Source organism: Peromyscus eremicus, chromosome 8a, assembly GCF_949786415.1.
Source record: "Peromyscus eremicus chromosome 8a, PerEre_H2_v1, whole genome shotgun sequence".
NCBI lineage: Eukaryota > Metazoa > Chordata > Mammalia > Rodentia > Cricetidae > Peromyscus > Peromyscus eremicus.
In genome coordinates this window covers 17,787,480-17,929,533 of record NC_081423.1, presented here as the reverse complement: position 1 = coordinate 17,929,533, position 142,054 = coordinate 17,787,480, and the positions used below count along the sequence as shown (strand labels likewise).

The window sequence follows — 142,054 nt, the reverse complement described above, 5'->3', positions numbered from 1 at the left end:
GCATGGCCAGTGAGGGCTGTGGTGCATGCCTGGGGCTCCCCATTTTCAGTTTCACACTTTCCATGAAAGAAGAAGGCCTGACAGCCTAGTAAAAACAGGCACTGCATTGGGGTCTCTACCTCCCCCCAGTCACCGTAATCACACTCGGGGTGAATGAGAGCGGCTGTGGAAATGGGGAGCAGCCCAATCCAAGATGATGCTGTCCAAGAAGTGGAAACAAAGAAAGCAGGCCAAGTGCAGCTCAGGGGACCATCGGATGCACTGGGCTTATTGGAACCTGGGGAAGGGGGACTCACCGGAACATGGTGTCCCAGCCGCAGCACTGAAAGTCCCCCTCCAGCATAGGTGACGACAACCTCCCCAAAGCCACATCAATGGAACCCTCCTCCCTTCAGTCAGCTTTCCCCCTCCTCATCCTCCAGCACCTCCAGAGGCCATGTGCAGCTGAGGCAGGATCGCATGGAATAGGGGATCACGAGAGGATCAGTGATGGAACACTGGGTCACGTGACCCTCCTCTCATCCCTTCCCTGATAGAGCATCAGCAAGCCTAACCTTCAGAGGGTCTCTGATTCCAAAACCATAAAGATCATGTTACCACCAGACAGCAACGGACAATATAAACCACCCGCACAGGTGGGATTTCCTAGTGGTTGTGTTTGAAAAAGCAAGACCAGGCTGGGCGGTGGTGGCACACGCCTTTAATCCCAGCACTTGGGAGGCAGAGGTAGGTGGTGGATCTCTGAGTTTGAAGCTAGCCTGGTCTATCGATCGAGTTCCAGGACAGCCAGGGACCCAGTCTCAAAAAAACAAAACAAGAGAAAAAAGCAAGATCAGAGATGGGAAATGCATCATAGTATTTAAACCAATTTACCCATTTGCAGAACATGACCCGTACAAAATAAATGACTGAGGACTTTCAAGATGGCACAGTGGGTAAAGGCACCCGCTGCCAAGCCTGATGACCCAAGTTTGATCCTCAGAACCCACAAAGCAGAAGGAGAGACCCAAGTCTGGTAAATTGTCCCCTGACCCACATGAGCACTGTGACACTTGCATGCTCACACACATACAAAATAGATAAGTAAATAAAAACAAAAAGGTCAGGGCTAGAGAGGTGGCTCTGTGGTTAAAAGCACTTGCTGCTCTTCCAGAGGATCTGAATTTAGTTCCTATCACCCATGTCAAGTGGTTCAGAATCTCCTGTAACTTCAGCTCCAGAGCATCTGCTACCCTCTTTCGGTTTCTGTGGGCACTCAAATACGTGTCACACACACACACACACACACACACACACACACACACACACACACACACACAGAGAGAGAGAGAGAGAGAGAGAGAGAGAGAGAGAGAGAGAGAGAGAGAGAGATCTTAAAAAAAAAAACAAGATTATTGGCTAGGTGTGATGGTGCACGACTTTAATCGCAATACTTGGGAGGCAGAAGCCGGTGGATGGATCACTGAGTTCCAGGCCAGCCAGGGCTCCATAGTGAGATACTATCCAAGAAGATGCTTTAAACCTGAGGTTTGGTTTGGTTTTGGTTTTGAGACACTGTCTCATGATATGGCAGTCCTCCGGCTCAGCCTGCTGAGTGCTGGGATTGCAAGTCTGAGCCACCACACCTGGCTCCAGCTCCATGGACACTTATTTGTCACACTCTGTCGTTCAGCCCTTCTATATATCTGTGGCTTGTCACACATTCACATAGCCACACAAACATCTCCACAGCCGACTGTACACGCTCTTGTCACTATAGAGAGAAATGCTGCACCCTCGGCAGTAAATAACTCCTTAGCCACTGTCCCCACTCAGCTGCTTGCTGCCTTCACAGTCACCTGTTCTAGATGTTTCCTGTCCCCGGGCCACATAATGTGGGCTTTGTGGCTGAGCATCATCTTGTCAAGACTTGTCCATCTTTTTTTTTTTCTTATGCTCCATTCCTTTTAAGGCTCCATAATGTTCCTCCCGTGGGTCCACCATGCCTCTTTTTTTTTTTTTTTTTCCTTTGAGATTTTTGACAAGCCACATTTCAAGGCGGCACAGGGCTTGGGGCAACTCACAGGGCACTCAATCTGAGGTCACACTCCGGGCTCCAGAGGCAACCCTCTTGACAGATTATATGGAAACAGAGAATGTGAAAGGCTCTGATGATTCAAACAGAAGTCAGATTTTCCCGATGAAATGGGTTCAAACGTTCATGGAAAGGTGGGAGAGAAGGTTTCTGGATCCTTCCAGGGCTATAAAGCTCTGACCCTGCTGGCTGCCTTTGCACAGATGAGCTGTATCAGTGACCCAGCCCACCATCTTACGCACAAATGCCGCCTAGCTGCCTGGCTCTGCCCTCCCCTCTGCCTCCCAGGGTGCTTTTTGACGAGCAGTGACCATCTCTACAGAGATGGCAGGTGACGGGGCACCGGGCATTCAGGCCTGTAAGTGGCTTTCAGCTGAGTGCCTGGGTGACAAGGTACTTTATACACAGGATGGCCTCACTCCTCTTTTGGGGACCTGCAAGGGCTGGAGGAAGAGAATACAGACAGCAGAACACATGTCCAGAACCACTACTTCACCCCAATTAAGCTGACTGTACACCACCTGGGGGCCAGGGCAGGACCCCAGAAAGTCTTGAGTCCTCTCGACTGTAAATGCTGCTTCCGTGCAGACAGGGAAACTAAGGGAAGAGGAGCAAGTCACGGCCCAGGGTGGCACCACCTGGAAAAGCAGGGCCGTAATTTCTCCATGTCTGAGCTAACTGGTGAAAACAGCAGTCGCCATTCCAGTGCCCTTGGTGAGTCCAAATCTCAGCCCAGTCCTTGGTTACCACTTGACCAAGAAGCTGAGGAAACCCAGCTTTCTATGTTCACTGGCGAGGAGGACTCGGGCCCGGAGGCTAAGACCAGGTCTGGGGCTGGCGGAGGTGCTGGCCCCAGCCCTTCTTGCCAGCCACGATTAAATCACAGATGTCATCCTTTAGGGTCATCCGGTAGAATAGACTCTGTCAGGAAGGAGAAGAGAAGGTGGCTACTGAATTGAATATACCTTTAGGCAAAAGGCAGGCAGGCTTGAGGGTGGAGCACAGCCCAATAAATACCAACCAGGATGCCTTGAGCCTGGCCATCACGGATGAGTCAGGAGAGGGACCACACAAACCCCAGAAGTGCCTAGCACCCCAAAACTGTTTCTCTAGAGGGATCTCCCAGACCCCCACAGCTTTTCTTGGTGGACACTACAGAATGTGGACACATAGGTGGACTACTGTGGCCTCTGTAGTGAAGCAAATGCCCTTTCATTCACCGATCTGCCGATTCTGCCTTTCAACAGACGGAAACTGTGGCAGAGGAGTCTGGCCAACGGTCCAGGTTCTCCCCCAGCTTGGCAGAAGGCGGCTGGGGCTCAGACGTAGGGTCTCCTGGGATGAGCTGATGTTTGTATGAGAACTCCATCTTGGCCTTGCCTGGCTACTTCCTGCTGGGAAGTATGGTCATTAGCCTATCCTTTTCAGGACAGCAGATACGGTTATATCCACTTCCCAGATGTGGGGACTGAGGCTGAGGGAGGAAAAAGCCAAAGATGGCAACTGGGAAGACAGAAGAGCAAAGTGAAGGTCAGGGAACAGAAGCATGAAGGTACAGCTTGTTCTCTGTGGATTCCCCACAGGCTGGAGTGCGGAGGTCCTCCACCCAAAACTCTAGCCACCCCATCCAGCAGCCCACTAGCCGTACCTGCTTGGTGGCAGCTTAGGACCTTAGAAGTACATCCATAGGTCCAGACTATCCCACATGGTTCCTACTTGTCCTTTAGGGCCTGGCTGAGAGGACAGAGGCTCTCTGAGTTTGGTTGGGACTCACAGGGTGTTCCCGTCTGCACTGTGACCCACCCTCAGGAGGCAGGAACCAATGAGCATAGGCCCCTGTCTCTCAAGAGATGCTACCTGGACCAGGAGAACTTAGCCTTGGGTTGTCACTCAGCAGCTCTGAATGTGTCCCCAGCCCTACCTGTCCCACAAAGAGAGGCCAGGGCTTTTGGAGAATGGCAGATGAATCATCGCAGGGAGTTCTGTCTTCATTGGGTGGGACAGCCAAATGTGCTTTTGCCTGAAGTGGGAAGGAGGAAGATTACCCCCGAGGAACCTTGGCCTTTGGCCAAGTAGATTCCAAGGGAATTTTCCAGGAAAATCAGGAAGTAGAGTCTGCTCCTGGCCCAGTCCCCAAGACCTACTTTACAGGCACCAGAGGGAGAGAATAGTGTACTGCCACCCCCTGACCTGCACCCCAGCCAGCTCCTAGGAGGAGAAAGGATACCCTTAGCCAACACTGAGCCATGAGGGCCCTGACAGGCCCAGAGCCAGCAGCAGTGGGAATCAAGGGTCCCAGTGTCTACCCTGTGATGCGGTCAGGTGCTGGCATGGCCTAGCTCCTAGGGGCAGGAGTCAGTTCTCATGGCGAGGCAGAGACTGGAACAGGGTGCAAGGAAAGTAGATGTGGTGTCAGACCCTTGGGGGAACTATAGACACTCCCATCCCAATGGAAGAGGCTGGGGGGTGGCGGCTACCGATGTCATCGAAGATCCCCCAACATGCATCTCAAACCTCTGAGGGTCACCTTCCAGGACTCATGCCAGGATGGGGAGGGTAAGAGGACTCCAGAGTTCCCTGGGGTCCCAGCTGCAAGCTGCAGGTGGAGCCATGTCCTTCTTTGAGACATGAGCACCCACTGTCCCTGCTGCTGGTCACTCAGGCCACTGCCTGCTGAACTCTGTATTCTGGCAGGAAAGCCCCCGCTCCTCCCTGGCTGGGGAATTCGCTCAGAAGCAGAAGTTTGCTCACATACCTTGAAACCCCCGGCCAGGGTCACATTGGGGTGAGGTCCTCAGGGGCCTCGGGCAGAGGCTGTAGGAGGAAATTTGGGAACCCCCTGCACACCTGCTGGTCTGGGAGACATTCCAGGTTTTCTCTTAGGGTGTGAGGGACACAGATCACACATGAGTAAAGCCAAAAGGGTAGGAGCCAGGCCCCGCTTCTGGTCACCTCATGTCCCTGGGCTGGTCACTCCCTGCACCTGACTGTAACCTGAGGCTAACTGGGATCTCTCTCCCACGTAGGGGACAGTATTTTCTGGGGGTGGCTTCCTCCTGTCATAATGGCTGTTATTTGCGTAGATTCCTGACCCCTAACCTATCAGCTCCCACATGGACCTGGTCTGTTGCCACTTGCCACCTTGCCTGGGGATGGAGGAAGCCTGTTTCTAAATAACAAGAGATGAATAAAGCCCCTTGGAGAACCACTGTAGATCAGGGAGCCAGGGTAGTAGACATCTGCTCAGCCAGGTCCCTGGAGGACCCATCACCAGGTCCTGTCCACATTGGCACTGTGTAGCTACCTAGATGGGCATAGGGAAGAGGGAAGCCCAGCTCATCACAGGCTCTTCAGGCTCTCAACAGCTCCCAGGTCCTAGATTGGGTGTGGAAGCAGAGAGGAAATGAGGAGCCATGGGTGCTCCGGGAGAGAACGGTCCCTCCATGGAGGACCCTTCTCTCCCTCTCCTGCACCCTTCCTTTTCAGAAAGTCTTGCCCTGAGAGCTGTGTCCTCAGCCCTATGGGGTGGGGGACCCCTTAGTGCATTCCCACATGTAATTCACACCTTTGCACAGACTACAATCACTCTTACACTCACACACTCACATTTATTCACAACCTGCTATCCTGATCATTGCAATTTGTCAATCTGGGACTCAAGGACACTCAGAAGTGGTGTGATAATCTGAGGGTACAGACGTCAGGTGCATTTTCCTGGGAGCTAGTTCTGGGTACTCCTTAGCTGCTTGGGGTCCATGAATTTGAAGAACAGTGAGCGTGAATGGGAAGATCCTAGGCTGGGGAACAGAAGCAAGGGGGTTAGGAGAAGCTTCTGGAAGCTGTCCCAAGACTTGCTACTACTGCCCCGAGGGTGGCCAGCAGATATGTTCTGAGGCCAGGAACTATGTGCTCCTTGCTGAGGTCTGCATTTTGGACTCTGAGGAAGCTATAAGGGGTGATGTGCAGAGGTGTGAGTCAGCTCACTACGGCCTGGTGGTCCTTGTGTACCTGAACTGTAGGGGACCCTGAGGATGCCTTACTGGGTGTGTCACCTCTGCCTCCTGAGGCTCACTGTTGGTCTTCAGCTGCATCTTGGCTATATCTGGTTCCTGCAAAAGCCACCAAAAAATGGCCACGTGCATCTCAGCAGCCTTGCAGAGGACAGGGGCTCACAAGTACCCCGAAAGTAGTCTTGGGATAAAGTGCATCTGTAAGTCAGGGCCCTGCAGTGTCACACGACTGTGAAGTGAGACCCTGCTGAGGCTCAGTCTGCAGTGCTCCAAACCCCCAGCTATCACCCCTTGAGAGTCAGATGGATTTGCCACCCCACTCTCTCTCTTTGGGGAGTGATATGGTATGTGGATGTTTGGGTATGTGTGTGTTGGCAGACCAGAGGACAACTCCGGGTGTCCTGATGTGGTTTATTAGATACCTTCCACTTTTTTTTTTTTCTTTGACAGGGTCTCTCACTGTTCTGGATGTTGCCTAGAAAGCTAGGCTGGCTGGCCAGCAAGCCTCAGGATCCTCTTGTCTTTATCTCCCCAGGGCTAAGATTGCAAGCGTGTACGACTAGTCCAAACTCTTTTACGTTGGGTCTGGGGATCAACCCAGGTCTCGTGCCATGTAAGGCACTGCACTAACTGAGCCTGCCTGTGCCATCTCCTGCAGTGTGGATGGGGAAGAGCTCCTGCGCGGGGGCAGCAGGACCAAGGAGGTTAGAAAAAGCCTCTTAGCTGCTCTCCCGTACCTGCTTCTATCTTCGCTCCAGGACCTCCCCCATCCTTCTGCGCTGTCCCTTGCTCTCCAGTTTATGGTCAACTCAATCCCTCGTGTTGAGATTTCCGTTGGTAAAGGCCCTTCATGGGTCACTGCTGGCCACCCGGCCTCTGCTTGTTTTGCACAGAATTTTAATTGTTTGCAAACTAACCCTCAGGATGGCGTGAGCCCTGCACAGATAAACCAGCCACAGGAGAGCAATGCACATCCTATCTTCCCACCCTGAGACAGCCACGGTCTGGCCAGGGTGGTGTGGGCAGCGGCCCAGGGATGTGACGCAATCGCCCAGCAATGTCCAATGTTCTTCCCACCCGGCCACCTCTGAGTGCCCGCTCAGCCAGGCAGACAGCTCTTAGGGAGTTTTCCTTCGTCTGTTCTTGGCTTGGCTTTCTACTTAATCCTATTTTCGCCCATTTCTATCCAATTTAAGACAGCTTCTGTAAGTCAAAATTAGTTATCCTGTGTGATTTCTGTCCAGTGGCCTCTCTGCTCACTGCTCAGGGTGGCCTCAGAAAGGAAGAGCTTGGAGACCAGGGCAGCAGGGAGGGGGAGACACCCCACAACATGATTGGGCTTTGAGGTCCTAGACTCATGCCAAGAAGCCCTCACAGGACAGAGGGAACAAGGCCCCCCCACCCAGCATCATTAAAAACAGTCACTCCCACCAGCAAGCTTTCCCTAATTGCCCATTTATCTGGGCCCAGGAGCAGGGCTCCCTCCCCACTGCTTATACATATACAAGCCCATGTTCATGCCAGCCCCGCTCATGAAGCACTCACCCCTCCCCCCAAAAAATAAAGACACAGACAAAACAGGCAACCGAAGAAAAAAATACATAAATTGAACATTGTCCAAGCTAACAACTTTTATATGATGAATCCAGGGGAATGAAAAGGAAAAAAAAAACTTCCAAATGGGAAAGTTTTTCAGACCATCTATCTGCTAAGGAGCTTGCGTCAGCCACCATGAAGAACCGTACAGCTCAGCAACAAGAGACAACCTCCTAAACTGGGAACGGTGGTTCATGCCTAAAATGCCAGCATGTGATAGAAGGCTGAGGCAGGAGGATCGCTGATGGTTGCAAGACAGCTTGAGTTACATAGCAAGACCCTGTCTATAGGAAAATAAAATGAAAGCCAGGTATGGTGGCGCACACCTTTAATCCCAGCACCTGGAAGACAGAGACAGGTGATCTCTGTGCTTTTGAGGCCACCCTGCTCTTTATAGTGAGCTCCAGGCCAGCCAGGGCTACAGAATGAAACCCTGTCTTAGACAAAGCGAAACAACAAAAATGAAACCCTAAAAACAAAGAACAACAAGATGTCATTCTATATTCACAAAAATATCTGTAACCAGAACACACACACACACACACACACACACACACACACACACACACACACACTTGACATTAGTCTAGAGCTGGGATGCAGACTCACCCAAGACCTGCAATCCTTTCTGGGGTATCTGCCCCAAATGCCCACACCAATCTGGCTGTGAATGTTTGCTTTGTTATTGGCACTCATCTACACAAGGTGGGAACCCCAACATTCACCAGCAAATGATTGTGCGGAGCAGCCGTGGACTGGCCGCATTGGAGTGACTCCTGGGCAGAGAAGGGCAGGCCCACATGAGAAGTCTGGAAAACATGATACTCAGAAGTGGCTTAGACACGGGAGGCCGTGTCTCATCATTCTGTTCACGTGAGATGACCGGAGTGGGTGACTCCTCAGGCACGACAAGGTATTCATGGTTGTCTGGGGTTGTGCATTAGGGAAGGACAGCTTCCTAGTGGAAGGGTTGGGGCTCTCTTTGGGACATTATAATATATATGTTCTAAAGTTGACTGTGACAACGGCTGCACAGTTCTAATAAAATCATGCCAAGGACCACTGAGCTATGTGCTTTAAAATGGCAGGGAATGGGAGCTGCATCCAACAAAAGAAATTGTGGGAAAGATTAAGGGAGGCTGGAGCTGTAACTCAGTTGGTAGAGTGCATGCTCAGCAGGCACAGAGCCTTGGGTTTTATCTCCAGCGGTTCATAAACTCAGGGTGGTAACTGTGCCCTTACTCCCAGTACTTCAGAGGCAGAAACAGAAGGACTCCAAGTTCAAAGCCATCCTCCGCTGCGTGGTGAGTTTGAGGCCAGCCTGGGCTTCAACAGGAAACACAAGCGTATGATTTTATGAGTGGGATGTTGTGGTCCATACCTCTGATTTCAACAATCCAAAGTCTGGGGCAGGAGGATTGCCCCAAATTCAAGGCCAAGTCTGGGCTACATAGTGAGTACCAGGCCAGCCAGTGTAACGGTGAGATTCGACAAAAACAAAAACAAAACAAAGAAGTGGTCCAAACCAAAACAACAGCAACAAACAAGGGAAGAAATAACGGCCAAGAACCCATGAAGGTCAGAGGGCTGGAAGAGCCCCTAAGAAGGGCCGGCAGGGGCTAAGGCCAGTCACGGCTCCCACTTGTGGGGCACGATAAAGACAGAAACACCTGCATTTTGATGGGGCTGTTGGCCCTTGTTTGACCAGCATACAGTCTGGCCGAGCTCACTGCAGACTTCTTCTTGTGTTGACCCAGTTAGTCCTCATGTGATCTGGACAGGAAGTGGCCTTGATAGATGGAGAAACTGAGGCAAGCCCAAGGTCACCAACTGGTAAGTGGAATACTAGCACTCTGGTTGTTGGGAGCAGAGCATTGCCCACTCCAGCGAGGCCTCCCACACACAGGGACGACCCCGTGGGAGATACATTCCAGGCATGGCAGTCCTTGCCAAAGAGACAGGATTGAGGTCAGTCCTTGGGGGATATTCAAGGCCATGACAGGCTGCTGGCCAGAGAAGCGGGCTCTGAAACCACTGTGACTGAAACTTAACCATCTCAAGCCATGGCATTCTGTTAATAAAAAGAGCTCAGGATGGCTGTGGGAGCTCACTGGTGCCTGGATGGGCCAGAGCCTTGAGATCACGGAGTGAAGACTTGACCTCCAGGGCCCTGAAGTAGAGTAGGACCTGAGAAACCAGGACTCCGAGTGCCCTGCACTGTGAGCATCCTTAACTGTAAGCATGCTGGACTGTGAGCATGCTGGACTGTGAGCACGCTGGACTGTGAGCATGCTGGACTGTGAATATCCTGAACTGTGAGCATCCTGAACTGTGAGCATGCTGGACTGTGAGCATGCTGGACTGTGAGCATGCTGAACTGTGAGCATCCTGGACTGTGAGCATGCTGAACTGTGAGCATGCTGGACTGTGAGCATTCTGGACTGTGAGCATGCTGGACTGAGAGCATGCTGGACTGTGAGCATGCTGGACTGTGAGCATGCTGGACTGTGAAAATGATGAACTGTGAGCATGCTGGACTGTGAGCATGCTGGACTGGGAGCATGCTGGACTGTGAAAATGATGAACTGTGATCATGCTGGACTGTGAAAATGATGAACTGTGATCATGCTGGACTGTGAAAATGATGAACTGTGATCATGCTGGACTGTGAGCATGCTGGACTGAGAGCATGCTGGACTGTGAGCATGCTGGACTGTGAGCATGCTGGACTGTGAGCATCCTGGACTGTGAGCATGCTGGACTGTGAGCATCCTGGACTGTGAGCATGCTGGACTGTGAGCATGCTGGACTGTGAAAATGATGAACTGTGATCATGCTGGACTGTGAGCATGCTGGACTGTGAGCATCCTGGACTGTGAGCATGCTGGACTGTGAGCATGCTGGACTGTGAAAATGATGAACTGTGATCATGCTGGACTGTGAGCATGCTGGACTGTGAGCATGCTGGACTGTGAGCATGCTGGACTGTGAGCATGCTGGACTGTGAGCATGCTGGACTGTGAAAATGATGAACTGTGAGCATGCTGGACTGTGAGCATGCTGGACTGGGAGCATGCTGGACTGTGAGCATGCTGGACTGGGAGCATGCTGGACTATGAGTATGCTGGACTGTGAGCATGCTGGACTGTGAAAATGCTGAACTGTGATCATGCTGGACTGGGAGCATGCTGGACTGGGAGCATGCTGGACTGTGAAAATGATGAACTGTGATCATGCTGGACTGTGAGCATGCTGGACTGGGAGCATGCTGGACTGTGAGCATGCTGGACTGTGAGCATGCTGGACTGTGAAAATGATGAATTGTGATCATGCTGGACTGTGAAAATGATGAACTGTGATCATGCTGGACTGTGAGCATGCTGGACTGTGAGTATGCTGGACTGTGAAAATGATGAACTGTGATCATGCTGGACTGTGAGCATGCTGGACTGGGAGCATGCTGGACTGTGAGCATGCTGGACTGTGAAAATGATGAACTGTGATCATGCTGGACTGTGAGCATGCTGGACTGGGAGCATGCTGGACTATGAGTATGCTGGACTGAGGTCTTGACTGTGTTTTTGTTGCCACTGTCCTGGGGGCGCGGGAGCTGGAGAGGTGGGGTAGAACATATGTAGCACAGTTCTCATTCAGCACCAGTCCCACCAGCCCTGCACAGCTAGAATAGGAAGGGCTGAGCCAATCCCAGCATTAACAAGGTCCCTATGTCTGTTCCTTCCTTGGGACCCTCCCATCTTCCTGCTGGCTAGTGCCTAATCTCACACCCAGCACCCTGAGTCCTGTGGGCTCTGGGCTCTTCCCAGCTCTGCGACATCTTGGGGTGGGGGTACTTCAGATGCCTCAACCTCAATCCCAAGGGAATACCATTGTCTATCCTTCTGCTGCTCAGGGCACATAATGTTCTTTTTTTTTTTTTGGTTTTTCGAGACAGGGTTTCTCTGTGTAGCTTTGCGCCTTTCCTGGAACTCACTTGGTAGCCCAGGCTGGCCTCGAACTCACAGAGATCTGCCTGGCTCTGCCTCCCGAGTGCTGGGATTAAAGGCGTGTGCCACCACCGCCCGGCTGCACATAATGTTCTAAGAAAGGTCCATGAGGAAGGAATACAGCATGCTTACCTGCAGGGATGGAACCTACCCAGGCCAGTATCATGCTGACCTCTGCAGCCACCAACTTGCAAAACCTAGTGCAACCAGGACCAAGGAACTCCGGGCCTGGCGTAGGGCTGATGCCCATCTCTGACCTCACAGCCTTTGGGATGTTGAGGGGGCCTTGGTGATGAGAACAGCTCAGCATGAACAAGCTATGAAGGCCTGATCTTGACCCATAGAACCCAAGTAAAGGGCCAGGTGTGGTGACATGTACTTGTAATCCCAGCACTGGAAAGGCTGAGACTGGCTGATCCCTGGGACTAACTGGCCAACCAGCCTAACCTAATTGATGAGCCCCAGGTCCCATGAAAGATGATGTCTCAAAAATCAAGCCGGAGAGCTCCTGGGGACACCTGACCCTGAGCCTCCACACACAAAGTTGATTTGGGAGAAAAATGTTGAGTCGGTGGTCATATGGTGGGCACAAGTGGAAAGACCCAGCCTGTGTGGGGGCCCCTTGTCATACACAGCCTTGGGGCTGCCTGCCTCGCCTTCCATGTTCTTCTCAGAGTGGAGGAGAGCTAATCCTGAAACTGCTTCAGCACATAAGGTACCTGCCTAGCCCACCCTATCAGTGTCGGGGGCCACAGGCCTGGTTTACCCACCCGCCACAAGGGCACACAGCTGCACACTGACTGGGAACAGCTATGGCTTAGGCTGGCTTCGTTGTAACACCAGCAGCCTGTGCAAGAGGGTATTCACTGTCCCTGCACATGTGTGAGCCACAGTCCCTTGCTGCCCTACCTCCTTAGTGGCTCTGGGTTTGGGATCTCATCTAGGCCCGTTTCCACCATTCTCCCTACATAGTACTGAATAGTGCCCTTTAAATATGGAGCCATCACTGCCTGGCCATTGGCACCTCCAGTCCTGCATGGTCCTTTCTGGCTGCTGCTTCCTCCAGCCTAGACAGTATACTGTTTCATGCTTGAGACTTAGGGATGATCCCCACCTCTACCAACAAGGCGGCGGGATGAGGTACACAGAACTAGAGCTTCCAGACAGGAGCCAGGGACTAACCTGGAAAAGCAGTACCCCATCCAGCCTTGCTCCCAACAGCTGTGCCAGAATCATTTGCTGACCCCGGACATGCAGCATGGATGTCTGAGCCTATAACAAGGACGATGTCAGTAAGAGTTCCCCACTTGTGCACCACCCCCAGTTTCCACCCACAGGGTAGCATCCCTGCTCGCCCCACAATCATGTGTCCTATAGGTTCACATGAGGCTGCTTTTCTGCTAGAGTCTAGAGGCCCTGGTGGGAGAGTCTGGGAGATTCTGGGTTATTGGACCTTCAGAGTAACTGCTCTCAAGCCTGCAGAAAGGAGGCTGCCGACTGGAGTTGTGTGGCAGGGATAAGGTGGGGTAGGGTGGGGTTTTATGAGGCATCAGTCCATATATTCTCAGCTGCTTGGACATCTCTCTGGACTGAGCTCTAGTTACCTTGCCTGGCCGGGTGGTGGCTGCTCCAAGCCAGTCCATCTTCATGGCTCTATCTTCTTTCCTATGCTCTTTTAAGCATCTGATGGAGACATGAGCCATCTGACTGGGCTGAGGACTGGCCACCACCCATAGCCCTCCCCACCCCCACCAGAGTTACATGCACCTTCTAAGAAGTCCCCTAATGCTTCTCTGGAGGCCTGGGAGGGTGAGTTTGGTGGGTTGACCACCTGGGCCTAGGCTTTCTGGTTGTCAGACAAGGCATTCTTCTCTGGGGAACTAAGACATACCTCCACTGTGAAGAAAGCAAGCAGATCCAGGCCAATACCCTGGCCATCTTTGTGTCCTCCCTGGGGTCTCTTCCATGTACTCTCCTATCTTGTCTTGGGCAAGGTATCAGGAACCCCCACCTTGCCTAACAGTTGAGCAGAGCAAAGGGTCCCTCCCAGCTGTTCTAAGGAGGCTACCATCCAGATCTGGGATGTGGGACAACCTAGAATGACCATTTCAGTGTGGACAGGGGTGGAAATGATAAGTCTATTCAGGATGTGGAAGTGCTGGGTGCTGAGGCTGGCCCAGGCTGACTACTATGCCACTGGAGACAAACCCTAAGACTCTTGGTTCCTAAGCCAGGAAGGGTTAGTATGGGGTGGGGGAGGTGACTGGACACAGGCAGGAGCTCTGCTCCTGTATCCCAGATGCCACCAAACTCAAGCTCTGTGTACCTTGTGTGATTATTCCTGGCCTTAGGCACCCCTGAAGGTGGGCTTTCTGATGCTGCTGCTGAGAAGGCTTGACACTTGGCTCCCTACAAGGAAGGGAGCCAGATCATCCCAGTCTAGGCCAGAGTTGAGCACTGGCCCAAGGCCGTCTGCTCCCTGTAGAGTCCTTTTCCACACAGGAAATCAAATCAACACAGAAGCAAGGAAAGAAAACCCTCACTGCTCACTTCAACCCCAAACTCCTTTTGTCCTCCATCTTGCTGGTTATTGGTTAACTGTCACCCGTAGTTCTGGCATGGGTTTTATTGGTGAATCCATATTGCTGCTTTTGCTGTTGTGAAAATCTAGACACCACCTGCCACAAACGTGGCCCTCACTCCCTTGCAAATACAGGATTCTGCATGAAACACGGCTCCCATGGGCAGTGCCCTGCTTTAGAAATGAAGACCATAAATCCACAGGAAGAATTTGTTTAATATACCACCTTGGGGCAGCAAGCATGGGCTGGGTGTCCTTGGGTCTCACATGTGTATTCACAACACTTGGGTAGGCATAGGGAGGTAGAGAAATGTGCCAATCAAATGAGCTGGAGGGGTGGGCACCTGCTGTGCCTCTTACAGAAAATATTCTGACTCCTCATGGGCCCATGTGGCAAATCCATTGACTCATTCATTCACTTACCCATTGTCCTAGTTTGCTTTTATTGCTGTAATAAACACCATCACAAGAGCAGCTTGGGCAGGGAAGTTTACTTGGCTTACATTTCCCCATCGCTGTCTATCATAGAGGGGAGTCAGGGCAGGAACAGAGTCAGGAAGCTGGAGGCAGGAACTGAAACAGAGACTTTGAAGGGGTGCTGCTCACTGGATTGTTCCCTTTCTCCTTGTGGTGATAGGTTATCTCTACATAGCCCTGGCTGTCCTGGAACTCGCTATGTAGACCAGGCTGGTTTTGAACTCACAGAGATCCTCCTAACTCTGCCTCTTAATTGCTAGGATTAAAGGTGTGCACCAACAAGCCTGGCACTAAGCTTACTTTTCCCAGGACCACCTGCCCAGAATTGACACTACCCACAATGGGCTGGGCCCTCCCACATCAATCATTAATCAAGAAAGTGCCCACAGTTGCCTACAGGCCAATGTTATGAGAACACTTTTTTCAGTTGAAGTTCTCTCTTCCCAGTGGCAAGTTGACCCCCAAATAAACGAACAACAGCACACTCACTCATTCACCCATTCACTGTGGGATTCTCTCTCTAGCCAGGCTGGGTACTACACAGAGGAAACCATGGTAGTAGAGACCTTTGTCCCACATTTACCTCTGTGGGCATGAGCTCTCTGTCATTAGAGGTAATTAGGAAGAAGCTGTTGTGTTCAGGATATTGCAGAGAGAGCTGGCTGGCCCAATGAGCTCTGTGAGAAGGTCTGCACCATCAATGGAGCCCGTGATTCTTTCATATTCCAAAGAAATAGAAGGAGATAGAGGATCGAGGCTCAGGATGACAGGCCCTCACTGGAGACTCAGGCAATCAGCCTTCCTCGGTAGGTTTGCAAAGTTCCAATGTAGCTTGGGCCTTGAGGACTGTCACTTGGAGACATGGTCCTTCCCAGCCACCATTAGCATCAGGACATGAGAGTAGCAGGATGCTTGGGGAGTGAGAAGGCAGGAAATAGTCCTTCCGGGTCCTGTCTGAGCAGGCCAACCCTGCAAAGTCCCTGAGCCTTGTGGTAGTGACCATGCTTATGACCACTGTTTCAATGAATGTTGAGTGTTCACAAAGAGTTATCCATAGGATGTAAGAGGCAAGCGGTACCCATATGGGACAAGCAGGCGCCTGTAGCCTTCACCTAAGGAGTACCTAGCAAGCAGGACAGTAGAAATCAGGGGGCAGGGCTGGGCTCTGAGGTTACTGTGGTGCCAGGCTCCCTGGATCCACCATCAGGGAGCCTCAGCTCTACCCAGGTGAAGGGTAGGCTGGCTGATGGGTGATGCTGACTCCGCTCTGCTCCCTGGCTGCACATGTCCTGTGGGACCCTTCCTGTCCCCAGTACAGCTCAGCTGTAAAATGGAGAATCAATAATGGCTCCTGTGAAGGTTAATCTTCATTGAATTTTTAATCACCTAGAAGACAGCCTTTGGGTGTGTCTTTGAGGTTATTTCCAGAGAGGTTTAACTGAGGAAGACACACCTTAAATGTGGGTGACGCCATCCCGTGGGCTGAGGTCCATGCCAAATGGAATAAAATGGAAAAAAGGGGAAGTTAGCTAAGCATTAGCATTCACCTCTCTCTGCTTTTTGACTGTGGACACAGTATTACCCCAAACTTCACATTCTCAGGGGCTGGAGAGATGGCTCAGTGGATAAGAGCACTGGCTACTCTTCCGGAGGACCTGGGTTCAATTCCCAGCACTTTACACTCCACACTGGGATGACTGGGAAAGCAATGGGAGGGGGGGATAAGACCCCACCCTCAAAGGCTCTACTGTGTGCAAGAACAAATTCATCTGAAAGAGACCGAACAGAGAGTGTCTGTCTCTGAAGGAATTCCTCCCCTGAAAACAACTACCTAGAGGAGTGTTTGTCCAGGTTCAGCCAACAAGCTGCACGGAGGCCTCTACAGCTGTGGTAGAAGAGAACCAGGTCACGTGTTGACCTGGCAACAGAACTTGGCCTTGGCGTTGTAGCGCACATAACACTGGTTTAAAGGCATGAACAATGCAGAGGTGATGGAGATTTGCACCAAGGTTCAAGAAAGCTGCAGAGGTTAGGCAATGTGTGGCAGGTTAGAGCCTCTGAAAGGAGGCCACTGCATAAAAAAAAAGGAAGCCATTGCATAAAGCCGTGAGGGTTAGGAATAAGTTGGAACAGAGACACCAGGATGGTGGAGATGATAGGACTATGGGACACCTCCTGAGGAAACGTGCAGCTCAAAGTTTGCCTCGAGATGACCTGTGCTACAGGTAGCAGAGCAGGAAGGACAGGGATGCCCAAGGCAGTCTTGGATAATGCCAGATGATGCCAGAGACATGGAGCTTCATGGTTTGGTGTTTGTCCTGCTGGCTTTCAGTCTTGCTTTGGTTCAATCTTTCCTGACTATGTTCCCATCCCTCCTTTTTGGAATGGGAATGTTGATTGTGCCATTGCAGATTAGAAATATGTAATGCTTTTTATTTTACAAGTGCTTATGGTTAAGAGTTTATCTTGGGCCTCAAAAGAGATTTTAGAATTTGGACTTTTGAATGGTGCTGAGATTGTTAAAGACTGAGGGGTTTTGAAGGCAAATTTAATGAATTTAGCGTCTTGAAATGGACATGACCCTTTAAAGGCCAGGAGTAGAATGTAACAATTTCTGAAGTGATTTGTTTGGGTGTGTGATGGCTATTCTTGGTTGTATACTTGACTACATGTAGAATTAACTAAAACCCATGAAGCTAGGTACACCTGTGAGGGAGTGAAGGATTTTTCTCAATTAAATCATTTGAAGTGGGAAGATCTGGGCAGCCTATATAATTCTAGTGTCTGCCTATACAAAGGAGATGGAAGAAGGAAGCTGTTGCTCTGGGCCTGCTTGCCTTATTAGCATTAGAGCCTACTTCTTTGGGATTCCAGCATATACTGAAGACCAGCTGAGACATCCAGTCTTATGGATGGAACAACTACTGGATTCTTGGACTTTCCATTTGTAAACAGCCATTGTTGGACTGGCTGGACCACTGCCTGTAAGCCATCCTAATAAATCCCATATATATGTGTGTGTGTATGTGTGTGTGTGTATATGTATATATATGAACACAACTGATAGAATGATATTTATTCTATCAATTCTGCTCCACTGGATCAGCAGCTCTCAACCTGTGGGTCACAACCCCTTTGGGGTCCAATGACCTTTTCACAGGGGTCATCAAAGACCATTGGAAAACAGAGATTTACATTACAATTTATAACAGTAGCAAAATTATAGTTATGAAGTAACCACAAAAATGATTTTATGGTTGAGAGTCACCACAGCATGAGGAACTGTATCAAAGGGTCACAGCATTAGGAAGGTTGACAAACCACTGCTCTAGAGAATCCTGAATGATATAGGGAATCAATCAAATTGACAAGTAGTAGACTTTTGATGGTTAATTCTTCATTGTCAATTTGACTGGATTTGAAGTCCTCAGAGATGTACCTCTGGACGTGTCTCTGAGCCCACATTGTGAGGGCTAAAGTTATGTTTTAAGTTTTAATTACTGTGCTTAAGAGATCTTTAAGTAAAAATGCCTCTAACCTGTGAGCCCCATCTGTAAAGGCCCACTTGCCCAAGGACAGATAACTTCCTAGAACGCTGGGGGCTGTTCATGTAAGAGAACAAACCATGTGTTTTTACTTCAGCAAACAAGGTTGGTTGCCCCAACTGCACAGGATGTATTTGTTCACACACATAGGTGGAAGGTACATAGGCAGGAAGTATATCAGGATGCATGCTTGCCCCCAATTGGATGAAGGCAGGAAGTATGTAACCTTGTAGGTTTTGCCTTCATAAGCACATGACTAATGTAATTTGTTGCCATCCCCTGGGAATCCCAGGTATGGACCTGATCAGTGTCCATTGTCCTGGAAAGTTCTGAATAAAGCTTGCTTCAGATTTGGCTCAAATATTATGGTAGTGGTCCTATTCTCAACTGATGTGATCAACAATATCTAGAGAGATTTAGCTGAGGGGGAAAGAAGCACCCTAAATGTGTGTGGCTCTCTGTCATGGATTGGTCCTGGACTGAATACAAAAGGAAAAGAGAGGACATGAACCAAGCACCATAATTCATGTCTTTCTGCTTCCTGACTGCAGATACAATGTGACTAGCTACTCACCAAGTATTCCCGCCATGGCCGTGTGCTTTCTTAAACTGTGAGCCCAGGGAAGTCCTTCCTTCCTTATGTGTCTCTTGTTAGGTATTTTGTTACAACAAAAAGTAACCAGTATAGCTCTTAATGATGCCACCTTCAGTTTGTGTGAGCTCAAACATGGGGGACCAGAGCTGGGTAGGCTGGGCCATAGTCTCAACACTGAAATACCTGATTATCAGGGGCAGCTCACGTATTAGTTTGACTTTTATTGCTGATATAATTATCATGGCCAAAAGCAACTTGGGGGGGTGGTGGTGTGTGAGGGGGGCCAGTTATTTCATTTTACAGCTTACAGTCTATCATCAAAGTAAGTCAGGACAGGAACCTAGAGTCAGGAACCCAGAGGCAGGAACTGAAGGTCGTAAAGGAATACTACTTACTTACTGGCTTACTCAGTTTACTTTCTTATACACACAGGTACCTGCCCCAGGATGGCACCATTCACAATGTCCTTGGCCCTTAAAGAAAATACCCCACAGGCTTGCCTACAGACCATCTGGTGGAGACACGCCACCCCCCAATTAGGATTCTCTCTTCCCAGATAACTTTCACTGGTATCAAGTTGACAAAAAGCTAGTCAGCATACTTCAAAACATCACAGGACACATTAGAAAAAAGGACTTAGTCAAACTGAAGGCAAATTAGTATAATTTCAGAAATTTATACATATTCCAAAGTGGGAAAAGAAAACAACTGACTACTGGGTACCATGAGTAGACAGGAGTCTCTCTGTCAGTAGCAACATCTTGATCCAAGGCCTCCTCACTATCCAAGCGTCCTCTCTACCTTCAACCTCATCCCCACATAGAGCTCCATCTTCACCTGCAGCCCCATCTTTCTACCCAGAACCCTATCTCTACCGATACACAAATGTCTGCCTTGAACGCCATCTCTACCCACAACCCCATCTCCACATTCAGCTCCATCTTGATACATAGTCCTATCTCCTCCCCTCAGCCATCTCTACCATAAACTTCATCCCATCTCCACATCATCCCTCAGCTGTTTGTGGCATCTCTTGGTCCCGAAAACCTAACTGAGGCAACTCAGGAATTAATAAATGACAGACAGAGATGAAGCACCAGACACACATACAGGAACATCTGGGATCGGGTGGGTTGTGCTCACTCTGATGGAGAGCATCTGCTGTGCAACCTGGAAACTCAGCCCATTTACCAAGCACAGCACAAGGAGGAGGAGTTAGCCAGTCTTGGTGGGAGGTCTCATGTTGCAGTCATCCAAGAGGAGAAAGATTCCTCTGCTAGTTTTAGTGTACACGGTCAACACCCACACAATGGACTACAGAAAGTTTTTGTCATTTCTCTGAACCTGCACCAAGAAAGGCTTTGCTATTCCTGTGCTGGGGTCCCTGAGATGGCTGTGCCCATGTCAACAACACACATTCACTCAAGACTTCATCCACTCACCACAGCTATATCTCTATCTTCTGCTCCATCTCTGCACTCAGCTCCATCTCCAACATCAACTCCATCTCCAACCTCAGCTCCATCTACAGCCTCAGCTCCATCTACAGCCTCAGCTCCATCTTTACACTCAGCTCCATCTCTGCACTGAGCTCCATCTCCAACCTCAGCTCCATCTCCAGCCTCAGCTCCATCTCCAGCCTCAGCTCCATCTCTGCACTCAGCTCCATCTCCAACCTCAGCTCCATCTCCAGCCTCAGCTCCATCTCTACACTCAGCTCCATCTCTGCACTCAGCTCCATCTCTGCACTCAGCTCCATCTCTATACTCAGCTCCATCTCTAGCCTCAGCTCCATCTCCAACCTCAGCTCCATCTCTACACTCAGCTCCATCTCTATATTCAGCTCCATCTCCAGCCTCAGCTCCATCTCTACACACAGCTCCATGTCTACACACAGCTCCATCTCTACACACAGCTCCATCTCCAGCCTCAGCTTCATCTCTACACTCAGCTCCATCTCTATATTCAGCTCCATCTCCAGCCTCAGCTCCATCTCTACACACAGCTCCATCTCTACACACAGCTCCATCTCCAACCTCAGCTCCATCTCCAACCTCAGTTCCATCTCTACACTCAACTCCATCTCTGCACTCAGCTCCATCTTCCTCCCTATCTCCATCTTCACCTTCAACCCCATCTCCACCCACATTCTCTTCTCCATCTTCTTTCCCTTCTCCACCCAGAGAGGTAGCTGCAGCTGGTGCCAACTCCTCTGAATCAATATTTGTCAGGCTGGGAACAGGTCCCCAGGGGCTGGTGGTTCTGGTGGCACAGTGCACAGACCTTACTCTGTGCTGTGCAGAACTGGGAATTCTCTGAGTTCTCTCATTTACTTTTGGAAAAATAACAACTATTTTTTTATTTTTTGCCATGAAATGATCATTAATGCCTGGAGGGAAGGGAAATCTCAGAATCAAACCCTACTGGGAAAATGAAACTCACCCAGTGGCTAGGCAGATGAAATTTTCCTCAGAGTTCCAGTGGCATTGGAACTGAATTGAGGACTGTGTGTGTCCACCCTCTCTTTTAGACACAGGCAGAGTCTATGTACTGAACCAAATTCCTATTACCTGAGTCTCCATAGGTGCTAACAGTGAGCAAATCCAGTGGGCAGAGAAGTCCCAGAAACCTGAGGGACACAGGGTCTCCTTCAAGTCAACAGACCCTCTGCCGGCAAGCACACAGGTGGGTTCTGTGTGATTTTCTGTGACTGTTTCAAGTTGATCATGACTTTCACAGGCTGTCATTCCCTCCTGGGACTGAGGTCTGGGATTAAATTGTAGACTGGTCGGTTCTTCCTCAGGCCTTCCTCCTTTCTCTGTGTCCCCAAGGGTCATCCCTGAGTATGCCTGTTTCCCTTCCCTATGAGGACCCTGGTCCTGTTGGAGGAGGGTCACCCCGGTGGCTTCATGATGAACTTCATCTTTTTCAAGGCCCTATCTCCAAGTACACTCACATTCCGAGTCCTGGGTGGTCAGGGATTTACCATGAAGGTCTAAAGAGCACCCAGTAATGATGACCATAGCAACCGCCCCTCAGAGCTCAGAGCTTTGGAATCTGCTTACACTGCCAAGTGACAACAACACTTTTTTTCCTTTTTTTTTAATTAATGTTTTTCATTTATTTTACATACCAACCACAGTTTACCCTCCCCACTCTCTCTCCATTCCCTCCCCCCACCTTCCATCTATCCTTCCCCCCATCCACTCTTCCTCCATTCAGAAAGAGGCAGACCTCCCATGGAAGTCAACAAAGCATGGTATCAAGTTGAGGTAGGACCAAGCTCCTCCCCCTGCATCAAATCTGGGCGAGACATCCCAGCATGGGGACTAGGTTTCAAAAAGTCAGCTTATGCACCAGGAACATGTCGTGATCCCATTGCTAGGGACCCCGCCAACAGACCAAGCTGCACAACTGTCACCCACATGCGGAAAACCTAGGTTGTCTCATGCAGGCTCCACAGCTGTGGTCCAGAGTTCATGAGCTCCCATGAGCTCGGGTCAGCTGGATGACAATACTTTCAATGACTAGAAGAGACAAGGAGGAAATGTACACACTGTTCAGCAGTTCCTGGACCTTCTGCCCAAGAAAAGACAGCAGGGTGGCAGAAGGAGCGATAGATGATTCTAAAGTGGATTTTTAAAAATTAATCAATTAGTTATTAATTAATCAATTAGCCTTCAATTAGCAACTACCCTCCTACTAAAGCTTTCTGATTACCCCAACATGGCCAATTCCAAATACGCTTTTACACAGTCCCCTGCATTCTCGGGTTCTAGTGGCAGGTCCATAGCCTCTCTGAGCCTCAATTTCCCTGTCTGTAAAATGGATCTAGTGGAGTCCAAATTGCAAAGTCAGGTGAGTTGGGATTTGAGTGAATCCAGAGTGGAGTGTGTTTCTAACATGGTAGCTTTCTTATTACCAGAAATGGCATGATCAGGAAGCCATGTCTGAGGAGCAAAGGCCACTGCCTGCGATGTAAGGTCTCTGGCCAGTGACATTGTTCAAGTCAGGCCTAAGAGATAGTCCCCCCTAAATCTACCCAGCTCTGTTCCTGCTCTGAGAAGGAGCCCTGCCTCAGGGAAGCAGGTCACTGTACCTCCATGCAGCAATCCCTGCCATGGAGCCTGCCAGAGAAGTTGTACCCTCCCTGGAAACCACGGGTCCATGCCCACCGGGCCTATCTGGGTTCTTGCTGGAGGGCCTTAGCCCTTGGCTCTCAATTGGAGTCCGCCTGCTTTTGGACAAGCTACAGAGGCACGGTCCCTAGCAGGCTAGCTGCCCATTGATGAAGTCTGATAGCCACCAGCTGTGTGCTGAAAGAGACCATTATTAGTTGGACTTTCTGAGGGGTGTTTGCTTTGTACCGCATCCAGGTACTGATGGGAGAGGGTATTCGGATGAGGCACTCTGGGATTGTCCTAGGAAGGTGACCAGCAGTCTCCTGAGCTCCTCAGAGTAGGATCTTGGCTCCTGACCCAGAAGGCCAAAGGAGGCCCCTCCTGGACTCTGGATCCAGGCAGCACTTTCCCCAAAGTCTGGAAAATATATCTGGTATATGGCTGTGGTGGTGGGGAGGTGGCAGAGCCACGCTAACGGAGTGAATAAGGGTATTCAGAACTCAAGGCGGGGACTATGGTACATGAGCCAGATGTAAAGGGCTGGGACCTAGGCCCACACCACCTTCATATTCTCAGCCATGGTTCTCGGTGCCTGTGCAGACTCACTCCACTGGGGTCCACAGGGTATTCTCCGGCAGTTGGTCACCCTAGACCTAGCCCCTCTGGTCCACCCCCCACCTGGCCCTGACTCAGCTCTGATGAGGGATTTGCTGCTTCTGCCTTGGAAGACTGAGCCCTGTCCACTGCTTGGACAAGCATCTCATATCTCCGATGAGAACCAACCCTGGATGAGGTGCTCATCCACTTGCCAACGGGATGCTGGCTAATCACTTTGTCCCTGAACTCTTGGGAAAGATCAGTTGGCTCTGTGACCACCAGTGGTCAGATGAGTCACTGGCTGAGCCATCTTGGCCCTGTGGGCCTTGCACTTTATTGAGGTGAAAAGCAACACACACACACAAACACACACAAACACACACACACACACACACACACACACACACACACAGCATCTTTTTCCCCCTTTTTATTCTGGGATTGAACTCAGGGCCTTGTGCATGCTAGATGAGTACTCTACAATTGAGCTACATCCCTAGCCCCTCTTTTTACATTTGTTTTATTTTATTCTACTCATTTTGAGTGTATGTGTGCATTTGTATGTGTGTTGGTACATGTGCACAAGTGTGCATTTATATACAAAGGCCACAGGTTGATGTTGGATGTTTTCTTCAATCACTCTCAATCTTATTTTTTTAATTAAATTATTTCTTAGGTTTATTGAGAGAAAGATAGACAGGCAGACAGACAGACAAAGAGTCCACATTCCTTGTTGAGAGTATGAAGGTCAGAAGACACTATGGAAATGGGTTCTTTCCTTCCACCATGTGGATTCTGGAGATTGAACTCACATCAATCATCAAGCTTGGTGGCAGGTACATTTACCCACTATTCATCTTGTCAAATCTACCTCATTTTTTGAGACAGGGTGTTTCACTGAACTTGGAGCTCACTGATTGACCAAACTGGCAAGTGAGGAACCCCAGGGGGTCTGCCCGTCTCCCCCTCCCCAATACTGGGATTCCAGGCGTGAACCACCACGCCCAGGGTCTTATGTCAGTGCTCAGGCTCCAAACTCAGGTCCTCACACTTGTGCAGCAAGGACTTTACCAACTGAGCCATCTTGGTAGCCCCTTACCTTTATTTTGAGCTGGGTCTCACTAAGTTGCCAAGGCTGCCCTTGAACCTCTGATCCTCCAACCTCAGCTCCCAAGTGTTAGAATTAGAAGCCTGCACCTTATCTTAAACCTTTCCACCATTTTAAACTGAACGATTCAGCAGCATTTCAGGCATTCCTAATGTCATATGATCACCACTACCACAAGCTACTTACAGGACTTGCTTGTAACCTCAGAGAAAGCCCATGTCCCCTAGCTGTCTCTCCCCAACCCCTGGTGACCTCTGACCTGCATCTGCTTGGTCGTTTGTTTGTCTTTGTAACTCCTAGGGACTGAACCCAGGGCTGCACAGACACTAAGCAAGCGCTCCAGCACAGAATCGTAACCCCACCCAGATCCTGCCTCTTTGGATCAACCTGTTCTGGGCACTTAAGTGTTGGGCATTAGTCCTGTAATCTGCTCCTGCACTGGCACGTTCTTGAAGCTGATCTATGCCGTGGTGCATGTTGGCACTGCATTCCTTCTTATGTCTCAGTAAGATCTCATGCTTGTCCATTCAGCTGTTGACTGCTGTGGTTGCCTCCACGGTGAGGCTCTCAGGTAAAGGGCTTGTCTGCAGGGCTTCTCAGCTGTTCATGTCTGCTCCCCAGCTGGCTGGTCCCTCACACAGTGTTCTGTGTGAGTTGCCTCCATGATTTGGAATCTAGCTTCTTTTTCTAAGGACACAGCCACCCATACATAGGACCCCTAGGAAGGGGAATGCCAATGGGACCCCTTTATCAACAGATTTCCAGTAGTATGGCTCTGCCACCCAGTGTGGTGACAGAACCCTAGGAACAGCAGAAGATCCAGCCATACTGTTCACTATGATATTGCTTCCTCAGGTGTCTGTTGGGCTAAAGAGGTGACAGGGACCCAGTCTAGGGGTGCCAGCTGGACTGAGCCCACTTAGACAGAGCCCTGGTGGCAAGCAGATGGCCACCCAATCCCAGCTCCGGAAAGACACATGGAGACCGGAAGGGACACATTTTGAGAAAATATCTAAGTGGGTTCAGAACTTCAGAAGTAGGAACTTGTTAGGGTCCCCATGACTAACCGGGGTCAGTTGTCAACCCTCAGATGCCACCTGGGGTCAGAGGTCACCTGGAGTCAGCCTGTTCTGCTTGACCCTGAGACGTGGCTTTGCCTTCCTGTTTCCTCCTGAAGTCAGGCTGTGTATGCATAAGAGAGCTAAAGAGTGGTCCCAGAAGGCATGTCCATGTGTGGCCCTGCCCCAGAGTCCTTGTGCCCTGCTTGGGAGGAGGGTTTTAGCTTTTTTGTTACTGTGATTAGACATCTGAGGGAAATAAATGGAGCAAAGGTTCATTTTTGGTTCACAGTTTCAGAGGTTAGTCCTTGGTCATGTAAATTCATTGCTTCTGGGCTCGGGATGAGAGGCATGACATCATAGTGAGGAGTGTAGAGAAAAGCTACTCTTCTCACGGTCGCCAAGCAGGGAAAAACAGAAGGAGGGGTCACGGACAAGATATAGTCCTCAAGGCCACACCCCCAGAGACCATTCTGCCAATTAAGTTCTACTGCCTGCTTTCCCAGTAAAGTCATGAGATTACAAGTCAGTCAATGGATTAATGGACACACATGGTCAGAGCCCTAGCGATCCAGCCATGTCCCTAAGGCCATCACCTGGCTGCTAACATTCAGCAGGAGCTTGTTGTGGGTAGAGTCAGGATAGAATCTTCAGATGGGGCGTTCCAGTGTTATCTGGGTTAGCCCTAAGTCCAAAGATGGTAACCTCATGTCAGAAGATAAGGTAGGACTGGGGGAACAGAGAGGCCCTGTGAAGATGGAGGCAGAGACCAAACAGATACCACCACAAACCATGAGGCCCTGGAGCTCCCGAGGAGCTGGAGAACATGGAGGGACCTCCTGGTGCCTCTGGACTTGCCTTGGTTTTGGACTTCTGGGCCTCAGACAGGGGGACAGAAGTCAGCTGTTTTAAACTACCAGTCTGCAGCCTCAGCTCTTCAAGTGCAGACGGGAACAGGCAGGGAGGACGGGCCTCTGCGCCAGAAGCCAGCAGCACTGAATGCTGACCCGCTCTACTACACGTGAGTCCAGAGCCTTTCCCCAGGCCAGGCTAGCTGGGCCCCGGGTCAGGTCCAGGCAGAAGCAAGTGCTTTTCAACACTCCATGTCCTACCTGCCCTGGGAGCAGACTGCAGTGGCACCTCCCAAGCAGCAAGGCCAAGGTGAGGTGTCACGGTCTGGGCCTGGAGAGGGTGGCAAGCCACTCTCTTTGCCTTGGACTCTCTGGTCTTGGCTCAGAAGGCCCCCGTTCTTGGGAGCACTGACCCTAACTCTTACAGGCTGGTTCTCCTTTCCTAGGAGGAGGTGTTGCTTCTCAGGCACACCCTTGCCACTCCCCCGACAATCTCCTGGAGATACCAGGGTTTAAGACTTTATGGGGCTGGAGAGATGGCTCAGAGGTTAAGAATCACACACGCCTTTAATTCCAGGAAGTAATATGGCAAAGGAAGCAGGGCGATGGTGGCGCACGCCTTTAATCCCAGCACTAGGGAGGCAGAGCCAGGCGGATCTCTGTGAGTTCGAGGTCAGCCTGGGCTACAAAGTGAGTTCCAGGAAAGGTGCAAAACTACACAGAGAGGGGCTGGAGAGATGGCTCAGAGGTTAAGAGCACTGGCTGTTCTTCCAGAGGTCTTGAGTTCAATTCCCAGCACCCATATGGTGGCTCACAACCATCTGTAATAAGATCTGGCTCCCTCTTCTGGCCTGCAGGAATACATACAAACAGAACACTGTACACATAATAAATAAATAAATTAAAAAAAAAAAAAGACTTTATGGCCCGAAATAGTTTGGGTTCACTGGTCTTAAATAGCACAATCCAGTGTGTTGGGGTCCTGGGGCTTTCCCTACCACACCTCTGCATGGAGTCACTGACTTCCTGTTCACAAGCAGTGATCACCATTCCAAAAGCTAAAACAGAAGGCTGAATCCAGAGGATACTATAAGTTTGAGGCCAGCTGGGCTTCAGAGTGAATTGAAGGCCAACTTGGATTATAAAGCCCAACTCTATCTCAGAAATTTTTTTTTAAGGAGGAGGAGGCTAGGGACATGGCTGAATTGGTAGAGTCCTTGTCTAGCATACACAAAGTCCTGGTTCAATTCCCAGCACCAGGCATGGATGTGTATGCCTGTAATTCCAGCACTTGGAGATGCAGTGAGGAGGGTCAAAGTTCAAGATTAAAATTCTTAAAGGATGGGGTTCTGGAAGGAAGGCTTAGTGGTTAAGAGCACTTATTGCTCTTCCAGAGGACCTGAGTTCAGTTCCCAGCACCCCTGTCAGGCAGCTCACGTCCATGGGGGCACAAAGAACATGCACACACACACATGCACACAAACATGTACACATGCACACACACATGCACATATTCATGTATACATGCACACATGTGCACATATACAATTTTCTTTTAATTAAAAAAAAATAAGATTAAGATTATCCTTGGTACCAGTCAGTGGTGGTGCATGCCTTTAATCCCATCACTTGGAGGCAGAGTCAGGCGGATCTCTGTGAGTTCCAGGCCAGCCTGGACTACAGAGTGAGATCCAGAATAACCTCCAAAGCTACACAGAGAAACCCTGTCTTGAAAAGCAAAAGAAAGAAAGAAAGAAAGAAAGAAAGAAAGAAAGAAAGAAAGAAAGAAAGAGAGAAAGAAAGAAAGAGAGAAAGAAAGAGAGAGAGAAAGAAAGAGAGAGAGAGAGAGAGAGAGAAAGAAAGAAAGAAAGAAAGAAAGAAAGAAAGAAAGAAAGAAAGAAAGAAGGAAAGAAGGAAAAGATTATCCTTGGCTACATAATGAATTCAAGGCCAGCCTGGGCTACCTGTGAGCCATCTTAAACAGACAAAAATGAAGCAAAACAGAAACAAACAGGCTCCAATGGATGTCAGGTATGAAGGGGCTGTACCTGTACTGTCACCTGCTCTGAGGCACCCCATCTACGGGGACTGAGGCCATGCAGCCCACTGACTGAGTGGTAGAGATGGAGCCTTAATCCCACCCACACGCCTGCTCCAGCCTCTGGGTCCCTCCAGCTGTCCATAACTCCGTTTCCAGCTGATTTTATCACTGGCTTTTGGAGAAAGTGAAGTCCTCCCTGGAGAAACAGCATTTGTCCAAAGCAGCTTTTGGAGTCTGGGTTAAAACCCTCTGGGAAGCTCCAGGAGAGAAAATGTGGTTTTGATTTTCCAGGGCAGGCTGAAGCAGAGCTCAGTCCTGCCCAGACTCAGCAGGTCTGCCCTTCGCTTCCCTCAGGGCTGGGGAGCGCCAATCCGGAGGTCAGGAACTGGAGCAGCAGCCTGGTCCACCAAAGGTACTTCCCCAGCTGGCCCCAGCCTTAGACAGAACCAGAACCAGCTGCCAGCGCTCAGTTGGGCCGTGATTCAGATCACAAAGGAACCTGGATAGGGAATGGATTTGCCCCATAGTTGGAAAGCTCAGTACTGAGCCACCCCTCCATGGAAGCTGGGGACACACTCCGTCCTGGGGCCTTTCTAACACTTGGATAAAGAGGATGCTGAACTGAAATCCTGGGTCCGGCACATACATGTCTGGTTCACCCTGTATCTACCCTCTCCTCAGCACTCATTTCTGACTTGTTACTAAGTGCTCTCTGGGAAGGGCACCCGCATTCTGCCCAGGCCTTATCCTGGACCCTGGGGCCAGGAAGACACCAGTGCTTCCCCCTGTGCTCCTGGCCGGGGACCCACGGGCTGACAGTGCCGCAGCTGGGAGGCAGGAGGGACCGCCAAAGTCATGATCTGGGTCCCAGAGCCCCGGCCTGCCCTGCTCTGTAGCTCAGGACTTACACTCCGCTCTGTTTCCGAGTGGTGCCCAGTCTCCACGACTGGGGCCTCAGCCAGTTGCACTGAACCCCATGTTTGCAGCTGCAGACAGTCTCCCTCTGGTTGCCTCAAGCAGGGTCACGTGACGGCCACTTCCCACACTGAGTCTGAGCTGTTCCATGGTTGCGCAGCCCTAGTTCACAGACAAGAGCTCCATCCATCCACCCCTGAACCTAGGCTCTGTCTCCCACAGATCTCCAGGGATACAGCCTGGGGGATACAGCTTGAAGACGCAAGCTGTACAGACTCAGAACGAAGGAGGATTCATAGCCCGCTCGGGCTTCATGCAAATGAGGCCGCTCAGCCTGTTTTGTAACCAGAAGGCACAAAGACACTGAGGCACGGAGCGGCAGCGCCCACACACAGATCTGCGCGCCCGCTGCCTCCCACGGGCCCTGCGGAATTAGCTCGAGAATGGGAGGAACAGGTGACAGGGCGGGCGCCCTCTCTGAGGGGAGTCAGCTCCTCCAAAATCTCCAGGGTGTGCCGAATGGGAGGCGGGGGCGAGGGCTGCGAGACCCCATCAAATAATTGAAGCGTAATTTGTCTCCTTCTCAAAGGAGACAGAGCTGGCTTGGTCCCCGCTTCACAAGAATATGACTTTTCTGCCAGATGGGCGCAGGACGCCCACCTCTGCCGCCGTTACAGTTTCTGTCTTCCTCTGGCGACAGCGCCGCTAACTCCCCCGACACCCCATGCATTCCTGAGGAGATGAAAAATGCCTCACTCAGCCCGGGCCTGCAGAGGGCTGCCTGTGACATCCATTCTCGCCTGCGGCTGAGGGAGCAGGGAATGGTGTTTAATGAAAGGAAATGCTCTAGCCGGCAGCTTCCTGCTCTGGCTGCCTAGCGTCCCGTCCCATCTCTGCAGCGCACCCCATCCCTGCAGCCGCCGGTCCTAGCAGCCTCCTGCACCTGGACACAGAGAAGGACAAGTACCAGACGCATGTCCAGAGGCCCTCACAGGCATCCAGTGCCATATGAGGGAGCCTCATTCACAGGAGTTTTTCATAAGATCTGATCCTAGTACCCCAAACTGCTACAAGCCCCAGGGCAGCCCAGGGCCTTGGGATTGTCCTTAGGAAGCCCTGTCTGACAGGGTCAAAGAGGAGACACTGCCCAGGCATGATTGAGCGTGAAGGAGTCCAAGGGCACCTGCAAAGAACCTGCTAGTCTTGTGAACATGAGCGCACGTTTTACCTGGAGCTACCTGATGCTCTAACAATAGCACCAAGTAGCTGAGAAGTGATTTCATCCCATTAAGTCCTGCCAGGAGGAGGAAGCTCTGCTTGCCCTCACCCTTGCCAGCATGGAACAACCTCCAATGTTGATCCTCATCTTCCACCCTGTTTGAAGCAAGGTCTCTTGTTGAGACCTGGGCTTATGAGAGGCACGCTACCGTACCAGGCTTTGCGTAGGTCCTAGAGGTCTGACCGACAATCTTCACGCTTGCATGGCAAACACTTCGTTCATGGAACCATCTCCCTAGCCAGCCCTGATTTCATCTCCTACATTTGGCTGTCCGGCAGATGGCAGGTCTTTATAAAGGAAGAGGGTTTAGCAGAACCTCCCATCATTTCTTGGTAGCTCATGGCCATTGGCACTGTCCTAAATTAAACATCTTGGCAATGTGCCTGCTGAGCAGATCATCCCGTCACAGGATGGACATCACATCAGATGACAGACGACAGCCACCCAGGCCTTCTTTGTTCTTCTCCTGTCCTGATTTGCTCTCCATTGCTATGATAAACATGACCAAAAGCAACTTGGGGAGAAAAGGGTTTATTTCATCATACAGTCCACCATGATGGGAAGTCAGGGCAGGAACCTGGAAGCCGGACCTGAGGCAGGGACCACAAAGGAATGCTACTTACCTGTGCTACTCCTCACGCTCGCTCAGCTTGCTTTTAAAATACAACTCAAGACCACCTGCCAGGATGAGCCGGGCCCTTCCATATCAATCATTAATCAACCCCGCAGACCTGATTACAAGCCAATCTGATAGAGGTATTTCCTCAGTTGAAGTTCCCTCTTTCCAGTCGGCTGTAGCTTGTGTTGAGTTGACAAAACACTAACCAGCACACTGCTTGTCAGTTGCTCTTGGCATAGGCTGCCAGCAAGTTTCTGTGGGTCTGTTTTGGGCGATGAGAAGGAGTGATGTTGCTGCTGAACTTCATACTGCTACTGCTTTATCACAGAGCCTCCGGTGACTCTCTTCTGCTAGAGAGAACGTGTTCATACACCATTTATTACCAAGCGTCTGGCCTGTGCTCCCAGGAGATTCACAGATGCAGGGACAGAGAGCCATGACTTGACCTCCCTGAGCTCATTAGGACACCCAAGGACATGTGATGCTCCCCATGTGATGACCTGCTCTCCATCCATTCCATCTATACCATAGAGCATGGGTTCCTCCAGAAAGGGTCATAGCCAGAGTGGAACCTCCTGTACATCCTCATTAGGGAGACTGCTGAGCTGTCTTACCTGGGACCAAGGGATCCTGTGGGACATGGGACTCTCAATGCTAAAAATCAGAAATATGCAAGTCAGGGCGAGCTGTGCACCCCCACTTTTCACCGGGACCAGTGATGTGAGAAGGTGGTTCTGCCTGCCTCACATAGTCCGATCCATCGAGAAGGAGCAGCAGGCTGGATCAGTCTGCTTGGAGTTGAACGATGAGCCCACAGATCTTGATGAGGGACAGCACTCAGTGGAAACCTCAGGGAGCCATGGCTTCCTCAAGAAGCTGCCCAACCACAGGGCATGTTAAGGCCTTGTTCCTGTGGTGCCCTGCACTTGTCCCATCCGACTGTTTCCTGCTGGACTGAGGGAGTGCAGAGCAGAATCTATCTCCCTCCCCTTTAAAGTTCAGTGCCCAGAACTGGACGGATGGCTGATGAGTAAATGGGTGAATAGATGCCATATGGTGGGAAGTGGGTGGCTGGGTGAATGGAAAGATGTATGGATAGTGGGATGGGTGGGCGGGTGACAAATTAATTAAAAGGGGTGAATGGTGGGAAGGTGGATGGCTAGATGGATAGAGAGACAGGTAAATAGATGGATGGGCAATGGATGAATGGCTAGATGGATGGATGATGGGAAATGCATAGACGGATGAGGGGGTAAGTGGATGATGGCAGGAGACATATAGAGTGTAGCTCAGCCCTGTACAGCATGCTAAATCTTTGCTGATCACACGCTGGTGTGATTTCTGCTTCTATAGCTGAATGAAAATTCTGGGCAGTGTATAAAGAGTAGCTGTTCCTTAATGAAACCTGTACTAAGCATCTGGGCCACACACATCTCCTGGGCATCATTCTTGGGGGGCAGGTGTTGTCTTTCCCATTTTACAGATGAAGCTCAAGAGGCCGGTAACTTCTCCAGGGCTGTACCTGTTTAGAGGTCAACAGGAAATCCAGGCATCTCGTACCTCTCACCTCAGACCCTGGCACATGTCTCAGAGAAGCTCTAAGCCTCGATCATTAGGAAGCAGCTAAAGCCAGGGTCTCCAAGCCTTAGCCAGCCTCCACCCTTCCCTCTGCTGTAAGAAAGCACACTCCTTGGATGAACGGTGTGGCCCCAGGGACTGGGAGAGAAGGTGGGCTGTGAGTCTAACCGAATTCCCTCACAAAAGCAACTTAAGGGAGAAAGAGTTTATTTAGTTTGGCGCACAGTTCCAGGGGAAGCGGATGGCGGCAGGGGAGGCAGAGGGGCAGGAGCTGAGGCAGCAGGACAAAGGGCAGCAGTGGCTAGGGACCATGACTGCTTGATTCTCTGCTTTCCACACAGGTCAGGGCCCAGGCACCAGGCCACCGACTGTCAGGGTGGGTCTGCCCCCTCAATTAACCTAATCCCGATAATCCCTCCCAGGCATGCCCAGAGGCTAACATAATCTCAATAATCCCTCATAGGTATGCCTGGAGGCCTGCCTCCTAGAGGATTCCAGATCTTGTCAAGTTGACAATAACACTAACTACCTCAGCCACTTTGTGGGGGGGATGTGGAGGGTGCCAGGACTACTTCAGTCTCGTACACATGAGAGAAAGGAATGTGGGCTCTCTCATCAGACATAGCATGGCAAGTAATGACAACCCTTTCAAGCAGTGCCCACTGCCCTGATATGAGGCCAGATGGGAAGCTGGGTGGGTGGATGGACGTTTCCTTACCTGGAAACAGGTGTGGCTACTGCTCTGATTGGAACACAGTGAGACCATCCCAGCCTGTCCCCCAGACTCCCCCAGTGCCTGCTTCTACCTACACTTAGTAAACGGTCCTCTAGGCAGGACAGTTCCTCCCACACAGCCTTGCTGCTCCTGGCGTTCAAGATCTTGCTCCAGGGGCAGATCTTGGCAGCTGCACTTTCCTAGATAAAAGTCCATAATGGCTGCTGGCCTCTTCCCTGCCCCGGGCTCCTTGGCTGAGGAGAGAAGGCAGCACAGCCCTGGAGAAGACTTGCTTCAAAATAGAGATGAGGCGGGCGCAGCAAAGCCTGAGGGTGATATCATGCTCCCCTTAACATCCAACCCAGGAAGGATTGCTGACTGGCTGGCTGACACACCCTGTTTGCGTCTGACATCAAGGGGGCAAGTAGGGAAGACCTTTCTTTTAACCAGTCTGAGGTTTTACACCTCTCTCCCAGCCCTGCAGGTCAGGGACGCAAACAAGAATGCATCCAATAATTGGGAACTCCAGCAAGTTTGAAGGGGTAGAGACTAGGCCAGCTGAGCCTCCAGACCTAGCTGTGAGCTTCTGACTGGACTGTACCTCTGCTCCTATCCTGGGTTGGATGCTTCCATTCTGGACACTTGGTGGTCACTGGGAAGGACATCGACCTGCAGGGAACTCAATTTTTCTAAGTGTGAAAGCTAGTCTGTGTTTCCTGTTTGAATAACAAAGCCAGCAGTAGCCAAGGCTGGGCACAGCCGGCTCCTCCCTCCTGTGCTGTCCCCTCCAACCCCCTCTACCTCTTGTAATATAGGGAGCCCCATCCCTATACCCGCACTACTTCTGACCCCCAGCCAAAGAATGTAAGTTCAAAGACCAGTACAATCTCCCCAAGATCCCTTCTGGTTCCAAACACAGAAATTAGTACATGATTTCATCCACCCAACTCTCTGTCCCTGCTGTCCAGCTCATCAGAGCCCTGTGTCTGCCCAGGCCATAATGGCAGCCACAGTGCTGGCCACCCGGGCCCACTGGTCCTGCATACAAAGCACCCGGCTGGCCATTATCATTCCGGGGCGGAACTCCGCTTGGCCTGTGTCTCATCGGTCACTCAGCAGCCCTTAATGACCTGTCAGTTCCTTGGCCTGCCATTTTCTGTCTAATTAATTCTTTTATTGTGCACCGGATAAAGAAAGACAAAGGCCTTGCCGGCAATAATGATTCATTAAAATGCAGTGCCTTCCCAGCTCTTGGCCCAGCACCAGCCGCTCCACCCGCTGTGGGCATGGTTGCCTGCGCCCCTTAACCCTTTACAGGGTCCTCTGTGCTAGACATCCCAGAAAATCGAGATGTGAGCTAGTCCAGGAACCTAGTGTGGGAGGGTCTCCTGAAAGATGAACACTTCTTCAGGACTGGTGTAGGGGGCCCAGATGTACATTTGGGACTCCAGCCCCTTTCGGGGAATAGAAAGGCTTTGAGAGGGACACTTGATACTGGACAAGGATCCAGGGACATGTGCCCTTGAGATTTGGCCAAGACAGGAAGGAAGGTGCTACTCACAGAGGTCAGCCAGTGAGCCATACACTTCAGGCTTGACTAGTTTATCCTCAGGGAATTTCTATCATGGGCATGGGGGAAACTGAGGCATGGGAAGTAAACTGGTAAGTGGCAGCTTTTCTAACCGTTGTTCCATCCTGCCTCCCCACAGAAAGCTGTTCATGTGTCTGGATGCTGTGGGAGGGAGACAGGCCCTTGGGTGGACAGGCTTCCGTCCTGGGAATAGGCAAGAGGAAGAAGCTAGGCTATGGCTACCTTCTGAGGCCATGCACTCTGACTATTCCTCTCTATATTTTCTTATCTCAAATCATCCACCTTATTTTGCACATGAGCAAAAAGATTCTCAAGAGGTCTGAGGGAGGGACAGAAAAAAAATCACCATCCTCAGTGATGGGTGAGGAAAAGCAAGACTCTTGGAGACTGCAGCAGAAGATGAGGTGGCTCTGAGGGACCTGGGGTGGGGTAGGTGAGGCGAGCACTCAATCTCACACTGCTCGGTTCCAAACCCCCTCGTAGACAGGCAAAACAATAGCCTCTGGATACCCATCGTGTAGAGAGGCCCAGGTTTCGGCCCAAATGACTTGGGCTTACAGGATGCCCTAAGAATCAAAAATGATGGTGGTAATGGTGGTGGTGGGGTAATATCCCTATTGACCGCAGCTCCTGGAAATGTCAGGGTACTCCGTGGGGGAGAATCCTGGCTGGGGGACTGCAGGTGTCTGGGAGCAGTCCCTCCGGTGGCAGTACTCAGGCTGGCAAAGCCAGAGTCAGGCAGCCTTACTAGGTTAAGGAGGTCATCTTCTGTGCTACTAGGATAAAGTAGGACAGAAAACATGCTGTCCTATCCAGTCCTCCTCCCTCGGAACAATTTTCTGCATGGGTGCCAGACAGGGGCAGTTTATCTCCTTGTCTTAGGGTCACACTGACCAGGATGTAGTATAGTGAGACGGGAGATAATTCCGGCCCACAGCCTAAAGATGAGAGTCCCTATCTGTCCAGTGCCTGGCAACTGGGACATCACCACCCAGAGCACATCTCCAGGGCCCAATGCCATTAACAGCGGTCCCAGCAAACTCTGGGTAGGCAGAGGTAGGGTGGACAGAGAGGCTTAGTCCTTGGCAGGGCTGGAGTCCCTTGGCATGAGGTCAGACACTGGGAAGAAAAGATGGGAGGTAGATCCCATGTGACTACCTGGGAGAGTCTGGAAAGATAGGGACTGCCTGGAGGGTACAAGTCCTCCATTATCAGGAACCGATAGCCGGGATGGATTCGAACTTGGCCAAACAGACACCAGCTCCCAAGAGCTGACACTACCCTAAGATCAGCAGGAGGAGGGGAGGGTTTTTTCCTCCAGTCTCTCAGATGCTGAGGCAGACAGGAGTATCGCTCCTTTCTTCTGAACATAGCATTCTGCTTGACTGAGGTCAGAGCCAACCTTGTTTTGGGCGAGAAATGAAAAGGAGGAACTTTCTGCCAGTCTGCCCCTGGGATAGGTTAAAGGGATGGGTACTCTCTGAGAGAAAGGGACTCCAGCGCTTGGACTCAGGGTGAAGCTGACCAGGGAAGTATTTTTAGACTGAAGCTATGCTGGATGCCAGACAATTTCTTCCTATGGACCAACACAACAATACTCCTCCCTCCCCAACCTGCCTACCCCAGCCACAGCCTCAGTGCAGCCCTGGGAACCTTCAGGCCCCAGCCTTGGGTTCTGCCTGAGGGCCTAGTGTACCGATGGGGAGCCACCAGCTGGGCTAGCCCCAGGAGTTGAGATGGAAGCAGGCAGGCAGGTACAAAGTACAGGGCATCTCCAAGGAAAAAGGTGGGGTGGATGGGCCAGGACACTGGTGTCCCACTTCGTGACGCGCGGATACAAGGAGGCTCTCAGGAAGCTACACTCAGAATCAGGACTGGCTGGCAAGACAGACGGGCCCGGGCCCCAGGAGTTAATGCTCAGGAGGCTCGCCAAGTCCTAACAGAACTGGCAGGGCCACCCGGCCCTTGGGAACCTGGCAAGCCCCAAAGCTAATCCCAGCCCAGCAGCAGGGCCTCACGGCTTTGTCAGCGAGCCGGGCGCCTGGGGTTCTCCTTGGTCTGGGGTGTCAATGAGAGAACTCTGAGGGCCATATGGGTGCAGACAACCCTTGGCTGGATGTGGGTCTGGCAGGACTGGGTCCACATGGGCGGCAGGCTGTGAAGGCATCAGCCATCCGTTAAGCTGGTTCTCACAGCACCGTTCCCCACACCTGGAAGCTTGACGCACTCAGACCTTACGAGCTCTTACAAATCCAGTGACTTTCCCCAAATGCTGGTCTTGGCAGGCCCTAGAGTCAGTCTTCTCAAAGCGGGGCAAGGAAAGTAGTAAACCCCCTCCACATTTGGGGTTCTCGAGAGGCATGGCTCCCTTCCACCCCCAGACCGAGGCTGAAGTCTACATAGCTGGGGTGCAGCCGGCCCTGGCAGCCCTTGCTAGCCACATGCACCCAAGAGGCTTGGCAAGGGCCCCTTGCTGTCTCTCCTCACAACCATTTTCTCCCTAGAAACTTCCCTCTGAGCAGACAGCTCTGCCAGGCTCTCTTGGGATGGTTTTTCTCTGCTCCCAGACTGGCTCTGAGCCAAGACACCCCTACCCCCCCCCCAAAAAAAATGCCCATCAGCTTGAGACATGCCACACAGCTACCCAGATACCAGCCTTGATTAGCCTGGGAAGAAAACATGGTTTGGAAGGGCCCATCTGGACCTGTGTTTGACTGCTTGGGAGTAGCCCCTAAAATGAGGAAAGCCAGACAAGGCTAAAGGCATGGTGTTTAAATTCAGATCAAGTGTTTGGGAGGGGGTGTCTGGCCATCTCCCTAAGATGAGGTGAAGCCCCTGCCTTGGGGAGTCCGAGTGGGCTCTGTACCCCCTCACAGTGGCCGGATCAGGGCAGCTGGAACCAGACCCTGAGCAATGTGTCACCTCCCTCCTAAGAATCTTCATGAAAGAACGCCCAGGCTTGAGAGAAGTAATACACAAAACATGCTCCAAGTAGATAAAAAGCATTTTTTTTAAATTTTATCAAATTGATCTGTACAAAAGTTAGCATTGCTTGGTCAGAAAGTAGCGAAACAGAGCAGGCGAAGGACAGCAAATGTCTTTCTGGATTCAATGCCAAAAAAAAAAAAAAAAAAAAAAAAAGATTGCATAAAAAATGAGTTTGCTGTGGTTCCCACTCCCACTCCCAGAAGGAGATACACTAAAAGAAAAAAAAAAAAAGGACAGGTTTTTTCCCTCTAAAAAAAGGTAGGAAAAGTAGAAAAAATTAAAAAGAAGCAAACTTCTCAAATGTGATTAAATGTACAAAGTCTCAAAGGCACAAGTTTCTGTAAAGTAGCCGGTTACACACGCAGCACACAGCAAAGCGAGGCAGGGAAGCAGGTGTTATTTTCTAACTAGGAACCTAGGCAGGTTAGTGGAGGAGGCTCTCTCTTTTCACAGCTTGGTAAGTAGCGCCTGGTGCCAAAGAGCCAAGATTATCGTGGTTCTGCAGCTGCCAACTTGCAGGAATTCTGTCTTCTACCGCTTGGCACCACTGAGGGCAGAGATGACATTCCTGTCTTCCAATGCCCGACCTGATGCTGGTGCTGGGCGTTTCATTGCAACCAGACCCCAAGAGGTAAATCATTTCCTCCTGTGCCTGGTGGAGGCCTCCCGGGCCATCTGAAGGCCAAGTAAAGAGATGCCATGGGGTGCTGGACCACTTCCCTCCTGCCCTTTACAAGACAAGCTTCCCCGCTTTCATTCTGTCTTAAATTCTACTCTCTGCACAAATTACTTCATTAATTAAAGATAAAATAATACAGAACATAAATACATCTTCAACAGCTTTCAAAACAGACATGTTTAAGCCTTAAAAATAAAAATTACAAAAAAATAAAAATAAACACGAGAAGTGTTTGTCTCAGCCAAACCTTGCTGGGAAGAACTGTGGTAATGAGAAACCCTCGATCTCACATCGGTCCCAAGAGATGCCCGAGTGGATGTATCCCGAGCGTCCACAGATGTGCTTTCACCACGGGAACAACATCCCTTGAACCCAGGGAGTTCTTGGCTGGGCTGGTAAGGACCCGAGGCCCCTTCTCTCCTTTGTCCTTAGCCGTAGCTGTCTTCTCTTCTACGGAGATGGAAGACCCAGGAGCTGGTACCCACTCACCCAAACCGGAGAGTGATAGAATGGCTGTTTTCGAAATCACCAGTTACCTCAGAGAGAGAGAAGTGGAGGAAAAGAGAACTCTGTCCCCTGGCAGAAGTTTGGATATCCAGAGGCAAAGGGACACAGGGAGACAAAGCCTGGCTTCCTGCAGATTCAGCAGGCACTTGACGGAGCGAGTCTGTCCTGGCTGCTTCCACCCTCTACCGAGTCCGCTTCCGGAAGACCTCAAAGACCTGGCTATGCTTCGTGGGCACTGAGTCCCCCGGGATGCAGCAGCCTCAGGGCCGGGTCAGGGTGGTGTACACAGGCTGGTCCCAGTTGCTGCTGGGGCTGTGTGCAGGTGGCATGGAGAGCCCATTGAGCAGTGGTGAGGCGTAGGGTCGGCGGGATGAGTGGAAGTAAGGGTACTGGTAGAGGCTGGGCGGGTAGCCAGGGTAGGGGCTGTAGTAGTTGGAAGCCTGGAGGTCAGTGTAGTCACACTGTGCACTGACGAAGGAGCTGGCCGCCGTGGCAGAGGCAGCTGTGGTGACGCTGGCCTGGGCACTGTAGGAGCCATAGTCAGCACGGCCAGGTGAGCCATGTGACTGGTCGTTGTAGTGGGTGGGGCTCAGCTGCTCTGTCTTGATGTGTGGCCGAAGGGGTCCTGCCTCCGTGGGCGAGGCTGAGGCCGAGGGAGCTCCCTTGTGGGCCCACACAGGGGATGCGCCTATGCCAGTTGCCCCGGAGTGGGAGTAGGAGGTGCCCCCATAGGAGCCAGAGGCAGTGGCCTGGCTGGGCTCTGTGGGCAGGGCTGAGTGGCCATTGAGGGGCAAGTACTGGTCAAACTCGTGGACATCAAAGGTATCCATGTTACTGATAACCTCGCTGCTGAGCTCGGAGATGTCCACGTTGCTGAAGTCGATGTTCTGGCGCCCGCTGTCCACCAGGCGGCGCCCTTCCAGCCTTAGCTCCTGCTTGCCTCCGCTGCTGGCCTGATGCAGGTCTGTCTTGGGGGTGGTGGGTGGGGTGGGCGGCCCGTGGGTCTGGCCTGAGGAGGAGAGTATATTTCAAGGATGAATGCCCCTTCTGTGGGACCAGGGTGGAGCTGGTGGGTGACACCAGGAACCTTGGTAACTGCCACAGGTACGAATCAACAGCTTTTTGTTTCCTTACCTTCCCAGAAATTCCTGCAAACTCAGACCTAGCCCTCACTCACTGGCTGAGAAAATTCCGTTAAGCACTGTGCTGTGAGAAGACCCGAGGCCCCTCCCTGAAGACCTGGGTGGGGGGTGGAAGGTGGCCAGGCGGCCCCACCAGAACTAGCATTAATGGGGCACTCTTGGAATGCCTGGTCCTGGGCAGAGGACCAAGCTGAACCCACACAACCCCGTTCTTCCCCCATCACAGCCGAGTAAAGGGAAGCTCACGGCCTACCTCCAGCTTCACCGAGGCTGCTGAGCTGCTGGGACCCCACCCACCAGCCTGACTCTGAAGCTGGGGCTGTTGACCCATGCTACTGTCATTGAAGAGTGGAGGCAGATTGTGTGTGAGTCCCACTGAATACACATCTCCAGAATGCTAGATGGGGCTACGCAGCCCCCTCTTCTTGAGCATCAGAAATAGCTATATCTAGAGAAGCTTTTTCAGGGGTTCTCTGCAGATTGCCAACCCTGGCGGAAAGACCTTCCCACACTCCAGGTCAGTTCCACTACTGCCCACCCCATGCTAAGGGTCCTGGAGCCTACCTGTGTGGTCGCTGTGGTGGTGGGCGTCGCTGAGGACTGCGTCAGTTTTGTACATGGGACCACCAGGGTGGTGGCCCAGTTCCGTGCCGGAGTCCGAGTCACTCCGGCCGGCCTTCACACTCTTTCTTCGTCGTGGCTGGTATTTGTAATCTGGGTGGTCTTTCTTGTGTTGGACACGGAGCCTCTCAGCCTCCTCCACGAAGGGACGCTTCTCACTTTCACTCAGCAAGCTGCAGAGAACACAGCAGGGCAAGGATGTCCACAGAGCTCCAGGGCTGCCAAGGGCCCAGGCAGTACCAGCCCATGCACTGCTGTGGGAGTTGGCCTGGAGTCAGACAGCAGGAGCACCGGGTTGGGTGCTGGAGAGGCCAGGACACCCTCCAGTCGGTAGCCTGCTCTCATGCTGAGAATCCTAGCACCAGTGGGACAGAGTGATGAGGCCTGTGTGGTGAGGACTGTATGTCTTTATAGTCCAAGGAGCAAGCAAGACCCCGATTCCCCGTCTTTCCTGAGTTCCCCCTTTCCAACTCTATTTGCTCCTCTCTCCCACCCCGCTTGCTCAGTCAGTCTCTAGGAGGAAGGCAGGACCCAGTGAAAACCACACTTTGACAAAGGCAAGGCTTCCTGGGAGCCTGCTGGGACTCAAGGCAGCTGGGTGTGCTGTCCTTTGGGTCTCAAGCTTCCAGCGGTGAAGGCAAAATCCAGGAGACTGTCCTCTGAGCACACACACACCCTAAGAATCTCTCGGCCTTGCACCTCTACCTGCGGGCAAAGCTGGGATGGGCAAGACCACCTCCCTGTCCTGCTCAGCCTGGTATTACTAACATGGACTGTTTCAAACTCAAGCAGAGGCAGCTTGGGAGGTTTGGGATGTACTGTGCTGAGGAACTTCTGTCTTCTTTAACAATGCCTGCCTTTCTCATGCCAAAGTGCCCACTGAGCCTCTCCCACTTTTCACCCACTCCTCCCTTCCTCCATTCCAGGTTGGTGTGGCCTGGGAGAAGTACCTGGGGACAGTACCAGCCAGCAGACTCGGACTCCTCACGGCTATCCCGAGTCCCAGCTTTTGCCCAGGACAAAGCAGCTTGATGCCTGCCCCTATGCCTGCAGGCCATGGTGGGATCCCCAGTTCTGCACTTCTCAGCAGGATACCCCAGGAGGGGAGAAAGAGCTGGAGGGTCACACTCCAGGCACTGGCCTGGGTCCATCTCCAAGGTCCCACATCTGGTGCCTGGTCTCTGTTGACCAAGGTGTTTTTCCATCAGACCCACCCTGGAACCAGCCCAGGAGCACAACCCAAGCTTGGGCACGACGCCACCTCCTTCAGCCCCTTACGTTCCCCTCCTCAGCCAGAGTGTCATGAGTCCCCACACTCACCGCCACAGCTTGCCCAGGGTCTTGCTGAGCTCTGCGTTATGGAGATGCGGGTACTGGTCGGCCAGCTTGCGGCGCGCCGCCTGCGCCCACACCATGAAGGCGTTCATGGGCCGCTTCACGTGTGGCTTGGCCTTGAGCGTGCCGCCACCGCCGCCGCGCACGGGCATAGGCACCAGACTCCAGTCATAGCCCTTAAGCACCTGTGACACGGCATCACGGATGCAGGCTGGAAAGCGTTCGTCTGCCGTCTCACCAGAGTCCCCTCGGCCGCCGCCCCCCGCGCGGCCCAGGCCCTCCGATCCCGCGGGCGACGGCGGCGCGTCGGAATCTGAATCCTCCACGTGTGACATGGAGCTAGCGGTGCCGGACGGGCTGCAGGGCGGCTGGGCGCGGGCCTCACTCATGTCCAGCATCGGGACCACGCACGGAGGGGTGCTCAGTGGGGATGGACGCAGTGGTCGCGCCAGGTCACGCTGTGGACGGACACTCTGGAATCCAAGGCTGCCACGCAGGACCCAATCTTTGTCCCCGCCGCAGGCGCCCAGCTGCCGCTCATCCGCCGCTGCAGCTCTGTCTCAGTTCTGGGACCCGCAACAAGTTTCTTTAAACCTTGGCCGAAGCCCCGCCCCTCCCGGCCCGGGTTGGCAGGCGCGCCCTCCTCGAGGCGGAGCTTGGGTGCCCCGCCCCTGATCTTAGGAAGCGGACCCCACCCCGCCCTCCGCACCACGTGGGCCAGGCGCCCCGAAGCCTGATCCCTCGATTGAGGCAGGGTCAGAGGCTAAGGGTGACTGACTGCCCAGCGCCGGGTTCTCTGCAGCGTGGCTCGACTTTCGGGCGGCTGGCGAGGATGCTAATCCACAGGGTTCCTGAGCCCAACGTCCCTCCCTCCACTGTGAGGCTCGAATCCGCTATTTCAAACAAATCTGGGTTCTGCCCTGAGGGTGGCGCAATGACAGGAGCCACCAGGTGACCCTGGTAACTCATGCACCTAGGTGAGCTGGAGGACCCCGGGGCCGGACAAAGGTGGGAGGACGGGGGCGCTGGGCGGGGCTGCGCAGGCCGGGGCTGCTGAGTCCCTAGGGCGGTCGGCGGATGGCCCGGCCGGACGCGGGGGCCCAGGTCCTTCCGGGTATGACCTGTGGCGGGGGCGCAGAGGCCCTGGCGGGCGGGCCTGGGTGGTCTGGCGGAGGCGGAGGCCACGCCGGGCCACTTCGCCTCGGCGCCTGGAGAGAAGGAGGAGAGCGCTCAGGGTTGGAGAGGGGACGTGTCTCCTGAGGCCAGCGCCAAGCCGCCACTCCGAGCCGCGCCCGAGGTCGCCCCCGCGAGTTGGCTCCCGGCCGGGAGGTCTCCAAGGGCCACTAGGATTCTCTCGCCAAACTCAGTGGAGGCGTCGTACCTGCCACCCTAAGCTGTGGCTCTCGAGAGCCAGGTGACCGTAAACGAGGCCGCCTGTTTTCCAAACCAGTGGATGCAGCAGCAGGGAAAAACCGTGGATCCTGCTGTGCCGCCTCAGGGGCTCCTTTTCCCAGAAAAAAAACCAATTGGGAAGTCTTAACCCATTGCGCTTAGCGCAGGACTGGCCTCCCATCCCCAGCTCCAGCCAAGGCGTGAGTGGTGCCCTAATCTCCTGGTCTGGGAACCCAACCTCAGGCTTTCCCTGCAGCCCTGGAAAGGGCCAGTGCTGTGCAATTGTGGCCTTGGGGCATCTATGGCTCCTGCCTGGAAGAAGGAGGTCCACGTCCCTGCCACCTGCTGAGGGGACCGCTAAGGAAGAGAGGCTGTGTGTGTGTGTGTGTGTGTGTGTGTGTGTGTGTGTGTACGTGTGTGTGTGTCTGTGTGTGTGTGTGTGTGTGTGTGTGTGTTGGGTAGGTGGAGAGCTGGCTGCCATTGTCTGCTGAACTCTACCCTTACTTTAACTGTCACCTGCCAAGAAAGTCCCTTCCCTATACATCTGCAGGGGCTGTCCTTTCCCTTGAGGATCCCTCCACTCAGGGTCCCACCTCCTGGGAAAGAAGTGTCTTGGAGGCATAAAGTCCTCCCGCTTCCCCCGCTGTCTAGTGCACTGTCATAGCACCATCCATACCAGCAAAAGAAGTCTAAGAGGCGTAGCTTAGGATGGAGACAGGCCTGACCCCTAAGGTCTCAGGTCCCAACCCGTGCCTCCATGGACCCATGCCCTCAGGCCCTCCACCTTGCTAAGAAAACACAAAACTGAGTTTTCATTGGGTACCCCAGAAGTGCAGCTTCTTCCTGGCCCCCACTGGTGGGGCTGTAATATACTCACTTCTCAGATCCCCAGACTGCTTGGACCCTTGGAAAAAAGGAGGTGGAGCTTATCCTGGCTCTACCTGCAGTTTGAACCTTCCCGTCACTGGAGGCTCTAGTGACTCCCTGACCCCCAGAGGACTGGTGGCCAGCCCCTGTTAGTTATGCAGGTATAGGCCACTATGGGCTGCCAGGAGCTGACCCAGTCCTGCCCAGGACATTGGCACACACATGGTGCCCTGAGCTCTTCCAGGCTGTGTTCAGAATTGAGCCCAGTACAAGCCGTGGTCCCACAGGTGTTGCTCCAGGCCCATGCCAGGCTATTGTTGGGTCACCTTGAAAGGCCAGCACATCCTCCAGGTCTTCAGATTCCTTTGAGGCTGACTGGTTCACATCCTCAGCCACTAGGCAGACCCTGAACAGACATGAAGCCGTGGCTTCTGGGAAGAAAGCTATTCAGGGTGGGTTTTATGAATTCCCTAGGACTGATTAAACACAGCTTCGTGCCATGGCCTCCTTGGGACCAAACAGTCAGGATCCTGCTTCATAGCCCTGATCTGGAGTTCCTAGTGTTGAGGGCAAGGGGGCAACTAGCCCTCTCTTGAGATGCACCCTGTCGGGAAGGAGACTTTCAGAAGGGTGGTCCCAGAAATCTCAAGGATGTGGTGGTTCAGCTGAGATCTGAAGTTTGAGGCTTCTATGAAAGGAGAAAAGAGTAGCCCCCGTGGGCGGCATCCCGTGCGAAGGCCCGGTAGCCCCAAATAGCACAGGCCTTAACAATAATGCAGGAATCTACAGTTCTTTAACACTTGCGTGGAAACTGTAGGGACCGCCTCTCCACTAACCTTGTGGGCCACTGGACCTTGTCCAGGTGTGGACCAGTTCCTCCTCCTCTTCACTCTTCTTCCACCCCCACCGGCTGGTGCTAGTTTTGCCCCAGTCTGCATGACCTTGCCCTGGCCTGGAACTTCCCTGTTATCATGTGGGTTTTGCAGTTCTAGAGTGAGGATCTCATTGGCTAAACTTAGTCCAGGTGCCCATTCCTGGACCATTGGCTCTGGAGCCTGGGGGTTGTGGGGAGGCTGGGCGGTGATTGAGTAGGTCTGTTGGCTGTGTGTCCTCAGCCCTGGCCTGGTTTTCCCTTTGCCCCTGCATCCAGAGCTGTACTTCGGGCAGCTGGCAGGGCATCCCAGCACAGCCATGGAGATTTTTAATTGCTGACGTTGGCCTGGAAGAAACAAAATGCGCAGGCAGCGAAGGGTGAACTCAAGCAGGGCTCCTGTAGACTGTTGCCCTGCCCACTGTGTTCCCAGAGGCAGGAGAGGGCCTCAGTGGATCTACTTGTCACTTCCAGAAGGCTGGCCTCCCAGTAACATGCTCAGGGCACTAGGCCAGGCCCTCAGTCTCCCACCCCCTCTTCACTCAGTGGTCTCAGGGACACTGTCAGAGCTGGCTGCAGTGGAAGTTGCAGTTGGGGTCAGAGCTAGTCCCTCAAAGGAATGGCCATCTGTAGGGGAGCTGCTGATGTCAGTACCTACCCCTCTCTGCTGCCCCATGGTCCATCTCTCAGACCTACAGGAGCAATTTTCCTGCCATACCACATTTGTCCACTCCTGTGTCATGCCCTGCTACACTGTGTGTCCCCAGCCTGCCTCTGGCTCCGGGGAGGAGTGAACATGCTCCCTCCAGCCTAGCAGCATCTTTGGTGTTTGATGGCTCTTGGGACACCCTGCTGGGACAGTCTCAGTTTGAAAGGATTCTGGAAAGGGGCTGTATTTTAACCCATGCGGTGGAGTCCAACACTTATCTTCTGCAACGTGACAGGTGTGTGCAGAGGCCAGAGACGTGTTGGGAATAGCTGTTGTTTCTACTGCTTTGTCCAGTTGCCTCTGGTGCTCCTGGGTCCCTGAATTTCAAGCTGGACCCCCTCCTTCACCCTATCAGGGCCCTGGGTGGAGCTGACTCCCAACAGTATCCAGAGGGTCTTGGTACTTCCTCCTTGGGACAGAGCATTTGGAAGTCAAAGCCATCCTCAGTAGGGTCCTCAGGGTGCTCAAGCAGCTTTTCCTGGGTGGAAGTGAACTCCATCCCGCCCTCAGCAAAGGTGTCAGCATCTGTTACTGGGATGGTGAAGTCTGGTGACAGAGTGTCAGTATACTTCAGGTGACACTAGACACCTGGATCCCCAGCCCCATGCCTGGTGCTCATCCTGGGGACCCCACATCACCCTGAACCTAGCCTTTCCCCATCACCTACTCCATGCCAGAATCCTGTGAGTACTGAGCTCCCCAGAAATGAGGGTCTAGAGCAGACGTTGGCGGGGACTCACTTGGTTCCTGTGTTCATTCCCTCAAGCTCCACTTTTCCGATCCAGCAAGGCTTCCTGCCCATCCATGGGGTCCAGAGTTGCAACTTTACTAAGCAGAAACCTGTTTCCGGAATAAACAGTACAGCAAATGATGACTTAGAATAAAAATGTAACAAAGTAGTCCCTACAGCCCAAACCTTTTCTGCCATGATTGAAAGGTCCAAATACCTATCAGTGGCAAATTAAACACACCACTAAATGGCTTTCGACTGTCTGGTTTGCATTTGTTCCCCTGAATGTGGTGAGGGAGGTTTCAGTTAGGTCGCAGTAGGGCATACACTGTGGTTTGGGCTGTTTGTTGGGCAGCATTCGTGGCTGATACAGTGAGTGACAGCACATACAGCTCTGTGGGCAGAGTCCAGCCCATAGGCCTCCGGGTTCTGACCTCTGGGCTGGGGCTTTCCAAGAATTCTTCCAGTTCAGAACACAGCTCAGGGCCGTGTTCTGCTGTAGGGCCCTACCCCATACATTATACTTCCATTCTACCTTGAAATCACAGCTGCTGCTGGCACTCAAGGCCTCATCTCCCTGGGGTTCAGGGGGAGCTGAGGGTGCAGTGGAAGAGGTACAGCAGCCAAGAGAACAGCCACTTGTGAGTCACAGCTTCAGTCCAGCCAGCAAATGGCATGACACCTGCTCACTGTCGCACCTGCTGGTCTCTGACGGGTTTTGGCCAGTGGACAGTCGCGGGTGTGTGTGTGTGTGTGTCGGGGGGACCAGCCCAACTGACCACTCTTCTAGGAGAAGGCAACAGATGTGGAACCTGCCCGCTTCCACAAGCAGACTTCAAGACATGAAAAATTGGGGTAAATGAAGGGTGCACAATTATATTCAGCCCAAGCTGGGTTCTTGGGGAGCCAGAGACAGCTGCGCCTGCATGTCAGGGACAATAGCCCTGAGACAGTGGGGACTGCTGGGCTGGGGTGCCTGGGGACAGCTGGACGAGGTGCTGACAGGGGGCTCATTCCTCTGTGAAGCCGTTCCGCAGCTGCTGGGAGAGCTGCCAGCTAGCGGCGGGCAGTGTGCCCTGTCCCCATACCCATCTCAGCCACTGTGCTGGAGGCTTCAGGGAGCTAGGACACAGGATCCAACTAGGAGCGGGTGAGCCCCGAACCTCCAGAGGCACCAGCCGGGGCCTGAGCTGGCAGTCCCTCTTGGGACCCCTCCCCACTTTCCCTCCCTTTTCTTGGAACTCTTTCCCAGAATCCCCAGGGTAGCCATTCCTCATCTTTGCTCCCTCTGGCCTGCCAGCTTGACTGTTTCTGTAGTTTTTGGCTAAAAGTGATGTTTAGAAGCCTGCGTCATGCTGGTGGCCTCTAAAGGGACAGGAGCAAATCTCAGGGCCCCCTGTGGCCCTCTCCTGTACATGAGCCTCCAGCTGCCTAGTTCTGTCTAGGTTTTGCTTTCTATGTGGAGCACAGCTGAGTGTAGATCTAGGAGCTCAGCTGCCAGATGTTCAACACACAGACAAGTGTGGTATAAGCCACAACTTACTCTGACAAGTAGAAGCGATGCCTTCTAGGTGTTCGTGAAACATCCCACTCAAGGGGCTCATTCATAGTTTTTGTTTACTTTTTAAAAAAATTTCGTTGAAGCTAGGTATATATCTGTGAAGCGATGTACATCTGTGATTCTGATTCTGGGAAGACAAAGGCAGGAGGATGGCTTTAAGTTCAAGGCCAGCCTGAGCTACATAATGAGACTTGTATCCAAAAAAAAAAAAAAAAAGAAAAGAAAAGAAAAGAAAAGAAAAGAAAAAGAAAAAGAAAGAAAGAGAGAGAGGAAATTGAAATTCACATAAACCAAAGGATTCAGTGGCACGTAGGATATTAGCATGTCATGTATCCATCTAATTTCAAAGCATCCCAAAAGGTGTCCCCATGTCCCCTTCTCTCCCCCCACCTCTTGAAACCACGATTTCATCTTTCATAATGCAAGTGCCTCTTCTACAGGTTCCCTACAACATGTCTGACGTGTCTCCACTCGAGGATTTAGAGTTCACCCATACGGTAGCATGTTCAACTTCATTCCTCTTTATGGGTGAATAATACACCAGTGCTGTTTCAGTTTTTAAAACAGAGTCTCACTGTTTAGCCCAGGCTAGGTCAAACTTGCTGCAATCCTCCTGCCTCAGCACCATCAGTACTGGGATCACAGGTATGCACCATCACACCGAGCTTCCCAGTGTACTGTTTATTAAATTCGGGTCTGAAATAGGCAAGACACTAACCTCTGCTTGGCTCAACCCTGCCCTGTGTGACCTGCTTGAAAGCCAGTTCCAGACAGCATCCCAAGAAGGCAGGCCAGGGGCAAGAAACTTGAGCCACCAAGGACATGAGTTCCCTGCAGACCCTTCAGCTGGCCTCGCCCACTGTGGGCAAACCCAGAGAGGAAGCCTAGAGCTGAGTCCCAGCCCCAGCTGGAGCGCTGGATGCTGGAACAAGAGGCCCATTTTATGCTCTGCACAATGCCCCATTGTGCCCTTCTGCAGGGAGACAATGTTACCACTGCAAGGGGAAGCTGAGGACAAAGAGCCCTTTGTGAGGATGGTCCCCACCTGAGCAGCAGCACCCAGGGTCAGGTGTGACCTGTCCTTCCTTTCCTTCCATCCCCTGCACAGCCCTGGCTTCCAGAAATGACCTGGGGAAGTTGTGCAGGCCTGAGCTGCCTTCCCCAAACGCCTCGGCTGGCCCATCCCAAGCCTGGCCCATGCTAGTGAGAAGGAGGGGCAGGGGCAAGGGTTCCTAAGGAAGGACCTGTATACAGGATACATAGGTTTCTGCCTTCAGTCTCTAAAGTTTTGAGACCTTGGGCAGATGCTGGCCTGTGGGAGGCCTGGCAGGTGGGAAGTATTTGTATTATCTATTGCAACATCTGTACGGGGCATACTTCACAGCTGGGCTCCCAAGGGAGTGTTTCTGAAGAAAAAGAAAAGGAAACTAAAAAAACCCCAAACACTTTATAGGATGTATTTATATGCTAGTACTCCAGAATCAGGGAGACTGGAGGCTGGGAAGAGTCCCAGCAGCTGCATACCAGTCCTGACCCAGGAGAGGCTCACTGTGGGCATGGAGGGAATCAACACTCACGAGTTGTTGGACCATGCAAACACTGGTAATTTATATGTCAAAACAGCAAGAGCAAAAAGGAGATACTAAAGACAAAGTGTTAAAAACAGTAGAGATAATTCACAGAGGCGCACGATCTGTAATACGTAAAGAGCTCTGAAAGATAAATGAAGGAAATCCTGCAATGACACCAGCTGTTCCCGGGAGCCCTGTAGTTTGCCTGAGGACCCCTAGGGCTGGTGGTGCCATGGCCCTGCACACAGTCTTTTCTCCTCTGCCGCAGAGCACCTCTCCAGTATCATTTGCGTGCAGGGCCTGAGTGACCCCTCACATGAAAAAGGAGAGTTGCTACCAGGCATGTGGCCTGTAATACCAGTACCGAGGAAAACAGAGTCATGAGGAATGACAGTTCAAGACCACTATGCGCTCCTAAAAAATAAGTAAGTAAATAAATAAAATATAAAAACAGAGTCGCAGGTGTGTCTCCTGGGGTTTCTGCTCAGGCCATTGGTCGGTAAAGTCTTCCCCTCTGACTCCTTGATGGCCCTCTGGCCACATACATCGCTTGAGATCCATTCTCAGATCCTCAAAGGAGCGCCACTTGTTTCCTGGGGTCTTTGAGGACCACAGAAAAGGAGATTTAGGTAGGACAGGAAGCTGGAGGCTCCAGGCTGATTTTCAGGCTTGTTCCCGCCAACTGTCTGTATGCTTTGCGGGCAGCCTGGGAGCGCAGGGTGAAGGACCTGCTCTGCCGCTGCCACAGGCCTGGCCTTCCCTGCTACAGAGTGGGGATCCACCGGCTCCTTCCAGTCGCTCCTTCCCCTGGTGCCTGACCCTCTGCACGTGCTGAAGCCACCACGGAGACGCCCACCGCTAGGCGAGACCGCCCAGAGAGGGCGTGGCGCGTGGGCGTTGGCTGCAAGTGGTAGGCGTGTCGTCCAGGGGAGCTTGTGTGACTTTCCAGACGTGTGGGCGGGACCTCCGTGCGCATGCGCCCAGATAGCCTGGTAATGGCTGCGCCCGAGGGGTCGCTGAGGAAACGGAAGGTCGGAGATGTGGATCAGAGTCCGGCGTCGCCACCCACTCCTGCTCGCGATCCCGTGGGCTCTCCAGCCCGGCTGCGCACTGGCACCTTCTGGCTGACCAGAGTCGTGCTCCTGCAGGCCCTCGCTTTCATATACTGTGAGTGTCCTGTGGGCGCGGGCTGTCGCCGGCATCCTGTGACCTGTCCCAACCCCTGCTCGCTTCCGGAATCCCGCTAGCCCCTCTGTACGCTTCTGGGACTCTGCACCACCGCAACAATCCTGCCCTTCTGTGAGCTCCTGGACCCCGCCTTCTTACTTCCCATTCCATGGATGCCCAAACTTATGTCAGGCCCCTCGGCACGTCCTTGAGACCCCCAACCCCACCTGGCTCGACACAGCCCCACTTAGCACAGGTTAAAAGGCAAAGGCATCCCCATGCATTCCTTCTGCGTTCTCCCTGGGAGTGGTGAGAGACAGTGCTGTGTAATTCTGTTCCGAAGGCCTAGGGGAGATGAGGATCTTTAGCCTTGTGCCAGCCGCCCCCGGCACTGGACCCAAAGGTGGTGTGGTGCAGCAGCCCCAACTTGGACATCTTGGAAGGGCACCTGGCGAAGGGCCAAGGGTCTAGCCAGATTCATTGGCAGGGTAGAAGTGTGTACCTGCTCCCGAGGCTCAGCCAGGTCAACTCTGGAAGGACTCCCGGGTTCTGCCTAGGTTCTGGCTCTGCGGCCTGCACAGCCGATTGCAACGTCCCACACATGCCTGAGCCTAAGGAGTCCTCAGGAGCCGCCTTCATTTCAGGAAAAGCAGAACCGAGAGGACTGGCGGTCATGCTAATGTTTTTCTTTTCCGTATTGTTTTGTTTTGAGACAAGGTTTCTCTGTAGTCCTGACTGCCCTGGAGCTCACTCTGTAGACCAGGCTGGCTTCGAGCTCAGAGAGATCTGCCTGCCTCTGCCTCCAGAGTGCTGAGTTTAAAGGTGTGCGCCACTACACTGGACACTGATGTTTCTTTACTATCAGCTCATCTGTTATTCCTACCCACAGAGAAGTGGGCCAGGAGATGTCATACAGGGCCAGCTCTGAAGGACTCACTATAGGTGAAGCAGGATTCCCCAGCTGTGACTGAGAGCCTGTCCTCACACTGGGCCTGGCCTTCCTGTGGCTATCACACAGAGTTCATGCTTAAAACCTATGGACACCTGGCTGGTGGAAGCAGCTGTGGATTTCAAATCCTCACCCTGATTCCTAATACCTAGGGGGTGGCCCTGGGACCATGTGAACACTGGTGGATGTAGCCTAGCCTTTTAGTAAGGAGGGCAAAGGTAAGAAGTGCTAAATAAGTCCCCAGGGCCAGAGCAAGGCTGGAATGGCAGTGCTTGGCAGGCCAGTCCCCCTGCCTGGCTTGTGCATGGTGCACATTGGGCATTTCTAGGAAGAGTCACCTCTGAGGCTTTGGGCTGTGTCCATGTGGCCCTCCTATGGAGGAGTCGGGTTCGTGTGCATTTTTGTGTGGCAGCCTGGCCACTTCCTAGGGCAGACAACTAGAGTTCTTAACCAGATGGTCCCTGTGGGGTTGTCCGCCTGGGTTCCACTCATTAAAGTTAGTGGAAAAAATACCCAGACTTATGTTGTTCTATCCCATGCAATACTAAGGAATCATGGGTAGGTTAGTACCGGCACCCTCAGAGCAAAATGAAGGGAGTCTTCAAGATGGATATTGGAAAGCACAGTGGTAGTAGCTGCTGGCTTTGGGCTGAGGACACTCTGCTGCAGAGAGACTCAGAGGCTCCTGGGTGAGCAGGTGCTGCCTTTGGTCAATACAAGAGCTAGAGCTTCAGCTTGAGGCAAAAGGCAGAGATCTCCAGCTGCTGCTCAGCATGTTTGTGTGATGTCCTTTTCTTTCTTATCCCATGTGTACCTGAGGTGGATGTACTCCTTAGGTTTCCCATCTTCCTGTGTCATGGTTTTCCTAGTTGTGATGGCCCTGGGCAAGCAGCAGTCCCAAATGTAGTTGCTTCTAAAAAGTTCTAGATCTCACTGGACTGTGAGCTATACTCTGAGGTCCCTTCAAAGTGATAGGCAATCCAGCTATTTCACCTGAATGTTGATTTGACAATACTTCTCCTATGGATAGATTTGTAATTAAATACAGCCAAGTGCATTCTGAGATTTCCCCCTCTTAGGAGAGTGGGATCTACAGGTCTTTCCTTATGCATATTATGTCAAATGCATCTGCTGCCTATAATTCCTGCACTGGAAAGGCAGAGGAAGAGAGTCTGGAGTCTGAGCCCAGCCTGAGCTACATAGTAGCAAGACTATGTCAGAGATAAATAATAAAGACTTTCATGAAGACGTTGGTCAGAAAACTGGATGAGTAACAGCACTGTGTGGCCTGCCAGTGATTCCTCAAAACCAGACCCAGAGGCAGCCTGGTAGCAGCAGGCTCGTGCACTCCACCTGGTGTGGCTTGAGTCCTTCCACGGCAGTCCCGGTGTGTGCGATGTGTGCGAGCAGATGGCAAGGGTGAGCTCCACACAGGGCAGGTGTGCATAACTCCATCTCCCAGAGCGGCTGCAGCAGCGAAGCCATGGAAGCTGAGGCGTGTCGGTACTTGAGAGTAGTTTTCCTGCAGGGACCGCCCAAGCCACTTGAAGATTTGCTTGTCACCCTGAAAAGTGGCCTCCAGTCCCCGAGGACACTCACCCTGTTGAGCAGGCACTAACGTGTCAACTGCCATGCACCTCATTCATGCATCACAGTGTGTGTGTGTCCAGTGACATCACTGTGACCCACATGGGAGAGAATGTATTCAATGTTTGGTTCAGTGAGCTGTATCAGTCTTTCTTTTTTTGGACCACCAACCAGCTCCCAAATCATGACATGGAAACTTATTAGTTATGCATGCTCAGCCATATCTTACATTTGTCCTGCTAGCTCTTATAACTTAACCTGTTTCTCTTCATCTACGTTTTGCTTCAGGACTTTTTACCTTTCTTTTCTTCTGTATATCTTACTTTCACTGCTTCTTGTGTCTAGCTGCCTGGCTTCTGGCCCAGGGTGTGTCCTTCTTTCTCCTCCTCCTCCTCCTCCTCCTCCTCCTCTTCTTCCTCCTCCTCTTCTTTTTTCTTCTTTTCTTCTTCTTTCCTTCTGCCTAGATTTCTCTGCCTAGTTGTTCTCTCTGCCCGCCAGCCCCGGGCAATCAGGTGCCTTAGGCAGGCAAGGTGAAACAAATGTAACACATCCTTACATTGTTAACAAATGCAGCAGAAGCAAATGTAACACACCTTTACACAGTTAAAGTAGTAGTCCTCAGCATAAACAAATGAACACATCTTGACACAGTTAAATATTCCACAACAGTGAACGGCTGTGCTGTGAGTGGCAGGCCCTTCGCTTCAGCTCCTGCCCTCTCTTTACTGTCCCCAGGGACCAGGTCTTGTGCACCAGGCTTGCTCCTGAACAGGGTCTTTCTTGAACCCTAAGGACCACCCAGGAGGCCCAGGCTGCAGAAGGGACACTGGGAAACTGATGAGATCCATCTCCTACTGCTCTCAGGAAGGGCGGGTTCTGGACATGAAGACTCATGGGACAGGACTTCCCAGCCTCAGCTGTGAGATTGCAGTGTCTGGAGTGTGGGGCAGTGCTTATTCCGGTCAACCTATTGCTCTCCCTGAGTGTGACGAGGACACCGAGGGCACACTCGTGTGTGAACTGTTGAAGTGACTCAAACTCTGACCTGGTATAGGCATAGGTCTCAAGTATTGTCATGTGTGCTCCCTGCAGCTGCTTGCCCACTTTTCCCCGTTTCCACATGGTCCCAGCTGAAGAGAGGAAAACAGAAAGCGGCCTTCATAGCCGGTCGGTCCTCTTGGTTCTTGGCATTCGTGGGCTGTACCTCTTTCCACTTCCGGGTAGCACAGGCCTGGAGTCAGGCTCCTCTTGTCCTACTATGTGCTTGGAAGGTAGACACCACCCTCTGTTCCTGACTGAGGGAAAGGCGTTTGGGCCTGTAGTGCTAAGGCCTGGGGTTTAGCCACAGTCAGCAAGAGCAGCAACGGACTGTGTTATAGCAGGTTGTCTGAAAAGGAGAGAAGAGAGATGCCCAGATGCCTCATTTTAGCGCTCTCTCTCTCTCTCTCTCTCTCTCTCTCTCTCTCTCTCTCTCTCTCTCTCTCTCTCTCATAGACAGAGACACACAGACACATACAGAGAGAGAGAGAGATTGAAAGAGCGAGCGTCTGCTGCAGTTGAACCCAGGATCTCACTAGGGCATGTTTCTACCTAGGAGGTCTTTGCAGGCCTTCCTTAAAAGTGATTTGGGATTTCCTCCTTGGGAGCTGGGCATGCCTGAGAGTAGGTGCTTGGTTCTGCTTTGAGGTCTTGGGCGTTTGAAGTGTTCTTTCTCTTCCCTCTCAGCTGTTCAAGGAGTTGACACTCACATAGGGCTTCCTATTTGCAAGCCCATTTATTGCCCTTGTTTCCTGGTAAGTAAGTGGTTTCCTGTGCGGCATGTCTTAGGGCCACTTTCTGAAAGCGATCAACTGGGGGTACCAGATCTCCTTTCTCTTCTATGCACTGCACTTTGAATTTCAGTACCCTGAAAAGGACACTCGGTACTGTAGCCTCCCGGCTGAGGGCTGTGCATGGAAAGCGGTGTGTATGCCCAGTGGGGTGAGGATGGTGCTTGGGTGAGTTGGCTGAGCAGGCATCTTCTCCACCCCCTCTGCCTGCAGATGCACCTGTGTGGCGATCTGCTGGAGGGTCTTAGACCTATGTGTGCACCCATGCTGTTGTAGAAGAAGCTGGTGTTGCCCATGTAGCTATGGGCTGTATCTTCTGAGCTGCCTGGAGAGGCAGTGGCAGGTGGACATGGACCCTTCTGCTCTATGGTGAAGGCAAGGGCATGGGAAGCCTTGTGCTGGGGCTCTGGTACCTCCAGGAGCCTCCTGGACTGCAGGATACGGAGCCCAGCTCTCATATTTCCCTATACTGGGTGACTGGTAGCTGGCTTTGAAGGAACATTGACTTAGCCAATCAACACGCTGTGGATTCGCCAAAGCCAGGACCAACCTGGGGACCCTACAGCATCAGTTCTGTGTCTCTTTGGTCCCTTGTTGGTATCTTCCAAATGTCCTCTTGGTTGACCATGTGGAGCAGTTCTGGCCACATGCTCTGTAGAACTGTCTCAAGTTGGGTCTGTCCAATGCTTCCTGCTGGTTAGACTTGAGGTGATAGGTTTGGGGAAGATTCCTCCACTGTAGAGTTTTCTTGTCACACTCACCTGACACCCACACTGTTCTGTGTCATCTGGTCAAGGTGTGTCTGCCAGGCATGTATCTCTGCTGGTCTCTTAGTTTATACCCAAGGGTAGAGGGACCCCATCCCTGATTAAGGAGGGATACCTGCAGTTCCTCCTTGGGGTTCCTCTGGGAGGCAGAGGTGGATCTTCAGTGTCTTCACAGAGTGAGTGCACTGCTGAGCACTCCTTCGTGTCTGGCTTATACCTGTCTATGCTCCCGAGCAGTTGGTGCCCTCTGACTGTCTCCGCTGTGGTCACTGGTGACTGTTCCCTTACGTGTGCCTCCTGCCTCTTGTGTACCTTTCAGTTGCTGGGGTGGCTCCTCATTTTCCAGTCTCTTCTGGTCTCCTGCCCAGCTCTAGGCCCAGTTGCTTTTCTAAGAAGCCCCATTTCTTTGGGTAGAGAGTGACATGGGAAACCCCAGGCTAGCTGTTAGGTCCCCGCTGCCACCGTCATGGTGGGCAGAGCTGGTTTGGTATCACCAGGGCATCATGTGTATATATGATTGCCTCTGTCTCACGGTGAGTGCAGTAAAGAGAGTGCTAGCCTCACCTGACTACCCCAGGCTGTGTTCTCCCCCTTTGGACTCCGCTCCCATACCCTGCGGCATGTGCTCACTTAGACTCCTGGCGACAGAGCTAGCCAGAGCACCATCCTGGCACGACTCCTTTGTCCTTGTCCCTGAAGACATCGAGCCATTCTCTATCAGGAAGGTCATATCGAACATGTGTTAGGGAGTTGGCTCTCCTAGTCTAAGTCTACGTCCCCCACTTGTTTGCCTCAGCACCCTGAATGTTGATTTGTTTTTCTGAGTCTGTGTGCTAATACTGTCTTGTGGGTTTTGACAGACACATGCTGCTGTCTGTCACCACAGTGAAATCCCCCTAGTGTAGGTGGGCAGCCACTTCACGCCCATCCCCCAAGCCCACTGTAATCCTGTTTCTGCCTCTGTCGATGGCTCTGCCTTTCCCAGGATGCCTTGTGTGTAGAGCCTTACAGTCTGCAGTCCGTATAGACTGAACAAGCTGCATTTACTGTCCATCCATGCATTGCTAAGTCAGTAGCTCCTGCATCTTTACCCAGGAGTGCCATCCCACTCTCTGAACGGGGCAGTTTATTGCCACCTTGAGAGGCATCTTCACTGTGTCCAGTTTTTAGTAATTACTAACAAACTACTCTGAACATATTGTGGAGCATCATGATGGGTCGTACAGGCTCCATTGGTCTGCGTTTAACTGTACAGGACCCTGCTTATCTTCCAGAATAGTGACTCTGTTATTTTGCACTCTCTCTGCCCAGGTGATAAGCAATCCTGTGGTCCAGAGCACGTGTATGGCCAGGTTTTTCCAGATTTTGGCCTTTTGGTTGGTCAAATTAGAGACTGTTTCATGTATCCTGGCCTTGAACTTACTCTGGCTGAGGCAGACCTGCCTCTGTCTCCCAAGTGCTGAGGTTACAAGCATATACCACCATTACCACCATGCCTAGAACCTCACTGGTTTTATTGGTGTTCCCCAGTGGTGGTGGCACTGCACACATTTTCCTGCTCGCTTGTCATATGTATTTGTGCGCAGCAGACAGTCTCGAGACCTCTTCACATCTTTTACTCCGTTTGGATTTTCTTACTTCTGTGTTTCAGGAGCTCTTTAATGTGAATCCTTTATCAGATATGTGGTCGCAGCATCTCCCTCCAGTCTGTGCCTCAACTCCTCATTTCCTCTGAAGTTTCTTTTGCACATTTGAAGTTTTTTTTTTATTATTATTATTTTCATGAAGTCCACGGACTAAGTATTTTATCTAAAAATTTTGCTGCTGAACTTGAGTCACATAGACTGCCCCTTCCTCTCTTTCCCTTTTTGTTTTCTGAACTCACAGTTAGTTACAGGAGTGCTGGGATGACAGGCATGAGCCACCAGGCCCAGCCTCGATGTTCTTTTATATTTGCTTCTAATAGTTTGGCTTTTTTCTATACCGCATTTGGTCTGTGGACTTTTGGATGATTTTTTTTGTTTTTTGTTTTTTTGAGACAGGGTTTCTCTGTGTAGCTTTGGAGCCTGTCCTGGATCTCGCTCTGTAGACCAGGCTGGCCTCGAACTCACAGAGATCTGCCTGACTCTGCCTCCCGAGTGCTGGGATTAAAGGTGTGCGCCGCCGCTGCCCGGCATTGGATGGATATTTATGTAAAGTGTGAAGTCTGAGGCCATCTTTTTGCACATGGATTTGGTATTAGCTTGCTTTTTGTACTGTCACACGGGCCTGGGTGTGGACGAAGGTTGCATTTTGCTCAGTTTGGGGGCTGAAAGTAAGCACACTGTGGTAGTAGCTCTGGTGAGCACACACACACACACCCGCACCCCCACACCCCCCCCCCAAGTCATCTTTGAATGGATAGCACCATGATGGCATCAGAGAGCTGACTCTTGTGGGACAAGAAGCTAGGGTGATGGCGTGGGGATAGTCTAGTGAGCTCCTGCTAGGTTCCGTGTCTTAAAGGCCCTCCAATACTGCCACACTGAGGATAAGCCTGCATCCGAGGGAATCTTGGGGTCAAGCCACATTGATACTGTAGCAGTTGGTCCAGCTGCAGCTGTTGTGATCTTGATGTCTCTACTGCTGGGCCCTCTGCTCCCCTCCACTGATTCTGTGGCATCATCCTCACCCTCCTCACCATCATATTATCATCCTCACCATCATCATCACCATCATCACCACCATCATCATCATCGTCATCATTGTCGTCATCATCATCATCATTTTACCAATTCTCCTTATCTTGATAAGTGTAGATTTGTACAGTGAGTCCTGGGGGTGGTTAACCTGGATGCCACAGCTCTATCCCTCTTGTAATTACTTTGGCTCTTCTGCTTCCTTTGCCTTTTCATATATGCTGTTACAGTCAGCTTGTCAAAATCTACAGGAGAGCTCACTACTTGATTGAGATTGTTGACTTGGTGGGTTCAATGGAGAGTGTAGCTCTCTGCTCCATGGACATGGTTTAGCTCCCCATGCATTCTGACACTTCTTTCTTTAGCCTGTGTCTTGAAGTTTTCCACAGATGGAACCATCATATGCATATATATATTTGGTTTTTCAAGACAGGGTTTCTCTGTGTAGCCCTGGCTATCCTGGAACTTGCTTTGTAGACCAGGCTGGCCTCCAGAGATCCACCTGCCTCTGTCTCCCAAGTGCTGGGATTAAAGGCGTGCACCACCACCGCCAGGCTCCTTTTTTCCTTTTCAGACTTAGACAACGTTGCTCATTGCTTGTGTGTAAGAACACAGCTGACTCTTATGTGCTGACCTTACGTCCTATCCCATGATCTTGATAACTCACTTATTATTTCTAACAGTTGCCGGGCTTGTCTTACTTTTGTAGGTCCTTTGGGTTTTTCTACATAGACCATCTTTTGCTAATAAAGACATTTCTTCCTCCCCTGTCTGTCTATCTTTTATTCCCCTCCTCTCTCCTTTCCTCTCTCTTTATTCTGCCCCCCCCCCATACACGTTTGGCACAAACAATTTGGGCGCCTCAAAGAAATGAAAGTGCCCTGTGGAGGGTGGATCCTAGAAGTGGACTCAGAAGTCTGAGCTTGAGTTGCACTTACAACCTCATGAGTGGCCCAGGCCGCTGGCCCTGGGGAGCAGTGCTGTTGATGGAGCCAAGTCACTAGGCCATTCCATGACGACTAACGCCAAGTGCTCACACATAACCAGGCGCAGGCTCACAGGAGCAATGTCAGTTTGCTTGCTTACACATCGTGTGAGAGCAGACTGGTCAAACATGCATGTGTGCACACAGCATGCTGGCTTCCAGAGCCTCCAAGGTCCTGAGAGGGTGTGTGCTGCTCGTGTGTAGCGTGGGCGCTTTGTTACTTTTCTGTTGTTGTGATGAAACACTATGACCAAGGCAACTTATAGAAGGAAGAGTTTTATTTGGGTTATGGTTCCAGAGAGCTAAGAGTCCATCGTGGTGGGGAGGCATGGTGGCACAGGGTAGGCGTGGCCGCAGGAGCAAGAAGCTGAGCGCTCACCTTCTCCGGGACAAGCCAGAAGCAGAGAGTGTGAACTGGAAATGGTGTGAGGCTTTTAATCTCAGAGCCTGTCCCGAGTACATCCTTTCTCCAACAAGGCTGTATCCCCTAAACCTCCCTAAATAGCACCAACAACTGAGAGCTTCGTGTTCAAATACCTGAGATTATAGAGGACATCTCTCATTCAAACCACACAGATGCCAAACCATGTGTGCAGCCTCCTGTGAGAAACATGCACTGCCCATGAGGGCCTTTCCTGCTTCTATCTTCTTATGTCTGTGGGGCTGTTTCCTGTTTCTGTCCCGTCCTGGTTGGTTTTTATTGTCAACCTGACGTAACCTCGGGTCACCTGGGAGGAAGGAATCTCAGTGGAAGAGTTGCTCCGTGAGACTGACCTGTGGGCACGGCTGTGGGGCATTGTCATGATTGCTGACTGATGTGGAGGGCCCAGCCCGCTGTGGGTGGTGCCATCCCAAGTGGCCCTGGGCTGTGTAGGGAAGGGTAGCTGAGTGGGAGCCAGAGAGCAAGGCTGTAAGTAGAGCTCCTTCATTGTTCCTGCTTGAGTTTCTGTTCTAACTTTCCTCAAGGACGGACTGTGACCTGGAAGTCTAAGCTGAAATAAGCCATTTCTTTCCTTAGGTTACTTTGGGTTGTGGTGTTTATCACAGCAACAGAAAGCAAACTGGAACCTTATGTCTACAGAGCCATTTCCTCCTCATACACCATTATGTCCATAGGACTGTTACCTCTTCATATCCCGTTACCCAAAAGGGCCTTTTCTCCTGTGCCTATAGGGGCCTGTTCTTGCCTGTGTCCCCTTGTGCCCATGAAAATCGATCGCATTCATGTCCACTTGTGCCCATGGGGGCCTATTCCTACTAATGTCACTTGTCCTCATGAGGGCCTATGAAGCATCTCCTCTTCCCACTTGCATCCCCTGAGCCCGTGGAGGGGTAGTCTGCTCCTGCTCACAACTCCTGCATTTGTGTCTTCCAGTTGTGGCCTTCTTGGTGGCCTTCAATCAGAACAAGGCCCTCATTGGTGACCAGGGCCTGCTGCCCTGCAGACTGTACCTGAAGAATGTCCAGCAGTACTTCCAGGGCAGAATCAACTGGGGTGCCTGGAGCTATGCTCCGACCATCATGTGGCTGTTGGACTGGTCAAACATGAACTTCAACCTGGACCTTCTTGCTCTTCTCGGGCTGGGCCTCTCATCCTTTGTCCTGGTGACTGGCTGTGCCAACATGATACTCATGACTTCCCTCTGGGCCCTCTACATGTCCCTGGTCAACGTAGGGCAGATCTGGTAAGTAGAGCCTGCCACTTAACCCTATGGATGTACACCTACCTCCTGGCTACTGAAGTGCCAGGGTGAACTTGTTCAGGGGCGTATTATTGAGCACTTAGGCCTTTGTAGAGGCTGCTGTTACCAGGTGGCTTTTGTCTTTAGGGAGCCCCTCTGTCTTTGTGGAATAAAATATGTGATTGTGCTTGGAGGTATATATCTTCTTGAGAATATGCTCCAGTCTACTTGAGCCATGAGGTTTGAGGAGACAGAGACAGAAATCACTGGGTAGCCAGTGGGAACATGGAGGGACTTGACTTTTAAAACATCACCCTTCTACTCTCACCAAAAGAGTCTTCCCAGCCTATGCCAGACGCCACCCTAGGGCCATGGCTCAAACCTTGCCCTGATGGTGGCCTGTAGGACTAGAGGTCTTGATGGAGCTTATAGGCCCCCAAGGCCAGAGAGATGATGGACCAAACAAGGGCATGCTGGAGAAGTCCGTGCTCGTGGCGATCAGTGTCTGTGTGGACACATGGGAAATGGATTGAGGGAGTTAGCACCTGTATTGGTTAGTTTTCTCCTTGCTGTGACAAAATTCCTCATAAAACCAACTTAAGAAAGAGCAGGGGAGGGGCAGGCCCGATGGAACTTTCAACCCACCGTCTCAGCTAGGCTGGCTGGCCAGCAAGCCCTGGGTCCACCTGTCTCACAGTGCCGGGGTCCTAGACACATACAGCTCTCCCCAGCTTTTCCTCGGGTCCTCATGCTTACAGAGGCAGTGCCCTTACCCACTGAACCACCTCTCCAGCCCCACCCACGGGCCCTTTCCCAGTCTCTGTTCAGAGGCATTCCTCATTAGAGAACCTCTCGCATCGGGTGTTCCTGGGGTTAGCAGTGAGTATGAGCTGGCAGGTGTGCTGTCCACTTCAGTATGTCCTCCATGGACATGCAGTAGTGTGCTCAAGGGATGTACCCACTGCTTCCAGCATCTGTGGTCAGACGGCCACCACCAAGCTGTTATTATTTCATCTGAGAACAGCATGGATGTCTGCCAGGCTGGGAATCCCTTGATACAGTTTCAGAACCACCAGGCTCCGAGCCCACTCAGCGAGCCCAGACCCCATGGCAAACCTCGGGCTCTTCCTTCCATTTGCACACATTCCATTCAGCTTTGTTGAGATGTGGTTCATACACTGTGAGGTTTAACTAGTTACTGTGTACAAGTCAAGCTGAGCATGGCAGTATGTCCCTGTAATCCCAGCGCTAGGGAGGCTCCGGTCAGACAGGAGAACCGCAAGTTCAGAGCAAACCTGAGCTACACAGTGAGTTCCAGGACAGCCTGGGCTAGAGAGCGAGACTCTGTCTCAAAATGGAATAAAACAAATAAAATATAAATTTTATAAGTCAGTGGTTTTATGTATGCAGGGTTCTAAAAATCTTGCTACGGAGTTTAATCCATTCTCATTACCACACGAGAAGCCTGTATCTTAGCCTATCCATTCATTCCTTCAACAGCCCTTGGTGACCAGTAACTGTTTTCTGCCTGTGGCTTTACATTTACACCCATGGTGCTTAAATGCCCCAGGCATTTCCTGTGTGTGTGGCTTTATGTCTGGCGTTCCCCCCAGCATGGTGTTGGAGGGCTCATCATGTATGACTTGTATCAATATGTCTTTCTTTCACGATATAGTAGGTGTCCATGCTTGATATAGATGGCAGCGGGGTGAGGTGGGGGTGGGGACACTGGGAGTGCAGCTCAGTGGCAGGGGCTTGCCTAGTGTCTTGGTCACTGTCCTATTGCTGTGAAGGGACACCACAGCCATGGCAACTCTTAGAAAACATGTGATTGGGAACTCGCTTACAGACTCAGTGGTCTAGCCCAGTGTCATTCTCATGGGAAGCCTGGCAGCATGCAGGCAAGTGCTGGTGCAGCAGCTGAGCTACATCCTGATCCGTAGTCAGAGGATGAGAGACTGACCTGGCATGGGCCTTCGAAACCTTATGCCTACCCCCAGTAACCCCAGTGACACACTTCCTCCACCAAGTCCACACCTCCTAATCCTTATAATCCTTTCCAATATTGCCACTCCCTAGTGACTAAACATTCAAATGTCTAAGCCTATGGGGGCCATTCTTATTCAAAGCACCACACCTAACATGTGTGATGCTCTGGATTCCAGCAGCAGAACACCAAACATCTGTCAGTGTGACTTCCAGGTAAAGGACACAGTGGCCACAGAGCCTACCGCATTCCTTGGACAGAGCCCCCCTGCCAGTGATTTATGGCAGGGCACCCTTGAGCTTCAGATCCTGGGGTATCACACTTGCAGGGGCCGTTAATGAGGATCAGTCTTCATGCAGGAAGAACAGATCTTGCCTCTGCTCGTTCTGCAGTGTCTTTTGCTGGTCTGCGGGCCTCGGCTCACTCACCCAGCTTTGCCTGCTCAGGGCCTGGCGGCTGGTCCTCCTGGAGGCAGGTCCTCCCAGCAGTGCCCCATGGCCCACACTGCCCTGAGCTCACAAGGGGGTTCCGTTCATACTAGCTTAACGTAGAAAACCAAGTCAACGTCTTAATGCTTTTCTTTTTGTGTGTGTTTCAGGTATTCTTTTGGTAAGTGACAATCATGCAGAAAAACCTCTGCGAGGGCTTGCCTTGTGTGTTGGGGTATGTATCTCTGTGCGTTTCGGGGGGCCGTATCTCACTGTTAAATACTTGCTGCTATCCCATTGCTGCTGGCTCTGTGGGGGTGGGGGTGGTTCCACAGAGTTTGTTAGCAGGCTGGCAAGCCCTGAAGGTCGGCTCTGGTAGGAGTGGATGGCTAGGGTGGGTTGGGACTGGGGACTTCCAGGTGAGGTACTGGGATGCCTGTAGCAACCGCACTGCATGATAGTGGAGATGCTGGGGACTGGAGAGCTGGCTCAGAGGTTGAGTGCACTTACTGCTTTTGTAGAAGAACCAGGTTTGGTTCCCAGCACCCACATGGAGGCTAACAACCACCTTTAACTCCAGTTCCAGGGCCTCCAATGTCTTCTAGCCTCCGTAGGCACTGCATGTATGTGGAACATAGATAATGCATACAAGCAAAACATTTATACATGTAAAATAAAAATAAATAAATGTTGGGGAAAAAATGGCTGGGTATGGTAGTACATGCCTATAATCCCAGCACAAGGGAGACAGAGGCAGGTAGGGCTCTGTGAGTTCGAGGCCACCCTGGTGTCCATAGCAAATTCCAGCCCTCCCCACCCCCACCCCAAGGCTGCATAGTAAGACCCTGTCTCAAAAGAATAAAATAAAATAAAATAATGGACATACTGAGGGTGACTACCAGAGAAGGTACTTGGAAGAAGTGCAGCAGGTTCCTACCACGTGTGTCTTACGAGTGTCCTATGGCCCACTGAGGCACACAGAGGTGTGTCCATAGAAAAGGGCACTGGTAGCTAACTAGAGTTGCATTTCAGGTCCTCCAGCCCATGCCAGCTGACAATCACTGGAGTGTGGCTGAGAGTGGCCCCCAAGTGTCAGGGAGCCTGAGAATCTGGGGACTTACGTCTGTAAATTGACCTAACTCTAAAGTTCAGCAACAGAAGAGGAGACAACTGGACTTAACCTTGCACACTGAGTGCGTGGCTTCAGCCATGAGCCTGAGAACCGAGTCGGTGTCCGACCTATGTTCTTAGCCTCGCGTACTGAGTGCTCCGTATGGAGCTGAAAAGGGAGATCCACTGGCAGACATGAGGGCATCAGTCTGCTGCCTCTGTTTCCCCTCATCGTCAGTTCTGAGTGGGCAGATAGCTGTGCAAAGCAAAGCTGTTCCAACTGTGCTGATAGGGCTTTTCCCACATAGCCAAGGGCAGTGTCAGCCGGGCTGCTCAGCACACAATGGGTCCAGGATGTTCATATCTGCTCCTTGTTTCTTTTATCAAAGTCCCCCAGAGAACCCTGTGTTCTCCCGTGCCTCAGGGAACAAACCCTCTTTTCTTAGTGAACCTTGCTTGTCTGAAATTGCAACAAAGTTACTCTCCCTGGTTATGAAGGTTACTCTCCAGGGTTATGAAGCCCTGACTCCTCTGTCTGGATGGGATCCCTGCTCCTTGGTGCAGAAGATTCTGACTCCTCTGTCTGGATGGGATCCCTGCTCCTTGGTGCAGAAGATTCTGACTCCTCTGTCTGGATGGGATCCCTGCTCCTTGGTGCAGAAGATTCTGGCAGTTACTGGTAAAATCAAGTCTGAGGCGCTCTGGGTGCTCACTGCTAGCACTCCTTGGAGCTGAGGCTGTGTCGCAGGGCAGACATGATGAGCAGTGGCAGGTGCTCCACACATCTTCAGGCCTGTGCTTGGCAGTGGCTGCCCCATCTTGGGGTCTGGGAAGTGGGGTATCCCCAAGGTTCTAGGCACATATTGTGGGGGAGGTGAGATACAGAGGGATTGGGGACCCGGGAGCCTGTGGTGTCACTGAAGCCCTGCCTTCCATCATCTTCTCCTTTGCTACCCCAGAAAACAAAGGCCCCTTAGGGGAGGTAGTACAGGGCAGGCGTCTGATGCACTGGATTCAGACTTTTCTGGAGGAGCTGGAGTGATTGCTCAGTGGTTAAGAATACTGGCTGCTCTTCCAGAGGACCTGGGTTCAATTCCCAGCACCTGCTTGGGAGCTCACAACCATCAGTAACTCCAGTTCCAGAGGATCCGATGCCCTCTTCTGGCCTCCATGGGCACTGCACACATATACACAGACATATTCTGGGCAGAATACCCATATGTATAAAATTAAAAAGACTCTTCTGGAGGCGTTTCTTCTCTAGCCCCGTGTTGCTGCCCACTGGAGCTGGAGTCTCCCAGTGAGCACTGCTCGTCCTCCTAGCTGTATGTTCTTAATTGTATCAGTCCTCTCTGTTTCACAAGGAGGCTTTAGTGGACCGAGAGCCGCAATGTGGAGCTGCCTACTGCTAGTGGATCTCTGTGGGGCTTTATTACCTGAATGGGGGCTTGAAATGCCCTGAGCTTCCAGAGCCTCATCTCTCCATGGGCATGAAGTCTGTATTCGTATCTATTTGTTTATTCATTTCTAGATAGACTCTGTACCCCATCCTGTTTTCAGACTCCTTATCCTCCTGCTTCAGCCTCCCAAATGCCAATGACAGGCAGGCGCCACTATGCCTGGATTAGCAGGAATTTGTTATGTTGAAACGCAATCAGTACAAATGTCCATCCCTCAGTCTCACCAGCCACCCTTGGAGTGCTTGGCAGCTCTGTGGTGCTGAAAGGTGTGAACTCTAGAAGAGTCTTTGGATGGGGCTTCATGGAGGGCACCCTCCATTCAGCTAGCAAAGGGGCTTCGGGCACCCCTATTCTTGGGCAAGGGTGAGCATTGCCTCTCTGGCCAGAGATGTGGAGGACTGGCCTCTTCCGCACACATTGCCACCCTCAGTGACAGGATTCTGGAGCCTAGACAGTGAGGTCCCACTTCTAGTGCCTGCCTTCATCTCAGACAATCAGTTCCTGAAAACACTCAGTTCTTATCAGCAACTTTTGGCTGTCTCTTTAAGAGGCCCCCTTTGATTGTGGAAATTTTGGGTTCTGCTCCATCAGCTCCCACCATCCAGTACTCCCATTCCTGCGCAGATGCAGTGGCTGAGTGAGCTAAGGGTGTATGTTGGTGCTGGGTCACAGGGAGCGCAGGCCATTGGTCATCTGCTTTGTATTCTTTACTGCTTTCGGTTCGCCTTGGCAACATGCAGATCAAAGACTGAGTTGGAAAAGGATTCATCCCGTGCCCTGCAGATGTAGGATACTTCTGTCCCAGTGGGACTGTGCTTCCTGATGTCCCTCCACCTGGCCTTCTGGAACTCACACTGTCCGGTGCTTTGGAAACTGCTGTAGTCTGCCAGGCGGAGCAGCAGGGCTTCAGGTCTCCTGCAGGACAGGGCTGCTCTTGGCCGGTGCTATCCCAGCACACACAGTACCCAGTGTGACTGCCGTCCCCAGCCTGATGACTGTCTCTCAGCATGACTGCTATCCCCAGCTCATCCACTGTCCCTGGCATGGCTACTGTCTCTAGCATAGCCACTGTGTCTGGCATGGACACTGTCTACCCTGGGTTCCAGGCCATGCCAAGCTCTGTGTGCAGTGTGAAAGGGTTTACATATAGAGGGCTGTAACCTTGTCTCCAGGGCTTGAGTCCTATGTCCCATCCTCTGGGTTTCCTCAGTTTGATTCCCAGACCGACTCCTCCTAGGCCTGGGCTGTGGGGGGCCAGGAGCGATGGTATGGCTACTCTGATTCCAAGGCTATGATGGTAAAAGAGTGTCCTGCTGTAGGAGCCAGCCGCTGACAGGACTGGAGAGATCCTGTGAGAAGACTGCATGAGAGACGCCAGCCAAGTAGCATAGCCTCCTCCAGCTTGGCTCTTGGGCTATACTGTGTGGTCTTCCAGGCCCAGATAGGCAGTCAGGAAGTCTAGCATATTCCAGAGGCCTTTGGAGTGTTTTAGACCACAAAAACATTTTGTAAGTTCTTTGGTTGTGTTTTCTGTGGTGGTGAATGGGGTGCAGGCCTTGACTTCCAAGTAATGCCCAGACAGTGTATCCTACACTTCCTGTTCTCTCTGCCTCGACCCCTTGGGACACTGGGTTTGGTCTCACTGTCTCTAGGCCACACTGTCTCTGGTGACCATAAAGAAGGGGGGACCAAGCTGCTGTTGGGTGTAGTACTGTGAGAGCCCTGTGCCTCAGGAGCTCCCATCAGGCTTGGGGGGACTAGAAACCTTCGTTGTCCCTTGGTCCCCCACCACCGTGCAGGGCAGCACATGTCTAGTAGTCTAAGGATCTCCGGGGTGTGAAAGCCCCTGGGACTCAGAAAAGGGTTCTAGAAGACCCTGTGCCTTCTGTGTTCCAGTGCGACACAGTCAGGATAAGAATTGGACACTTTAGTGTTTGAATGAGTCTGAGTTCCTTCAGTTCAGCAAGAAGTTGCACTGATAAGTGATTAGTTTGTCCTCAGCTGATGAGGACAAGGACAGAAGTTCTGCTGTGTCAGCTGCCTGGGCACAGTGTCCAGGCACAGGGACCCACAGAGGCATCTGCCTCGGATCACACGCAACCCATTAGCTGTAAACACAGCAGGAGTGTGGGGACAACTTTAAAGCATGCAACCCAAGGAAGCAGCAAGCCAGTGGGCAGGCCACAGGGGAGAGAGGCCAGGGGTCTGTAGGAAGCTGATTGGCATGTCAACAACCATGGCTCCCATGCAGCCCAGGAGGGCCCAGGCTGCATTGCAAGAACGGTACTCAGAGATTATCTCGTGAATTCTGTTCTTGGCCACCATATCTGTAGTCTTTCCAAGTGGATGCAGCTCTTAATGACTTGGGGAGCTTTGTTCTTGCCAAGTGGAGGGTTCTCTCTCCTGTCAGCCTGTCCTTGGCAGGCCCTGGGCTGCATGGGATGTTTATATGGCTGGGACACTCGAACCTGGGTGTTTCCCTTCATGGCAGCACCTCCCACCAGCCGTTGTGAATTAAATGCCCCATGTGACCCTTCACCCTTGCTGCTCTTAAATTCATGCTTTAAAAACAGCTTAATGAGGGGTTTACTGGCCCAATTGGAAGTTTTTATTAAGACCCATTAGTGAGTGAGCAGAGGCCGCCTGCAGGAAGTGATTAGCACAGTGGCCCAGCCCAGCAGGTTCCATGAAACTGTTTCCAGACCTGTGGCTGACACTGCAGTGGCTGGCAGAACCCTCTGCTGCAGTTTCTAGTCCTTGTTCTCCGTCCAGTCCCAGTGCTCAAGAAAGCAGTTTCCCTAATTCAGTTACCCTCACAGTCAGAGGCAGCCTCCATGGCCTGGCCAGCCTAGGCTCACAGGCCGCCATCAGCAAGCCAACCCTATGTCTCCTTCCTGGGCCCTGTCTCTGTTAACCTCTCGGTGTGTCTCTAGGGGAAGAATAGCCTTGCAGAGCTCATTTCCGGAAAATGTCAACTCAGGATGGCAGCAGGCCCTCTGTCCCAATACCATGTCCAGTCACATCCTTCACAAGAGCCCAAAAAAAACCTGGTTCCACCTTGTGAGGGCCACTGTGTGGCATGTTGGCCATGGACTGTCTCAATCAGCCATTCGGTAATGGCCTAGGGTCAGTGTCTACCCAAGTGGAGACTTAAGATTCTATTCTCCTCTGCCTCTCTGTGTGTCTCTTCCTTCCCTCCCTCACTCCCCCTCCCTGTTCCTGTCAAACCCCCCCCCATTTAAATCTAGTGAAAAATCACTAACTGAATCTAATAGAAAATGTTTCTCTGCATGATGGCTCATGCCTTTAATCTGAGCAGTCTGGATATTGGGGCATGAGGAATGCTGAGTTGCAGAGTGAGCCCCTGTCTCAAAATAAACAAACAAACAAACAAACCAGGGCTAGGACTATAACTCCGTGGGTAGAGTGCTTGCTTAGCATTTGGAAACCCTGGGTCTGAAGCCTGTCTACAATCCCCACACTCTGGAGGTGGAGGGAAGTTCAAAGCCGGAGTCATTTTGAGGCCAGCATGGGCTACTAAGTCTGTGTTCCTTACTCTCTTTTGCTCACTCTGGGTCTTGCCTGGCATCTGTAGCTTCCACTTCCAAAACATAGTTCCCTTTAATGAGCAGAGTTCCGAGACACTGAAGAGCGTGCTGTTTCACTTGAGTCCTGAGGCCGCTGGGTGGGTTTTATCTGCATTCTTCTGGCTTGCTCCTTAGTTTGGTTTTTGTCAGATTGTTTGGAAATGGGGGTGTCTGTCTGGTCCTGATTTTCCCACCAGGGTAGAAAGTCTCCATCCCGTCAGTCTCAAGGACAGCAGAGCCCGGTGGACTTGGTCTAAGTCTCCTACAATAAGGATCTGTCTGATCTCAAGCTTGTTCATTTTAGAGCTAGCTACCTGCGGTTGCTGAGTGGCCTCACTCCCCAAGCTGTCTGTCCATCTCGCTCTCCGGCACACCACTTGTCCGTGTCACTCTCCACATAATATCCATCTTTGCTTGTTTCTCTTCTGCTCCCCATGGACAGAACACTCGGAAACTCTCTCTTGTGGTCTTGAAAGAACTGGTTTTATTCATCAGATTTTTAAGAAGTTGAGTAAAAGTTTGTTTGACGATGCTGGGAAGCTGAGGGATCTGTGCAGTGTTCCGCCAGTGCTCTACCCTTCGTCACGCCCTAGCCCCTGGTGTTGTGTTCAGTGATGATGCATTCTAGCACATCGGATTTCTATAGGTTGTCTTCTCCTGGAGGAAAAGGGCTCACTCTCCAGTGTCTTCAGCTGACAGCTTAATTCGTTCACTTTCCGTCTCCTCTCTGATAACAGCAGTACACACGCAGATGACCACTGCCCTCTAGCTGTGTCCCTGTCCACCCCGATGACAGCCATTGTGATTCTGTAACCTTCAGCACTGATGCCTCTTCGGACAAGTGCCGTCTAAATAGACAACAATGCTACATGTGTGGGGTGTTATCTCTTTCTGCCTATCAGCTTCTGGATTCTTTCTACTCTGGCTAGACCATGACCTAAAGATTATTCTTTTAATTGTTAAAAAAAGCATGCGCTTGGATTGCATGATTTATTCTAAACAGAACTACAATATTGTTTTACTTCTGCTCACCCCAGATCCTGCTCTCCAGATAAATCCCTTTATCTCTGATAATACTTATTCTGGTATTTGCATCTGTATTTCTCATTTAAAAATGATTATTTATGCAGGGCAGTGGTGGTGCACACCTTTAATCTCAGCACTCTGGAGGCAGGCAGGCAAGGTGGATCTCTTGTGAGTTCTAGGGTGCCTGCTCTACAGAGCTTCCCAGACAGCCAAGGCTATACAGAGAAACAGTATCTTGGAAAACAAAAAAAGAAAAAAAAAATTGTCTGTGTGTGTGTGTTTGAGATGTGTGTGTGAACACACATATACTATAGCACACATGAAAGGTCAGAGGACAACTTTATGGAATCAGCTCATTCTTTCCTTCCTTCCTTCCTTCCTTTCTTCCTTCCTTCCTTCCTTCCCACCTATCTACCTCCCTCCCTCCCTTTATATGATATTGTGGTTTCATTTCTGTTAGTGTGATAAGCTATCCTGATCAAAGCATCCCAGTAGAGGAAATGGTTTATTCAGCTTATAGCTCCAGGTTACAATCCATTATTTCAGGGAAATCAAGGCAGGAGCACAAGCAGTTGTCACATCATATTCACAATCAAGAACAGAGAGCGAATAAAAGCTTCCATGCTGTCTATGGCTTTCATCTCTCCTTCCCCTCCCCCTAGAAATCAGATTTACTTGCTTCTTCACTCTTTGAGGAGAAGGGTCAAGGCCCCCTGCCTAGGGAATGGTGCCACCAACAGTGGGCTGGTTTTTCCTACATCAGTTGACCATCAGCACAATCCCCACAGACATGCCCACAGGGTGACCTGCTCTAGGCAATTCCTCAATTGAGGCTCTTTCCTCAGGTAAGTCTAGGCTGTGGCAAGTTGATATTTAAAACCATCTGTCACATGTGTGTGCTGGGGGCCAAATTCAGGTCACTAGGCTTGCACAGCAAACACCGTTAGCTACTGGGCCATCTTGCCAGCCCTTGAATCCATGTTTCTAATGAGGTGTACACATGGATTGTACTTGGTGGGTCACTTTTAGATATTGGTTGTGTACTGTCTGTCTCGAGTGACAGAGATCCCTCACATATGCTCCTAATACTGTTCTCAACATCTTAGCATAACTACGTCACGGGTATAATTTTTACACTTGATTTTAGCCCAAAGACTAAAAAGTGATGCATATATAATTGTTATGGATTTGTCAATCTGTGCATTATTGTGTCTATGCAAATATTGACTACTGTGCCAAATAGTGAGCTGTAACTTTTAGTCTGTTCACGTTTAGTTTTTCCCAGAGTTGATAGTTGGCCCTTCTTTTGTGGTTTAGTTTTTCATCTCTGGTCTTGTCTCACCAACTTATTCTACTGCAACTGCTTAATTCCTCTTAATATTTTTATTTTATAGAAAACATTGCATAGTCTATCATTCTCTCTCCCACCCTGTGGAGGTTTCTCTTTACAGGCTGTCTGGCATCACTTGCAGCAGATGCATTTTAGACATCTGGTTTGGGAGATCGTGCAGCAGGTCAGCTGTCTTCGCCAGGTTCCCTCCCGCTAATTGATTTGCCCCTCACTGTGTGCTAGAGATCCTTGCGATCCACAGGGATTGTCATGCTGAAAACAAGTCTCCACATCAACATCTGCCTTTCCCACTGCACCCTCCTTCCCTTCCTGACACAGGATTCCTACAAGAACTGTCTGTCAGCCCTTTGCATGACCACATTCACAGGGAGACACCTGAAAGCAGCTGGTCAGTGTGATCCTCACCCAGCTTGCAACTATTTGTCTGAGGCAAGGCAGGCCATCCCGGACGCATGTTGCCTGTTAAGCTTTCCCCATGCGAGCGTTGTATCCCAGTTGCACTAGGCAGCTGAGAGGCTAGAGAAGTGCTTTGGTCTCTTCAGACACCATCAAGACTGCCAGCTGGCCTGGCACCTCCAGCACCTGGTGCATGTCCCCTGTGCTTCCTGGCTCCCAGGCCCCTCGCTAGCTGTGGAAGAGCAGTGCCAGCAAGCCTGACCTTTGCCAGTGTGAGGAACAGGAAGAGACTCTGCTGGCTGCCCCGGCTACCGTCTGCATGCCAGTGTCTGGTGCGAAAGCTTTGATGTTCTGAAACAGAAACTCTTAAAGAGGAAGCCGTACTCTGTGCTGTCACAATGGCATCTCTTGTGTGTGCATTTGTGGGAGGAGATGGGCACTGATGCTGTTTGGCTACTGCTAATGGCCCTTCTTGACAGTTCCTGTCCTCTGGTCCAGCACACTATGCTTCTTTCGAGGTATGATCCCTATATGTGTTACAGGCGTCGGCCGCCTCTTAGGTGTGTATCTCCATGGCAGGCAGACTGTGGCTGGTTTTCTGTTTGGTCCTCGCCATGATGAGCATCTCTAGGGCATTCATAAGCTGACTGTGAGGAGGAGTCAGAGGTGTGCTTTATTATCATTGCTACCATATGTGCATGTTGAGTGTGTGATGAGTGTGTGTAGTGCGGGTGTAGCCACGGTGCACATGTGAAAGTAAGAGGACAATTTTCTGGGGATTGTTTTCAGACTGTCAGGCTTGCACACAAGTGCTTTTACCCCTGAGCCATCTCGCCGTCCCCCAGTGGTGAAGTTCATGTGCTATCTGTGAACACTTCATGCTTTCTGTATTGGCTGTCCGCTCCTCCCCTCCGTGCTGAGGACTGCCAAGGAAGTGTTCCCCAACCCACTAGCTGGCTTCATGTCTTCCAGCTTGGGAAGTGGACCTGTCTGTGAGTCTGTGTGTTTCTCTGTACCTGCCTCTCTTCCGACCACTCTCAGCCCCTTGAGGCTGGGCACTGCCCAGTTCCCACCATCCCTACGGCAAGAGCCCTGTGCCAAAGAAGGGGGCACCCGCTTGTATTTTCAACTAGAAAGAAGTTTCTGCCTTCTCCAGGGCACTACAGCCCAGGCGTTCCCTTGGCAGGGTCAGTGTGGCTTATGAAGACACTGGATCAGCTGTTTTCTCCAGTTTTTCAACAAAATGTTCCCAAGCCAGAAGTACTGACTAGTGGAAGAGGGGACCTGGAGCTCCCGAGAAGTGTGCAAAGAAGTGTGTACCACTATCAGGGCCACTGGCCTCAGGGACAGGCCACAGCCTGGAGGTCTGGCTACCTCTCAGCTCTGTCAGCTGATTGAGTGGATGCCCACAGTAAGTGGTTCAACCCACTAATGGCCAAATCCAAGATGACGAGCAGAAACTACCGTGAGGAGCAACTGCTCTCTGGTAGGTGTGAATCTGCTCCCTGGCTGTGACATGTGACCATGGGTGACTGTGGGCTGAAGTGGACAGCGTGCCGTAGGCAACCATAGGGCCACAGGGGCCCTGCATGTCTCTTGGGATCACTTCCCTGTGACACACCACAGAGGTCACCATGCCCACATCTTTACACTAAGTCAGAACGCTGATATTGAGCCTGTTGCATGCTGGGATCTCATCAATGCCTTTGCCACAGAGACACAAGGGCCAGCCTGAGGACAGTGACCTGGGGCCTGCCACACTTGCCTGGTCATGTGGTAACTGCAGGGCCAAATAGGCAGATCCAGAACTCCCTTCTGTGGCTAAAGGCGCGTGGGCCAGGGGTACATTGTGTGTGTGTAGGCATGGTTCCGTCTCCTGTGTGACCCTTGTAGGGGCTGCCATACCGATTTCTCTGGTCACTTCAGCTGTAAGGTTAACTTTAAACAATGCACACTCACTACTGGAGATTCCTGTCCTCTTCCAGGCTGTAGCGGCAATGCAGCACACCCCCTTATCTATCGAGTAGCACCCACTATGGGAGCTGTGGCCTCTGCTGGTTACATGGCAGACCTGTCCGGCAGCCAGGGGCCAGAAGGCTTCCATGCTGAGGCCCACCTTCTTCCCAAGTTGCTCTCAAGTCTGCGGGCACCTGTCTTCCTAGGCTAGAGCTGCGGTCCGCTGTGTCCCAGCTAAGCAGCCAGCAGAGCCAACACCAGTACTGTGACACCAGCTTTGCCCTTGGAGAGACAGTGCCGGCAGCACCTTAGAAGGTGAACTTGCAGTTGCGCCACGCTTCAAGGAACTGCGGAAAGAGGAGAGAGCCCCACCCTCCCCTTGGTGCCACTGAGTGACTCACAGGGAGCAACTCAGGTCCAGAGGGCAGGCTACAAACCACTAAAGGACTTCTCAAGCTCCCACCAACACCCAGGGCCCATCCAGAGATCCCACAACAACAGCCTCCGTCTCCTTTACCCTTTAGGCTTTTCCCCCAGACTTTTGTTGACTTCCCACATCGGTGACTGTGCAGAGCATTCCTGGTGGCACGCTCTGCAGAGTGTGCCTAAGATTTGCTCTGTCCCATTGCTTCTTAGTGGAGAAACTGAACAATGGTTTCAGGGAGGATTGCCCCCATAGGGAGGGCTTCCCTGTCACTTTCCTGGTGTTACCTTGTTAAGACATGTCTGCCAAGTGCCCCTCTGTCCAGTTACAGATCCCCAAAGGAAGCAGATAGATACCCGAGTCAGTCCCTTAGTGCTGGGGGGTCTGCACCCCACTTGTCACATAGTTTATATGAGTCGAAGCCACACAGCATTGTGGAGGATTTAGGGTGGCTCCTGCAGGTCACCATCTTACCTGCCGAGGTGAGTCCTGCTCCCCTCTCCTCCACAGATAGTCGTTCTGTGGAACCCCTCTGAGGAAGAACTGTCCCCCTTTCCCCCAATGTTTATGCATCACAGTGGAGGTTTATTTTCTTCTCTCACATGATCACCCCACATCCCTGTGCCTCACATCCATGGTCTTCCGGCTGGTCCCAGTGCCATCAATGGCCCGTCCATGAGGCTTCTCCCGTACTACGGTACAATCAGGTGCTGCAGGCATGCCTTTGTATCAAGCTTTGCTCAGGGCCTTGGTCCCCCTCTGGAAACGCCTCTAGGATATGGTGCTGGGTGTGCTTGCTGCTCTAGCCTCTTGGTTGGGCAGAGCTAGGAAATGGAGGTTAGCAAACCCACACAAGGAAGAGGAGTGAACTATGGGTGTGGCACTGAGGACTCTTGGGGTGACAGCTGAGGGAATGCTTCCTGCCCTGGGCCCCTCTCTGTGTCCTCAAGACAGCTATAGTGAGAGAGGACAGGTTGTGTCATCAGTCAGGGGCTGGAAGGAAACTGGCCTGTGCCAGTGGTGGGGACGATCTGTATGCTGTCAGCCCTCGAGTCTGGGGTGAGGCTGAGGGGCACTGGATGCTTCATTGTCAGTACTGTGAACTTGAACCTACCCTGCCACATCGGGGCTGCCACAGAGTTAGTTTTAGCTTCTCATTGTATGTGGTGATATTTTGTCTGTGTACGCCAATAAAGTTTATCTGAGGGTCAGAGGAGAAAGCCAGCCACTATAGTAAACATAGAGGTCAGTCAATAGTAGCACACACCTTTAATCCTATCGCTTGGAAGGCAGAGATCCGTCTGGATCTCTGTGAGTTCAAGGCCACACTGGGAACAGAGCCAGGCATGGTGGTACATACCTTTAATCCAAGCACTAACCATAAAGGTCTGGAGGTCTGTACAGACAGACGGGAAGTGACAGACCTGGACAGGAAGAGGAAGTGATGTAGCTGGGTGGAGAGAGGAAGTGAGATGGCAGAACAGAAAGGCTTATAGGTGTGGTTATACAGGAAGCAGGTCTCTTTGGAGACTGAGGTGTCGGTGAGGTGAGGTTGGCTGTGGCTTATCCTATTCCTCTGATCTCTCAGCTTTAACCCCAATATCTGGCTCCATGATTTTTATTAATAAGACCATTTAGCAATTCGTGTTACATTTGTACATTTGTGCAGAAGCTGAGTGTGAAATGTAGCAGAGAAACGGGTTTCAAGCCAACAGTATCTGATAAACACAGGTAGAATGCAGGTAATGTGTCTAGACTGACCTGACTCACAGGTGAAAGGGCCTGACATCAGTGATGGGTCTCCTCTGCCAGAGCGTTTTACAGCCCAAACTACAGAAGCTTCTGTAAACACCCAGCGATTGGGGGTTAGGGTGGCAGCCCGGTTGGTAGAATGTTTACCTTGCAAGCATGAAGACAGAATCTGGTCTCTAGAGCCCATAAAAAGCCAGGCATGGTAGCACTCATTTGTAATCCAGCCAGACTAATCTACTTGTCAAGCCCCAGCACTCAGTGAGAGACTCTCCCACCAAATCAAAGGTGGATGTTGACTGAGGAATGATACCCAAGGTTGATCTCTGGCTCTCACAGCCCTGTGTGCACACGGGCATGCACAGATGCACAAATGCACAGAAAAACGAAACCAAACAAACAGCAGTTTGCTGGAGAGGTTTAGGCCAACAAACTCAAGGGACTAAGTCTCTCACATTGGCTTCAGGGATTGTTGACTGGTAGCCTGGGGTGGCAGGCATGGCCAAAGCAATTGAGGCTGTGACCCTCCCTGAAAGATGGCATGGCCAGTGGTTTGGGAATTATGATTGCATGAGCCCTGCAGCTTGTCTCCCTGAAATGGGGTCCAAGATTTGAGGAACCATCCCTGAGTTTATAGGCAAGGAGACTTCAGAGGCACAGGCCTGGGACCTTGACTGCACATCAGCCCCCCTGGCCATCACCCAACACTGACTGGATAGCTAGAGTTCCTACTGGCAGGGAAGCCCACTGCCTTAGGGCAGTGTGCAGAGCCACCCACTCCAGGACTTGCCCATCTGACAGCCGCGTAGCTGGGCTATTTTCTGTGTTTCTATTGGCGGTATTGGGGATGGGGGTGAGGGTGGGTCTTCAGGAAGTGGGTGCAGAGGATGTCAGGAAAATGCTTAGCACCCCCCCCCTCGCCCCCGCCATGGCTCTGTCAGCTTGTTCGGAGATTTTCCTGGCTGGTGTGGACCCCATGGACAGGTGTGAGGATGATGGGATGAATGGAAATGTAAGCAGGTCCTCATCTGTGATGTGGGATCTGGGTTAAGCAGGGGCTTAACTGATAGCCCTGGAGAAATGGAGTCTTCGTTTGAGCTTCCAATGCAGGTAGTGGCCTGGTGAGCTCAGGGGCAGTGGCCATGCTCATGATGCAAGAGGTGCCATGTTGTCTAAAGAGTGAAGTCTGTTTTATACCAAGTGCCTTTGGGGTCCATCTGTGACAGGGAAGGACACTTCCCTGCCTAACTTAGGTAGGTGGCTGCTCTGCAGATGATGTTCCTCTGCCTTGTCCCCCCTGAAAATCTCCCCACCTCAGAGGGCTCAGTCCATGGTCACTGGGCTCTGATGATCCTGTGCCTGTGCGTGATAACGCTGAGCACTGTAGCAGGGAGCATGTGATACAGCAAGGTGGCTCATCTCAGGGCAGAGAGGAGGAGAGACAGAGAAGGGGAGTGAGCCTACGCTTTTTACTGTCGGGGCCCTAGCCTCTAATGGATGGAGCTCCTCACACTCGGGGGTCTTCCTCAGTGCTGCCCTGCCTGCCTGCTGCTCCTCTCCATCAATACCAGGGTGTACTTTACTAATCTCCTAATCCAATCACGGTGCTCAGTTGAAACAAGGAGGGATCAGCCTACCAGGAAAGTGAACAAAGAGCATGCACACTACTACCACTGCATACCCGTGTGAGAGGCCAGGACAGCCCCGTGGGCTCTTGGACACAGGATGGACCCTGCTCTTATTTCTCTGCCTGACCTCTGAAGTGCCTCCCGCCCTCCTGTGATGGCTGAGAAGGTGGCTGGAGGGGGTGGTGTTGGAGCAGACGTGTGAGGTAGGATTAGGCTCCAGAGAAGAAAGGAGACCCTGGAGCAGGTATAGGAAGGATGATCATGGGCGCTGGTCACTTCCTGCCTGGGCCATTTTTCTGTGAGAATTATATGTCACCTGATTTAGCTTAAATATGATCCTTAGTTGGGAATGGTGGCACATGCCTTTAATCCCAGTGCTTTGGGAGGCAGAGGCAGGTGGATCTCTGAGTTCAGAGCCAACCTGGTCTACAGAGTAAGTTCCAGGACAGTCAGAGCTACACAGAGAAACCCTGTCTCAAACCGCTCACCTTTCCCCCCAAAAAGGGATCCTTGACTAGTCCTCCATAAGAAAGCATTTCTGGATCTTTCTCCTGACGGCATTAAGAATGAGATGCCTCAGGCTGTCAAACTCTGAGTGAGGCAGTGCCATGGAGCCCTAATGTATGGCTGCAGTTCGCCCCCACCCCGTCCAGGTGTGACTCCTCAGAGTGCGCTAGACTGGTCACGTGTTCCATGTGCACACTGGATCTGTGGGTCGGGTTGTCCTCTTCAGACTCCCGGCCCTAACACCAGTGCCAGCGTCACTGTAGGCTTGAGGGAGGGCTGGAGGCACCACATGCAGATGTCTGGGTGAGGGGGAGGAGCAGTGCCCATCCTGGGTTCCCTGAGGACCCCCAGGACTGCTCTGTCCTCTGACATGGGAATATGGCAGTGGTATGTGTCTTCTGGCCCACTCCTTAAAAAGTGTGAGGAGACATCCCACTTCTTCAGCATTGGGCTGGTGATCCATATGGGGGCATTAATGTCACTGAGCTGCAGCAATCTTGGAAGCCCCTGAGAGGTGTAGGGCTAGGGTTCGGGCAGTTGGTGGGCTTTGTATGCAGCCAGGCCACCCAGGGTAGAGGTGGGCAAGTTTGTGCAGCCTTGCTTCTGCACTGAGAGCCATACCACACATACCTAAGCGGGTACTGCCCCTGAGACAGGCTGGGAGTTGGGGTCCAAGCCGGTGAACCATGGGGACCCCCACCCCACATAGCCACTTAAACTTAAATTCAGTTGAGCTGAAGTTTAAAAACTTTTAACTTTCTCCTTCAGTCACATGAGCCACATTTTTAGATCCCAGAGACCCATCTGGCCAGTGGCTCCTTTGGCCATGCCTCACCAAACCCAAGCACTGCAAACAGAGCCATGGGGCCATGGTGTCTGACACTTCCTCAGGATCCTGGTCTGTGGCTTTGAGGTCGGGCAGTCTGTAGTTCATTTCCACACACAGGAAACGAGAGAAAGCCCGGGAAAATGTGTGCCCTTCAGCATGCTATCTATACGTTAAATATTTGGAATATATTAATCCGAAAAAAATCTGGCTAAGTCTAATTTCCGTTGAGGGGAAGCATATTTGTATTTATCCAGAGGCAATAAAGCTGCAGAGGTCACTTCTGTGGATCCCGTTTCCAGGCTAGCTGGCGACACCTGCAGAGATCTAAGCAGTGGGGGACACCCGGTGGCTGGGGAAGTCTGGTTGTCCTAGCAACCGAACATTAACAAGCACCTGGGACCTGGGTTGCTGCTAGGGTCACCATGAGGGCATGTGGGTTATGGAGGTCACTTCCTGTTTCTCCGAGTGCCCAAGGACATCCTTAAAATGTGTATTAGCAATCTTCCAAACTTCGCAGCTGGGGCATGTCGTTGCCAGTAAGTCCATTTCTTTTGTATAATTTGCTTTTTAAGACAGGTCCCAGTCTGTGGCCCTTTGACGTTGAACTTACTAGGGTAGTTCTCCTGCCTCAACCTCCTAAGTGCTAGCATGAATGGCATGAGGCACCACACCTGGGCTTTCATGATTGCTTACAACCTGGAGCCGGCAGCCAGCGCTTTGAGAAATATCTGCTCACTAGAAAATGCCCTCCCTCTTCGGATCTGGTCTCTACCTCCAGGTCTGTCCTCCAGGGCTTGGTCTCTACACTCCGCTCATGGCTTGCTCCGCCTTTGGTGAGTTAGATTGTACCTTGCTGCTTGTGAGATGCTCAACACAGGAAGCAGTGTGGCTAGCAGCACCGACAGCCCTGTGTTTGTGTCTGTGTGTGGATTCCTGTGTAGAGCTGCAGATGCCCAGCTGGTTCCAGAGGGGGAGGAGGAGGAGGAGGGGGCGGGGAGTGAAGCGAGAGACCACACACAACAGTGTGCCTTTCCTATGGGATCAGCTCTGCATTAAGTTCCTCTCAGCACCCCCAAGGGCAGCTTGGAGTGTACTAAGATGAGTGGGGAATGTTCTGAGAAGGGACATCTCAATGGGACACCTGCTCTAAAGATGGCCTCGAGGCTGTGTGTCAGCCGTTATTTGGGGGTCTCTGTAAGATGGTGATGACACACATATGTGCAGGGCAGCAGCTGATGGGGGCTCTGGCTGCCCGGGACAGAAACCGCTGCACACGTACCCCAAGCCTGCTGGCTGCAGGACTGCTCGGGCGGCCTCAGCTCTGCTTTACAGTGTTTTCCAGCACCCCCCACTCGGGCTGCCCTGGACCTGCATGTCTGCGGTCCCAACCCTCAGCTGAGCCAGTGGGCTCACTGTGAATTGGAGGTCAGTCTGGAATACATAGTAAGTTCCAGGTCAGCCTGAGCTGCACAACAAGAAAGACCCCGCCGAAAAACAAACCTCAAACAAACTCTAAACCTTGTGTGGAGTCTCTACCACAGATGGGAAAGACAAACCTAAGTCCTCAGAAGTGACTTTGCAGAGCAGTGTGTGTAATAAAACCACAGATCCGAATTTAGGAGAACTCGGAAAGTGTGGCAGCATGAGTCCCGAGATCTCTGGTAGTCTAACAGAACACTGCTGCCTCTCTGTGACCTGTGGCTGCCTGGTGGCATAGGGAGGCAGGGGTGTTGCAGTCCGGGGACCCAGCAGATTTCCCCATCACGGTTGGAGACGGCGGAGGACTCAGACTCTGAGGTCAGAGACAGAGTGGGGCTTGCAGCTCTTTGGGAACTAGGGGTAACCTCCCCCATGATGTCACTGCTTGGGCTGATGCAGGCCCCAGGCTGTGTTATGCACTGGTGGGCACCATGTGGCCCATGGAGTTTCTGTTACCCGCACCCCTTCCTTCCATGCTAGCAGGAGAGCAAAGCAAAATTTTGCTATGCTAGCTCATAACTTCTCCTAAAATATAACCTATGAAAATTAAGGAAACTTTTAAAAGCTACGGGCTCCCTCCAGGGCCATCATTAGAAGCCCCTGGGGTGGCAGAGGGCGGGCGGCTCACTGCTGGAGTGACAGCCAGTCAGGAGGGAGCGCTTTGCCCCCTTCTCCCTGTTTTTAACGAAGGAGCTAATGGATTTCCTATTCCTCACGTGGATGCTGCTGTCACTTTTGAAGGATCCATCTGCGCTATATTTAATTACTCTTTCTGACTATCTGAAGTCGTTCTAACTAGCTCATGCAGCCTGACTGCTGTCTTCTTCCTAGAGTGGCCATCTCAGGGAGGCGTCCCTCTGAGATGCTTCAGGTCTCGCTTCTTATCTAGGGAGCGAGCTTGGCCTTTGACACGAGTAGCTAGCTCCAGGTGATATTTCACCATGCTTCACGTTGTATGATTCCCACCGCCCTTGTCTAGCCCCTGGCCTGGTCCAGATCACCCCTGGGCCTTTATTCCGTACATGACTGAGTGCATCTGTGTCCTGACTGTCCCTGGTTCCCTGACAGGAATTACACCTGGTACCATACCATGGCATGACTCCTGTGCTGCTCATGGTGATTGGGAGCAAGAGACAGCCTTTGGGGTGAGCTTTCCCACTTGACGAGCTAGCACCCCACCAACAGAGCCTTCCAAAAGTTTCTACTTGCTCCTAGCTCCTAAATCTCCTATCCCATCACACCAGTCCTCGGATCCCCTCCCAGACCGTTGGGCCCCCAGCGTGACTCGACTGTGCTCCGCCCTTGCTCGGCCCCAGCCTTGCATCCTGCCAAGTGATATCTGCCTCTCACCTACCAGGCATGTTCATCAAGTTGGTGGTCCTGAGATCCCACCTCCCCTTATCCTTCACCTCAAGCTGTCTGTCTTCCTGGTTGCCTTTAGTGTCAAACTCTCTAGCTTAGCTTCTAGGCCTCTGTTGGGCTGAGGACACCACATCCCTGAGCCACTCGGCCTGACAGCCTCCCTGTTGGCGCAGCTGTCCAGTATAAAGCTGCCTGACCTCCTCTTGCTGGCTCCTTGTGTCCCTTTTTTCCAGCATTTGTCCAGCTGAGGCCCAGCTGAGGAATCTGGTGGGTGTCTGATGTCTTTCTTCTTTGATGCCAGTGAACAGAGGAGCGAGCACCGTCCATTGGTTTTGTCCAAGATCAAGTAATGTAGAGCTTAGCTAAGGAGTAGGGCCCAGATAGGTCCCTCTGTCTCTGCTTCTCCGCCCACCTACAGTCTCTGGTGTCTAGAATCTTCTGCCTTATTGGCTCTGCCTTACATCTGTTTTCTCCTGGTTGTGTCCGGTCTCTGTAGACACCTGAGCCTCGTGGATAGCATGAGGGAGACGCCCAGATGGAGCTCCTGGTTCTGGTGGCCTTGGGTGGAGAACCACATGGTCTCTGCTTCCATTTCCTCGTGTCGTTAGTGTTTGCACTTAGAAACTTAGTTCAGGGGAACCACATCCTCCCTGTGAGTCCACAGCAGTGTGCTCCTCCTCACCCAGGCTGGAAGGAAGGTAGGAAGGCTGCAGAGCTGGCTCTGGGAAGCCCCAGTGATCGCTGGGAACAGCATGCAGGAAAGTGAGGCTGGCACACCCTGAGCGTTTCCTCAGACACAGCATGGAGATGTGGCCAGATTGCCTGGCCTCTCATCACCCCGGTGATAACACACCCTTCTTTCCCCACTCTTCAGCTAGGCCATTTCCACATGTTTCTGGGAAGTTTGGGTTGAAATCGCTGTAGTTTTCCCCCTCTCTCTCCCTCTCTCGTTCTTATTCTTGTTTCCACCACCCCATTGTTCCTTCTCCCTCTCTTCTAACCACTCCCTTTGTTGGTTTTTAGAGACAGGGTTTCTCTGTGCAGTCCTGGCTGTCTTAGAACTCCCTCTGTAGCCCAGGCTGGCCTCAAACTCAGAGATCTGCCTGCCTCTGCCTCCTGAGTGCTGGGATTAAAGGTGTGCGCCACCACCACCCAGCTTCACCTGACTCTTATTCTTGAAACAGGATTACATACACTAAGTTGTCCAAACTGGCCTAAACCCACACTGTAGCTGAGGATGACCTTGAATTCCTAATCCTCCTGCCGCTATCTCCAGAGTACTAGAATTACAAGTATGTACATTGATGCTCAGTCTATGGATGCCGTGCTGGAGATCTTACCTAGGGCTTCGTGTATGCTCCCAGTAAGCACATGAGACATTCACTCCCTCTTAGGAGCATACCCTGATGCATCTGATCTCATCTGTGAGGATGATTGCTGGAGCCACCCAAGCCTTTTGCCTGTACCCCCCAAAAACAGCTCTGAATGGAGAGCTTCTCTAAGCTGTTTTGAGAAGTTGTATGGCACCATTCCATATGTACAGCTTCCTAGGTACAACTGGTTCAGTGCTCAACTGTGTGACTGGAAATGAGAGGCAGACACTGAAGCGAAGGTTCTAGAACCAGCTGTGTGGCACCACATAAAAGCAGTCCACACAGCGCTGTCACTCAGGACCCCTCAAGGGCTCTCCTGACAGCTGCCTGATAGGACACTGTTGAGATTGTGCCCCTATTACCCAAAGCGTGTACTAGGCAAGCGCAGAACTGTCTGCAGAGACCTGGACAGTAGGCAAGACCCTCCCTAGCTGCCCCTGTAGAGAGGCCTTGGCTCACAGGCACAGGCAGCAGGAGGGGGCTGTTCGGAATGCAATTGCACAGGGTTGTACTTGTCCACAGTTGTAGCTGTCTGTCTCCTGTGGAAGGTGCCATCCCCTCTGGCCACGGCATAAGAATTTGGTACACTGGGCAAGAGTGGCCAGCCACCCACCCACCCTCACTGGGTCACTTGGCCCCTGGCAAAGTGCTGGTTATTTATTTTTTCTGGGGACTCATCTCCTGCCATGCTGAAGCGGGGAACAATGGCCTTCCTTGTGCACACGGTGCAGCTGCTGAGACACCACAGATCCAGGCAAAGAGGACAAGCAGGTGGGAGGTCAGCAGCCCTTCCTTCCCTGGGTGTTTGTCACAGGCCACTGCCACCAGGGCAGGCCCAGCTTCTGTCAGACCCCAGTGGGCCACAGCCAGCCCATGAACTGGGGCAAGGCAGAGGGTCCGGTTGGAAGACCTCCCCAGGCCTTGGCTCAGCAATCTCTATCCAAGTAGGACAGGAACGTCCCATCCCCTCTGAAGGCCATGGGGGAGGGTCTCACACGTACCCTCCTTCCTGGTATAGACAGCTTGTCTCTTGTCACCCTGCCCTGCCCTGTCATGCACCCCACCCCCAGCCCTGTCACCCTGCCTCTCTTGGCACTTGGATGCATTTCTGGGTTCTGCCATTGTGTATCAATCACTTTGATTGGTGTCACTCACTGCACTGCATGTTAAAATTCCATTCCTATGTCTGCAGATCGAGGTGGCAATTAGGCAGGCTCTAAGCTCTGGGGAATGTGTCCCCTAAAAGCTCTGAGACTGTGTGTGGCATCTGTCACGGTGCCAGCTCTACCCTGCCCCAGGGCTAGCAAATGGGTCCCAGCAAGGGGGAGGCAGCTTGGTGGGTGTGGGGCAAACTGGTGTTTAGCTTGCACGATATGGTATGGGGTAGACTCACTCTGTGGCCCTGGCTTTGCTCTGTGGCCTCCGGGCTTCTGAATTCTTTCACTTGCCCAGTAGAGGAGGGGATTGGAGGAGGCGGTCACTAAGGTTCTTCCTCAAAATGGTTGCTGCTTGTGGCTCTCATGGTGATTACCAGATGCTTCCCCTGATCCATGGACACTAACACTCCCACCATGAAATTCCACGGGGTATCAGGCACAGCCATGTGAAATGTATCCCAAATTGATATAAATTATCCCAAGGAAAAACCAGAGGGATTGTTGTAAAAGGGGGAAGCACCCACGTGGAAAGGGGGACTGTTGGGGGGGGGGCGATATTGCTCAGCACGTTTTTTGAGTGCCAGCAGGATAAGATTAAATCATGCAATGCACAGAGAGACACAAGCTCCTTCGCTGGGTATGGACAGCAGCAGAAGCAGCCAGGCCAAGGACACCCAGAAGCCATCCCATCCCAGATGCCGTGTAGAAACGGCAGTGTTAAATCATTAAATGGGGGCCTTGCTGTTTTTTTCTGGGTTTGTAGCTCTCCCTCAGCCCTTTGGTGACAATTCACAAACGCTTAGCCTTGGACTCATGCCAAGAGCAGGGAAACTTGGCACAAGAGGCCCAGCTCCACCGGACACATGTGGCTGTCCAGCTCAGCGAGTTCCAGCTGCTGTGGCCACAGCCCAGCTTCGGCACTCACTGAGGCCCTGATCGTGACCGCTTGTCCGTCCCACGGTAGCTCCCAGAGCAGGCAGTGCCTGTCAGGACCAGCCTATGGCTTGTCACTTTGCTAGCTGTGCCCTCCTCATCAAGTGGATGGCTTCCAGGGAGGCAGCTGTTGAAATGGACCAATGAAGACCCTAGCACAGGCAGAGAGGGGCCGGCAGACTCGCCGTGGGGGCCTCGCAAGGGGCCCGAAGCCAAGTAGAGCCTGTGGCTTAGGGCGCAGTCCTTTGAGAGGGTGGTGCATGAGGAGTACATGGGGGTGGGGCACAGCAACAGGATGCTGATGGTCAGGAATGGGTTTTCTATTGTAGAGCTGTTGAGATCTACAGGAATATTATGAAAATATATCTGGCTCCCACATTTCAACACCAGATCCCTTGTGGTTAGTCCTCACACTCATACGCTACCTTCGCCACATTTCTAATTAACTGATGCCCACACGATTCATATTTCCTCTGTTTCCCTTAAATTTTTCTTTGTTGGCTTTTGCTGACCCAGGACCCCAGGTGACATTTAGTCACCACATTTCAGTGGCTCCAGGCTGGCACTTTTTGTCTCTCCTTGGCTTTGAAGCCTTGATAGTTTGATGTGCTGCTCAGAGTCAGTGGAGACCCCTCCATGGGGCCTGGCTTTTGTCTTCCCTGGGGTAGGCTGATATGGGTTTGGGAGCGGTAGCAACTCCTTTACCTGCTTTGACACACACTGTAAACCTCACTGAGTTGACTTTGACCACTTGGGATGGCCACTGTAGATGGCCCCACCCCAATTCCATGGCAAGATGATGCCGTGCAGCCTCTACCTGCAGAGGACCATGACCTGACACTCTGAGGCTTTGTTCTGGGAAATCTCCATCTGGTCCTGAGTATCTGTTAAGTCAACTTTTGGTTCTGTCAATGTAGACTCGTGTGTGCCTGCTTCATACAGTATTATAACATCATGATCATTAGCTATTTTATAAACTTTTAATTCTAGCATGACTTGTTTAGAAAAAAGCAGCACAGGGAGCTCCCTGCACCTCTGCCCTCCACTACTTCCTCCTGCGTCCCTCCTGCGTCCCTCCTGACTGCCCCTTCCTCGTACACATGTGCACAGTTACTGCTGCCACTGTGAACGAGTCAGCACAAGGGGCTAGCACAGCCCTGCCTGCCGTCCTGAGACCTGGCAGGGAGAGGGAGTCACCACCACCCCTTAGGTGGTGAGGCGATACCAGCAGTGGGGCCTTCTGTGCCCCAGGACTCCCCTCTTTCAGTCTTTGGGCATGCAGGGCTCACCTGTGGGCTGTTCTCATGGCATTTCCTGTGCTGAGTCCCCGCTGGAAGAATCGCCAGTGTCCACAACAGACACAGCGCAGTCTGCCCTCTCGGGGGCTCATGAATCGCTGGGTTTGCTGATCCTGGGTGCCAGCTTTGCCTGACTCATTGGCCCGGGCCCGGGTGGGAGCCACTCTCTCAGAGTTTGTGTGTGTTGCACCTGCGTCTGTGCTGGCACACACTCCTCGGGAAGGGCATTCAAAGCTGTGATTTTTCACATAAACCTAAAAACCAAAGGCTTTCCACAAATGCCCACGGGCAGTGCACACTCAAGTGTGGGGTTCAGATATGATGTTTACGCCGCATCCCGCACAGGATGGCGACCATCATCTGAACTGGGCAGCACAGGTCTTTCCTGTTCAAAACCAGGGAACCTGGGGTTGCAGAATTCCCTGGTCTCAGGCTCTGGGTTACCCCACTTAGAGATCTGCGTCTTGTTTCCTGTGAAGACACATGGCGGCATACGCTTGTCTTACGTCTCAGTCTCATTTTAAGGACTTCTTGGTCAGGCTGAACTTTGGGGGTGATTGCTTTGTAAACACTTGACCCCACTGACCTTCTTCTTTGTGTCTCCTCTTGCTCCCCACCCCACCCCCCACTGCAGGATGGGAGTCACAGCTGCTGGAAACAGGATTCCTGGGAATCTTTCTGTGCCCTCTCTGGACGCTGTCCCGCCTCCCTAAGCACACCCCCACATCCCGAATTGTCCTGTGGGGCTTCCGCTGGCTGATCTTCAGGATCATGCTTGGAGCGGTAGGTGGAACTGTCGTGTAAATGTATTTGGGAATAATGTCCTCAGAACACACCTGGTAACTCTGCTGGGCTGAGCTGGGCCGAGCTGGGCCGAGCTGGCTCATCTGGAGCCTGGCTGCCTCCTTGCTGACCTGGAACTGCTCTCCTGACGTTGGCCTGGCCCTGCCCACTGTCCTCCACTTCACAGGGTGGCCTGCCGGGGACAGTCCACTCATCAGCTCCACCAGCCACTTTCACAGCCATTTTCTGTGGGAAGCAACCACAACTTTGAGTCCTTTCCTGGAGGAGACTTGGGAAAGAGCCGTGTCCTCTCCCAGAATGTCTTGGATGTCTCCAGGGTCGTTTCAGAATGCTGAAGGTCACGTGCCATTGAGATGCGTCGGTAGCCTCACCTTTTTGGTGGGTCCCCAGCTTGCTTGCTTCTAGGAGTGTCTCTCACATAAGCCAGATGTGTTCAAAATTTTCTAGTCCAGCGCGACGATCATTTAACAGCTTGTGTGGTCAACAGCCCTTGCCTGCTCCGGGGCTGCTCTACCCAAGTCGGCTCCTTGCTGTGTCCTGATGCTTTTACTTCCACCGGTGTGCACTGTTGAAACTTTCAGACACATGATTTGAAACTTTGAAGTGAGAGTGAGGCGTCTGCTTTTGACCTCTGGGTTATACAGAGAACGTGGCTCTGCTTCCTCCCATTTTCCACTCTTAGATGAGATCTCTGTTCTTCTAGAATTACACAGTATTAGCTTTTCCATATTTCAGCCTTATTGGGCAGGTTCGCTCTACATGGATCTCTCTGCTTACTTTTATGTTGTCTGAGGGGACCAACCCAAGCATGCAGAGAAGTTAAGGTATATCACAAAGAATGGGTCGCTGAATCATGTGAGCAGGGTGCTCCCATATGAGAGCAGGGTTCTTCAAACCAAAACCTCCTTCAGTCTAGAACATTCTGCATCTTTCTCTGACTGCCCAGATTTTCAGGCCTTTCTGGTGACCTCATGACTGTTCTGGGTATTGCTTGGCAGCGGGAGGCTCTTCCTATGCTCTTCCTATGACTAGAACTGGTGCTCAAGTAGCACTGCATATCCTCTGTTCTGGTTTGATTCTTGTTGCTGAGATAAAACACTGACCAAAAGCAGTTTAGGGAAAGAAGTTTATTGGTATACACTTCATAGTCTGTTACTGAGGAAAGTCAGAGCAGGAACTCAAGCAAGAACTGAAACCATAGAAGAATGCTCTTTTCTGTCTTGCTCTGAAGCTGATGCTCAGCCAGCTTTCTTATACAGCCCAGGAACACCTGCCAGGAATGGAGCTGCCCACTGTGGGTTGGCTCTCCTGTGTCATTTAACAATCCCCCACAAACATGTCTGTAGGCAGATCTGATCTGGGAAATCCCTCCATTGAGACTCTCTTCTTCAGTGACTCTAGGCTATCCCGTTGATGGTTAAAGCTGATTAGGACACCACCTGCACTGTGGATGAAGGCAGCCTAGTCTCAGATGAGCTAAGCTCGCAGAGTATGAGTATCCCCATCTTCTTCACCATTTTCTACTGGGTTCACTGCATACGGTGTGGGCCTCAGTGAAGGAAACACCACAGGAGGGTCCCTTTTGCCTCTGGGGGCACGTGTGCACATGTGGCCATGACAAGCTAAGCCCCTTTCTCCACGCTGTCTGCAGCATTGGCCTTGGCCCGGGTGCTTTTGCCCCCAAGGATGTTCTATCCTATGAGGCTCAGGTAGTGCACACGTGGCCGTGGTGATCAGGGCACCTGACAAGTCGTTTCTGGACTAAAATGATCCAGTAGCTTTGTGTTTTTATGTATGAACATTGGAAGTCAGCTGATTAGGGCTGAGATGGCTCAGCAGTTAAGAGTACTGACTGCTCTTCCACAGGACCTGGGTTCAGTTCCCAGCACCCACATGGCAGCTCACAACTGTCTGTAAGTCTAAGATCTGATACCCTCACACAGACATACATGCAAGCAAAACACCAGTGCACATAAAACAAATAAATAAATTAGTTTTTGAAAAAAAGAAAGTCATCTGGTTTCCAGATGCTCTTCACATGCTTGTTATTTGAAGCAGGTCTCCTGGTACATAATCCTCTGTGACTGTAACTGTGCTCTTCCTCTGCTCTGCTTGTGGCTGGGTTCCTGGAGAGACCTCAGCTGTGACCCACCACATCTACCCATGTCCCCCAACTGTCTCCAGTGTCCGTGAGCTCCCCCATGTTGGGCATATGAAGGGCCACAACAGCCCAACATGAGGATGGGCAGGTGTGAGAGACCCTAAGAAAGCTATGTGGAGTCAGTATTGGCCAGTGGTAACTAACACGGGTGAAACCCAGTGCTTGCCCGGCCACAGTGATGGCCCCGAGTCTGCACTGCGAGCATACTGCTGTATGCTGCTGTCTCCAAGGCCAACGTGCATTTGGAAAGGGGCACTGAATGCTTTGCCATCCTCCATGTCAAAGGGCACTTATTCCTGGCGGGCTGAGGGGGCCCCAAGCTTAGTCTCCTCTCCTGGCTGGCGTTAGTGAGCCTGACTCTTTTAAAAAGTTTCAAAAGGCTCTATGTGGAAGGCAGCTCTGTGGCAGTATGAAGTCCAGATCTGTAGAGAAGCTGAGCTGTGTGGAGAAGAAAGCCCAGCTTTGTAGAGAAGCCCAGCCCTGTGGAAAAGATGAACTAGATGGAGAAGCTAAGCTCCAGAGAAAAAGCTGAGCTGTGTAGAGAAGCTGGCCTGTGTGGAGAAGCACAGCCCTTAGAGAAGCTGAGTTGTATGGATAAGCTCTAAGGCTGTTCCATGCACCACTCTGGTGCCAAGAGTTGAATGCACCCCCATGATGCCTGACAGAGTGCGTGAGTCATTAGCACATTCTGAAGCCCTTTTATGGCATTTTGATTGACTGCTAGCACCAGCTGGATAAAAATTGCCAGGTGCACTAAAAGGTGTAATTACTTGATACAGTCTTAGGTTGGATATTATTCATCTTGCTTCAGTGGGAAGCTTCAGTGGGTGCTGTGGTAATAGAGTGATGGTAGCCTCGAGTCCATTGTGGGCTGGCTCCGACCTGAGACCGCAGGATCACAGAGAGCCCCTGCTCAAAAGTCAGCCCTCAAGACTTCATCCTCTGATGGCATTTTGTGTGCCCCAAAATTGGTTGATCCCTTGGAGCTGAGTCTCAGAGTCCTGTAGCCATGAGGTGGCGCCTCACAGGAGAGGAAAAGCCGCAGCATCTGTGGCCTGTGGGAGACTGGGCCAGGACTAGGACAGCCACATCCTCGGGGTGCATGGCTGGCCAGGCCGCAGTCCGCGATGTAAGATGCAGCTGCTGTCAGCTCACACAGGTGGTGTGGATTCACAGTCTGCAGAGATCCTCAGCAGCTTCATAGCCTTGGCTTCTGTGGGCAGCGTCCCTGGCTATGGCCCCAGGGAGGGACAAGCAGAGCTGAGACCACGCCAAGCAGAAGGAAAGGAAGTTGATGGAGGGTTTCGAGGGATCTGTTTTGAATGGAGATCTGAGAGGCCTGGCCTCACTCTGCTGAGTTCTGATCTAATGATGAGGGACATCAGCAAGCCCCCTGGGGAGCAGGCTTCAAAATTACCTGCCAGCTTCCTCTCAAATGTCAAATGTCATGAGAGAGAGAAGAGAATGACCGACTCAGGTCATCGGGCTTGGTGACAAGTCCCTTTACCCACTGAGCCATCTCACACTGTGTTCTGTGCTGCAGAAACTGTCAGAAAATGAGATCTTCAGAAGTAGCATTGATAATAAAGTCCAGGCTAGGCTGGTAATATGGGCATGTAATCCCAGCTCCTTGGGAGACTGAGGCAGGAGGATCATAAGCACAGGCACCCTGGGCTACAGAGGAAGTGTAAGACCAGCTTGGGCCTCAGTGTAAAGCCAAAAGTTAGTGGCAGAGCTCTTGCCCACTGTGTGCACAATACCAGCTCAGTGCCTAGTACCACTGTTTCAGTCACTGTTCTGTTGCTATGAAGAGACACCATGACCAAGTCAAAAAAGAAAGCATTTAATTGGGGGCTTGCTTACAATTTCAGATGTTAGTCCATTATCATCATGGTGGAAAGAGTGAAGGCATACAGGCAGATATGGTGTTGTAGCAGTAGCTGAGAGTTCTGTATCAAGATCCACAGGCAGAGAGAAAGACACTGGGCTTGGCATGGGCTTTTAAAACGCCAAAGGCCACCTTGAACAAGGCCACATCTCCTAATCCTTCTAATCCTTTCAAACAGTGCCACTCCCTGGTGACAAAGCATTCAAATATGAGTCCATAGGGGCCCTTCTTATTCAAACCACCATAACCACACACACACACACACACACACACACACACACACACAATAATAATTTAAAAATAAAAATACAATTGTGGTGATATTGTGTCCCTCAATATATTGCGCACCTTAATAAACTTATCTGGGGTCAGAGAACAGAACAGCCACTAGATATAGAGGCCAGAAAATGGTGGCATTCACGCCTTTAATCCTAGCCTTCTGGAGGCAGAGACCCATCCAGATTTCTGTAAGTTCAAAGCCACGCTGGAAACAGCCAGGCATGGTGCCACAGGCCTTTAATCCCAGGAAGTGATGGCAGGAAGCAGAAAAGTATATAAGGCGTGAGGACCAGAAACTAGAGCCTGTTAAGCTTTTAGGCTTTTGAGCAACAGTTCAGCTGAGATTCATGCTGAATAAGGACTCAGAGGCTTCCAGTCTGAGGAAACAGGATCAGCTGAGGAGTTGGCGAGGTGAGGAAGCTGTGGCTTGTTCTGCTTCTCTGATCTTCCAGCGTTCACCCCAATACCTGGCTCCAGGTTTGATTTTATTAATAAGACCTTTAAGATTCCTGCTACATGCAGTAACATCTAAAACCAAGAAGTAAGAAATTTTTGCAAAAGAACAGTCACAGTTAAATTCTGTCGGCTACGGAACATTGCTGGGAAGAGGTAAAGGAGCCGCAAGTCAATAGGAGCTGTACCACGTTCGTGGACCTGAGTTCCAAATGGTTTCTAATTGTCCTGCAGACTTCCCAAAACCCAGAAAGATTTTTACCAGGAATTGATAAACTGAGTCTTAAATTAGTATAGAGATGCCAAAGTTCTGTCTGTGTTTTGCGTTGTTTTGTTTTGTTTTTGAAACAAGGTCTCACTGTGTAGCCCTGACTGGCCTGGAACTCGCTATATAGACAGGCTGGCCTCAAACTCACAGAGATTCTCCTGCCTCTGCTTCCTGAGTGCTGGGATTAAAGTTGTAAGCCACCACACCATGTCCCAATGCCAAGGCACTGAATGGTTTTGTATTTTGTTTTGTAGTTTGTAAAACAAACTCCAACAGACAGCTTGTTTCCATGACAACCAAACAGCAGCAATGTTACAGACCCAAGGTGTGAGGCTCTGTGAGTAGCCTCGGAATCAGCTCAGTGAGGGAGTCCTGCTAGGGGGTATACCACAGAGACACACACACACACACACACACACACAGATGTACATGCAGACACACAGACATACACAGAGACACAGAGAAAGAGACACACACATAGACACAGAGATGCACACACAGATACAAACATACACAGAGACACACAGAGAGAGACACATGTAGACACATGCACACACACACACACACACACACACACACACACACACACACACACAGAGGGTTCTTTCACAAAAGGCCCCAGAACAGATAATCCCTGGCTGGCGTCTTTGGGTGAGACCATAGGAAGAGGCACACGGGATCCTTCTTGGGCTATGGAGACATCTAACGTCTCGATGGGAGGAGGTGCTGTGAGAATGTGTGCCCTCCTCATCTCCTCAAGCATTAACTGTGTGGCAGCTCAAGAGTTATTTCTAGATCTAATGAGGTCAGCCTATGGCTGGGGAAGGATGGCTGAGGGGAGCAGGAATCCCCCTCAAACCTATTTGTCCATGCATTCCCTCAGGAACCGTGTCCCTCAGGGCCTGGGGAGACTCAGCCAAGTGCTGCCCCCTGTGCTGATGCTGGCCGTGGCCATGGCGTCCCTCTGTCACCCGGTTCCCTATAGCACAACGGGAAGAATCCGTTTCTTCTAGTTTTTGGTGGCATTGAAGTCAAGGTGGTATTAGGGACAGTCTGCTGCTAATGGGCCAGTCCGGGTGGCGTGATGCAGCGAGGACACACGTCTGCCTACCTGCCAGAGGGCCACAGCAGCACCTAGCACTCTGCCTGGTCTTGTCTTCACCTCAGCCAGGAACCCGGGTCACAGCTGCTTGTCCCAAGCCAGGTGAGCCATCCCTCTGTGAGAGCAGTGGCAGTACTCACTCCTGACACCTTCCCCATACGGGACAGGGCCAGGCCTCAGGGAACAGAACAGGCTCCTTGCCAGACCTAATGGAAAGTTACAGCGCTCCGTGCCCCTCTCCACCACACACCAGACAGCTTACTCTCGAGTCCTGGCTTCCCAGGTGTTCACATGCTTCCCAGCCTCGAAGGGTGGGGCTATGGGCCATGGGGGCGTCAGTGGTTCTCCGTGGGGACACTGCCCTCCCTTCTCTCAACTGCAGGAGTAGTGCAGACGGTCTCACGTGGCTCCCTCATCCCAGGAAGGTCCCCCGCCTCCATCCCACCAGACTGATGTTTTCCTTAGTGCATCAGTCTCAGCCACATTGAGGCGGAGGCTCTCCTACTTCAGGAAACTGTAGCAACGTGGGTGTCAAGCCGGCATTTAAGGCAGTAGATTACCTTTCATGACGCTTTCTTAAAAAATTCTTTTGTACTTCTTGATCTTGTTCTGTTGGACAGCCCGTGTGTCTGTAGTGAGGTTTATATGCTCCTCGTTCAGCAGTACTTTGAGTACCTGTCAGTGCAAATCCTCCTCGTCTAGGGCTCCCGGGCAGAGCCCCGGCCTCGGGCAGAGATGGATTTTCCATGCAAACGCTAGAACCGGCTCTGCCCTTGATTATCCCATCCCGATGAACTGCGCCGAATGACAAGCTGGCGGTCTCCATTGCTGAGATTCTGGGAAACAAGCCAATGTCTTTGTTGCTGGGAATTCTCAGGCCTGCACGTTACCCAAGGGGAGACCACTTGCTTTTCGCACTGACCCCTAGAGTGTGGAAAAGCTGAGAAACCTGTCTCTTTGTACCCCTCCCTCCTCCAGCCTCACTGCCTCCATTTGGAGAAGCATGTGTGGGTGGCAGTCCCTCCTCCGTGTGCTACACAGTCCTCTCTTCCTGGAGAGCCTGTCTTGCTGGGAGCTGCACCTGCAGAGGTGCTGTGGGCCCATGAGGGTAGAGACGAGACAGAGAACGTGTAACTCCGGTAGATAGCCAGTGATAGGAGCTGTCAGGTCAGGGCCAGAGGGCGTCCTTCCCCCTGACCTTGCTTCTGGGCTGCATCTCTGCAGTGTGTCCTGAGTTGGCACCGGTCTCCACAGTTCCTGTCTGTGCTGTTCTTTAACAGCTTGTGCTGCCGGTTTCCTTGATATTTAATTTCAAAATTAGCATATATTTATTGTATAATATAATGGGTCTCCTCATGACATTTTCATATATGCACATAATGTGCTAGTTCTGATACTGTTTTCTTTATGTTTGCTTCATATTTTAGAAGTTAAGAATTTACTACACAGCCAGGCCTGCCGGTATATGCTGTTAACCCCAGCACTTGGGAGGCAGAAGCAGGTGGATCTCTGAGTTTGAAGCCAGCCTCGTCTGTAGATAGTTCTGGGACAGCCAGAGCTACACAGTGAGACCCTATCTCAAAAAACAACAAAGAATGCAGGACTCCAGATTTTTATAGAACAAAATGTAAGTTAAGCAGGCAATTCTCTTTGTGACGAGAATGGATGCTATAGCTGAACGGGGTGTTTTCCATCATCTATCCTGGGAAGAGGATGAGAGACCAAGGCTCAGAATCTGCAATGATGTGAGGATTGGCCTTCTGTGTCTCATGCTGAGGTGATCCCAACCCACAGGCTGTAGACAACAGTGAGGAGACCCTACACTACCCATTCGGATTCAGCTTCCCACTTAGTAAACGCAGCCTTGGCCACTGCCCATGTCTATGTGCCTTGCCCTCCAGCTCTATTTGCTCATCCCAGCCACAGCACCTCCGGGTAGGGCCCTCTGACACTCCTCACACACACAGGAAACTGCATCAGCTGAAGTGAAGATAGAAACCTGAAGGGCCAATAGCTTCCAGGTCAGACTTGAGCAGCAGCCAGCACGTGACCCAAGGCTTCCTGAGAAAGCATCCCCCAGGGTCAGCACGTGTGTCTGAAATGCTGCTGCGGAGTCACCTGGGATGTCACAAGAGCTTTAGGCCTACAGATTTGACAGCTCAGATGAGACAGGCAGATTCCTTGACAAATGCAGCCACCAAAACCAAGACAAAGGAAGCAGGAAACCTGGATAGTTTTGTGTCTGTTAAAGAAATTGAATTAGAAGTAAAAGAAGAAAAACCATTTCAGAAAGAATCCTTACCCCAGCTGGCTTCACTGGTGAACTCTGTCAGACATTTCAGGAGGAAATAACAGCAGTCCAACACTAAAGCTTTAAAAAACACTCAAGGAGGAAGAGTCCCAAAGTTCCTCATGTAGCCTGCACAGCATTGACCCCAGACCTAATGAAGACATGCAGAAATAAAGATCAGAGCCTGACACCCTCACAAAAACACAGGGACCCTTAAAAGACTGGTCTTGAGTAAAAAGGCACAGGTTCATTTTGGGTGTTGATTAACCTTTAAAAATCAATTCATGTCATTTGGTAACAAAATAGAGGTAAATTAACATGCAATTGCAGCTCGCCTGTAACCTAAGCACCTAGGAGGCCGAAGCCTAGGCTATATACAAATATCCAGTCTTCTGAAAAAAAAAAAAAAATCAGGATGTGGTGGCAGGGGGACCTCTGAGTTGAGACCAGCCTGATCTACAGAGTGAGTACCAGGACAGCCTGGGCTACACAGAGAAACCCTGTCTCAAAAACAAACAAAAAAGTATAAAAGCATGTATGAGGTCAGAGATGGCAGGGTGCCTGTTCTCGTGACCACTCCTCCAGAGTGCATTAGGCATCACATTTGAAAAAGAAGAAATTAAGTTATAATCCACAGATATGTGGCTTTAGAAAACCTAGTGAAAGCTGAGCATGGTGTGCGCCTGTAATCCCAGCACTCAGGAGGTGGAGGTTGTAAATCAAGAATTCAAGATCACTTTCAACTATGTGTGGAGTTCAAGGCCAACGTAGGCTACGTGAGACCCTGTCTCGTTACCCCCCTGCCCCTTCCACCTGGGAGAGAGGAAGGAAGGAGGGAAGTGAAGGAAGAAAAGGAATCTAAAAAGCAGCTGTTGAAACGAATGTGAGCTTTTAGGATGCAAGGTTCAAGATTTATTTTTATTTTATATGTATGGATGTGTTACCTGCGTATGTGTGTGCCCCAGGTACATGCAATGCTGGAGGAGGCCAGAAGAGGGCATCAGATCCCAGAACTAGAGTTACAGATGGTTGTTCCCCATCATGCAGCTGCTGAGAATTGAATCCCTGTCCCCTGGAAAAGCAGCCAGTGCTCATAACCACTGAGCCATCTCTCCAGCCCAATATTTCATAAACTGTTAACAAGCCATTACAAAATGAAAATTTGAGTGTGTTATCTATTGCATCAAAGCCCCTCAAAAGCCTCATAGTAAATCTGTTTCAGAATGTCTAAGATGTGTGCTTTAAAAGCTGTGCAGTGGGGCAAAGGGAATTTCAAAGATTATGAATGGAGAGACAGACCATGTTCATAGATCAGAAAGATTCGACATTGCATCTGGCTTGGCCAGTTTTATCTATAGATTCAAGGCAATTAGTATCAAACTCCCTGACCTGTAAAAATACAGAGGATCTTTTCAAAAAGAACAGAGTTAGAGGACTATGCTGAATTTAGAGCTCACCTTAAAGCTGAAGTCTGCTAGTGATCTACACTGGAAAAAATATATCAGTGGGAGAGCAGAGTCCAGGAACAGACGTCATCCTCTCTCTTCGTGGGCACCCATCCAGAGCACTGACGAGATGAGGGGAAAGCAAAGCCATCACTTACAGACAGCGCTGGAGTCATCGCATGCACCCACTAAAGGAAAATGTTGAGAAGTTATACTTCATTGTCCTAAATGACCCCTGGAAGAGTGAGCTAGGAAACCACAGTCTGGGAGAACATTTGGGGCACACAGTTTTGACATACAACATATAGAGCACACATTACAACCATAGAAATGTGAGCAAAGGATGTGTTTGCTTTGCAAAGGAAGATACAAGACTCACCAATGAGTGTGTGGGAAACTAAGAGACCCCACCTTCCAGAAAGGATAAGAACAACATGGCAATGTCAGCTGCTGGGATTCCTGTTTCAGGGGATATGTGTAGCTGCCCTTGGACAGACATTCTACCCCTAGGAATGTGTCCCCCGGGCCCAGGGCTGCAGGTATCCTGTAGTTTTGCCCAGAATGGCAAATGCTAGAGACCTCCATGTGTCAATCTTTTAGTAAAAACACACAAAGAAAGGTAGCTGCATGGTTACTATTCAGATCTACAGTGTGCAGCCAGGCAGATGGGAGCTCCTGCAGTAAGTGTGTCCTTCAGGAGACTTCCCTGGCTAGGCAGGACCGTTGAGCTAGACTGTGTTTGCCTTGTGGCAGGTAAGGCATGAAACTGACCAGAAAGGAATCAGAGAAATCTTTGTGGGGATGGAAATGCCTGTGTCCTGTCAGACTGCCAGATTCCTGATAGTGACCTGTGTCAGAAGTCAGGCACACGTGATGTGTGCATCTGCTTCATGTAAACCATAGCACAGCCTTGTCTTCAGAGCAGGTAACAAGCCTGCTCATACACAGCATGCTGTGAGATGCGGCCATGGCAGCACATGCCTGGCAGTGAGGAGGGAGTCTGTGTCTAGTTAGGGTTTTTGTTGCTGTGAAGAGACTCCGTGACCATGGCAACTCTTATAAGGAAAACATTTAATTTAGGGGGGCTCACTTACAGTTTCAGAGAATCAGTCCATTATCATCATGGTGGGGAGCATGGTGGCGTGCAGGCAGACGTGGTGCTGGAGGAATAGTTGAGAGTCCTACATCTTGCAGGCAGCAGGAAGTGGACTAACACTTTGGGCGGTATCCTGAGCATAGGAAACCTCAAAGCCCGCCCCCACAGTGACACATTTCCTCCAATCAGATCATACCCATTCCAACAAAGCCACATCTCCTAATAGTGCCACTCCCTGTGAGATTATGGGGGCCGATTACATTCAAATTACCATAGTCTCTCCAGAGAGCAGGAGAGGGGGCTGTAGTGGCCATCAGGTGGAGGACTTCAGCAGGACACAAAGGGCAGCTTTACCTGTATGAAGCAGCCAGCTAGAGAGTGGCCATGGTTCTTGCCCACGAGCAGCATCTAAGAAGCCACGTGGAACTTGGGGCCGTAAGGAGAGCTCTCAGAGCCAAGACAACTCAGAAAGAGCAGAGGTGGCCAGAGAAGACCTGGCAGTGAGTGGGAGGGGATGCAGGCAAGTGACTGGGAACAGAATGGGAACTAGATTCTGGAAGGAAAAAGCCAGCCGATAGGGTTGGCCATAGAGCAGCTCCTGTTGGAGAAGCAAGAGATGGCCTCAGAGCTGCCTGCAGTGTGTCCAGGATGTTCTACAACATTGCCCAGCCTGATCCAAGAGCAAGCCAACAGATCCCAAGAGTGGACAGCAGTCATAGAGACATCCAGAAGCACCTGGTCAGCCCTGGGTGATGCCATCCCCTCCTAGACCGTGTGTTGTGGGGCCTGTGGCTGGGGGAAAGTGGAGTGCCTGCAGATCATGCTTATGGGCTGAGGTGGGGCTAGACGTGCAGCATACAGAGAAACTCTTGAGATATTTTCTTTTGGGTGGTTTTTCATGTAGAAGGAAGTATGTTTTTGCTCATGTCTGCAGAGCAGGGCCGCTTGGCCTGCGGCCCCAGGTGGTTAGGAGGTGAGGATTCCCAAGACTGCTGCAAAGCCTAGTCCCTACTAGGCAGAAGGCTGGCTGTGCTTATGTCAACAGGCCCAGTGACTGTTCTGAACGGGATGAACCAGGATAATTTTAAAAGCAGTTTCCATGTTAGCGTGCACCCGCCCCCAGGATGCTTCAGGAGCTGATGATGCTCAGGCCACGGAAGTGTGGGCTTGTGGGCGGCTCTGAACAGTTAGCGAGCAGGGTGGAGACGTCGGTAGCAGTGAAGAGCCGGTGCTAGGGAACCAAGACAAAAACAGGCTTTGAAGTTGCCGGGCTCTTTTCTCAGAGTTGGAGTGCCGTTGGTAAAATCGTATTAAATATAATGAAATAAATGCTGGAATGCAGAGTGTGCCTGTGAAGACAGAATGAAACGGATGTCCCTGCCATTTCCCTCGTCCTGGGCATCCTAACTCCGAAATGAGAGCAATCATTCTAATTGGCTTTATTGCATTAGCGTGGGCAGAGCTGGAGAAAGGGGGCTTTCTTCCTGCCTGCCCATCAGCCCCCAGGACACTCAGAAGGGCTGACCTCTGACTCTGCTCAGAGACATCGCGGGAATCTTTGGACCCCATGTCTCCTGTGTCATGACCTTTGATCCCCAATTGCAGGCCTTTGATATAGCTGTCCCAGGCTGGCCCCTGACAGCCTCTTTGGGTCCCTATTCAACTGCTATTTGTCTCACACAGCCCATGACCCTCAGAGGCTTTAAAAAAGCATAATACCCCAGCACAGGCAGGGGCTTTTCAGAACCCTCTCATCCGTTCCTAGCAGTCCATCAAAGGTTATCATGCATAGGTAGGTGTTGAGGTCCTTTTCAAAGGGCATGGTGCAAAAACCTTACAGCTCTACTCATTTCTATTCTCAAGTGCTTTTTTTTTTTTTTTTTTTTTTTTTTTGCATCAGGCTGTGTCCTCCATGCTCACGTGTACAGACCATGTGGATGCAGGTGGCACAATGCTACTGAATCACATGATGCTTGACAACAAGGAGATGGTGAAATGGACCTGTCCTGAGAGTCATCGGGAAATCTAGTCCATCTGGGGGGTTCATAGCTAAGAGAGGCCCAGAACTTCCAGAAAGGAAAATGATTTCACAGAGAGGCAGATTGTTCTAAGTATTTACGAAGGAGCTGCACTTTTGAAGGTAGTAACAAGCTGTAGTAGAAGTAGTTACTGTTTTCACACACATCTCCCAGTTAACCCCTTAGACCAGGACTCCGTTTGAAGTGTGTGGTAGTGGTGTTTTGGTAAAACCATACTGTAAGTCCTTAGGTATCCAGGGCTTGGTGTACTCTAGCCCTGGCCTGAGCTAGCCATTTCAGAAAGCTCTAGTCGTATGGACAAAGCTGCTTCTGTCGTTTTGAACTATGTCTTTCTGAAGGTTCTCAAAATGTAAAACTGCAGGCTCTACCTAGCTCGGGGCTGCCCTGAGCTTTGCTAAACTGAGGCTTATAACACACCTCTCTAGGGATTGTGTGCTGGGCCCATCTACCATTCATTCTCTCTCTCTCTCTCTCTCTCTCTCTCTCTCTCTCTCTCTCTCTCTCTCTCTCTCTCTCTCTCACACACACACACACACACACACACACACATGCCTCTCTCTAGGGATTGTGTGCTGGGCCCATCTATCATTCTCTATCATTCTCTCTCTCTCTCTCTCTCTCTCTCTCTCTCTCTCTCTGTATGTCACACACACACACACACACACACACACACACATGCAACCTGGTAGCATGTGGCTGTTTGCTTGGAGGCTGCATTTTCTCAATTCTTACATGAACAGATGGGCCTGCCCTGACACTTGTGGGAGTTTCTTTCCAGCCTGGAAGTGCCAGGTGATCATCACGCCCCAGGTCCCTCTGATCCCAAATCATCCCAGTGCCCAGTGCACACTGAGCAGGTGATTGTGTTTGCAAGTGAAAAGCTTTATCATCCCCACGGTGTGCAGAGCCCAGGGCACCTTCATTAGAGTGCCCCGTTGACCGAACTCTCAGTGTCACAAAGGGTTTCACACACTGGGCTTGCGCCTCGGGGTCTGCCGTCCCTTCCTAGCAGTGCTGGGGGGGGGGGGGGGGCACAGAGCCGATCCAGGAGAGGCCTGCAGGTCTGCAACTGTGTCCATGAGTGCTGCTGTACAAGGAAGGGGACCATGGGCTGTGCCCTGCATGTCTGGAGACAGGTGGGTCCAGAGAAGCTGTAGAGGCTGCACTTACATCGCGTGGGCCGGGGGTGTGGGGGGTGCGGCTTGAGATTGGATGGGTGCAGTCACTCCAGTGCTGACATGCAATGTGTGCTCCCAACACAGCTTGCAGAGCTCATGGGCATTCCCATCAGGAATTCAGCTCTGGCAAGCAGGGAGTGGCCCCACCAGATGCCCAGTGCCCCATGCCTAGTTGCCTTTGAGATGCCACCATAGCTCTAGACCCCATCAAGCCCTTGAGGGAATACAGAGGGACTTCAGGCCACAGGCCTCTTCCACCAAGCCAGAGGGATAGGCATCCAAAGCAGATTCGTGCTGTGGCTCTTCCGGCACGGTGGTTTCCATTGCCAAGCAGGAGTTTTTATGAAGCAGAGTTGCGATCTGGATCCTCCGGACAGGAACACACTCATCCCCACTCCCTGTGAGGCCAAGGTATCTTCCATCCGCCTGGAATATTCCAGCATCTTGGTGCTCTCCTTCCCAGGCTGAAAGCAAGGGGGTCATAGGAGACTGCAGGTCACTGGGCTCCCTCTAGGTCTGGCATGCTAAGGCCCGTCTGTGCCATTTTTTTCCTAAATTAATTTTGGGCTGAAAAAGGCTCAAAGAAGGCTTTGTTCCTCTGACACTCTGAAAGAAAGACCCGTGGGAAGTCTGACATCTGCAGCAGGAGCGAGTGGATGGGTGGAGCTCGAACGCCCTCCGCTCCTGAAGAACGCCTCAGGTTTCTAAGTGTCTCATCTCAGCTTCGAGTTTGAGTGACATTCTAATTATTTTGTTTTTTTCTTCTTTTCCTGGTGTGAGTCTCCAAAGAGTCCCTCTCTCTCAGGTTCTGAGGGATGCAGAGCATTGTGCGGCTCATGGACGTCGAGGTTAGCCCTAATGGTGGCGCTCGCTTCCCTGCGCAGTAGGTGTGAGCTTTGGCAGCTGCCAGTGGTTCCACTTGACGGACACACTTCTGCAGCCTTGCAGAGCTGGGAGTGGTCAGGCACCAGACAGACAGACCTGCCCGGCAGCACTGTGTTCCTATGACCATGGCTGTACAGGACAGGGACTTCCGCTGGACGCCACCCCCAGAGCTTACAGCCTGAGTGTTTTTGTTTCCCAAGAGGTAACTTGGTTGTCAGAGTAACTCATGCAGCGAGTCTTTAAATAGAGTGCTCCCAGGAGGCAGTGCACAGTTCAACTCCCTGCAGTGCGCACAGCTCCCCTGTGGTGTCGGGATTGCGGGGAGCCCTGTGGGGCCTGTGACACCCTGGAGACGTTGCTTCTGAACAGAGTGCTCCCTCTAAAACCAGACTTCACGAGTAGGCACCCATTAGGTAGTGTCACATGTGAGCACTCACATGGTCCCATAGGTGCTGAGCTAAGCTTACCCTGTCTCCTGGGTGTCAGTGGCTACATTTGAACACTGTTCTTAAGGGGACTCAGGCCAGCATCTCTATGTGGCCACAGCCGCTTTTGGCCTTCATATCAGATCTACTGATTAGCCTGCCTCCTGGGCTCCCTCTGGGAGTGTGTCTAGGATTAGATATGTCTCTCTTCCCATACAACCCCACCTACCCAGGTTACCTTGCTTGGGTAGCTCCAGTAGCCATTGCTGACCCCACAGCAGCCAGAGGACTGGACAGGCAACTCATGTACCACCAGTCCCTGTTGAGATCCTCAGCTGTCCCACATCCTCCCCATGTGAGAAGGTTGTTTGTGTTGATCTCAGCATGTCTGGGAAGGTGCGGTTTATTTCAGTGTGCTAGATTTTGTTAGAAAGACTGTTGGAGGCCCAGACTAACCCATTCAGCCAGTGGGCAGCAGCCCCAGCCTTGCTGAGAGGTCTGGTCACCCAACCTTGTGACCTCCCCATGGATCATGGGCTTTCTGAGCAGCCATAATAAGTGCCACTTGCCGTCTAGTGAACCTCACACTCTCCACCAATGTCCTGGTCTAGGTTCTGTGGGACTTCCTGGCTCCCCATGTTGACCTCTCATTTTCCTCTCTGCTCTAGACACATGAGTCCTTAGCAAGCCTCCCACCTACCATCCCGGCGTCCCCAGGCCACTCTCCCATTCCTTCTGTGGCAGTCCCGGGCCTCTCCAGGGATACCACTGTCTTAGTTAGTTTCAGTTTCTGGGATAAAACACCATGACCAAAAGCAGCCTGGGGAGGAAGGGGTTATTTCGTCTTACACTTGGAGATAACAGTCTATCATCACTAAGGGAAGTCAGAGTAGGAACTCAAGCCAGGCGGGAACCTGTTGGTAGGAATAAATGCAGAGGCTACAGAGGAGTCCTGCTCACTGGCTTGCTCTTCATGGCTTGCTCAGCCTGCTTACTTAGAGCACCCAGTACCAACAACCCAGGGGTGGCACTGACCACAGTGACCTGGGCCTTCCCACATCAATCATCAGCCAAGAAAGTGTACCATGGGCTGACCCATGGGCCAGTCTGGTGAAGGAACTTTCTCAATTGAGGTTGCCTTTTTCAAAATGATACTAGCTTGTGTCAAGATGACATAAAACTAGCCAGCACACCCTCTCCTGAGGCTGTCTCTGTCACCCCATCATCCACTTGCAAGCACAAATCCTGATCCCTGGTGAGATGATGTGAACAGGGGACTCATATCTCCTGATCTCCCTGTGAAGGGCACCATTGTAAATGCTATAAATGCCCTGATAAAAGAGTCCCCAGAGAAGTCCTTCACCATCTCTCCACCCTGTGAGCTATCATGGGAGGCTAGTTGTTTATGATTCCGAAGTGGACCCTTGATAGGCCTCTTCACTTTGGATTTCCAGTCCCCAGATTGAGAAATAAATTTCTGTTTTTTTATTCGTCACTTATCTGCCACTTTGTCATAGCATCTTAAGACCCCTTTTGGCCTTTCTTCTCTGCCTCTCTGATGGACCTGCCTCTTCTCCCTCCTGCACTAGGATGCGGCTTCTTCTATGCCCACCCAGACCTCATTGGCACTCAGTTCAGGTCTGCAAGCTTATGGTAGATTGATGGTGGGTGGACCAGTGAGTAGATGAATTTTGGACTGGTGGCTGATAGGTGGGTGATTAGGTGAATGGTGTGTGGATAGATGATGGGTGGGTAGGTGGATAATGAGCAGGGATGGTGTGTGGGTAGATGGATGATGGGTTAAATGGATGGTGGATAAACAGTTGATGGGTGGATGATGGTGGATGGATAGTGTATAAATATGTGATGGGTAGATGGATGGATAGTGGTGGATGGACCAAAGGAACTTTCCAGGGACAGTTGGAGTACAGGAACTATCACCTCAGAAAATTGTTATTTACTCTGTCTCCTCACCTTCTCTCTCAGCGAGTGTGGAAATGACAGGCCTTGGAGTTGAGTCTCTGTGTCAAGCTAAGGTTTTAGTTCTTTGCTCCTGGTTTACAAGCGAGTCACTTGACCCTGGCTTTCCTGAGAGACAGTGGGCAGGCCCAGGTAATACGTGTAGGCAGGATGTGGGGGTGGCTGAGGCGGAGCCATGGGGACCACTGCTGGCTGCTCCTCCCACTCCCAGCCGTTCTGCCTAAGGTCTCATCTGAGTCACGGGAGCTCCTCTGGAGACTTCTCCCTCCAGTGCTCAGTATCCTCAGAACTGGGCACGTTCCGCTCATGGGGAGACCCTGCCAGCCTGAGCCTGGGCTTCCCATCAACACTGCTCATCAGCAGGAGCAGCCACGTGATGTGGAAGCACATTTCCGTCCCCCACTGAAACTTTTGAACCTTCTGAGGTGCTGACTAGCCTTCCCTCAATGGCATCCTGGGTACCTGCAGTGTGAGGTCTCTACCTTTGGATGCAGCTCCTTCATTAAAGACAACTGGGGATGGCGCTCGCCTTTAACCCCAGCACTCGGGAGGCAGAGCCAGGCAGATCTCTGTAAGTTCGAGGCCAGCCTGCTATATAGAGCGAGTTCCAGGACAGGCTCTAAAGCTACACAGAGAAACCCTGTCTCGAAAAACAAACAAGCAAACAAAAAAGACATAACTGCATTATTGTGATAGTGTTGTATTGTTTGTGTGTGGTATGTGTATAGGTATATGTTGGGGTGCATTGTGGGGGAATAGGGGGTATTCAAACATGCTAACTGATATGGGTATCTTCTATCACACTACACCTTATTTTTCTGAGACACCGTCTCTTACTGAACCTGTAGCTCACAAATTAGCTTGGCTAGCCAGTGAGCCTCCAGGATCCTCTTGTCTCTGCCTCTCAGAGTTGGCATTACAGATGGGTACCACTGCATCCAGAGTTTTTAGTGGATGTTGAGGATCCAGTTTCAGATCCTAATGCTTGTGCTATAAGCACTTTACTCACCAAGCCATCTCCTCAGCCCGTTTGCTTTTTTCTGTGTGTGTGTGTGTGTGTGTGTGTGTGTATGTATGTGTGTGTCTATGTATGTGTGTGTGTGTATGTATGTGTGTGTATGTATGTGTGTGTATGTATATGTGTGTGTATGTAGGTGTGTATGTGTGTGTGTATGTATGTGTGTGTATGTATGTGTGTGTATGTATGTGTGTGTATGTGTGTGTGTGTATGTATGTGTGTGTGTGTATGTGTGTGTGTGTATGTGTGTGTGTGTGTGTGTGTAGGTGCATATGTGCATGAGGTTGTACACACATGCCTACATGTGGAGGCCGTAGGACAACCTTGAGTGTCATCCTCAGGATGCCGTCCACCTCCTTTGAGACAGGATCCCTCGTTGGCTTGGAGCTCACCGAGTAGGCTAGACTGGCTGGCCAGTGTCTGTCTGTCTCCCCTCCCCAGCACTGGGATTGCAAATGTGCGCCACCATTGCCAGCTTTTTATGTGGGTCGTGAGCATAGAACTCGGGCCCTTGTGCTTCAAGCACTTTACTAAGTGAGCTGCCCCCCTAACTCCCCAAAGAACCATTTTAAGGAAAGTGCAGAATGGTCCATGGGTGCGGTTTAGTGACTGCTTAAAATGGGCGAGGTCCCGGGTTCCATCCCCAACATACCATCCCAGAGTAACGCAGGCCCTGACTGTGTAGAGGGTGACAGTCCTTCTGTGGGCATGTTGGCTTTTGGTCCTCAGGAGGAGCCTGCGTGTGCTTATCATAAAGCTGTTTGGATTTTACCTCCCGGAGAACTTCCCACAGAAAGAGGCCCCTCCCTATTCTTTGAAGCACAGCAACCTAGCCTTGGAGGATGGGTGACTTCTCATCCCCAGAAATGAATCCTGTTTGGGGTCCCTGTGTCTCAACCACTAGCCCATGACTGATGCCGTCCTCTGTCTTGCCTCTGCAGGGCCTAATCAAGATCCGTGGGGACAAGTGCTGGCTGGACCTGACCTGCATGGACTTCCACTATGAGGTGAGCATGGACCAGGCTGTGGCCAAAGCTGTGCGCTGCTCTCAAAAGTTCTTCCATCCCTCCTTTCTCTGGGCTGGGGGCGGGTCACCAGGTGGTTTATAGAGAGTCTCCTCCTGCTGGGCTGGTTCCTCTGGTTATCTGGTTCCCTTTTTCTGCTCAGGCCTCCCTCTAGGCCAGGCTAGGCCCCATCCTGGGAGCTGCAGCTCTGGCTGTCTCTCCTGCAGGTTCAGGGTGAGACTACTCTATGTAGCTTCTGCTGTGCTTGGGCTCTCAAAGACAATTATCCCAGGCACCGGGCCAATGCGGACCCTTGGCCCAGGTCTCTGTCCCTCAAAACAGCCTGCCCTTACAGATACTCATGCACTTGTGTTGGAGATGAGGTCAGGAACAGCTTTATCCCGAAAATTAATCCAAGGGCATGTGACACTGTGGTGGTGTCCATCTGCCCATCACACTAAGCTGGGAGAACTGGAAATCTTGCGTGTGTCTCACACTCCTTTCTTCTCCCTGCCCCAGCCCACACTGCCCACTGCTGGAGACTAGCAGTTAGTTACTGCCTTCTCTCCATTGAGAGCTGTGGGTGCCAGTCTCTACCTTTGTCGTATTTTAGTACTGAGTCTAGACACACACGTCCTCTAACCACTGAAGACACTAAGCCATGCAGCTGCTCCTCTGGTGTGCTCATTGCTGTCAATCAGCTGGAGGGATGCCCTGGCTGCTGTGGTTAACCAGGATGTCTAGACTTTATTTTTTAAGGTCTTGAGAGTCCCCATGCTATCATTCCCATCTATCCCTGAAATCCTGTCTCTGCTTGACTAAGGACCCCACAATCTTCTCTTTCCTGTGGTGGGGTTTCCACCCTCTGTAAGTGCCAGAGAGGAAAGCATGTTCAGCCTTGCAGTGACAGGAGAGCAGCCATTAGAATGAGTGGCTGGCTGTATGCAGTGAGCTATTTGCACATACAGGCCGTGGCACAGAGGGTGGGTCCGTCGGTGAAGCCTGGGCTTCCCCTGTCCGTCAGGTAGCAGCATCTTACTAAGATGGTCCCACACCCGCACAGCGTGGTGGGTGTCAGTGCTGTGGACACAGGTCACCTGCAGGTTAGCACTGGCAGGTCCAGGAACTATCTGAATGCAGAGTTCATGGGGAGCTGATGCATCAGTGTCTCCTTAACACAGAGCCACATGAGGCCCGTTCTGCAGAACCACCACATGCTGGAGCCTGTACATCCTGTATCATGCATCTCATTATAAACCCGGGCCCACTCAAGAGCTGAAACATCTCAGTTCCCTGTCCCCTTCCCCAGGGCCTGGCCAAGCACATATGAGGCAGGGATCACATCACATCCATAGAAGCCCCATGGCCACTGCTGCACTCTGACTGGTGAAGGTCGGCTGTGAAGGCTCCTGAGCCTAATGGCTGATTTGGAGTATGATAGGCCAGGTGGGGGAAAGGGATCCCCTCACCTTATGGGTCAGGCTGACAGACTGGTGTTCTGTCCATGCATGGCCAGTGGACAGGGCATGCCACTAGCTAGCCTAGAGATGCTAAAAATTCCTCCAACCCCAATTCTTCCCGGTTAAGGATTAACCCAGGCATGGCACAGTGTACTTGAGGAGAAGCAGAGGGTGCCTGTCAGGGCCCCAGCATCAGAGGGGGCTGCTGGCACGGAGGCCAGAGCTGGGGGTGGCTGGCTTTGGAACAGAGCCAGACCCAACTGACCTGGGCTGTGATAGGAGGGCATAATAGGGAGAAGGCCCTCCCCACAGAGTAGAGCAGTCTCTCCCCGGTGGCTACCGCACAGTGCCTTGTCTCGGAGCTGTGTTTCCTCGGGCTCCATAGTTGGCATCCGGCTGAGCAGAGGCCAGCTTTATGGTTAGAACTCAACAGTCTGTGATGACTGTCCATGTGGGCATCTACACCTGTGTTTTTGCCACTACAGTTCACAGGCAACAGTGAAGACTAGGGAAGGAAGGCCTAGCTGGATTCAGGCAAAAACATCAAGGGCAGGTCCTCCATCTCATCCCTGCAGAGACATGGACAGCAGAGGGAATGCAGCTATGCATGTGAGCTGGGCCAATGCCAGTGCCAGGCCAGGCCTTGTGGAACCAGTGTTTATGGATGGGTTAAACTGTGGCCCTTGAGCTCCGGGAGACCATAGTCTCGACCTGACTGTGTCCAGAGACAGCTATCATCACTAGCAGCAAGTCCTGGGTGGTCTATACCCTCCATTCAGTTTGCCTAGAAGCTGGGGTTCCCATAGCCGTGTTCAGTCAAATGGCATATAGATCAGCTCATAGAAAGAACTCGGGGGCCGTTTTGTTGAGATTCTGTTTATTATGAAGTAAACATTTGGGAAAGGCCAAAGGGAAGATACGTGGTCTCTCTGGTTCCCTCCTGAAGCTTCAGCATCCTGGCTTGAGCATGCTGACCTGATTCACTGTGTGGGCATGGCTAAAGAACTTACTGTTGGGACTGGTAGTCATAGCCAGCTCCAGCACTGACCCTGGGGTCTGGTGAGCAGAAAACTCATGGCAGGAATCTCTGTGACCAACCTCCTGCAGGAGTGGCATCATCAGCATGGATTTCTGGTGGATAACAGAAGATGGATACCACCAATGCCACCCATTCTAGAGGTTTCGGGAGCTGTGGGCCCCAAACCCAGACAAAGGCCAAGTATAGATGTTCCTTGACTATATAACAGGGCCATGTCCTGTTGGAAGCATGGGATTACAACCAGCCTTCCACATAGCACAGCTGGGTGTCACAGCTGACCATGTGCTGTAGTTCACCTTCACAACATTAGAGAGGAGCCTGTCTGTCATTCATGACCAGCCCAGGAAACTGCCCGGGGATGGTTTCTACTGAGCATCTGTCACACACACCATTGTAAGGTGAAAAGGACCCTAAGCTGGTGATCTTAATGTTCTTTCCATATCATGAAAGCTCCAAGCCCAGCCCACCTGCAGCCATACCACCCATGACATTCTCCACATGCTCTTCTGCTTGATATCAGACACCCCGTCCCTGGCAGGCAGGAGGACATGCCATGTGACTTCACAGGCTATAGCCTGGAAGAGACTGGTGGGTCCCTGGGCCCTGCTGCTTACTGCAGCGCTGTCCTCAAATATGGCTCTCACGAGGTGCCTGCTGTGACCACCGATCACTGTTCAGCAAGCCCTGGAGCTCTGCTCCATGTTGGTGTGTGCACAACGCGGGTGCCGTGATATAGCCACACAAACAGCCTCCCCAAGCATGTCCTCTGCTGGAGCACCATTGGAAACCCTGCCAAGAAGCTCGGGGCCCTGCCCACAGTGTGACAGTCACAGTCCACTGTGTGCAGCATCCAGAGGATGCTGTGAGATGCCATGGCCTACAGCACTTGCTGGTGGAGGCATAAACACGGGTCACTCAGAGCAGCTGTGTGTCACACGCAGGGAGTGCAGTCACATTTGGGTATTCGCCTCTGACCAGCGTGAATGCACCCAAAACTTTCAACAGCAGAATGCCTCCATTTCTCACATTCAGACCTGGAGTTGGGCGTGTCCCTTGTAGAAAAAGCTTCACCCTACAGCTTCCCAGCTAAGTCTTAGCAAGGATGGATACCTTTTGGTTCACTCAGCTGTTGGAAGATGTTCTGGCCTGCGCACGGTTACCCATAGAGGACTGTACTTGCCTCTGTCCCTCTCCCTCTCTCCCTTTTTCTCTCTTCCTCTTTCTCATTCCTCCTCCTCCCCTTTATCTGTCTCTCCCTCTCGCTCTCTCTGTCTCTGCCCACCCCTCCTCGTTTTCTCGTTCTCTCTCCCCTCCTTCCCCTGCCTTGCTCAGGGCAACATGAATGAGGTAATAGAAGTCTGCACTGTTGCTCTGCTGAGCTGACCTTTAATCCAGGGAAATAAATCACTTTCAGCTCCCATTATTGGTGAAGCCCCGCAGCCTCGGCATGCACAAAGGAAGCCTTTGTGCGGCATTACTTGTTTGTAAGTTAGAGTGTCAAGCCCATGGTAGGAGCAGCTGATGTCACCTCCACCGTGGTCAGCACAACGCGGGTGCCATGATTATGCCTGGGAACTGGCAGGCCGGGCAGAGTCCGTGGGTGTGTTGGTGCACGTCCCTGCGTGTCTACATATGTGTTCTGTAACATGCATGTATTGGTACACATGTATATTAGGGCAGTGTACCTGATGCAGGTGTGGACAGACTGCGGCATGAGCCCGAGGACCTGGGCTCTGCGGCTTTCTTCCCTGCTCCTCCATTCCTCTGACTAGGAACGGAGTCTGTGCCCACAGGCGGCTTTGTTTAGCATTGCTATAGTTTCTCCTCTCTCTCTCTTGAGAGTAGGAGGTTTCATTTCCTGTGTAGGTTTCCTATCTCTAAAGATGGGAACGATGGCCCCAGGTTGCTGCAAGGATAGCACTAATCTCTAGGGTGCCAAGTACTTATGTGGGCATGTGTCTCAGATGCTTCCCCGGCACCGGGAGCTGGGGCAGCCCAGCCTGAAGATGCCATCTGCCAGTCCCTCAGCAGGAGTTGGGAGGAGTGCACCCTGGGAAGGAAGGATCCGAGGGTGCTACCTCTCACACAGAATACCTCCACGGCCCTGGCTTCCAGGAAGCCTGCTGGTCAGCTGTAACTGAGGAACGGGAGGACTCCAGTCAGATAAGGCTGGGCCCCCCATGATAGGAACGGGTGCTCGGCTGGGCTGAGGCTGTTTCTTTCCCTCTGTTGATCTGTTTCCTCTTGACCTGAACAGTGGTTTAAGGGGTGGGTGTGTCTCCACACTGGCCACTCCCTCCATGCAGGGCTCACTGTCATCTTGTCGTCCCTCTTGGTCTTTCAGCGCAAGGTAGGTGCTCTCAAAGACTTTGGGAAGCCATAGACTGGCCTGTCCCTGGCAAAGCCCTGTGGGCGCATGAAGGCCCAAGTCGTCCCTTCCATTCTTTTAAACAAACTGCTGCTTCCAAGAGTTCAGGAAGCAACGTCGTGAGATGCCTGCACCACGGAGCATTTCAAAAGCCCGAGTTACAGAAGTTACAGTCCAGCGGGTAAAGGTGCTTACACCAAGTCTGACGACTTGGGTTCCGTCCTCAGAACGACACAGAAAGAACAGACTTCCTCAGCTTGTCCTCAGGTCGCCATGTGCACTGTGGCGTCTTCATGTGCACACACATTAAATAAACGTAAAGCATTTTGAATGGTGGTGTCAGCCCTTAAGGACCACTGCCTCGCCTGGCAGCGGTGGTGCACGCCTTTAATCCCGGCACTCAGAGGCAGAGCTAGAACTCTGTGAGTTCAAGGCCAGCCTGGTCTACAGAGTGAGATCCAGGACAGGCACCAAAACAACACGGAGAAAAAAAAAAAAGAACCACTGCCTCAGGCATTGGGAGGGGAAAGACTGTCATCTGAAGACAGGTCACACACGTTTAGGAGGATAAGTTTAATTCTGTTGCTGGAGATTTGCGGAGATCTCATGCTCTCTCTCCCTCTCATCCTTTTACCTCAGACATGATAGCAGCCCTCTAAGAGCTCAGACTTGGTGAGACTGTATGCCCCAGTCCCCACGACCCACAGGAACACCCACCGGGTTCCCATCCAAAGAGCTCAGCCTCCTGGCCACAGGCCTCGGCCCCCCTGAGCTTGTGGATTCTGGCTGTCTGTAGAGTGTCCACTGGAGAAAGGTTCCTGCTCCACTGGGAGATCGGGGCTCTGGACCCTCAGTGCTTCTACTTAACACGTCTTCTTGGTACCTGTTCAGCATCTGTTTTCTCCTGCTGGTCAGCACGACACTATTTCCCTTGCCAAACTACAAGTGGCAGTCCATGACTGGGTGGATACCCGATCAAGAGAAGCCACTTACCTCATGGGCCAGGCTGTGTGCCACGAACTCACAGGGAGCCATCCCCTGTAATTCGGAACACCCCTTTGACTTGATCCACGCCCCCTTGGTACATCCTCGGTGCAAGAGCCCATGCCTGCAGCTCTTGTAGGAAGGAGCAAGCCCCTGTGGTCGCTCCTGGCGCTACCACATGTGAGGGGAGCTGAGGATGCATGGCACGAGTCCCTGTCAGACCATCTCGGCATAGCCTCAGGCCCCGAGCATGGCGGAGACATCTGCCACTCAGCCTCCCCAGCTGTCCTCCCACTCCTTCTCCCTCGCCCAAGGCCCAGGAAGGCCCTGTACTTGGGGCCGCTGACTGCAAGCCAGCACCCACTGGCCTGGCTGCTTCCCAGGCTTCTGTGACCAGCATCTCTCATCCATCCCTCAGAGCTCATAGACACGTGCCAGGCCTGTGGCTGGAGTTGCTCCCACTAACTCAACACCACAGAGTCCAGCACCACCTTTCCTCCTGCCTCCAGAACTCACCTCGTGTGGGGCTCCAGCCGTCAGATTCTGCTTCTCATTGCATCTGGGAGACACACACTATCAGCTGTCTTGGGCTGTAATTGGACGAGGGTCACTGAATGCCCTGCAATTTAGGGGCCCACTGATCTGGGGATCATTTGTACCAAGGTTGAACATTCCCCACGAAAGCTGTAAATGTTAACTTTGTGGAAGCTAACTGTTGCATTCAGTGGCCTGGTTGCTGTGCCTTGTGTGCGTGTCCACTGTCAGTTTCCTTGACTTGGAAGAAATTGTTTTATATGTGTCCTGGGCTTGTACGTGTCAGGGCCCCAGGCACAGCCTGGCTGGGCTCCAACCTCAGAGCAGTTTCTTCGGGCTGCAGAGTCGGGCCTGTGCCCTATGTCACTGGGAAGGACAAGCCACCAGACCAGGGTCCAGGAGTGGCAGCCTTGCATCTCCAAGTTACCTTCTATGGTGATTTCCACCCTTTTCCTAAGGGACAAGCCACCAAAGACAAGCGGGTAGAAGGTCTTGGGGCCACTGCTGTCATGGCAGAGGTGAGGACAGAAACGCCCAGACTGTTCCTCTGACTTGGTGACACTATCCCAAGTGGCTGCGAGCAATACGTGAGAACTTTCCAGATCTCTTTCTCCTATTGGTTTCTCATTTAATTCTTTTACTGTCAGGGAGAATGCTTTACACACACGCCTTCAGTCTTTTAAAACTTGTCTGTTTTTTAAAAATTCCTTTAGTGACGGAGTACTTGGTTCATCTTATTGGGCATTAGAGAGTCTGGGTGAGACAGTGGTCGTCAAGATGGCCTTGGTTGGTCAGTTGGTGGTGTTTCCCAGCTCCTCTGCACACTTCCTAATTCTCTGTCTGCTGGTATCAAATATGTGTGCGCATGTACACACACACACACACACACTCAGACTGAAATCTCCCGTTAAAACTGGATGTCCATAAGCATGTGCAGTCCCCTCCCCTTTGCTTGGTGTGTTTGGAGCTGTGTTGCTCAGGGCATAAGCGTAGGCGCTGGTGTGCTCGTGCATTGGCGCTGGTGTGCTCTCACGTTGGTGCTGGTGTGCTCGTGCATTGGCGCTGGTGTGCTCGTGCATTGGCGCTGGTGTGCTCTCACGTTGGTGCTGGTGTGCTCGCGGGTGCCGTCAGCAGCCTCTTCTTCCCTGATCTTTCCCTTGCTCCCTCTGCTTTGTCCCCCACTCTGCCCCAGCTTGCCTGTGACGGTGCCTTCGTGGTGGCTCCTCCCCCTTACCTCTTAGCCCTGCATCTGTCCTCGCATTTGGAGTCCCTGCTGGTGGGCAGCATGTCGCCGGGTCTGATTTGTTTACCCAGTCTGACAGATTCTGCTTTGACCCTTAGACCACTGTTCAGGCTGAACTCTTGGGGACAGACATGTCTATCTGTCACCTCACTGTTGGTTTTCTCTTTCTACCATCTATTCTTTACCCCCTTTTTTCATATTTGTCTGACTTCGTGCGGGTTCATTGAATATTTGAATATTTTTGTGGCTCTTATCTCCTTTTTGACCAGCTATAACTCTAACTCTGTGTTCATTTGGCTCCTTATTCATTGTCTGGCTTGTTAGCTTTAACTTCGTGTCACTCTTTGTTATTTTATTTCTGTGGTCATTTTAGAATTTATACTATGTACCTGTGTGTGTGTGTGTGTGTGTGTGTGTGTGTGTGTGTGCATGCGCGCACGCTCTGTGCACAGGCATATGTACACACGTACACATGTACACACACACACACACACACACACACATCCATGCATGTCTAAGACATAATGGATGAGTGTCCACCTCGGTTCACCTTCAAGTGATTTAAAACTTGTGAACAAACTTGACGGAGTTCCACCACCAGCGCCCCACTGCCCGCTGCCCCTGTCAAACATGTGCTTTTATACATTGTGAACTATATGTTGTTTGATATTCACATCTTCCAAAGATATTTAATTAAGGGCCAGTGAGATGGCCCAGCAGGTAAAAGCACTTGCCCAGCAAGCCTGACGACCTGAGTTCAATCCCCAAAACCCCAGTGGAAGGAGAGAACTGACTCTAGAAAGTTAATCCTCTGACCTTCACATGTGTGCTGTAGTGTATACATACACATACACACACACACAAATAATCAAATAGTTATGGTTTTGTTTTTTGTTGTTGTTGTTTTTCAAGACAGGGTTACTCTGTGTAGCCCTGGCTGTCCTGGCACTCACTCTGTAGACCAGGCTGGCCTCAAACTCAGAGATCCACTTGCCTCTGCCTCCCAAGCTCTAGGATTAAAGGCATGCATCACCACTGCCCGGCTTAATAAAATAGTTTTTAAAGATAACTAAAGTAGGGAGCAGCCTGAGCTCATCAGTAGGCTCACAGACTCGACTTTTCTTCTATCTCCCGGTTTTCTTCACCTTCTCATGGCATGGCTTACAGAAGATGGACTCTCTCTGCACGCTGCTGCCTGATGCTGTCTTTATTTCCCCTGGAGTTCAGAACTCTAGGCCGACAGCCTAGTGCCCTAAGGGTGTTCTGTGTCTCCTCGCTTTTGTCATTCCCCAGGAGGAATCCGTGTCTGCTTCTCTGTAGCACATCTTCATTCTGTTGGCCTCGAGATTTTTCTCTTTACCACGAATCTCGAACAGTTTGATAAGGGGGTGTCATTTTCTTCCTGCTTCTTATGCCTCAGGTCTGCGGAGGGTTTTGTGTATTTGTGGGTTTTCAGGGTTCATCACATTTGAGAAATGTTTCACATACCCTCGTCTGGGGATCGGATTACCCGTGTGTGATGCTGCCTAAAGTTGTCCCTCGGGCCGCTGGTGCTCGCTCTCTCCAGTTTTCTTTGTGCGGCTCCCTCTCAGCTTCCACCGCTGTCTCCATACACACACCCTTTTCCTCTTCAGACTCTTCTGCTGATCAGCCCGTCACATGCCCTTTTAATGGTGTAAATGTAAATTCTTTGCCGGTTAGCTTTTGTGTGATTTCTGTATCGCTTTGCAGTTTCCATGGGAATTATACAGAACATCCTGAAGTGGTTTACACCAGGCTCGCCTCACGCAGTAGCACGCTCGTGAGCACTCTGCTCCCTGTCCTGCCCTCAGTTGTTGGTGCCTCGGAATTATGTCTTTATATGCTTGAAGCCAGTTTGCGCTAACAGAATTGTAAATGTGTTAGTCTCTAGCTACGCGAAAACAAAACGTGGGATCACGAGCCACGGTTCCCGTAACGCTGCTTTTAGACTAATAATGGCTTTTAAAATACACGTCTGTTCCTCATACAGAAAACAAAGTGGGGCCGTAAATCTGCTGCAGCCACAGAAACTTTTTTTTTTTTTTTTTTTTTGGTTTTTCGAGACAGGGTTTCTCTGTGTAGCTTTGTGCCTTTGCTGGAACTCACTTGGTAGTCCAGGCTGGCCTCGAACTCACAGAGATCCGCCTGCCTCTGTCTCCCGAGTGCTGGGATTAAAGGCGTGCGCGCCACCACCGCCCGGCCACAGAAACTTTTGAATTTGAAGGGATCTTTTTTCCCTCCGAGGGCCCTGTGATGTGATGTTCCAGGTTCTTGGAGGCTCTGTTTTACACTGTGTAAGGCAGGACTACCCACACATCAGGTGAAGGCCAGCCCAGTGTGCCACGGTCTCCACTACCCCTCAGAACATCAGGGCCACACCTTGTGGCTGTCCACACAGCAGCATGACCTACACACAGCAGAGTGAACTTCCTCCTATGGAGGTGGCCTTCCTTACAGCAGGGAGACCCTTGTCACATGGAAACAATATTCCTCAGAGTGGAGTAACCTTCCTCACAGCCAAATGACCTTCTTCACAATGTGTGGCCTTCCTCATATGGAGGTCATATGGAGGTAGCTTGTCTCACAGTGGGGTATCCTTCATCCAGCTTCATGGCTTCATCTGGCCATGAGAATCTCTTGCCTGTGTTCTTTTGGTGAAGACAAGTCCAGTGGCCAACTGGGGCTTGAGGAAAGAGGACACAGACTCTCTTCTCAGATGGTCAGTTGGGTGCACATCTGCTGGTAGATACTCTCTGTGGTAATCTGTACCACAGAGAAAGCCACGTGGCCTCCTGTGGCTCACAGTGCTTTGGTCATCCTTCCGTGAGCGCCTTTACTGCTCACATTTCCTTCTCCTTCACCCCCAGTCACCCTGGGATGTGGGAAGCAGCCGGCAGGCAGTGCTCAGCACGGTAAGGACGCCCATGGCACAGCTTCCAGACCTTCCACCCCTGCCCAGAGGTGCCCACCATGTTGGGTCTCGGTCTCCAAGAGCCAATCACCGTGATCCGTAGGCTGCTGGTCTGCTCTGCTTCTGGGACGTGGTGGCCTTGTTTGTGCTGAGGCCTTCCTAGCAGTATAAGTCATTTCATGGAAGAGCTTGGCACTGTCGCCTCCACATTCCCCAGTGGTAAGCAGTATTCAGGTGTAAGAGAGGCCGCGTACCCATCACAACCTAGACCTGCCGAAGGCACACACGCACCACCTTCCTGAGAGCTCCAGGTGGGGCCAGTACACAGACGGCCAGGGGCTGGCCAATAGTGACGGCTGTGGCAGGCAAAGTCTCAGTGATCAAGTCAACATGTGGCACTTGAGAGGTGTAAGAAATTTGTCCTCCAGATGGCAATAAGGTCTTCCCTTCGCAGTCGCCCCCAAGCCTGTGATCTTCTGTCTCCGGGGGAGGAGGCAGACTGTTCTGTTCTCTGGCCATTCTCAGCAGGGACCACTGCAAGAACACCACAGAGCTGTGTCTCCCTAAGATGTGCCCCCTCGGATCCCCAGCTAGGCACCTTCACCCCCTGGGCCTCCCGGTGTTTTTCTTACTTAAGATGGCCTCTTTGTAGAGCACATGTGTGAACTGGCCTAAGGTCTGGCCTACGCCGTCCGTGCCCATGGAAACCCTTCATCACTGCTGTCTAATGAGCCATCGTGCTGGGCCTCGGCGGGCTGCGGTGTCAGCGGCTCTCCGTGCTCTCTCTGCTTTATGGGGTGCAATGTTGCCACCCTCACCACAGTCACACTTACCCACTCCCAGCTTTCGTGCAAACAGAAATGAGCCTTGTCCCCGGCACGGTAAGCAGAGAGACTGCAGCCCTCCCCTGTGGTGCGGCCTTCAGAAAAGAGTGGCCCACCTTGTCAGGAAGGCCAGCAGCGTTCATTGCTCGCTCGCTAATCTGCCTTCTGTATCATTACTCTCATTTTTTTCTGGTATAGGAAACCACAAGGGCTGCGGTAGGGGGCTTCTTCCTGTAGAATCCAATTCCTAGTTCCCTAGCAACTGCCTCACGGAGTTTGTGTCGACCCCTGGCTGAGCTGAGGTCACTGCCCGAGTCCCGGTGTTTCACTCTTGGTAGTACATCGTCGTGCAAGCTGATGGACACTGTGCAAATCTGAAACACAGTGACTTTGCGGGCACTGTGACTTACCGACCTGAGGTGGGCTCTTTGCCAGTCCTGGACTCGTGTGCCAGTGTGCATGCGGCCATGTCCACCCTCCCCCAGTCTCCTGATTTCCTACCCTTTCTGGAACATCTGGGAGTTTCAAGGGCCGGAGGCTGTGACAGTCCAGTGCTAGGTGAAGTCTGCACTGCTCCATCCTTAGACTCTGCAAACGGTGCCTCCAAGTCCAAGGGATGTGGAGGTTGACACCCATTCCCAGAATCTGCCCATCAGGGGACAGTGACAGGGGCTACAGCAGCCCAGGGTGGGGGCAGCAAGCCAAGTGAGTCTCGTCTTCTGGTCCTGTTGGAGTGATGAATCTGGGAGAGAGTAAAGGGTCTCCAGCTGAAGAGAAGGGTGGATCTGGCAGACAGAGATCTTGCAGTGACCTCTGTCTCCTGGCACAGGGCTACGGGGTCACTTTGCTTCGACCAGTTGCTTATTCTGTTGGCAAACAGTTAAAAGAGGGGAGGTGATGCCCCCCCACAGAGCTAGGTTGAGGGTGGCCTGAAGCATCCTTAAATGAAAAGCTTGGCTTCTGTCCTGTCCTACTAAGCTGTTTATTTTTCTTGTGATCACATGGATGGTTCAAGTAGCAGGGGCCCTGCATGGGGTGGAGCAGGGCCCATGTAGGAGCCGGGGGCTTGGGGAGAGGTGTCCTTCTGGCAGGGGCTCCACACCTATGAAGGTGGGGTGGTGAGTTGACAAGTAGGTTCCTTAAGTGCCCCATGGCCAAGGTGAACTCCCAAGGGGACTGTGCCTAGGAAGAGGCGAAGTACCAAGCTCTGTCCTCCGAGCATCACTTCAGCCCCTTCTCCGCCTCCCTTTACTTCCTGCTCCTGTTTGTTCAGGGCCACTGCTACTGTGACCCTTATCCCCTGACTCCAGTTCCCTATGCGCAAGCCCATTTCCTGTGTAACAAGCCCCCGTGGATCTGCAGGAGCCCCTGAGAGGGCAAAAGGACCCCAGGGCCCATGGAGCCTGGCAGGGGGTGGGAGACTTGAGGTGGACTGTGAGTATGGGTGGCAGGCTATTGGCAACTCAGTGAGCCATGAGCCCCAGGCAGCTGCCACCCACAGTTCCTCTGGTGCCTGGGGGCAGCAGGCTGGTTCTTGAATCTTCGATACTTCATCTGTTCACAAGTGTTTAAAGATGTCTCCTTCAACTGGAGTTTACACTTTTGCCTATAGATAGTAAGGGTTTAAAACAGAACAACAAAAAAAAAACCTTGCTTTTGCTTCAAAAATAGCCTGCCCACAGAAGTCCTCCAGCCCCAGGGGGCGGGGCCAGTTGCACATGCACAGGGCTGGAGAACAGATGGTTTCTTCATAGCCAGGGCAGTACCACCCTGCCCAGCCAATGTTGGTAATTCAGAAGCCCCTTTCTGTCCCCACAGACTCAGCCAGTGCCCAACCCGATGGCCTACTACCTGCACAGGTCACCCTGGTGGTTCCATCACTTTGAGACACTCAGCAACCACTTCCTAGAACTCCTCGTACCTTTCTTCCTGTTCCTCGGGCGCCGGATGTGCATTCTTCACGGGGTGCTGCAGATCCTTTTCCAGGTAGGCTGTGCCAAGGTGCCACCACTTGGGGTCCCCATGTTTCTACAGAAGACAAGAGACTGCTTTCTTTCTGTGTTCACACCAGGGCCGTGGGGAGAGGTCTCACCAGCTCCATCTCATCCCCTGCAGGGGCCCCACTCCATCTGATCCAGGCTGGATTCCTGGGTCCCCTTCCCAGCTTCCATGAGCCTGTGGTGGTGTCTGGTTACCCTCAGAAAGCTGCCTGCAGGCAGCAACACAGACCTTGCTCAGGCACACCTCAGCCCCACATAGACACTCCCTCCGTTCTTGAATCCAACCCTAAAATGTTAAGTGTCTTTCTATATGTCGACATAAGTCTACCAGGAATTGGGGCGAGTTGTTTAAGACAGGGTCTTGCCATGTAGCCCTGACTGGCCTAGAACTTGTGGTCCTTCTGCCTCTACTTCCTGAGAGCTGATGTTACGGACATGGGCCTCTATGCCTCACCTTCTTTTTGCTTTTTGAATCAGGGTCTCAGTAAGTTGTCCAGGCTGCCCTTGAACTTGCTCCTCCTTCCTCAGCCTCCCCAGCCACTGGGGTGTTAGGCCTGCACCACCAGGCCGGGCTCACCTTGTGGTTTTGCTTTTCCATTTTCAGTCATGAATGGACGTTGACCGCAGCTGACATTTTCCCCCATCAGTCAGGAGAGGTCGCAGGGTTTTCCCTTCAATATGTTAATGAAGTGAATTACATTACTGCTGCTCCGGTTGAGCTAGTTTCATAGTCTAGAATAAACTCAGCTTGGTCATGCTGGAGATATTTTAATATATTGCTGGGGCTAATTTGCCAATGTTTTGTTTTAGATTTTGCATGGTTGTCAGTGAGAGAGACCTGTCTGTAGTTTTCCAGCACAGTGTGGGCCTAGTGTGGATTCCCTGTCTGGATTCATTGCCCCACACTCAAAAGACTATCTCCTCTCTCTGAAGGTCCATGGAGACCCAGGCAGCCTGTTCTCAAGAGCCTGGGCAATGCTGGGTGTGCGTCTGAGCAAAGCTTTGAGAGTTCTGCCGTGGCCCAGCCTGCGGCTGTGGGACACCCTTCTCAAGGCGGCGTTGGCAGTCAGCCTTTCCTGGGAATAAACGTGTCAGTTTCACCCGTTTTCAAACTTATTAACGCAACGGGGAGAAGGGACATCACGTTCTCCTCAGTGCAAAGTTTGGATCCGTGAGCCTGTCTCTCTCCGTGTCCTTTATCTCTCTCTGCAGGGCTGTGTTTAAATCAGGACTGTGAGCAGATGTTTGCCACAGTGACCTTTGGCTGCTAAATCATCTCTGGCTCCTACCTGTCCACCAGCTCTCAGTGCTCCGATATGTTGGCTCCTTTTTGTTTTGTATTTTAATCGAGACACTCTAGAAGCTATGCAGAGATTATAGAGGATTCCTTTGTGCCCCACATTCCCCACTATGAGCACTTCACACTGATGGGGTACAAGGTGATGGTGCAGTGATGACCCGTGACTCTCCAAGGTCCACAGAGCATTCTCTGGGTTTGGACAGTGGAGAATGTTTATGCACCATCCCTGCCATACAGACATCTTCCTACCCTGGGAGTCCTGGGAGCGCTGCTTCCTCTTCCTTGACCCCTGGCCCTCAGTCTTTCCCAAGCATCTTGGATTTGGAACCACAGTGTGTGACCTCTCCAGCCAGCCTCTCTCAGTCATGGGTTTGAGATTCCTCCCTGTAGCTTAACTACTCCTGTCTTCTCCGAGCTGATATTTACATGGAGTGCCTGTTTCCCACACATCTTCTGGAGGCCACAGACAGTGCCAGTCTTGAGATGACAAAAAGATGTGCCCTACTGGCCCCTAGATCAAGACCTTGCCCTGCCTGAGAAGCAGGACCATCGAGCTGGATGGACTAGACATTGAGGAAGAGCTGTAGCCTTGGGGGTGTGTCTATTTCTTGTTTTGGCCCATGTGTAAGGTTGGGTAGGGGGTAGGGATGCTCCTGGGCCTGTATGGCCTAGTAAGGAAGTTGGTGCCTAGGCTGGGCCTTTCAGAATACTACCCAGAACCTCAGGGAGGGCCAAAGCACGCACTTGTGTTCCACACTGGGTACCGGGGAATTTTTGCAGCGCCCAGGGCTGCCATGATGCTAGGAAAAGCTGTCTGCGGTGCCTCAGCTGTACAGGTAGGTACCAGAGACAGGTACCACGAGTCCTCATCTGGGCATAGCAGATGCCTTGGGATCTGGGGTCTCCTGGGGTTCAGGAGTCTCCTCTTCCTGTGTAGAAGGAGCTGTAAAGCAAGCTTCTCCCAACAACCCCTATGTGGGACACCCTGGAAAATGAAGATGCCTATAGCACACCCTTCAGGAGTCCCAGCAGCCTTGAGCCACTGTTAACTCCTTGTAGTCCTTGAAGAGGCAGCAAGGCATCCCCAGTGTTTGCTGTCAGTGGGGGATCCCTGGCTAGCAGTTCCCACCTGACTCTCATGGTGGAGAACATGGAACTGGCCACACCATGTCCGGAAGAAAATGGAGATATCCAGGGCTATGGCTTTTCCCCAGGACTGGTCCCCAAGATCCCCAAGATCTAGCTGAGACTCTTCCTGCCTACCAGGCAGAGTTAAATATAGGATCAGGGTCAGCAGGCATGGCCTTTACCATCCCAAGAGCCCCTGTGACTATGAGCTCTTTACCATGCAGTGCTGTGGCCAACACACAGCACCCGCCACTCCGTGGCATCTGAGTGCAGCCTGGTGTGGAGCTGCACTGTGTCCTGACCCAGTGGTTCCTGTGTTCCTTCCTGTGGGCCAGGCAGAGTTTGAGTTCACTCACTTCCTCCCACACTCGGTTTACACAGCTGCTCCTAGGATCCCCGCAAGGCCACAGGATCCACGTGGGAAGGGCCGAAGAGCTCTGAGGGGATGACCCCGGAAGGGGCGGTATGGTCAGCCTCCGCTGCTGAGCTAGGTCAGGACATCCGAGGCCCACCATGGTATCAGTCACCACCAAGGAACAAGGAGGAGGTGGGGTTGGACCTGAGACTCAGCAAGGAGAAGGCAAGAGAGGGTCTTGGGAGAGGCAGCTTTGAGGTTGATTCCTCTGTTAGGGCCACGTGGGGCTACCCAGATGGCTTGGGAGCACGCACATGTGAAGGCCCCTGTGACCACATACATGTCCTGAAGCTCCTGTCTCCCCTGTGGGAAGCCTGCAAGCATGTGTCCTCTGTGGTAACTGCAAGCCCAGCAGGGACATCCAGAAATCCCCCCCCTCTTCCTTTTGGGGTCATGTTGCATCTGCCTGGAACATCTGCTGTAGCCTCTCTGGGGTTGAATTCCACCAACACACGTTCATCTTCCTCTGCCGTCCCGAGCCTCGCCCGCTGCACAGCACAGGGCCATGCTCCAAGCCCCTCATCTGCAGAGCACACCGAGAGTTCGTTGAGGACTCTACTGGCCAGGGGTAAACACAGATGGGCTGTGACGAGATTCATTTCCCTCAGAGGGGATGGCTGCAGTGACGCTAGAAGGAAAACAAGAGAGAGAAGATCCCTTTGGAGCACTTGGACCATGTGCTGCCTGATGAATTCCAGTCTTCCTGAACAAGCTGGCTGCTCGGGAAGGGGATTCTGAACTGTGTGGGCCAAGCTGGCCTGACCCCTGAGCACAACAACCATCTGTCCACCTGGACGAAGTGTCACAGGCTCTCCACAGTGCTTTGTTAGATTCAGGATTTCACCTGGGGACAGTTAACCTGTGTCATTACCTTGGCTGGATTTAGAATCCTCTCTAGGGGACATGCCATTAGGCGTGTCTGTGAGGGTGTTTCAGAGAGGATGATTGAGGAGGGAAGACCCACTGCTCCGAACATGGGTCCTACCATCCCACAGACTGGGGCCCCAGACTGAATGAAATAGGAAGAGGGAGAAAAGAAAGCTGAGCACCCACATTCATCTCTCAGCTTCCTGGCTGCAGGTGTAATGTGACCGGCCACCTCAAGTTCCCACTGCCATGCTTTCCCTCCATGATGGACTGTGTACCCTCAAACTGTGAGACAAACCCTTCCTTCCTTAAGTTGCTTTTGTAGGCTTTTCAAAAACAAGTAAATACAAAGTGGGCTCTATGGGGCTTGGTTCTCCGGGATTTCCCACTGAGTGGAGGGAGTTTTGAAAATAGGCCAGCAGCCTCCAAGGCCATGAGCTCCCAGGTGAATAACCATGACTGTCAGGCAGCTGAGGAGGTCTCATGCAATGCGGGGTTCTAGGTCATCAGCAGTACAGCTGAGTCTGCCCATGGGAACACTGACCCCTGGCTCATGGCCACAGGACATCACCCCAGCCTCACTGGAGCAGGGGCAGACAACAGGTGAACATATCATCTCTACAGAGTGGTCAGCCATACCCTCACCTCAAGGCTTTGAGTTGCAACCTCCCTGCTCGGGAGCTAGAAATGAATTATCTGAGGAGGTGACTAGTGAGGATTCAAAGTCACCATCTGTCATGTGAGCCAGCTGTTCCTCCAAGAAGGTGCTTAACTTGAGCTTTCAAGGCAACAGGTTCCCAAACTACAGCCCCAAGGGATGCCCTAAGATCTCTGCAGTCGCTGGGTGCCGCCTGAGGCCCTTCCTCCAGCAGCATTGAGCAGTATCTCGGGACTCACTGAGAGCCCCAACAGGACTTTCTATGCCTTGCTTTCCATAGAAATAACCATGACTGAGGAAAGCAGGAATAAAGGCCTGCCCCCTGCCCCTGAAAGCTAAGAGGAGAGGTTCTTGGCACAGGAGTGTAAGTACTTGGCACAGGAGTCAGTACAGTTCACACATTCCCACCATCCAATTTGGTCCCTAGAGGAGAATCCCACAGGGCACACAGATTAGAGGGGGTGGCGGCCCAGCCTGTTGCACCATGGGAAGTCTTAGGATCTGCCACCTGCAAGTTGGGAACCCAAGAAGGCTGGTTGGTAGGCTGGTTCCAGTCCAGACTCAAGGACCAAGAACCATGGGAGCCAGTAGTCTTCACCCTGGCTTTATCCACAGACCAGGGACTCCCACAGGCCAGAGCAGGAGGAGGTGGACGTCCGTTGCAGGGAGAGGAGCCACGCCCTTCCTGGACACTTTGGTTCTTTCCAGACTCTTGGTGGGTGGGTGGTGCCCAGTGTATTGGGCAGGGCAGTCATAACTCTGGCTGGTGTTTCTAATGCTTTCAAATCTTTCTTCTGGACCTGCACAGACACCCCAGAAACAATGCTTCATCAGCCAGTTAGATGCACCTCAGCCCAGTCGGGCTCCCACATGTAATAACTGTTCTATTAGATCAAAAGTCAGTTCTAAGCCAGGCATGTGGCACACCCCTTTAACCCTGGCACTGGAGGCTGGCACAGGAGGGTTGGGAATTTGAGGACAACCTGGGCCTAGAGACCCTGTCTCAAAAACAAAAAGTTCTGTATTATAAGCTAATTTTTATATCCATTGTTTTATTATTGTAAAGAATTTTAAAGACTTTCTAATATGTATATAAGGGGTGATGTGCATTTGCCAGAGTCCAGAACAGGGTGTTGGATCTCCTGGAACTAGAGGTACAGTGGATTTTAAGCCACATGGTGTGGGTTCTGGGGAAAAGTTGGGTCCTTTAAAGAGCAACAGGTGCTCTTTACCACTGAACCCTTTCTCCAAACCCCAAAGAACTAAATTGTAATGCACATTTCACCTTTTCAGCACTCTGTACAGGATAGCTCGAAGCTTACATAGAAATCAGGTTCTGTCTGAAGAGTATTTTATTTTGTTTAGGTTTACTAGAGTTCTCTTGATGGGCATCTCACTTTTTTTTTTTTTTTTAAAGACAGGACCTCAAACTCAAGAGTTCTGCCTGCCTCTTCCTCTCCAGTGCTGGGATTAAGGTCATGCCCCACCACCACACCCAGCTCTCATCTTTTGTTTGGTTTGCTTTTATATCCCCACCCCAATCCCTACCCAAATCCACTCCTCCTCCTCCTCCTCCTGTTTCTCTTCAGAAAAGAGCAGGCCTCCCGTGGATATCAACCAGCCATGGTATATCAAGTTGCAGTGAGACTAGGTACCCCCTCTTCTATTAAGGCTAGATGAGGTGGAAAGGGTTCCAAAATCTTGCAACAGAGTCAGAGACAGCCCCTGCTCCCAGTGTTAGGAGTCCCCCAAGAAGACCAAGCTACACAGCTGTAGCATATATGCAGAGGGCCTAGGTCAGTGCAGGCTCCCTGGTTGTTGGTTCCGTCTCTTACAACCTCTATAAGCCCAAGTTAGTTGATGCTGTGGGTTTTCTTGTGGTGTTCTTACCTCCTCTGGCTCCTACAATCCTTCTGTCTTCCACAGGATTCCCCAAGCTCCGCCCAGTGTTTGCCTGTGGGTCTGCATCTGTTTCCATCAGTTGCTGGGTGAAGCCTCTCTGATGACAATTTGGCTAGGTATCAAGCTCTGAGTATAGCAGAATATCGTTTGGAGTCATCTTATTGACTTTTCTTTTGCCAGTCATATTTGGTTCTATCCTAGGTCTCTCGACCATCCTGCCTGTTTCCTAGCCCTCGGGGTGAGCTCTCTCTCAAGCTGTCCAGTCATTGGTTGGCCGCTCCCACAATTTCTATGCCATCTTTCCCAGGACATCTTGAAGACAGGATAAATTGTAGAACAAATGTCTTGTGGCTGGGTTGGTGTCCCAATCCCTCCATTAGAAGTCTTGCCTGGACTTCCAGGAGATGGCCGGCTCAGGCTCCATAGCCCCCCACTGCTAGGAGTCTTAGCTAGGGTCACTCTCAGAGATTCCTGGGAGTTTTCATTGCACTAGGTTTCTAGCTCTTCCTAGAGATACCCCCTGAAGATAGGCTTCATCATGTAGCTGAGGCTAGCCTTGAACTTGTAGCCCTCCTGCCTCCACTTCCTGAGTTCTGGAACACACACCTCACTGCTTGACAGCTTCTTCTGGCACCTTCCCTCCTTATCACACGTCACTCCCGTTGGCCACACCTTTGTCCCTGCTCCTGTATGTGATGTGCAGTTGACTGTCAACTCTTGTCCCTGGTTTTGGAAACTGGCTCAGGACCTGTGTGGTTTCTTCAAGTCTGTCCTGGTTGTGATTTCCTGAGCTTCTTTGATCTGTGCATTTATTGTTGGCACCAGCTGGAGGAACTTGAGAGACTGATTTGTTCATGTTCTCTACTCCGGGACTCAGTTTCATGTGGACTGGATGACATTTTAGATGGAACACAGTGAATGTGTGAGAGCGGGCACAGCAGGCGCCCAACTCAAGAACAGAGCTGAGGCTGAGCAGGAGACGGCAGAGCCTCAGGATGCAGCTGCATGTGGCATCCTGTCCATATGAAACGGAGTCAGTCCCTCAAGTTCCCCTTGTTGGGGGCAACAATAAATAGACAGATCACAGAAGCGCAGAAAGGCAGAAAGGCACCGGGTGCAGGTTAGCCCGTGGAGGGTGGGAATCCTGGGCTGGGCTCCTGGGGTGCTGTGGAGGACACCAGGACCTGGGAGCTCTGCATCTGGCAGGGTGGGACGTTTGCCCCTGATGGCCCTTCTGTGTGTGAGGTGCTTGGAAACAATGCATTTTTTTTTTTTTTTTGGTTGAGGGGAGGGAACATCTGGATGCTAGATTGTATAGAATGGTGTCCTGATGGAGCAGGCCACATGGAGACTGAGGGGATGGTATGACTTGCCTCATGGGGGTCTCCTTCCCAGCCTTTTCCTCATGTGTGGATATTTAAGGGAGGCAATGGGGCTGGGGGACACAGAGCTGTGCTGTGTAGGTCAGTGTATGAGTGGAAACCAGTTCAGGGTGAGTCCTGATAACCTATGGGGTCACTCCTGCCATCAAAGGTAGATCATGTCACAGTATAAACACTGTGTGCAGGTCTCAATTGCCTCAGCCCTGCAGGAGCAGAGGGTCCATGAGGGTGCACATTGAGACCCCATGTGCCTCCTAAGTGGGAAAGGGTGGGGGCAGGCCTCAAGAGCCCTCTCGCCAGGTATGCTGGACCCTGGTGCCATTGAGACACGTGTTGTTGATAAGAGATGGGCTGTTTGCTCTTTACCGGCCACACCGACCCTGGCCTCTGGCCTGAAAGAGATGCAATTCATGATCCAGTCAATTCAGAGCCAGAAAAGAGAGAAGTTAGAACCACTTGAGTTCTTTCCCTGGCCCTCAAGAAGGGACAGACCTATATGGAAGCAATGTCCAACTGTCCAGTGAGGTTTTATTCTGCAGACCAGGCCAGCCACAGAGGGTAACAGAGCCAGAGCTGGTACAGCTTCCAGGACAGACAGGGATGCTCAGAGATTTTGCACAGGTGCCTAAATGGCCACCACAGCACCCTAGGGAACCTAAGCCTGCATTCATCAGTATGAGGGAGCTTAGCCTCTGAGCTGTCCCGCTTTGTGGCTGTCATTATCCCAGTGACAATCCACAGCCCAGAGACCACTCCTGATCCTACTGAGATGGTGCTCAGGAGCTCTCCCAAGTCTCTCTTCCCTGGCCTCCCCAGGCTTGGTTCAACCAGCCTCTCACATCCCCTCCAGCTCAGGGACGTCAAAGCTGCCTCCTTCCTACCTGGGAACCCCTCACTCTACTCCATCTCTTTGCCCCCTGGGTCATACTAGACCTAACTAGAACCTGCCTGTCCAGCTACTGTGCCATGTCCATCCACAGTGAGTATCTAAAGGAGAGGGAAGAAGTAACTGGGCCTGTGCTCATAGAAGTCTCAGTGTGGACTGGGCAGGGGCTTCTCAGATGGAGCAGAAAGCACTGGCCGTGCCCTGCAAAAATATAAACCTTCCAACCACCCAGTAAAAAGGTGGGCAGGGTATGCGTTGGGGTACGTAGCCAGCAAGGGATGGTAGGAAGTGCTCATGCTCAGCAATGAGATGCTCAAGTGTTCAGGGAGAGAAGAGGTTAGACACTCCTGAGCAGCACTCAGTGTCTTGATCCATGCAGGCACTGGACCTGAGTCTGCGAGCCAGGTGGCAGTACCTTATGTTGATAACACTGAGTGGCCCCCTTCAGCCCCACTTGTGGGCGTGTGAGACCCTGCGGCCGTCCGGGAAGTAGTCAGCGGGTCACCATCCACCTCCCTCATGGCTCAGCACAAGCCATGTCCACTTACAGGAGCACAAGGACGGACTCTGAGGTAGATGTTGTCCCTATAGGGTGACCCTCCATAACGTTCTAGAAGCCACCCTGTAGCTCCCATTCTGTGAAGCTTTAGAGAGCCCCGCATCATCAGAGTATGAGGGGTGCTGGCTGTCGGGGGTAGGGGTGTCGGTCGGGGGTAGGGGTGTCTGGCTAATGTAACTACACGGGTGTAAGCCTTGCTGGAAGCCACTGAGTTGTGCATAGCACAGGCATGTTTCACCATTTGCTCAATGTGCCCATTCAGTCGGTTTAAAGGTGTGGGCTGAAGCCAGGCACCCCAGTCGATGTGTCTTGTTCCTCTCATCCATGACTCCTGGCCGGCTGCCACTGTCCTCCAGCTCTCAAGGGCAGCCATGGTGGTCACTATCGTCAGCCCTGGGTCACTATGTTGTCTCCTGTTCCTATTTTGCCTTCTGTGAACTCCCGCTCCCCCTGGGTTCTCACGCCTCCACCTCCAGGCAAAGTCTGTACCTCAAGTGCCTGCCACTAGTCCCACCTTAGCCAGAGCTGCCGCCATGGTACATCCCAGGAAGCCCAGGGTCTCAGGCCACCACACAGATAGGTCAAACCACCACCACCAGCACCACCACCACCAGCACCACCACCACCAGCCGTTCCTGGGCTTGCCAACTCCTGTGTGGGTTCCGTACCCACGTGTAGAAAGCTCTGCACTTGGAGTCTCAGTGGCACCTGCAGATTTGGAGAGGACCTAGGATCATACCCCCAAGCTGAGAGGGTGACAAGAGGGCTCCGAAGTCCCTCTGGAGCCTGTGCTGGGCTACTGAAGTCTGGGCACCCAGCAGACACAGAGGGCGGCCGCTCTGGCTCCCAGGCATTCCACAGCACACGTCTGCACCCGCAGGTGATCCTCATCATCAGTGGGAACCTGAGCTTCCTGAACTGGCTCACCATCGTGCCCAGCCTCGCCTGTTTCGACGATGCAGCTTTGGGATTCCTGTTTCCCTCAAGACCTCGAGGCCTAAAGAACCAAGTCCTGGAGATGCAAAGGGAAGATGCACAAGGGGTCCAGCCCAAACCAAGATATGGTAGGTGAACCAGGCCCCCAGCTAGCCCCATGAAGCCATGCCTAATGTCACATGAATATATAAGAAGGTTGGGTCCCCACCAGCTCCACAACACTCAGAACAAGGGTGGGTACCGTAGGCCCTGGGAGGGAACATCTGCTGCCTAGGGTCCTTTACCAGGCCAGGACCTAGGACAGTTGGTCCTTTAGCCAGTTCCAGGGTCCCCTGCATGGACAGTCACACTTCGTTCTCCATATTGGCTCAAGCATAAGGGGCTGTGGCTCGGGGCACCTTTCCCAGCCCACGGCTTCCATCAGCTGGGGGTACCTGTAAGCCTTGAGCCTGGAGTGGGAGAAGAGCAGCCAAGGTTTCCTGAAGGGATAGCACAGCTTTGCCGTGAGAGTGGGAGCCTGGCTGACGAGGACCAACCTGTCCCCCACCCCTCCCCCCTTGGGCTAGGCTGCATGGTGCGGCGAGTGGTCAACATCTCCCTGGGCATCCTGGTGGCCTGGCTCAGCGTCCCCGTGGTTATCAACCTCCTAAGCTCCAGACAGGTCATGAACACCTCCTTCAACCCACTCAGGATTGTGAACACCTACGGGGCATTTGGAAGGTATGGGCCAGGCATCCTGGCTGGGGCACTGGGCTCTGCCCTCCTCTCCATCCTGGCTCACTTTCGGGGGGCATGGGCTCATGGCCTCACCCTCTCAGCTGGGGGAAGGCAGATACTGTGGATACACTGGCCTTCTTCGTCTCCCCCCAGTATCACCAAGGAACGGACTGAGGTGATCCTGCAGGGCACAGCTAGTCCTAATGCCAGTGCACCTGATGCAGTATGGGAAGATTATGAGTTCAAGTGCAAGCCAGGCGACCCCTGGAGGCGGCCATGCCTTATCTCTCCATACCACTACCGCCTGGACTGGCTAATGTGGTTCGCAGCTTTTCAGGTAACGATGCCCCACCATGATGCTCTGACCTGAAGCAAACTCTCCTTTACCCACAGACAAGCCCTGCATGCGTACTCTTTGCAAAGGGTGCTCAGACTCCCACCAAGAGGGTCATCAAGGAGGGGGACCTCTCTTAGAGCTGCATCCCACCCAAGGCACTGAGCAGGCCCAGGCCAGTCACGCCTAAGGCCAGGGCAAATAGCCAGGTAGAAAACACAGCTGAGGCCTGGTCCATGAGTGAGTGAGCCCCGGGTGAGACCCCAGAAGAATGTGAGGCAGGCAGTTCCTGGAAGGTTGACAAGTGGACCCTCGGAGGAAACCCAGTCCTGGACACCTGACCATGCCATACTCCAGCCAGGCTGTGGAGCACAGGGAAGCAGGGGATGTTCAGAGTGACCAGGCAGGGGCTACACCAGGACAGATGTCAGCTTGCTGGGGGGGTGGCTGTCCCCATACTGTGACCTCATAAACACTGTCCTTCCAGACCTATGAACAGAATGAGTGGATCATCCACCTGGCGGGTAAGCTCCTAGCTGGTGACGCCGAGGCCCTGTCCCTCCTCGCCCTCAACCCCTTTGAGGGCAGGGCACCCCCCAGGTAAGAGTCTCCTTATTCATTTCAGCCTGTGTTCAGTGGGTGCTGTTCACTAGTGCCTGAGTTGGACACCCTGATACATGATGTGGAATTCAGTAGCAGCCAGAGACCAGGGGACCGAGCAGTCCTGGCCCCCTCCCTCCCCTGTGTCCTGCCCACCATTGATGCTGACAGAAAACACGTCCCTGTCTCTCCCTGGAGAAGCTTCAGGACAGCTGCACCTGGAGCTGCCCACAGCTGTCAGGACTGTCAGGAGGGGCGCTGAGGGGCAGTGAGCAGCTGCAAGTGTGACGGGCCAGGCAAGGGAGCCAGCCAAGTCCTCCCCACACTGCCTACCGCGGCACTGGGGGTGTGGGGCCACCCCTCCCCAGGGACTGCCAGCCTCGCTCCCCTCCCCTCTGCCTCGCACCCTGTAGCCACCAGGAGATCTGAACCAGGCACACACTGAAGTGGATTAGCATCGCCAGGTTTGCCAGTGGCCAAACATCTCTGACGCAGAGCTGTGTCCTTCCAGACTCTGGAACACTTTTCACTGGCCAGCCTCCTGGCTATACTGTCTTGGGGTGGTGCCCCACCTGCCAAGGATGGGTGGAAGGCCTAGGCTTAGGATGAGGTCTCCTGATTCAGCTGGAGGCTCTGAGGATGTGGTCAGGTGTACCTTGTGGAAACAAAGCCTGCAGACAGATCTGTGGAGGTGGAGATGCAAATCCGCTGCCTCTTGTGTGGCTCAGTAGTGAATTGATATTCACTATTAGTACACGTGCAAGTTGAAATACAGTTAGTGCCACAGAGCACGGCCCAGCAGAGGGGCCATCATCTCACTCTGCTTGGTCGCAGAGCCGAACACGACCTCAGCCTGACCCCGCCGCCAGCTGTGATTTTCTGAAACGGGTGGTGACTCTGGAGTCTCCATGGTGGGAGGATGGAATCAGACACCTCCCTACCCTGCACCGAGCCTGGGTGCTGCCCATGAAATAAACACAGGAGCTCTGAACAGTCAGGGGGGCGGCTGGTGAGGGACCCCAGGACCCCAGCCATCAACCTTCAAATAGCACCAGCTTGTCTTGCTTCCTGTCTGTGGAAATGAAAGGAGCAGCAGATACCCCGAAAGGAGCCGCCGGCGAGACAGAAGCTACGGCAAGCCCGTTCTACTCCAGCCAGGGCCACTGAGCAAATGGCCCCACCTCTCAGGAAGAGCCAGGAGCACATGGACTCCACTCTGAAAAAGGAGAGGCCACTCACTGAGCTGCTGGAAGGCCCTGTGGTGACCCAGAAGCTCACCACAGCCAGCAATGCCAGCCTGGTTTCGTGTCATCAGTGGGGGCCTTCGATCGCCACCTCTGCCTGGCAGTGCCGGGGGCAAGGTAGAAAGTGTGGACCTCCAGCATGGAGTCAGAGGAAGCGGCGCAACAGAAGGGTTGAATGTGATTTGGGATCCCGACGCCCAAACTGTTCAAATCACCCCAAGAACCAGGGAAACATTGAACTGATGAGACAGAGCATTCCGTGGATTACGACAGCTGAGTCTCCCCACAGCAGTCGTGAGGAGGCTAGAAACACAACGCCCACAAGAAGAGTCAGCAGAGAAGTAGAAGACAGAGAGAAAACCAAGCAAGACTCAGGACGGAGAGCATAGGCCCAGGAGTGGAGCACTGGAGGAGGGGAGGAAGAATTGGGATGGGAAGGAGGAGTCGTCAGTGACCCATGTGGGTCAGCTGAGCACCTGAGTAGAGTGTGGGGTCTAGGACGGCAACAAGATCCAGGACGGGTGTCTGCCCCGAGGCAAAGAGTCCTGCCTGGGGCTGGGAGGCATTAATGAAGATTTCCCAAAGTTGCCAAAAGACACAGCCCTGAAAGGTCCGTAAACAAAGGGAACCCCAGATGGTCAATCTTGGAGGCTCAGTAGACATCCAGAAACTGTAGGCAGTGAAGGGACTGAGCAGTCAGCCAGAGCCACCACCTTGCCACTGAGGGTCAAATGACCCTGAGAGCCAGATCTCACCAGTCCAGAGAGGCTGGCTGACCAGAGAGCCCTGGGGATCCTGTTTTCCACCTCCCCAACGCTGGGATTCCAAGTGCACACCGCTACACTCGGTTTTGGTTTTTTAATGTGGTTTCTAGGGATCAAACACTATACGTCCCGATCTATGTCCCCAGCCCTCTAGAACAATCACTTGAAAAATAAAAAGGAAAGAAAAGCTGGAGAGGTGGCTCAGTGGTCCAGAGCACTGGCTGCTCTTGCAGAGGACCCGGGTTTGAGTCCCAGCACCACACGGTGCCTCACAACCATCTGTAACTCCAGTTCCGAAGCATCCAACACCCTCTTCTGGCCTCCTCAGCAACTGAAGCAGAAACCCCAGAGGAACGCTGCTCACGGGCTGCTCAGCTTGCTTTCTTCCACAACCCAGGACCACCTGCTCAAGAGTGGCACCTTGCACAGTGTGCCGAGTGCCCACATCCATCATTCGTAAAGAAAATGCCCCTGAGACACACCTGTAGGTCACTCTGATAGAGGCTAAAGTTGAAGTTCCTTCTTCCCAAGTGACTCTAGTTTCTGTCACATTGATAAAAACTAACCAGCAGAGTCGTGTTCTAGAACGTTCCAGGGGTGGTGTCAGTCCTCCTCAGTACCCTCACACACCTGCCAGGCAAAGCGCAAGGCCCTGGCTCTTTCCCAACCTCCCAGGCCCAACACTGGGCACCTGAGCCCTGTCCCAGGACCCCCCCCAACACACCACACCCCCTCTGGCTGTAAGTAGTGTCCAGGCCCTGCAACCCTAGACCTTCGACTGTTTCTTGAGAAGAAAATGAAAGCAAGAAGGCCAATTCAGAGAAGACGGAGATCACATGACAGTGGCCTTCCCAGAGGCTCCACGTCCCTGCCCTCCCCAGCCTTGTGACGTGTAGGGTCAGGACCCCCGATTCAGGAGAAGAGGGACTTTGTGGCAATCTCCAAGGCACAGCCTTACCCTCTCCATGCCCACCCGTGGAGTCCATGACTCTGCTCAGCACTCCCCAGCCTCACCACAACACTGACCTCCGTCAAGGACCCTTATTCGCTCAGGTTTACATACCAGAGGAAGGAAGGATGGCATCCCCACTCAGAACCAGTGATGCCTCGAGACCCCACACACGAACACACACAGCACATCCCCCTGGTCCCGTCACGGGCTTGCTGTGTCCCGGGCACACCCTCGTAGCACAAGTTAGAAAAGGTGAATCACAGAGACAGGGCATCACCTAGGGTCTCCCTCGAGTCCTAGAACACAGTATATGCCATCACTGGAGCCCAGATGTACCTGTTTGACACCCAAGATTTGTAACAGGCATGGGAATGTTTTGATCATGAGGCTGATGGGGCTCCACCCATGGATTGCAGGGACCTAGGCCTGCCTTCTGGGATGGAGGGGCCATGAGGAGCCTGGGGGAAGCAAAGAGACAGCAGACTGACACATTTTCCCCTGCAGGTGGATCCGAGGAGAACACTACCGCTACCGGTTCAGCCTGCCCAGTGGCAAGCACGCTGCCCAAGGCAAGTGGTGGATACGCAAGCGCATTGGTCCCTACTTCCCCCCACTCCGCCTTAAGGACTTGAAGGACTACTTTAGGAGTCGGGAGTGGCCACTGCCGAAACCCCATCTAGACACACCCTGAAATAAAGACCAGAGACTAACTGCTTTTCTACCTGTACTTTCTGCCGTGGCCATGGGTCCCACACAGTGACCAGGCAACCCAAGGGTCCTGCCAAGAAGAGGATTGAAAAAGGTTGTGCTTCCATAAATGCCAGCCTCCTGCCTCTGTCCCCGTCACCTTGCTATTCCGTCTCTGTTATGGGGAGAAGCCCCCTCACCCCCATGCCCTGCATATGGCCACACAGTGAGGTCGCATGGGCACCAGGCCTCCCCTCTAGCTTCAGGGCACCACCATGGTTCCTCATCCTCCACCCTCACAGGCACCCACCCACCCTGTCTCCAGTACCACACTGCCACCTACATGGACATCACAGGAGGCCACTGCCCGTATCTGGATGGCGGTCACTTGGGGACCCTTTCTTAGTCTTAGCTATGGTAAGCAACCCCATAGGTTGCTGAATCCCGGGGCTTCTCAGATTCCCTGATCTAGAGGCTAGTTCTCACCTAATCACATGCTCATAGTCAGGCCAATGGCCAGGTCTCCCTCACAGCACAAAATCACCCCCAACCATCTCCCTGAGGGAAAGAGGCTTGCTGTCCTCAGCCTGATCCCTCCCCAGGGGCCCTTACATACTACCTGGGCAGACACCCACAGAAACATGACCTCATGGGTCCCTTGAACACTCCAGCATAAGAGTATTTGGAAAGCGGGCGGTGGTGGCACACGCCTTTAATCCCAGCACTCGGGAGGCAGAGGCAGGTGGATCTCTGTGAGTTCAAGGCCAGCCTGGTCTACAGAGCGAGATCCAAGAAAGGCGCAAAGCTACACAGAGAAACCCTGTCTCGAAAAACCAAAAAAAAAAAAATTCAGGGCTGGAGAGATGGCTCAGTGGTTAAGAACACTGGCTGCTCTTCCAGAAGACCTGAGTTCAATTCCCAGCCCCCACATGGCAGCTCACCAACTGTCTGTAACTCCAGTTCTAGGGGATCTGATACCGTCACACCAATGCACATAAAATAAAATTAAATAATAAATTATTTAAAAAAAATATTTGGAAAGCATGGATAGAAACCGTCCTCAGCTTGTGGCCGTGGGTGGTCTGCAGAGGGCCCAGCAGAGCTATATTGGTGGGGACCTTGGCTGTAAGACTTGGCATAAGGGAGCTGGAGAGATGGCTCAGCAATTAAGAACACTGAATGTTCTTCCAGGGGACCCAGGTTCAATTCCCAGCATCCACATGGCAGCTCACAACTGTCTGTAACTCCAGTTTCACAGATCTGACACCTTCACACAGACATACATGCAGGTGAAACACCAATGCCATAACAAAAAATAAATAATTTAAAAAAAAAGACTTGGCGTAAGACTTCCCTTCACGAGTGGACAGAATTGCCCCGGCTCTCCAGCTACAGGGACAGCAGAGACTCTGGGAATACTTGCCCATCCCCCTTCTCGCCAAGCATGGTGTCTGGAGCCCATGTTGCCCGCCCCTGGGCCACACTGCCGAGGATCCCAGAAGGGACAACAAAAAGGTTCAGCTGAGGAGGCTGGTCAAGGGGGGCACAAGTGTGGTCTGTACAGAGCACCCCCTCAGCGTGCCTGGGGGGTGGGGGGGATGGCCAACCCAGGTGCAAACAGAGAGCCCGTGTTCCAGCTCCCAGGGAAACAGGGCACCCTGTGTGTGTCAGGGACAGACAGGCCTCACAGCAATGATACTGGAGCCAACAAGTCTGCCATGACCACCACAGGAGTGACTGGCAGCCTGCAGCCTGTGCAGTCCTTCCTGGGGGTGTCCTGTCCATGTCCCAGGCGGGAGACATGGGGGAGGGGGCTCTCAGCAGGGACACCAGCTGCTTGGGTAGTCTGGTGACCCGGTAAGTGGCACCTAGGTGCCTACGTTGGACCTTACCAGGTTACCAGGAACACAATCTCAGGGCTCAGCAGGAGACGCCTCGGGCCCCCAGATACACACTCCTGGGCATTGGTCCAGACATGTGCCCCCTCCTTCCCAAGGATCCTGGGGGGTGGGGGCTGCAGGTCCAGCAGAGCTGAAAACAGTGTGTTAAGGCCTGTGGGGGCGGGGGGGGGGGGCACGACACCGACAGGACAGGAGCTCTAGCAGGGAGCCAGGCCCTGGGGCAGCCAGAATCCACCAGGATGCCTCTTATAGGAGAGACAGGGTCAGCCAGACTGCAATCGGGACAGGTAGGAGCTGGGCCCTGCTGGCCGCAGAATGTCGTCTTCACCCAGAGTCCTGTGCTGCCTCTTGTGTCTGTGTTTGCTCACACGGCAGTCACACTGTATGACTCAGGGAGGTTCACTGGCATCTTTTATTTTATTTTTTGAGACGGGAGCTCTATGTAGACCAGGCTGACCTTGAACTCACAATGCTGGGATTAAAGGTGTGTACCGCCATTCCCAGCTGCACCTTAGTTTGTACAGACCAACACTATCCCAAGGTCGGACAAGCCCATGTGGTATCTGCTGTCATGAGTCACTCCGGAGGCGGGATGAGGACAGCAGCAGTGCCACTTGGAGTGTGGCACATGGGGAGTGGCCACCTGGTGACACCGGCACTCAGTGTGGTATTAGTTCCAGCAGGAACCCAGGAGGGGGTCACAGTAGACAAGCTGGTGTGGCTGGCAGTAGGCGGTTCCTTCCCTTGGCAAGCACAGAGCAAGGCTTATCGCCGTCCACAGACCCTGGTCATCATGGTGGCCTTGGGGACCCACCAAAGAGGCTTGGCAGCTCTGACTGAAGGTGACCCAGCCCTACTCAGGGAGACCTCTCACCCCAGGGTAGATGAGTCCTGACTGGTGAGTCTGTCACTAGATGTCTACTCACTAAAGATAACACAGGGACCTGAGGCCCTGATGGTGATGGCAGTCACAGGTTTCTCCCTCTGATATATATGGGCCCCCTATCATACATACACCTCCAAAGCTCCCCCTCTGGAAGTTAGGGGTGCCCCTAGCTCCATTAACAAATGATCCTTATACCCCACTGGGTCACTCCAGCCGGGAGTGACCTAAAGCCATCCTTGGGGAGCCCCATTTCCACTTGTGCCTTGGCTGCATCAGGTCCTGCCACAGGACCTTTGCACTGGATGTACTATGCTCCCTGGTCATACTCCAGGTGGAGAGGGGTCTCATCCTTGTCTCTTAGTGCAGCAGGCATGCTATATGGGTCTTCCGGGTCAACTGCAGCATGCTAAAGGACTTGCCCACCTGCCCCTGGCCACACTCCCTCCCTGGCCCTCTCCCTCCATGGAAGAACCCGAGGGAGAAAGACTCAGGCTGCTGAACAGTGCTGTCTCATTGGGGCATGCTTCCTCACTTCTCTGCCCAAATCCTCACACCAGGGGAGTGGACAAGTGCCTGTGACTTGAGCAGTCCTGGCTTCGTTCAGTAGGATGCACAGAAGCTAGGTTAGAATCGGAGAGTATCCTAGCTGCTAGCGACCTCTTGGTGTACTAGAGTCACTCTACGTAGCTTCTGAACACCAGGCATCAGCTAGGAGCTGGGCAGGGGCTCTGGGATGACAGAGGACAGTCATAGAGGACTCTACCTCCACCTGCTTGCCAACTCAGGCCCCCAAGTCACCAGGCGCTGTCTCCCTGAGGTGCCATGCTGAGCCTATTGGTCCCCTACCCGCCAGCAGCTCAGTGGGATCCACTCCTTCCCTCTCCATCATCCAGCAGAGGTGATGTGCCCTCATCACTCACTGGAGGTAGGTCCCCAGCCAGCTGAGGCCAAGGGCTTTTCTGTCACCTGGGCTAGTAAATGTAACCAAGGAAGCATCCCCAGTTACAGTATCACAGGATAGCAAGATGCCTGAAGGAAGCTGGCCAAGTGGGTGCTGGGCTCAGCAAAAACTGTAACATGCTGCTAAAAGGAACGGAAGACAACAGAGCGGTGTCAAGTCACCTGAAAGTGTCACTGCTGGGATGACGGTGCTCCCCACAGTAGTAGTGCTCCCCACGGCGGCTGAGTCGCAATCCTGACACTGTCCCAGGAGTCTTTCTATAGAATCGGGAACCCTAGCTCCAGACTCAGTGGAGAACTGCAACTGACAGAATCAGTCTCGTGCTGGAAGACAGCTGTCTGGTAACGTGCCTGCCACGCAGCATGAGGACCTGAGTTCGATCCCCCAGCACCCCCATAAACGGCAGGCTCTATGGTTGCTTGTCCTGGACAAATTGGTGAGCTCGCAGTTTAGTAAGAGACTCTACATCAAAAAACCAGGTTGATAGCAATCACAGAAGACAACATCAACTTCTGACTTCCATGTGTGTGCGCACACACACACACAGACACACACACACAGACACACACAATAAATTCTAAAATATAACTTTAAAAGATCAATTCCAGCTGGGCGGCGGTGGCACGTGCCTTTAATCCCAGCACTCAGGAGGCAGAGTCAGGCAGATTTCTGTGAGTTTGAAGCCAGCCTGGTCTACAGAGCAAGATCCAAGACAGGCTCCAAAGCTACACAGAGAAACCCTGTCTCGGAAAAAGGAAAAAAAAAAAAAAAAAAAAAAAAAAAAAAGGATCAATTCCAGGGGCTGGAGAAATGACTCCATGGTTAACAGCACTTGCTGCTCTTGCAGAGGACCTGGGTTCAGTTCCCAGCACCCATATGGAAGCTCACCGCCATCTGTAACTCCAGTTCCAGGGGATCCAATTCCCTCTTCTGGCCTCCTCAGGCATCAAGCATGCATGTGGTGCAGTTAATATGTATGCATGAAAAACACTCATACACATAAAATGTATTTGTTTTTTTAAAAAAAGATGAGCAGAGATGTGATTCAGGCAGAGTACTTGCCTGAAGTGCATGAGGCCTTGGGTTCTATCCTCAGCACCAATAATAATAATAATAATAATAATAATAATAATAATAATAATAATAGAAGAAGAAGAGAAGAAGAAGAAGAAGAAGAAGAAGAAAAGAAAGAAAGAAAGAAAGAAAGAAAGAAAGAAAGAAAGAAAGAAAGAAAGAAAGAAATGAATAAAGCTCGTAAACAAAA

At 52.0% G+C, this 142,054-nt stretch overlaps 2 protein-coding genes across 2 annotated transcripts; one reads left to right on the top strand and one right to left on the bottom strand.

Moving 5' to 3' along the window:
• Positions 1–38,633: 38,633 nt before the first annotated feature.
• On the bottom strand, positions 38,634–43,172 carry Sox8 (SRY-box transcription factor 8). Its single transcript, XM_059269238.1, has 3 exons — positions 42,613–43,172; positions 41,236–41,465; positions 38,634–40,538 (listed from the first exon to the last, which is right to left on the bottom strand). Exons 1-3 carry the CDS (start codon positions 43,023–43,025, stop codon positions 39,790–39,792), a joined length of 1,392 nt encoding a protein of 463 aa, XP_059125221.1. The 5' UTR covers positions 43,026–43,172; the 3' UTR covers positions 38,634–39,789.
• An 8,088-nt stretch (positions 43,173–51,260) lies between these two features.
• Lmf1 (lipase maturation factor 1) lies at positions 51,261–137,065 on the top strand. Its single transcript, XM_059270284.1, has 11 exons — positions 51,261–51,495; positions 61,666–61,975; positions 64,558–64,622; positions 88,647–88,795; positions 108,265–108,330; positions 121,530–121,697; positions 131,689–131,872; positions 132,311–132,464; positions 132,615–132,798; positions 133,283–133,395; positions 136,860–137,065. The coding sequence occupies exons 4-11, from the start codon at positions 88,784–88,786 to the stop codon at positions 137,044–137,046; spliced, it is 1,068 nt and encodes a 355-aa protein (XP_059126267.1). The 5' UTR covers positions 51,261–51,495; positions 61,666–61,975; positions 64,558–64,622; positions 88,647–88,783; the 3' UTR covers positions 137,047–137,065.
• Positions 137,066–142,054: the final 4,989 nt, after the last annotated feature.

What these genes read in the sequence shown, in the direction of transcription:
- Sox8 (XM_059269238.1), bottom strand. Translation starts at nt 43,025, where the DNA reads ATGCTGGACATGAGTGAGGCCCGCGCCCAGCCGCCCTGCAGCCCGTCC. An exon ending in ACCCTGGGCAAGCTGTGGCG is followed by an intron (nt 41,466 to 42,612) that starts GTGAGTGTGGGG and finishes TGTTCTCTGCAG; the next exon opens with CTTGCTGAGTGAAAGTGAGA. An exon ending in CCACCACAGCGACCACACAG is followed by an intron (nt 40,539 to 41,235) that starts GTAGGCTCCAGG and finishes TCTCCTCCTCAG; the next exon opens with GCCAGACCCACGGGCCGCCC.
- Lmf1 (XM_059270284.1), top strand. An exon ending in TGTGGTTCGCAGCTTTTCAG is followed by an intron (nt 132,799 to 133,282) that starts GTAACGATGCCC and finishes CTGTCCTTCCAG; the next exon opens with ACCTATGAACAGAATGAGTG. An exon ending in GAGGGCAGGGCACCCCCCAG is followed by an intron (nt 133,396 to 136,859) that starts GTAAGAGTCTCC and finishes TTTCCCCTGCAG; the next exon opens with GTGGATCCGAGGAGAACACT.